Source organism: Pristis pectinata, chromosome 20, assembly GCF_009764475.1.
Source record: "Pristis pectinata isolate sPriPec2 chromosome 20, sPriPec2.1.pri, whole genome shotgun sequence".
In the NCBI taxonomy this organism is placed as follows: domain Eukaryota; kingdom Metazoa; phylum Chordata; class Chondrichthyes; order Rhinopristiformes; family Pristidae; genus Pristis; species Pristis pectinata.
In genome coordinates, this window is record NC_067424.1 from 30,004,372 (window position 1) to 30,111,009 (window position 106,638).

General features: G+C 39.7%; 3 protein-coding genes and 1 long non-coding RNA gene across 9 annotated transcripts; 2 read left to right on the top strand and 2 right to left on the bottom strand.

The window, feature by feature from the left end:
- Nucleotides 1-3,738: 3,738 nt before the first annotated feature.
- On the bottom strand, nt 3,739-19,763 carry LOC127580778 (uncharacterized). The gene is made up of 3 exons (XR_007957876.1): nt 19,672-19,763; nt 11,652-11,844; nt 3,739-3,959 (listed from the first exon to the last, which is right to left on the bottom strand). It is a non-coding gene; the product is annotated as an uncharacterized LOC127580778 (long non-coding RNA).
- Nucleotides 19,764-20,027: 264 nt separating this feature from the next.
- Nucleotides 20,028-32,085, top strand: rps10 (ribosomal protein S10). Its single transcript, XM_052034647.1, has 6 exons — nt 20,028-20,114; nt 20,889-21,038; nt 22,308-22,482; nt 26,485-26,550; nt 31,497-31,552; nt 32,003-32,085. Exons 2-6 carry the CDS (start codon nt 20,889-20,891, stop codon nt 32,039-32,041), a joined length of 486 nt encoding a protein of 161 aa, XP_051890607.1. The 5' UTR covers nt 20,028-20,114; the 3' UTR covers nt 32,042-32,085.
- Nucleotides 32,086-32,223: 138 nt separating this feature from the next.
- LOC127580776 (polyglutamylase complex subunit TTLL1-like) lies at nt 32,224-54,292 on the bottom strand. 3 transcript variants are annotated; one of them, XM_052034644.1, is made up of 9 exons: nt 54,080-54,292; nt 47,992-48,200; nt 45,991-46,171; nt 44,890-45,024; nt 44,013-44,121; nt 42,915-43,058; nt 38,540-38,626; nt 38,273-38,436; nt 32,224-36,771 (listed from the first exon to the last, which is right to left on the bottom strand). In XM_052034644.1, the coding sequence occupies exons 1-9, from the start codon at nt 54,190-54,192 to the stop codon at nt 36,648-36,650; spliced, it is 1,266 nt and encodes a 421-aa protein (XP_051890604.1). In that variant the 5' UTR covers nt 54,193-54,292; the 3' UTR covers nt 32,224-36,647. The 3 variants fall into 3 exon arrangements, with proteins under 3 accessions (XP_051890604.1, XP_051890605.1, XP_051890606.1); XM_052034645.1 differs by lacking the exon at nt 42,915-43,058; XM_052034646.1 differs by lacking the exons at nt 38,540-38,626; nt 42,915-43,058.
- Nucleotides 54,293-54,424: 132 nt separating this feature from the next.
- LOC127580981 (bcl-2 homologous antagonist/killer-like) lies at nt 54,425-90,872 on the top strand. Of its 4 annotated transcripts, none has more exons than XM_052035016.1 (6): nt 54,425-54,547; nt 63,046-63,174; nt 79,036-79,168; nt 81,028-81,171; nt 83,947-84,127; nt 86,224-90,865. In XM_052035016.1, the coding sequence occupies exons 2-6, from the start codon at nt 63,084-63,086 to the stop codon at nt 86,326-86,328; spliced, it is 654 nt and encodes a 217-aa protein (XP_051890976.1). In that variant the 5' UTR covers nt 54,425-54,547; nt 63,046-63,083; the 3' UTR covers nt 86,329-90,865. The 4 variants fall into 4 exon arrangements, with proteins under 4 accessions (XP_051890976.1, XP_051890977.1, XP_051890974.1 ...); XM_052035017.1 differs by lacking the exon at nt 54,425-54,547 and adding an exon at nt 58,711-58,953 and having other exon boundaries at nt 86,224-90,872; XM_052035014.1 differs by lacking the exon at nt 54,425-54,547 and adding an exon at nt 58,735-58,764 and having other exon boundaries at nt 86,224-90,828.
- Nucleotides 90,873-106,638: the final 15,766 nt, after the last annotated feature.

The following is a 106,638-nucleotide window of genomic DNA, read 5'->3' on the forward strand; positions in this document are numbered from 1 at the left end:
AACATCCTTAATAGTTTGGCAGTGATAAGTGGACCAGAACTTTTGAGAAAAAAGGACAGCAAATGTCAATGAAAGGTCACGACTCAGAAATGTTAACTCTGTTTCTCTTTCCACAGATGCTGCTTGACCTGCTGGGTATTTCCAACATTTTCATTTTTTATATATACCAAATATTTTTATTTTGACCTGATGTGTTACAAATATCATAGAACAATACAGAACAATGCTATTCAATAACTGTTCCTGGAATGATACAACACAGAAGATTAGTGTTTGTACCAACTCTGTGAACAAATTATACAATTAGTCCCACAACTTGCTCTTTCCCTACAACGCTTAAATTGTTTTCCCTTCTATACCTTCCATTTTTAATTTGCTTCTATCCACCCTTTCAGACCATAGAATCCAAATGAAAATTGTGTTCAAGGATAACTCTCAAACTCATGATCTCAGACACAAGAGGCTGCAGATGCTGGTGTCTCTTGTGAAATTTCTGGAGCAAAATCAAAATACTGGAGGAACTCAGCAGGTCAGGCAGCATCTGTAAGTTGATGTTTTGGGTTGGCTGTCCATTTTCTTCCACAGATGCTGCCTGACCCACTGAGTTCCTCCAGCATTTTGTATTTTGCTTTACGATCTCAGCAATTCCAAGTCACCCAGCAATAATGAATGCGATTTAATTCAAAGTGAGGATAACGTGCCATGGATTTGGTTGTGTTACCGCATGTCTGCTGCCTGCATTGTTCTCAGTGGCAATGGTTTGGGTGTTATTGTATAGTGTGTTGAAGATGCACAAACAGCTAGGCATTTGCTGAAATCAATCACTGTAAATGAAAAGATCCACTTCCAAATAGATAGAAGAAACTTGTATTTAGAAAGCAGCTTAACAAGTCTCTCAGGAACATTACAAATCCCTCCCTAACAATTATATACTTTTGTGCTGTGATTATAAAATTGCAGCAGTTATTTTTCTATACAGCTTGATTTCACAAATAGCAATGATTTGAATTAACAGTTAATCTGCTTTTGTTAGTGTTGGTAAAGACAAAAACAATATCTACAATAGAAAAGACCCAAAAGTTCTGAACAGCTACTGTAGGAACTTTATTTAACATTTCAACCAAAGAACAAGCATTTCTGACAATGTAGCCCTCCTTCACTAGTGTTGAAGAGTTAGTCTAGTTTATGTGCTCGTCCACAATGGAGCTTAATATCTAACCTCTATCTCACTTGATAATCCTATCAACTGAGCTGAGATGCCAATTTCAAAAAAAGAGATCTCTCAAATGTCACCATGTGTGAAATTTGGCCAAATACTGTGCATGTCTCATTAGAAATGCTACAATTAGCTTCTATGCACTGGGCTTATGAAAGGGATAAAACAACTAAAGTGTCCATTTTACATTCTTAATCAATGACCTCCTCCAGGAATTGTACATGTGTAGCCATACAGTGATGGCAGGATAGGACCTGACTGTCATGTCCCAATAGGTTATCGGTAGACTAGGATCTACATTTATTTCCTATTGATCAGATGCTAAACTGGACTAGCCTAATCAACACTGCAGCCACAAAATCAAGGTACAGGTTTTGTACTCCATGGTAATGGTCACAGCTTTTCACCAGTGAAAGCCTCTCCACCATTTTCAAGACAGGATAATAGAATTCTCATCACTCTGTAGCCTGTAACACTTAATGCCACCAGGATAAAGCAGTCGGTGCCATTTTCACTGGATTTCATATCTTCTTCCTCCACCACTGATGCACTGCAATAATTACTGAATGCAAAGTAGTGATTCACCAAATTAAATTTCAGCACAACCCCTGGAATTACAGTAACAAAAAAAGGCAAGGGAATGTCTAAGTTCTTTGGGTCATATCATTCCTGATTGGGAGATGTCACTATTCATCATCACTAGATAATATCCTTGAATTTCCTACCTAACAGTGATTGTGTGAGAGGCATCGACCTGTCTCTGATCCTGTCTCTGTCTCTGTCTCTGATTGTTTCTTCTTTTTTGCACTAAGGGCTTTTTTTCCCATCTGTCTTCATTGCCTTGTATTTATATTCTGTGTGTTGTCTGTACCTACGTGCCTGTGATGCTGCTGCAAGCATGTTTTTCATTGTACCTATACCTACCGTACCTGTGCACATAACAATAAATTTTATTTGCATTGCTACAGGAAGTGCAGGAGTATAAGAAGGGTTACCATCAGTTTCTCAAGGCAATAAACATAGCCTTCGCAAAGATTCCCACAATCTGGCTGTAAGTGTATTGATAGCATCTGGTTTAGATATTACACATAATTGGCTTATCCAAATCAAATTCAGTTACAGGATAAGAGGGGATGGACTGAAAGATGCAGTGGAGGTGGGGGGGGGGGGGGGGTGGGGTGGTGGTGGGGGAATGCTTAAGCAACCTAAATTTTTTAAAAAGTAATAGAGGCTATCAAATCATAATTTAAAATTGAATTGTACTCAAGATAGTTATCTAAAATGCTTCCCATAACTTCATTTTGAGGTTATCCATCTGATCCTCCCATGTAGTCACTGAATAACATTGAAGTTTTTTTAAATAAGTGAAAGCAACACCCCTTGACCACAACTTTATTTCTGTGTATTGATTAATGTTTCATTACCATACTGGTTTTCAATTACAGCATTGAAGTCAATCAATAAAGCACCTCTTGTTACATTTTTGTATCACCAATACACTTGTAATCCTTCACTGAAAATCACAATCTCATGTTACTACCAATAATCTAAAAGCATGATGCATTTTAAAAAAAAGAATTTTGTTAATAGATACCTTTAAAAGGTATTTTTTTTCAAGCTAAGTAGCTTTAAAAAAAACTTGTTAATGTAATATTGTATGGGCAACCACATTGAAGCTAAGGGGTATATTTTTAAACATTGTCAGATGCAAAATTAGCATTGTAGATCAGTCAGCCATCACAGACACTTCTCAAATTCCATTTTCTTTCATTTCCCTGACTCTTCAAACATCTAAACTAAACTGGTAATTTTTAAAGGAAAGATATTATTTTCTTTGAAAAGTAACTCCCATTAATGGTCAATTTGGTAATAAATAACTTGACAATTTGATTTAATGAGCTTAAGTTTTCCATTTTGGACTCCTTCAGTGATACCAAAATATATTATTTACTGGAGGACCTTGGGCAGATTCTAAAAGCTGCATGTACATGCCTCATGCATGTGACTAGGTTGCTTTGCCCAGGGAGGTGAAGGTCATGGTCATTCTTTGCTTCCCAGTGTGCAGATCATTCCAGGCTGCTGAGTCCAGCAGTAGAGCACTAACATGCTGAGCATTCAGCTTTACACCACGGCTGCAAGTTATTTGAATGAGGGTCAGTCGCCCTGTGAAAAAGGTTAAGTGGTTTACAGATTTTACTGTAGTTTAATGTTTTTAGTTCTTTGTTATCATTTTAAAGCTATTCTTTACTTACATTTAAAAATAATATTTTTTTACTATGTAAACTATTTGAATATTTTTTAATGCCCCTGAAGATAAAAGCATTAAAGAGTGCTTCCAACAGACTTTGTCATTGGTGAACTGTCAAAGGCTATCAAGGCATTTCAGGGAAGGGGTCTATCAAGATGCAACACCCAAGGCCTGCTTGAAGTATGGAGCTTGCTCTGCTTCCTGGGATGCACATCAGGTATGGAGGGCCAGGTTGGTAACCCTCCGTATCTGGTTGGTACGGGCTTACAATTACACAAGGTGGTTACTTCCAGCAACAAGCTAGATCCAGGATGTTCCTGGTCAATATAATTTCATCTTGAATCACGAAAGCTACCACAACATCAATCTATACAAAAGAATTAAACATTGTTTTATAACACCTTCAGACAAAGCCATCTCCTTTTTCAGCCGGGAATCCTGCGTTAGGAGACAGTTGCCCTCTCGCAAAGGCATTTGAAGGATGCTGATGGAGATCTATAGAAGAAAAATGAATACAATTGCACAGACCTGCAAATGAAAATGCAAACTATCATTTCCAAAGATTGTCTTCACTTTCTGATTTGTGAAACCTCTGCTTTCAAACCAATATATTGCAGATTACTAGATGCAATATAAATTGTGCAGCAATCAAGCACTTATTTGCAAAATCAAACATATTGACAGAGACAGGATCTATAGCAGACTACAGTATGACATTCACCTTCAACATTTTAAACACTGCAGTGAGTGGATTTATTCTAAATATTAAAAAGGAATAGTCATTTCACAGGCACACTCAGAATACTTACACTTATTATCTGCAAGGAAACAAAAGATGCCTCTGTCATAATGTTATATACCTTCTACCTATGAATTTGTGTTTTGTGATTTAAAGGAATTACTTCTTTTGATTCAAGGCTCATGTGCTGCTCATTTGATTTGGAATTGAATAGTTATTTTCAATTAACAAATTAAAACTAGAAACAGAGTATTTTATCCCAAAAGACAGGAAACAACTAGGCAATTGAGTAATATAGGCCAGTGAGCCTGACATCAGTGGTAGGGAAATTATTGGAAAAAAATTCTAAGAGACAGGATTTATTTCCACTTGGAAAGGCGAGGGCTGATTAGGGATTGTCAGCACGGCTTTGTGTGTGGGAAATCCTGTCTCACTAATTTGATTGTAATTTTTGAAGAGGCAGCTAAGAAGATTGATGAGAACAGGGCAATAGATGTTGTCAATATGGGTTTTAGTAAGGCCTAAGGTCCCACATGATAGGCTGGTCCAGAAGGCTAGATAGAGCAAGTGGAATCCAAGGCAAGTTGGCAAATTGAATCCAAAATTAGCTTGGCAGTAGGAGGCAGAGGATGGTGGTGAAGGGATGATTTTCTGATTGGAAGTCCGTGATCAGTGGTGCACTGCAAGGCTTGGTACGAGGACCTTTGATGTTTGTGATGTACAGTATATTAATGATATGGATGTGAAATTAGGAGGCATGATTAGCAAGTTTGAGGATGGCAAAGACCATTGGTATCATAGATAGCAAAGAAGGTTGTCCAGGACTACAGCATCAGCTGGAGAGTTGAGCAGACCATTGGTAGATGGAATTTAATCCTGACAAGTGTGAAGTGATGTATTTTGGAAAGTCAAATGAGGGCAGGACATACACAATAAATGGTAGGGTCCTTAGGTGTGTCGAGCAACAGAGAGACCTTGGGGTATGTTCATATTTCTCTGAAAGTAGCAAAACTGGATAGGATGGTAAAATATGCATATGGCAGGCTTCATCAGATGGGGCAGGATGTAAAAGGTAGCAGGGTGAACATGAAGGATTCGTGCAATAAAATGTATGTTACACAAAGCCATAAGATAAGATTTCTTTATTAGTCACATGTACATTGAAACACACAGTGAATTACATCTTTTGCATAGAGTGTTCTGGGGGCAGCCCACAAGTGTCGCCACACTTCCGGCGCCAACATAGCATGCCCACAACTTCCTAACCTGTACGTCTTTGGAATGTGGGAGGAAACCGGAGCACCCGGAGGAAACCCACACAGACACGGGGAGAACGTACAAACTCCTTACAGACAGTGGCAGGAATTGAACCTGGGTCACTGGTGCTGTAATAGCGTTATGCTTACCGCTACACTTGAGACGCGAAATGAGCATAGATTGTTTAGTAGCAGAGTTTATTAATGTAAACCAAGGTCCTAAAGCCAACCATGCAGTTCAAGGAAGGAGAGCTTTCTCCCTCATACAAGCAAGAATGAAGGCGATGGGGTGTGGCAGGAAGAGGCAGGGGAGAATAAAACTAATTCTACGACAAGAGAAAAAAGATAGTAACACACGTGAATCAATCAGACCACAGACTGTGGAGGGCTTTTATAGTTTTTTGTTACATTGTTGGCTTATCATTGGAAGATCCTTAAGTGAGTGAGTAGGCTGTAAGACAGCAATTCATTTGAAAGTACAAAGAACCCTATAACCCAAACACTGAAGCTTTAGCACCATTTTATCAACTATATTCTTAATATTTAGGGACTAGATACCAAATTGATGTTTGTTTAAGTAAACAGTAGTCTGTGGGTGTAATACTGCATGTATTTTTGTTAAAGTGCCAGAAAACAAAAAACCACAGGACAATATACCTTAAATGGGCGAATTAGATAAATTATATGCTATCATCAAGGTCACTTCATTATGGTGATTATATCATCAAATTCCATTCTTATATGGAATTCAGTAATTTAGATTATTTCTTTGCAGATAAGTTAAACAACAACTTCCATTTGTCTACTTCCTTCAACCAGAAAATTGTCCCAAGATACTTCACCTGTTACTGAGAAAAGCTGTCAACTTCCTCAGATTATTGCATTTAGCCACCTTGGTCATCAGGCTGTTTTGATACAATAAAGATGAAATACCATACTACTGCCATCATATCAAATCTCTGGTGAATGGAGAGTCACCTCACAGGATGGCAATGCAGCCATCTGGGACAGACAAAGTTTTACAAGAATTGTCACTTTGGGTTGGTTGGTGTCTGGACACTTCTGTGACAGATCCACACACTATAGCCTGCCTGGTCCTACAAAAGTCGCAGTGACAGCAGAGTTTGAAATTCTGTTCTCCCTCAGCATGTGTGGATTTCTCCTGCCATCACTGGTTCTCAGGCATTGCCCTCCTCTGTATCTCACAGACAGCTTTCTCAAACCACTGGTAGAGCAGAGCAGCTGGAAGCCAAGAGCAGCGAGGACAAGAGCTGATTGTGGGTATCCAGCAGTCACCTGGTTTCCATCCAACAACCTGGTAGCAGGCTTGGGGGGAACACTGTAGTGTGGCAGTAGGGCAACAAAGCCTACATGATGGACAAAAGCAATGGGGAAGCATGGAGTTTGTAATGTAGATAATTAGCTATCAAGTAATTTTCATTCAGCTATTATCATTTTTACAATTTGGCCCAAAAGGAAAGGGATTTTATGTTGAGATCTTTGCAAATTTAGTTATGCTGAATATACCTCTTTTGTTTAAGCTTGTGAAATGGAGGGGTTTTGCAGAGCAATGAGTGGCCATACTAAATAAAGATGGGTGCTTAGCATAAAATTAAAAACAAAACAGGAAATGCTGGAAATACTCAGGAGAATTCCTGACAGAGATAGCATTTCAGGCAAAGACCTTTTAACAGAACTTGGAAAAGTTACGATTCAAACAAGTTGCAGAAAGCGGGAGGGGTGGAGAGAACAAAGGCAAAGCCTGTAGAAGGATGGAGCCCAAGAGAAACTGAATGACACAAGAAGTGGTTGTGTCTGCTGAGAGGTGCTAGTGAAACCTGTTAATCACAGCTGGGCTGTCTGGAGAGATTTAAATAGAACATGAATGAAAACAGAAGAGAGAAAAGAAGCTCTTAGAAAATGCTGGAACTGTGGGATACAAAACACTGCAGATGCTGGCTGTGGGAAATAAACAGAATGCTGTAAATACTCAAGTCAGACAGCATCAGTGGAGAGAGAAAAACCTGTCTTAACATTACAGTTAATCAGAACTGCCCAATTCTGAAACAAGCTGAAAAGAATCAGAATCACTGACTTACATGTTGTGAAATTTGTTGTTTTACGGCAGTGCAAAGACATATAATTACTATAAATTACAAAACAAAAAGGAATAACGGAGGTAGTGTTTGTGGGTTCACGGACCATTCAGAAATCTGATGGCGGAGGGGAAGAAGCTGTTCCTAAATCATTGAGTATGGGTCTTCAGGCTCCTGTACCTCCTCCCTGATGGTAGTAGTGAGAAGTGGACATGTCCCTGATGGTGACGGTCCTTAGTGATGGATGCCACCTTCTTGAGGCACCACCTCCTGAAGATATCCTTGACGGTGGGGGGAGTTGAGCTTATGATGGAGCTGGCTTAGTCTACAACCCCCTCAATATTAAAACTGAGAGCTGAAGAATGGCTTGCCAAAAGCTGAACTGCTACCCATGCCACTTGCTAGTGAGGCAAGAAGTAGGAAGATAGTACAGTTTAACACATGGCTAAGGAGATGGTGCAGCAGGGGCTTCAGATCCTTGGGTCATTGGGCTCTCTTCCAGGGCACGTGGGACCTGTACAAACAGGATGGTTTGCACCTGAACTGGAGGGAGTCCAATATCTTTGCAGGAAGTTTTGCTGCTCGGGGGGGGGGGGGGGGTGTGGGGTGGCTTAAACTAGAGTTGCAGGGGGTGGGAACCAAAGTGGCAGGGCAGCAAGGGGAGTGGCTGTGGGGAAAGTAGATGTTAAGCCTATATGCAAAGACAGAAATCGACTGGTTGATGAGCATGGTGGGACCAATGTTCTGAGATGCATCTATTTCAATGCGAGGAGTATTGTAGGTAAGGCAGATGAACTTAGAGCGTGGATCAGCACATGGAATTATGATGTTGTAGCCATTAGTGAGACTTGGTTGCAGGAGGGGCAGGGCTGGCAGCTCAACGTTCTGGGGTTCTGATGTTTTAAACACAATAGAGAGGGAGGTATTAAAGGGGGAGGGGTGGCATTACGCATCAGGGAAAATGTCACGGCAGTGCTCAGAGAGGACACACTGGAGGGCTCATCTACTGAGGCAATATGAATGGAATGGAGGAATAAAAAAGGGATGACCACATTAATGGGACTATATTATAGACCTCCCAATAGTCAGCGGGATTTAGAGGAACAAATTTGTAGAGAGATACCAGACAGTTGCAAGAAAAATAAGGTTGTGATAGTAGGTGATTTTAACTTTCCACATATTGACTGGGACTCCCATACTGTAAAGGGATTGGATGTGTTAGAGTTTGTCAAACGTGTTCAGAAAGGTTTCCTTAATCAATATGTAGAGATCCCAACTAGAGGGAGCATGATAGTAGATCTCCTCTTAGGGAACAAGACAGGGCAGGTGACAGAAGTGTGTGTAGCGGAACACTTTGGATCTAGTGATCATAATTCCATTAGTTTCAATATAATTATGGAGAAGGATAGGCCTGGTCCTCAGGCTGAGATTCTAAATAGTAGTAAGGCCAATTTTGATGGCATCAGAAGGGATCTGGCAGGCATGGATTGGGATTGGCTGTTTCCCGGCAAAGAGATGCTTGATAAATGGGAGGCCTTCAAAAGTGAAATATTGAGAGTACAGAATCTGTATGTTCCTGTTAGAATAAATGGCAAGACTAGCAGGTTTAGGGAACTTTGGTTACCAAGGGATATTGAGGCCCTGGTAAAGAAAAAGGTGGCACATATCAAGTAAAGGCAGTTAGAATCAAATGAGGCACTTGAGGAGTATAAGAAATACAAGAGAAGACTTAAGAGAGAAATCAGGGAGGCAAAAAGAGGACATAAGGTTGCTCTGGCAGACAAGGTGAAAGAGAATCCCAAGCCATGGGTGAGGTACCAGAGGACTGGAGGATAGCTAATTTTGTTCAAGAAAGACTCTAAGAATAAGCTTGGAAATTATAGGCCACTGAGCCTGACGTCAGTCGTGGGTAAATTATTGGAAAGTATTCTAAGGGACAGGACATATCTGTATTTGGATAGACAGGGCCTGATTAGGGATAGTCAACATGGCTTTGTGCATGGTAGGTCATGTCCAACCAATCTTATAGAGTTTTTTGGGGAGGTTACCAAGAAGGTCAATGAGGGAAAGGTGGTGGATGTTGTCTACATGGACTTTAGCAAGGCCTTTGACAAAGTCCTGCATGGGAGGCTGGTCTAGATGGTTAAGTCACTTGGCATTCAGGATGAAGTAGTCAACATTGGCTTAGTGGGAGAAGCCAGAGGGTGGTAGTAGATGGTTGTCTCTCTGACTGGAGGCCTGTGACTAGTGGTGTGCTGCAGGGATTGGTGCTGGGCTCCGTTGTTGTTTATCATCTATATTAATGATTTAGGTGATAACGTGGTAAACTGGAGCAGCAAATTAGTGGATAACACCAAGATTGGGGGAGTAGTGAACAGCGAGGAAGGCTATCAAAATTTGCAGCATGATCATGACCAGCTAGGTAAATGGGCTGAAAAATGGCAGATGGAATTTAATACAGACGAGTGTGAGCTGTTGCACTTTTGGAGGACAAACCAGGGTAAGACTTACACAGTGAATTACAGGGCTCTGAGGTGTGCAGTAAAACAAAAGGACCGAGAAATACAGGTCCATGGTTCCTTAAAAGTGGCATCACAGGTAAATAGGGTTGTAAAGAGAGCTTTTGGAACTTTAGCCTTCATAAATCAGAACATTGAGTACAGAAGTTGGGATGTTATGTTGAAGTTGTACAAGATGTTGGTGAGGCCAAATTTAGAGTATTATGTGCGGTTCTGGTCACCTACCTACAGGAAAGATATCAATAAGTTTGAAAGAGTGTAGAGAAAATTTACACAGATGTTGCTGGGACTTGAGGACCTGATTTATAGGGAAAGGTTGAATAGGTTAGGTCTTTATTCCTTGGAGTGCAGGATAATGAGGGGAGACCTTATAGAGGTATACAAAATTGAGGGGTATAGACAGGGTGAATGCATGCAGGCATTTTCCCCTCAGGTTGGCTGAGACTAGAACTAGAGGACATAGGTTTAGGGTGAAAGATGAAATATTTAAGGGGAATCTGAGGGGAAAGTTCTTCACTCAGAGGGTCCTGCGAGTGTGGAACGAGCTGCCAGTGGAAGCGGTAGATGCAGGTTCAATTGTAACATTTAAGAGAAGTTTGGATAGGTACACGGATGGGAGGGGTTTGGAGGGACATGGTCTGGGTGCAGGTAGATGGGACTAGGCAGAAGATCAGGCGGCATGGACTGGATGGGTTGAGGGGCCTGTTTCTGTGTTATGGTACTCTATGAAATGCTGTTCCTCAATCTAATACTGGGCTTCATTGGAATGGTTTAAGAGGCTAAAGACAGAAGAGTCAGAATAGACGTGGGATGGATGTATAGCAATTTCTTATTTTAATCCAAAACACCATAATTAGCCGTTACAACATAGTGAGTGATCACTGTTCGTGGATACACAGATATTTGCATTCATCACAATAAAAAGCTAAGGTTTCAAAAGGCAGTTCTACAACTGGTGTCTCCACAGTGCTCAAATCATGGGAAGTCAGGTAAAGAAAATTAGCTGCACTCACAAAAGATACAAGTCCATTTACAACATACCCTGACTCTTGATCTCCATCTCATGCACAATTAAGTTTGCATTAGGAATGGTCATGCACTGCTTGCATGTTACTAACTCAACATTAAAGCAGCCTTGGTCCTCATTACTGAAGCAAGAGATATTTGTAGTTTGACATTGCCATTCTACTCATTGAGACAGAATCCAACACTCCATTCACAGACCCCCTTACCACTGAGTCAGTATATATTTAGACTGTATATATTTATAGCAATGAAACAAACAGGTCTTTGAATCACCACAGTGTTTCACTCCCAATGCCATATCATCCCCAAGTTCTTCTCCTTAAGAAAATGTCAGATAGTTGCGGGCAAATTGATAGATCAGCTTTAAACATTCATGATTAACACAAAGTACTAATTTCATTACCTTAGCTTGCCTTAAAGCAAAGCACTTTCTTACAAATGCATTTCAGGTACATGCATGGAAAATTACAAGTCAGAAAAGAATGCCAAATAATTCTGATTATGTCACCTGTGGAACTAAATGCTCCCATGAATTTATTAATGGTCCTCACCATTGCCTTCAACGCACCAGCACAGCCTTTGGTTGATTGAGGAAAAGCGTATTTGAAGATCAAGACCTCAGACCAACCAAAACTCATAGGCAGCAGTGATCCCCGCCTTCTTGAATGCTTCTGAGGCCTGACTATCCTCAAGGGGCACTCATGGCAATGGAAAGACACCATCAACACCGTCTCGGCAAAATCACTGGAAAAATAAACAAACCACTGTCAATGTCCTCTCACAGGCCAACATCCCCAACATTAAAACCCCAGTTACACTCAGTCAGCCACCCTGGGCAGGCCACATCATTCACATGCCTGACACCAGACTCCCAAAATGAACAGACTATTCCAAGTCCTTTGACAGGAAGAGATCATCAGGAAGACAGAGGAAAAGATTGAAGAATGCACTCAAAGCTTCCTTAAAAGAATGCAACGTCTCCAATGACTCTCGTGAATATCTGGCCCATGACTGGTCAAAGTAAAGGAGCATTCAGGATTACAATGACAACCTGGTCCATGCATCGGGAGCACATGGAAACCTTGCATAAGTGATAGAAGGAGCACACCACCTCACCAACTATCCATCCAACACCCTGCCAGGCCCAAACTGACCCAGCTGTGGAAGAGTCCATTGTTCTCACATTAGTCTCATCAGCCACTAAGAGCCCACAAGGACAGAATGAAAGCAAGGCATTCTTCATCCTCAGGCACTGGCTGAGAAGAAGGTGAGAGGGAAAAGATTTTAAAGGGACCCGAACACAACTTCTTCACTCAGAGGGTGGTGAGTAGGTGGAATGAGCTTCCAGAAGAAGTGGTTGAAGCAGGTACAAATAACATTTAAAAGACATTTGGACAGGTACACGGATAGGAAAGGCTTAGAGGGATATGGGCCAAATTGGACCAGCTTAGACAGGCATCTTGGACAGCATGAACAAGTTGGACTGAAAGGCCTGCTTCTGCCTTGTGTTACTCTATGACTCTAAGAAGAATGATGATAAGTAACTACATGTTAATTAGTTGAGCATTTTCCCCAATATGCTTCAGCATAGGATTAATTTCAACAAATGCCAGAACATATCTCCCACCTTATTGTTAAACTGATTACGGCTACTCATACATTGAACCAGTCGACTCCAAACTTAGGTAACACAATTGATTGAAACATACAAGTCTGCTTAATGGAACATGCTGTCTGCCATGAGAGGATTGATTCTGCATGGAAAGCGTTATCAATTACAACCGGTGCAATGTGCCGAACATGAGAATCTAGCCTCACTAAATTGGATATGACAGAGAGAACCATGGAAGAATTACATGATTATAATGCAAAGGAACATTTCCTTACATCTTTTTTCGATATTCTATCTTTGGATGCCTGGCACGGTTATTTTGTGATGACCTCAGAGGCAATAATGAAATTTGTTTTCAGTAACTGATCAATTCTGCAAGCTTAAGCTACTCCTTCATTAGATGGGGTTCCTGTGATCCACTGGAGAGAAACAGATGAATATTATTGTGCTGAGATATTGCCTGAGACCTTTCTCAGATGCCGTTCTTGTGCTTATGAGAAATTAGACCAACACTGGCAGACATCTACAATGGGCGGGAAACTGACACACGGTGTGTGTCGGGAGAACCTGTAAACTATTAGATGGTCCCTGACAGCACATTCAGATAAGGCCTCCCTTATCACGAAAATAAAAATAAAAAATACTGGAAGCACTCAACAGGTCATCTGATGAAGGGTCTTCAGCTTGAAATATTAACTCTGTTTCCTTCCTGCTGAGTGTTTCCAGTAATTTTTGTTTTATTTCAAAATCTCCAGCATTTTCTGGTTTTTGATGTTCAATTCCTTTCCACACTGTCTGCCATTCCCATCTCCGACTGGAACCTGCTACGTGTATGAGCTCCCCTTGGTCTTCTTCCTCTCTTTCTCCTTTGGGCTCTGGTGCTCCTCCCCTTCCTGGAGGGCCTCAGGCAAGGGCTCAGCGCAGCTATTTCTTGCTTTGTGCAGAAACCAGCAGAAAATGACAAAAAAGGCCCTGTCTGTTGAGTCCCGGAATAACCCTTAGAGTGCTTCAAACAGCAAAATTTAATTCTGAGGAGGCCAAAGAAAATCTCGATTGATTTTCTTGTGCTGCCATTTTATTGTAGTGGAGCTCAATTGCAGTGGTTATACAATATCCAGGCAGAAGAAGCCAGCTAAGTAGGAGATAGCCCTTATAAAACAGAATCCATTCGTTGGAACAATGGCATCCTTGAGAGGTGTTTGACAGCTGTGACTGCTTTGGAATGAAGCAGCATTGTGAGGTTCAAAGGAGGCTTGCATTAATCATAAGGAAATTCTTTCCCAACCTGAACATCGAGGAAATGGAAATTGTTACGTTCCATGTAGAAGCAATTGTTACGTCCCATGGTCTGCACGCCAGAAGCATTACCGGAGTGCAGACCATCTTGACCTAATACTGGCAATGCCAGAAAATCCAGATGGTCAGTCTGCCTCATCTTCTATAGAACAAGGTAAAACATCAGTGACCTCGGTCACATTGTGGGAGGAAGCAAAGTGTGAAATATGGTATAGGTCAGCCACAGCCACCTAGAATAATCCTGATGTGAAGGAGTTACCTATAACAATGACCTTGACCTGATCTAAGATATCAGTCCAGGAAAGGGTGCAAGCCTGTAGTTGGGGCCTTTGAAGGCAGTAGCTCTGTGTGATGACCAGCTTTCTAAACATTATCATCTCTAAATGGTGCTCCTTGGTGATTGGATTGTGGGTCCCTGGTTCTGGGACTTTGGACCCTTTTCTGCTTCTTCCTTCATGGTGTCATCTGACATCTGTGATCCATTTCTGTCTTCCAGCAAAACCAGCAAAATCATCTAATGTAAGAAGTTGTGAAATTTAGAAGTGATAACGTACCTCAGTAGAAAAGTTAGTGGTAATTAGGAGCAACTTTCAGATTGAGCAGATAACTCCCAGAGTGCTCTGCAACGCAGTGCAGATGTTCCAGGTGAGAGTCTACAATCACACAGCTCCAGAGCAAACAGCACTTATGAAAACCTGGTTGTTTAGTGAGTGGCCAATGACAGACAAACTATCGGATAATGTGACTGACTTTCACCAGGCTTTGCAAAAATACCGTTACATGACAATTGATATTGTTCAATGCAGTCCCGGTGCCAGGAACACTCACCCCAGCACTACTGTTACCAAGAAAATAAAATTACGAGTACGTCACAAAATCACCAAAATTACTGTATTTAGCTCCAGGTAAAGTCAATATCCACTTGTGTAACAGTAGAGATTATTTTCAGTTAACAGTGTCATAGACTGTTAAGATACTGGTTTAAAGCACAAATGATCAGCCTATAAATCTGCAAGCCTGGAAGGATTGAAGAGGGAATGTGGTTTAGCACTTGAGTGTTAGAGCAATATCCTTGTTAGCAGACATTTGGAAAAAATCTTCTAAAGGTTTGTATTTGATGGGGTAGGCTTGGAGAACATTCGCCCGGTGGGCAAATTCATTACAATTATACTTAGGCCAATCAGGAAGCACGTTTCTTCCTCTAACACAAAGGGATGGTACAATCAGGACTGGCCTTTTCTGACTGACATTCTCCCCCTTCCTTTTCCTTTCATTTGCATATTCTGACCTGCAGGACGTGCCGACTTGTTTCTCGGTAACTCAGTTCTGATGAATGTTCTGTTAATGCTTAAAGCAGAAACATTAATTGCTTCTTTCTCATCAGACTGACGTGCCGAATTTTTCCACTATTTTCCGTTTTTATTAAGGCTGGACCTGACGAAGTGGTAAACCCCACCACAACTAACAATAAAAAGTTGGTGATTTTCTTCCTTTAAAAACTAACTCTGATGTTGTTTGCAGCAAAAAAATCATACAATTTCTTTCAACAATTTAAGTCATCAAATTATGGAATTGCTTTTAGGACAGCTTTCTACCAGTTTTTTAAAAAATTCACTTCATCTTTTGTAGCCAGCCTGCCCTTAGAGAGCAAGATCACAAATCACTGCAAGATCAGCCTGTGGTCCCCATGCTGCTCATAAGTGCTCCCTGGTGGCTAAGTCAGGAATAGCACTTACGCTGGTTTTAGAAATCCTACCAGATTCAAGTTTAGCATAAAATCGGTCTGCAAGGAGGGGGAAGGAAATTGAGAAACTAAGTACTAACAAAAACGTTTTAAATCTGGGAAACACTTTATTTTAAATGTAATCTCTCCAATGAAACCTTCAAACAAGTCTAATGTTATAACTATACTGCAAATTCCAATCACAGAAGGTCAGACTTAAAGAAAAGCTTTATGCAGATTCATCCAATGCCTTACTTCATAAATAAAATGCAGAATATCTTTATTCTGCATTTTACAATTGGTTAGTTTGCAATCCAAATTAAAATTGTTCATTATTATGATTTAAAAAAACAATAGCTTGGAATTTTCTCAGCTTTATTATGCTGATAATAGGTTGTGAAAGTCATATAAAGTCCAAGAACTTTAGTCTGAGGTTCACATTATGGGTTCCCTGTGTAATGACAGACTGAAACTATCATTCTTGGTTTCAGCACGACTTACCCTATGAAACATGTCACAAATTCTTGCAGTTCCACTGTGCAGACAGCAAGTGAAATTTTTATAACCTGTTACTAAAGGGACATATAATAATACAAATCACATTGTTCCAGCTCCAAGGGAGTGTTGGCACTGAATAAATGAATGCTACAATGATGGAGGAAGGTGAGGGGTGGCATAGAGTACTCCAAAGGGGTCAGTGGGACCTAGAAAGCCTGATGATGAACTGTATCCACCAGAGGCATGCACTTTGTGGAAAGGAGCCACAGACCATCTCCGAGGTCATGATTATACAGTCCTTGCAGGGAGATTGCCAGGGAAATCTCTGTAAGGACAAGTGTAGCCTCTGGAGGCCTACTCTGGAGGCCCATGTGGCCAGAAGGAAAAGTAGAAGGAATCTCCTCTCCTTTAGTTTGGAGTTTTCTACTTCTATTTTAGATTACCACCATCTGCAGATTTTTATTTAAAGAACCAATGGGTATAAACTAGTGTGGAGCAAGATAATATTAAAGCAACTGATATATTGTCATCCAAGAAAAAATATGCAATGCCAGCTACTCAACAAAGCCAGTTGTAATATCGATAACCCTCAAACCATAATTTATTAATTACAAAATTTAAAACATTATGTTCTCGAAATTAATTGTTTAAAAACCATGTAAAAATCATGTAAAGACCCAACTATTAGAAATTCTTAAAAAATTGCAAAATCTTAATTGTATGTATCCTTACACACCTGAATGCAGGTCGTTCCCAGGTTACAACAGGGTTCCATTCCTGAGAACGGCTCATAAATCGAACATTTTGCAAGTTGGAAATGCAGGCGCCAGCAACTTATTTAAAATAAAAACATAAGCCGACCAAGTGCAATGTATAATTAAACCAGCGTGGTTAATTCAACCATACAGATTTCTCTGCAAGATGTAATGATATTGCTGCAAACAGAGTTCCCACACACCAGAAGATGCCTGCTGCCACTAGCAAATCGATCCTACTGGTGTCCCAAACATTGGACCACAAGTACAGGCTGTTCATAAGTCGAGCGATCGTAACCTGGGGAGGACATATGCTAATGAAGCAAAAGGCTTTAACTCTACCAATATCCAGAAATTTCATTTAGCCAACATTATCAAGAAACCATTTTCCTCTTGCACCTAATACAAAGCTAGAAAATTTACTATCACCACCACCAAGTATTTCTCACTTAGCTTTCACATGGCTATATGTATTAACTTTCTCCTTCGATACCATAACAAGAGACCAGTCATTATCAGTTAGACTCAAAAGCATCAACACCTTCCCATCTTTATGGAAGATAACATTAGATATCCATATTTTGTATGTCTCCCCTAGTTCTTGTCTGTTCATCATACTGAATCTCAGATCTTATTATGGTATTTTATTACCACACTCCTAACAAAACAACATGTCAGAGACCTACAAAATGGTCTTATTAGCAAAGCCACACCTTCTGCCCAGTTGTACCATTCAAATATTATTCTTTATTGGATTATGTATTAGACTTCAAAAGTAAGCGATTAATAAATTTAGACTGCTTCATAGAATTTTTAATGAATACATTCCAAAGGTGTATGGGTTAGGAGTTGTGGGCATGCTATGTTGGCGCCAGAAGCGTGGCGACACTTGCAGGCTGCCCCCAGAACACTCAAGGCAAAGATGCATTTCACTGTGTGTTTTGATGTACGTGACTATTAAAGATATCTTATCGACTAACATTTCCAAAATATTTAACATTTACACCCTGATACGCTAAATTCACCCCTCTGAAATTATTTTTCCCTTCCATGAAAAAACTCACCATTATGATTTTACAGCATACTAATCCAAACAATACAAGCATTACCAATTCGTAGCCTTTAATATCATTGATATTACTCATAACCCTAAATTTAGCAATTTTATGAATTACGTAAAACTTGGCAAATAAAACACAACAACCAATGAAAGGATCCATGGCATTGAATTGAATTGGAATTGGTTTATTATTGTCACTTGTACTGAGGTACAATGAAAAACTTGTCTTGCATACCGTACATACAGATCAATTCATTACACAGTGCATTGAGGTAGTACAGGGTAAAACAATACAGAATGTAAAGTGTCACAACTACAGAAAAAGTGCAGTGCAGGTAGACAATAAGGTGCAAGGTCATAATGAGGTAGATTGTGAGGTCAAGAGTCCATCTTATCGTACTAGGGAACCATCCAATAGTCTTATAACAGCAGGATAGAAGCTGTCCTTGAGCCTGGTGGTACATGTTTTCAGGCTTTTATATCTTCTTCCTGATGGGAGAGGGGAGAAGAGAGAATGTCCCAGGTGGGTGGGGCCTTTGATTATGCTGGCTGCTTTACTGAGGCAGCGAGAATAGACAGAAAATAGGCTGAAAGCAACCAATTTTAACAGGGATTTGCTCCTCTAATTCAAGTAAATACACACCACTATCTATTAAATGTCATGTGCAATCTCATTGGAGAGATGCAAAATTTTCTTTACTGCACATCTAGTTATAGATCAATTTTAACTAAAATATTTTGCTAATGCTTAACCAAGGTGAGATGGCAATTAAATCTCAAGATAATGTACATTTTTAAAATTTCTCCTTTGTGTTAATTTGAATATATCATTTACTAATTCTATAAAAAAACAAAGTCTTGATTTATATATATAATTGCAAAATTGTCCCATCCGAGGGATAAGTGTACTGTAATATTTCTCAATGTTACCTGGATTGTTAATAAACAGAAATAGAGAATTTAATTACCCATTTGTCAACCTTCTTACACTGCTTTTTTTCTGAAGACCACATAGAATATCACAAGCTTCCAAACAGTAATATCAAGGGTAGTTTTCTTACAAAGTACTTCTAAAATGGATGAGTTTTTAGTCATTCTACCATGAGAATCACTTATTGCTGCAATATCAGCAGCAAACACCAATGAACTCCAATTAAGATTTCCATCCTCAAGATTAAAAATCATGATCTTTATTTCTTTAAAGTATGTAAAAGTGAGTCTATGACCATTAAAAGGTATAGGGGATAATGAAGTCCCTTGCTTGGTCCTTTTTTGCTGATTGTTTCTACCATTTTGTAGTGGATGGGTCAAAACAAAATTGCTAATTAAGTCCATCAAATATTTGACAACATCCACTCTTAATAACTTATAATTAATGATCAACAGAATCTGAGGCCTTGTAACACCATATCCATTTAATTTTACTTCCTTAATTATGTTCTGAGCAATATTCTCAAACATCCAGAAGTAGCAGAAATAAAACCTGCTCTCTGCCCTGCCCTGTCAGGGATGCTCCCTGCCCAGCCCTGCCCATTAAGGATGCTCCCTGCCCTGCCCCGCCCCGTCAGGGATGCTCCCTGCCCTGCCCCGTCCTGTCACAGATGCTCCCTGCCCAGCCCCGCCTCACCGTGTCAGGATGTTCTCCACACGCCCGCCTCATCACTCGGACTACAACTCCCGATGCTCACCGCGCCCCTCGCACCCCCCGCACCGGCGAGGGACGGGACGGGACGGGAGAAGCTGCTCCCTCGGCACCAACCCGCCCTGTTCCCAACACCTGGAGCTCCGTCAGCCGCCCGCTCCCTTCATCAGCACCAACGCATCTCCTTCACCACCCGTGCCCAGGTGGGGCACTCCGCCTTCATCCGACTGTCATTCAAAATAAACCACCTGTGATATTGACGACGCCGGTTGCAGCTCTGCTGGAAGGTTATTTTGCCAAATAAAAATGTTTGATTTAAAACAGGCGCCTTGCATGGCCTCCTTGCGTAAGCCCCCTGCTGGGGGGAAGAGCGGGCGTGTGCGCATGCTCAGTCTTTCCGTGCTTCAGGTCCTTGACGAGCGCTGAAGGTGGGTTGTGGGGACCCTGGAATCGGCGGCTATCTCCGGCATCCCGCTCCCTGTGAGCGGCTGCAGCGCTGCAGTCACCCCCACACGTCCCCTGCATGGATTCACTCCGTTATTTTCATGATATGTGCATTAAGGGGATAACTTTCGCCGTTGGTTACCGGCTGTGGGGAGGGTTAGGCCTCAGGCTGCAGAACAAGTTGCAGTCACACATTTCTCCGGGGCGTTTGTACTTGTAAAAGTTTCCTTTCACCTTGTCCCGTCGCCGTTAATGCTCAGGGTTAATTTGGTGTTTTATGCCAGACTGCAGGCACCATCAGCGTGAAGTGTTTCTGTGGTACAGTCGTTTAAAAGTTGAGTTTCTGTTACAACGGGTGTTAAGTGTTTAATATGGCTTATTGTATGAATATAGGCAGGGGAAACTTCCCGAAAAACCCGCGATATGTGCAGAAGAACATAACTAACTAGTTTTAAGTTATCCTTTCATAGTCTTTGAGCTACAGGATGTAAGATGCTTGCATTAAAGCCAATATGTATTGTGGCTCGTTTACTTTGGATATTTTACCATTAGTGTGGATTTGCTGGCTTGATCAGGAACTGCTCTCAGAATAGTAGATTTTAGGGTATACAGTTCCAACTATAAAAACTAAAAGGTAGTGAAAATTATATTGAGTGGGAATGAATTATTAGATTCAAAGTCATGTGAGATTAGCTGACAGAAGAATTAAACTTTTGTAATATTCAAATATTAATGAAACTGAATTTGATTTATTTCAGATGCTGATGCCCAAGAAAAACCGTATTGCTATCTATGAGCTCCTCTTCAAGGAGGGTGTAATGGTAGCAAAAAAAGATGTGCATATGCCAAAACATCCTGAGTTGGCAGACAAAAATGTCCCTAATCTGCACGTAATGAAGGCCATGCAGGTATAGTGTTCCGAACCAAAGCTTGGGCAAGTTCAGCCCAGCATGTTTTCCTAATTTAGCATTATTGCATTATATTAAGTTCTGGTTATCTGCTTACTTGCAAGATCTGCCATGTATTACTAGGATTGTTTGCAAAAGTAGTGTGTTCCTCCAGAGCCCCTTCCTGTGGTGTCTGGTAAATCCTGATTGATTGCCGTGTGAGGGATTGCATTTGATGTCTTGTACTAGCAAGTAATGAAATATTAAGGATTGGCGTTGGGGCATGGGTAGGTTTGCAGATGGAGCTGGGGTTCAGGGTGTTTTTCTATTTCAGCTTGTTTTGCTGAAATTTGCATTTCAGTTGTATCTATGGAGAAGTTGACTGCAGTATGTCGTTACAACCCTGGTGGTTTTGTCAGCAGCTGTAGTGGCATTTGTGTTTTATGTTTGTTATCCCCACAACAATTCTGTGCCCCTAACCCTTTCAAATAACAAGGGCTCAGTCTGTTACATTTTCACAGAAACTTACATCACAATTAGTTATTTGTTTTTTTAATAATAAGGTAACAGTTGAGATATCCTGCACTGATGGGTGGCATTGGACTGGTTTATGTTTCAAAGTCTAAGCTCTGTGGAAAATACTTTAAAAGTTCAAAGTAATGGATATGGAGCTTGTGATTAGTACAAGGACCAATATTGAGCTCCAAGGACAATAATTTATATAGTGCCTTTTAACTTGTCAGAAATATCCTAATGGTGTTTGTTCATAATAGCAGTAGCAAAAAAAGCAAATTTCAATAAGTAAAAACTATTTATGTCTTAGTCACCATAAAAATAAAAAAACCTGTTCCTTCCAGCATTCTGATGTTTTTGTTATTCCTTTTTGATAACAATATTGGTGTTACATCTGTCCAAATTTAGAAATATATTGTCAGTTACAAAAAAGGTATGTTGCATCATGGTAGGAACATATTTAAGCTACTGTGTAATGACGAAGATAAATTAAACATCCTCCACTGTAGTTGATAACTGAAATCTGGTTAGCTATCTTGTGTGTGATCTGTAAGTATCTGAACCAGTTATTTGAAGGTCTATAATGATAGTAAGCCAAATTGCTCTTTAACATTTGAAACAATGGATTGGATCCCAGATTTAATTCCAAATCAGTGTGTTGCTGCGGTTAATGGTGCATGTTAACAACTTTCTTTTTGGAAGATCAAACTGTTACCATAAGCACTTAAAGTAGTTATTTAAAAAAAATCTGACACACAAATTGTTCTTTGTGAACAGTCTTTGAAATCTCGTGGTTATGTGAAGGAGCAGTTTGCTTGGCGACATTTCTACTGGTACTTGACCAATGAGGGCATCCAGTATCTACGTGACTACCTTCACCTTCCTCCAGAAATCGTGCCTGCTACCTTACGTCGCCAGACTCGTCCTGAGACTGCAAGGCCAAGGCCTAAAGGTAACGCTATCATGGTTTTAATCCTGCAGTTGTTAGAAGTATACCACCTTACCAAGAGTTCTGATTGTATAATTTTATAAGCACTTTATTATTTGTTTTCATTTTTGTTAGTCCTACTAGTTGTGTGCCTTTTGCCTGATTGAGAACCTGACCAGCCTGCCTTTTTCTACACTTACACTTAAGATTACCAAAAGCTGAGTGGTTTTAACCCTTACAAATACTGTCAAATCATCCAACACCCTTTTGCTTGCCAGACTGTGTTGGACCCATGAAAAACTCCTTGTTTTCAAATACATCTGTGGGTTCAGCCCTTTTCTCTGTTCTGTAACCTTCTTTATTGCTCTGCATCTGACATCTTTATCATTCCCAAAATCAGTTGTTCCACATTGGTAGCTATGACTTCACCTGTGAGGGACCTGCCTGCTAGAATTCTTTCCTCCACTCCCCCATTTTATTTCCTTTTTCTCTTGTCATGTGCTACTTTTACAAAGCTTTTGCTCAATGTCCCTGATATTTAAATTGCAGATCATCAATTTTTGTTACTGCTGCTATGAAGTATGTTTTACTATGTTTTAAATGGAAGTTTCCAAATGAAAGCATACTATATTTTGGGGAAAGTACTCTTTTGTTTTCTTTTAATTTGTGGTTAAATTAGACCTTGTTAACAGAAGAAAGAATTTGAGATTCTGGGGTAAATGAAAAATATAGTTGCTTCTCCAGAGATTTTGGATTCACTGGTTCAGTAGTGATTGAGAATGGTTTTGTGCATTTTGTTAATGTTCCATGGCAATTACTAGTGAGGGTTCAAGAGTTGTTTCGCCTTGTCTTCAAGCTGAAGAGGTCATAAGTACTTGTGCAGCAAGATTCCTATTCATCTAGTTCAAAACAGGTTCTCTCTGTTACTGCTGTGCATTACCACAGGCCAAACAAATTGTGTTGCCATCATAGAAATAGTTGGGAGATATATTTATATTTTTATTAATTTGGAATCAGGGTATAATGTGAAAGTTAGAAATAAAAAGAGAAAATGCTCAGCATTGGGCAGAAACAATTGAGAAGAGAAACAATTAAAAGTAAGTTAGATCCAGTACATCAGTAAAAGTTTTCTTAACTGGGGAGGGGGGGGGGGGGGTGGTGGGTAGTGGAAATCTGGAACTCCAAAAAGCTCTTGAGACCTAGTCAGTTGAAAACTTCAAAAGTAAGATTTAAAATTTAGCAACACAGTTGTCAAAATGTCGGAGATTTGCAGAACTTTTAAGCATCAAAGCAAAAGGACACTGGTGCTAAAAATCTAAAATAACAAAATGCTGGAGATGCACAGCAGGTCACACAGCCTGTGTGGAGAGAAAGGTGGGTAATGTTTTGGATCAATGCCTTTTCATTAGACCGGAGGAAAATTCTAATTGAAATGTTAATTATTTTTCTCTCTCCAAATGCCCCTGACCTGCTGAAATATTTCCAGAGTTTCCTGATATATTTCGACCTGATTTGGAGTACTCTGAGCACTTTGGATCTACTATTTAAAACAGAGATGCTTGCTTTGGAGTCAGGGTCATGTAGATTCACTAGATTGGTTTGGATTTTTTGAATGTGACTCATTGCCCATGTTGCCTATTGCCCTCCCCTGAACTTTAACTGTTCTAGATTGGAAGGCTGATCTTGCTGTTCCAGGCAATTCTGGAGGTGTGTGATGAGGCTCTGCTCATTGAGGATCTTAGGTGAATCCATGATGTGGGCAAGATGGGGAACCAGCTCTGCCCACGAAGTCCCACTGGAAACAATGGGTAGACGACAAAGGTGTAGCTATGGGAATTCGCATGGTACAAACTTGTGCCGTCTCTTTGTGGGATGTCCAGAACGCTGCTTCTTTCAGTCCTGTTCAAGCTCAGTCCTTAAACTACTTTTACATTACGTCAAAGTTGAGTTTACTGTTATATGTACAACTGCATGTAAGCACAGATGCAATGAAAAACTTACCTGCAGTACCATCACAGGTACATAATATTAGATATATAACCTTCACAAGAAAAACATAAATTATGCAAGAAGAAACAATTAGAATGAAAAAGCAAAGTCCATTGTAGTGCAAAGTGGTCATAGTGTTGCTCTTACTGAGATAGTGATTAGGGTTGTATGGGTTGGTTCAAGAACCGAATGGTTGAGTAGTAGCTGTTCATGAACCTGGTGGTGTAGGACTTCAGGCTTCTGTACCTCCCACCCCATGGTAGGTGCTGAAGATGGCATGGCCCAGATGGTGGGGATCTTTTATGATGTTGTCTTCTTGAGGTAGTGCCTCATGCAGATACTTCCCATGGTGAGGAGGGCTGTGTTCATGATGTATTGGGCTGAGTCTACTGCTCTCTGCAGTTTCTTGTGCTCCCATACATTCGAATTGCCATACCAGGCCATGATGCAACCAGTCAGGATTGATTACTGCATTGGTCCTGTTTGGTGCATACATGAAGAATTGTAATACCATTACCTTCGCTGCCAATTTCCACCCTGCTCTCACTTTCAGGTAGTCCACATCTGATACTTTATTGACATCTCTACTTGTGGGATAGGCTAGTGACTGATATCCAATATAAACGCACTGACTCCCACAGCTATCTCAACTACTGCTCCTACCCTGCTATACATGAGGACTGCATTCTATCTTCTTGTTCCCTAATCATAAGTCTGAGTTGAACAGCGTGGAAACAGGCCCTTTGGCCCAACTGGTCCATGCCGACCAAGATTCCCATCCCGTAGTCCATTTGCCCACGTTGGGCAATATCCCTCTTAAAATTTTCCTATCTATGAACCTGTCCCAGGTACCTTTTAACTGTTGTTAATGTACCTGCCTGGATTGGAAGGTGGATCTTGCTGTTCCAGGCAATTCTGGAAGGCGAGTGATGAGGCTGTGCACATTGAGAGGATCTTAAATGAATGTGCGATGTGGGCAAGATTGAGAACCAGCTCTGCCCATGACTTTTAAGTTGACCAAATCTTAGCATCTTTGCTGCTTCCCCTTGTAGGGATGTGCTTGCCTTTATATGCTTCCCTCTTATCAGATGTTGTTTTTCCTTCTAGCAGCTGCTGTCAATTTGCTTTCAACAGGTCATGTCTTGTACTATTGAAGTCAGCCCTCCCCCCGCCCCCCAATTTAAAACCTTAACTTTGGGTCCAACCTTATCCTTTTCATACCTATCTTAAAGCAGACTGAATTGTAGTCACTGTTTGCAATGGGTTCCTCCACAGACACTTCCTCCTCATGCCCATCCTCGTTCCCTAAATAAGTTACAGAGTACAGCTCCCTCCCTATAGGACTCTCTACATACTTTAAAAACCCTTCCTTGATTCATTTAAGATTCCACCCCATCTCAGCCCTTTACACTTAAGGCAATTCGAGTAAGTATTAGGAAAGTTAAAATCGCCCACTATGACAACCCTATTGCTTTTGCATCCTACTGCTGTTTGTCTACATATTGTCATTCCAATATAGGCCTATACTGTAATCTCATCAAAGTGATTGCTCCTTTCTTATCTCTAAGTTCTATCCCCATAGGTTCATTTTCTGATCCATCCAGGATATCCTCCGAGTACTGCTGTCAGGTTGTCCATGATCAGCAGTGCAACACCTCCTCCCCTTTTGGACCCCTACTCCCACCCTCTTCTTCTTTCTCCTCCCCCCCCCCCCCCCCCCCCCCCACCATGCCTGAAAATACCATATACCCAGGAACATTAAGCTACCATTCCCTTGGCCACGTTTCCATGTTATGGTATCATAATCTTTTTTTGTTTCCATGCTGAGTGCACACTGGCTTGTGTGTTTGCCTACAATACAGCAATGACTATATATTTTAAAAGTACTTTATTGCTTGCAAAATTTTCACTTGGATGTAAGTTTGTGCTTTTCTAATCTTTCATTTTTACAACAAATTTTTGTTATTGCAGCTGCTGTAAGCTTTAATTTTTAAAATCCAGCAACTAATCTGTAATGGTACACATTTTGTTTTGCAGGTCCAACTGAGGATCGGCCTCGTCTTCGTGAATCTGACAGAGACAATTACAGGCGGGCTACTCCACGTATGTGTTGCAACTTATTCATCATTAGTCTTGGAATGTTATGATTAAATCCAGGCATATGGTTTGTGTATAATGCAAACAATAATTGGAACAACAATATAAAAGGTTTCTCAGTAAAGAAAACACTTCACTTTTGAATATAAATCAGAGACACATTCGGCACAACTTTGTGGGCCAGAGGGCCTGTATGTGCTGTAGGTTTTCTAGTTTCTATAAATTAGTGTAATTTGCACTTTCTGATAACACCAACACTCTTCCAGTCAGATTAATCTAGCACGGCAGAGTTTGACACATTCAAACGGGAGAACAGCTGGAAGTGGAAGGCAGAAAATTAGTGAAAGTAAGAGCAGACAAAAGTTAGAAAATAGCATATGTTATTCTTGCATAAGTCCTGTTGCAACTATAGTGGATGAGACAGGTGAGCTGAAGGTAAGGGTTGATGCATGGAAGTTTATTTTAATTTAGAGGAATGGCAGGTTAACATTCCTCCTTTTACAGTTTTCAGATGAGGGGGAGAAGGGCATTTTAAAAAAAAAATTGGGTGACAATGTTGGTTAAAGAAATGATCACAGTTATTGGGTATTTTCAATTACTGTAGTAATAACTGACAGTGTAGAGGCTAAAAATGGTGTAGAGTTCCCAAATTGCACTCGGAGAATTTTTTTTTAGCCAGTATTTTAGCAAGTCCAACAAGGTTGGTGGGACAGAGGATTGCAATTCTGTATGTAGTTTTGGGAATGGAAGTAAAAGAATTGAGGATAGTCAGCTTGTATATATTGTAGGAACTTGATTGAAATTTTGAGGAAATAACAAGTGTCAATGGTGGTGCATTTGATAGTGTCCACTTGGATGATAGCAAGGCTTTTAAGGTCCCACATTGCAGTCTGGTCAAAAGTAAAAGTCCATGAAATTTGGGGTAGAGTAGCAACTGGAACCTGCAATTGGCTCAGAGACAATAAGCAAAGATAATGATTGTGTATTTTTGTAATGAGGTTACCACAAGCATTCCACAGAGCTTTGATTCCCAATCCCTTTGTATTAAGGATTTGACGTTTGTGGGAGCTATGGTAGACATTTACACATACAAAATTGTATAGTTGATTGTATTTGGGTAGAAAACTTGTATTTGCTGCAATTCAGAGAATTGTTGGGTAAAGCATTTGGGGAAGTGCAGCAAGGCAAGAGGGTAGAAAATAGTGCTGTGGTGGAATAAAGTAACCTTGAAATGGATGTCTGCAGTACCTGTTTTAAAAAAGTGCATGGGCTGCCTTCTTTCATTGACCAAGGCAGAATACTAGAGTTATGCTGGAACTATAAATATCACTGTTTTGATCATAACTGCATGAATTTCTGGGGGCTGCATTGCAGGAAAGATGTCATTGCACTGGAGAAGGTGCAAAGTAGATTTACAAAGATACTTTAATGACGAAAGAATTTCAGCTGTGAGCAAAGACTCTAGTTTGAGGATGGTTTTCCTTGGACGGTCTGAGGAGATAATTAAGGTGTATAATATTGAGGGATCTTGGTGAGTTGGGCCCTTCAAGCCTGTACCACCATTCAATTTACTTTAGCTGAGGTCAAAATACACTGGCATAGATTTAGAGAAATGGAGAATTTAGAGGATAGATGAAGAAACTTCAGATAAATATTTATTAAATGATTTTTGTAATTGTGGATAAAAGACATCTGGAGGCTTGTTAGTCCCTGTAATTTGACTTGAATACAAATCTGGAGGGTGGATCACCTAGGATATCAGCTCTTCTGAGGCAGCTTGACTGTTCTATTTGGTGGTTCTGCATTTACTTCTGTCAATTTATTATTTTGCATGGAATTAAAGTGAGAGTATCAGGATTTGGGTTTCTAGCATCTGTGAGGAGATTTTCATTTCTGGTTACCACAGTCTGTTTTGTGGACCTTTTGCAATGGGTACCTGTGGAAATGAGAAGATGAAGGATGTGATTTTTGAGTATTTATTGTGTGGGTTAAGAATGAGTGGATTTTGGAGATTTGCAAGTGTCAGACTCCTGATGAGATTGTTGGAAGATAGCAAACATGTCATGTGATGGAATTTGCACATTAGTTCAAAAGACATGATCTTGCTCCTGTCCTTTGTCCTGTACTCAGGATTAGAGCTAGTTGGAAACTTCTTGCAGTTTGGGGAGATGTTTGTTTGCCCTCATTGAAATGTTTAAGCTGTCTCTACTTGTAGTAGCATAGAGTTTGTCTAGGTTTGGGGTGGTTCCTGATCTGGTCACATGTAAGAGTTCGTATTGTGTGACTAAAATTTATGATAACTTGTATATATTAAGTGCTAACTTAGATGTTGAAATTTTTGTTACCTCTATGGATACTATTTTCCTTACTTCTGAATTTTTTTCAATTTGTACCATTTAATATCTGAGGCCAGATTCATAATAGCTGTTCCACAGATATGGTTGTCACTGGGCAGGTCAAAATTAGAGTTTGCTTCATTAAGTATTAAGTTTTTGTGCTGTTTTGTGATAAGGCAATGAAGATAGTTGTTTGTGGCTGCATGGATTACTTACAGATTATTGGGTGATATAAAATCCCTTCATGTTGCAGCATATTAAGCGTGTCACTGAGGATTAACATTTTCTGGGCCTCAATTGCAGTCATGCCCATGTTATCGCCACACAGTGGGTCTAATGTGCAACTCCATCACATTTGAGACGTGCCCTGCTTCCATGTGAGCTTTGTTGCATTTTAGGCTACTGTTGTCCAGCCTCTGCAGATGAAGCTCCTTTGCAGTAAAGTTTTTGAAATTTCATTACATGATGTAGATAATTACTGCAGAAAAGAAGCCAGTGGAGACTCCCACATCCAGCATCTGCTGGGGGAAGAATCCTCCAACAGATTGATGCTCCAAATTACAGCATCTGCAATCTCTTGTGTCCCCACATCCAGTACGTTTAACTTTGCTAGTGTTGCTGATTCTCTGAACTCTTTGCAATCACCTGATTAAGTTGTACAAGTGTATACTATTTATTGCTCGGTGTTTCCTGCAGATTCCACTTGGTTTGGGTCATTAACAGTCAGCAAATCAGAGTTTAGCTTTAATGTTCTCTGCTTGTATTGATGCTGATGTTGCAGTCAAGTTTGGGGTTGTCTTTCTGGCAGGTGAGAAAGTATGAGGAGCAGCACTGAACAATATCTGCAATGCAGCCATAAACTCCACTCCTTCATGCAGTATGAGTGACATTATTGTAATTTATTTCTTTCTCTGACTGAAAGAAAGGCATAGTTCGAGGCATGTGGCACCTCATTGAATGCCTTACTAAAATCTATGTAGACCACATCTACTGCACTACCCTCATCAATCAGTCTGGTCACCTCAAAGAACACTATCAGGCTTGTGAGACATGATCTGCCCTTCACAAAGCCATACTGGCTGTTCTGATCACACCATGATTCTCTAAATGCCCATAGACCTTATCTCTAAGAATCCTTTCCAACAGCTTGCCCACCACAGATGTAAGGCTCACTGGTCTATAATTCCCTGGACTATCCCTACTACCTTTTTTGAATAAGGGGACAACATTTGCCATCCTCCAGTACCATTCCCATGGACAATGAGGACTCATAGATCCTAGCCAAAGGCTCAGCAATCTCCTCCTTTGCCTCGCGTAGCAGCCTGAGGAATATTCCGTCAGCAGCCTGGGGAATATTCCATCAGGCCCTGGGGACTTAACTGTCCTAATATTTCTACCAGCTCCAACACATCTTCTCTCTTGATATCAACATGTTCTAGAACATTACCCTCACCAACACTGTCCTCAGCATCATCAAGGCCCCACTCCTTGGTGAATACTGAAGAGAAGTATCCAGTGAGGACCTCACCCACTTCCACAGCTTCCAGGCACATCTTCCCACCTTTGTCTCTAATCGGTCCTACCTTTACCCCCGTCATCCTTCACATAAGGAAAACCCCAAGGCATTTTTCACAACCCTACTTGCCAAGGCTTTTTCATGTCCCCTTCTTAAGTTCCTTCCTTGCTACTCTATATTCTTCAAGCCCTATCTGATCCTTGCTGCCTACACCTTGTGTATGCTGCATTCTTCCTCCTAACTAGATGTTCCACCTCTCTTGTCACCCATGGTTCCTTCACCCTGCCATTCTTTCTCTGCCTCACCGGGACAAATTTATCCCTAACATCCTGCAAGAGATCCCTGAACAACGACCACATCTCCATAGTACCTTTCCCTTCAAAAATGTCATCCCAATTTACACTCGCAAGTTCTAGCCTTATAGCCTCATAATTTGCCCTTCCCCAATTAAATATCTTCCTGTCCTCTTTGCTCCTGTCCTTGTCCATGACAATGCTGAAGGTTAGGGAAAGGTGGTCACTGTCCCCCAAATGCTCACCCACTGAGAGATCTGTCACTTGACCAGGTTCATTACCTAATACTAGATCTAATATGGCATTCCCTCTAGTTGGCCTGTCAACATACTGTGACAGGAATCTGTCCTGGACACACTTAACAAACTTTGCCCTGTCTAAGCCTTTGGTACTAAGCAGGTGCCAATCAATATTTGTGAAGTTGAAATCTCCCATGATAACAACCCAGCTATGTCCATAGCTGATGAAGAACATTGGCCTATTCTTGGTGAAGAAGCAATTTAGGGGTAGGTGAGAGCTAATGAATCTCAATTTTAGGATAAATAAATCCAGTATTTTATACTCATCTGATTAAGTATGACTACTGTTTCATTTGGCTTTTGGAATAAGCTATTTAGAAAGAAATTATGGTTGGTTGCTTGAACTCTTGTATTCTTGAGGGTGCCACTGTGTTGATTCTAATATCTTGAATGTTATTGATTTGGGTATTGGTCTTTTTTTAAAAAAACAATTAATAAAATCTACATGTGTTTTAATCCATTGCAATAAACTAAGTTTTTAAAAAAAACATTTATTTGGTTTATCTAGTTGGATCAGACAAGAAGGCTGAAGCTGGTGCTGGAGCAGCCACAGAATTCCAGTTTGTAAGTTTTTAGCTTTTTAATATTGTTTTCATTGAGGGAAAGGTTATTTTAAAATGCATTGATCTAGTGGCCCAAAGAAAGACCGTATCTTGTAGGTCCAGAACAGTCCATGTGAAATTTGAAGAATTCATGTATTCAACAGCTGTTTAAAAATATTAATTTTGGGTGTGTATACTTTTTAATTACAAATTACACCCTTTTAATTGTACTGCAGCATTCCATCATTCTAGTAAAGAAATTTAATCATCTTGCAATGAAGTAAAATCCAATTTGCTAAAGATGTATTCATTAGCCCTTTTGATTAGAGTATTGCATTCTCCAAACATTGAATAGAATTGGTAAGTTAGTACAGTTTTTTCTTTTGAATGTTATTGTATGAATTAGCAATTAGTATTTTCTTTAGTATTTGCAGTTTGCAAATTGCCAACTGTGTTACTGTTTATTTTACAGAGAGGTGGATTTGGCCGTGGTCGTGGACAACCTCAGTAAATGTGTACAACTTGTTCTGTAAAATAAAAGTCAATTGAAATGTATTACAGATCCATGTTCATTCTTTGTACCTGAACTAATCTGCTTTGGTTGGCTCTGTAGCAGTTCATAGCTGTACATAAGATTTTTATCTTGTCTGTTGGTTTTGTTTATAGGGAACCAGTGCAGTTCATACAAGTGAAGGTGCTCTGCTTTCCTTTAGGGAGAGTAATTGGATATTATATACATGAGGCCTGGCAATAAAAAAGACATGTTTTTGTCATTTTTGTGAACTCCCAATAAGTGATTACCAATCAAAACAGTAAAGCAGTTAGGAATCTGGCCACTTGAATAAAGTGATAATGCAAATAAGAAGCAAAAAAAAATGAAAGATGTAAGCTTTCAGCCTGAAGATGCATTTGGGAAAGCTTGTATATAAATGATCTGAACTTGTAATAAAAACAGGGGAATGCAGGAAACACTCCACAGATCAGGCAGCATCTGTGGAAAGAGAAATAGTTGATGTCAATGACCCCTCAAACTGGGAATGAGAGAGAACAAGTTATTATTGAGTGGAGGAGGGATAGATATGACAAATGGGATATCACTGAGTGAGGCCAAGGTAGCCCTAGAGATGAGCTGTAAATGGGGCAATTAGAGGGAGAACATATTTCATTTGAAAATGCTTTGGAATGAGGGCAGGAGACAATAGAGACTGTAGAATGAGGGCAGTTGGAGAGTGAGAACTCTAAGGAATGTGAGAGTTACAAAACAGGGGGCTTGCAGGACATGCTCAGCAGGTCGTACTGTGCTAATGGAGGCACAGCAGACCTGTTGGGCAGGTCCTGCAAGCCTCGTGTTTTGTGATTTTATTTTTACATTCATTTGTGTTCTTGCTTTCTAACTATCCTTGTTCGTTTTGTTTTAATGAACAAAAGACCATGTTCTCTCCCTAAATGTCCCCATTTACAGCTTATCTCAAGGGTAACCATGGCCTCGCCTTGTTCCCTTTCTCCTGTGTATCCTCCCCATCCTCTGCAGCTAATATCAACTTTCTTTCAGTTGTGAGGGCTTTTGACATATGCTGCCTGACTTGCTGAGTGTTTCTAGCTGCTTCTATTTTTATTTTGGATTTGCAGCATCTGCAATTTGAATTTTCCACATTTTTATTGTAAATAAGAAAATAATAAAATAAAATAAAAAGAGACATTTTTATTGTATGCAGATGTCTCTATTTGAAATGCTGCACTCTGGCAGAAACTGGGCTGAAATCATTGCTGGCCATTGGGTGCTTGAGGCTTGTTTGACATAGTTTATATTAGCATTTACCCTGAACACTGAATTGGGTTTAAACTGAATTTAACATTGGTGTTAGATGGCCTCTGGCCTTATTGGGGTTGTTGTCAGCATCCCATCTTTCTCTATTTTTAGATGCTTTTAAATTTTTTTTGTTAGTGCTTGTCCTTCCCAACCACTGCAAATGTCCTCCCCAGCAGATATCTATGGTCTTTCCCATTAAATTCTCACTCTGACACCCTCCAATATAAAGTACCTAATGCTTGCTCTGTGATTACCACTCTGCAGAGAGATCTGAGGAAATTCTACTGTGTTGTACCATTAGGAGAACAGGCCAAACTAGTATCCCTGTTTTGTTTAGTTACAGATGTGTGCATTTCCTCTTCATTAGCATAATTGCCTCTTAATTAGCAAACATTTCCTCTTCATTAGCAAACTTTAAATATGTATATCTAGAAGCTCTGCATGCAGACTTAAGTTAAGGAAACAACTAATAACTTCGAAAAAGCAATGGGAAATCATGAGTGGTTATCAAAGGTGGGCTAGCTGTGTGGACAAGTAAATGCAAGATGTAGAACAATGAAAATATGAAATATATTCTGTAAAGAGAAATGAAGTAGTCTTGCTACCAGTGAGTACAAATAATTTAAATTACTATAGGAACAAACAATATGCTGGAGGAACTCAGTGGATCATGCAGCAGCTGAGGGAAGAAATAAATTGTTGATGTTTCAGGTTGAAACCCTGAATCAGGAAGTGCTGATGCAGGGTTTTGACCTGAAATGTCAACTATTTCTTTCCTTCCACAGATGCTGTGTGACTCATTGAGTTCCTCCAGCACGTTGTTGCTCCAGATTTCAGCATCTGCAGCTTCTTATGTCTCTCTCAATTCAGTTTATAGTATTTTTTTTCTGTTCCACAAATGATTGCATTTTGTCAATTATTTTTATAATGGCAAAATATGTAGGTGGCCACACAATGCTTCAAAGACATCTCTGCTCATGAGGCAAAGGGATACCACTGCCAGACCAACACTTTCATTGACTTGATTTGGTATGTTTATATGAATCAGTGTTCCTCTTGTGTAATACACAGAGTGCTGGAGGAACTCAGCAGGTCAGCCAGCATCTATGGAGGGAAATAAACAGTCAACTTTTTGGGCTGACACCTTTCATCAGGACTGGAAAGGAAGAGGGCAGAAGCCAGAATGAGAAGGTGGGGGGGTGAGACCTGACACAGATTGGGTGACTGCTTCGTTGACCACCTTCACTCTGTCCGCTGCAACAGCCAGGACCCCCCAGTGGCCACCCACTTCAATTCCACATCCCAGTCCCATACTGACATGTCTGTCCATGGTCTCCTCTACTGCCAGGTTGAGGCTAGGCGCAGGTTGGGAGGAGGAACACCTCATATTCCGCCTTCGGAATCTCCAACCTGATGGCCTCAACGATTTCTCTAACTTCCGGTAACAACTACCCCCCCCCCCCCCCCACTCCTTTGTCTTCCCTCATTCCTGTGGCTCTCTTCCCCTGCCTTGATGAGCTGCCCATCTCCTCCCCTCCTCCATTCCATGGTTCACTGCCCTCTCCTACTGGATTCCTTCTTCAGGCCTTTGCCTCTTCTACCTATCACTTCTTAGTTTATTACACCTTCACCACCCACCCCACCCTTCACCTGGACTCACCTGTCACCTGCCTGTGTGTGGTTCCCCCCCCCCCCCCCCCAACACACACACAACCTTATTCTGGTTTCTGCCCTCTTCCTTTCCAGTCCTGACAAAGGGTCTCTGCCTGAAATGTTGACTGTTTATTTCCTTCCATAGATGCTGCCTGACTGCTGATTTTCTCCGTTGTGTGAGTGTGTGTGTTGCTCCAGATTTCTAGCATCTGCAGAATTTCTCATCTCTGTTCCTCTTCTGCACTGAGATACCCAACACTCCCACCAGCTTTGTTTAAATAGGAACCGTTACTATGCAAAAGTTCCGAGGTTTGCCTTCTATGCCAATCAAAACTTAAGTGGAAGGCAGGGAACTATAACTGACTTGGACTAGCATGGTTAGTATTGATTTTGTTGCCCTTTTTGAGGAAATGCAAATGTGTGGAAAATGTTTGGAGGCAGTAACAATAACAAGTATGTGACGGAGCTAAAAACAAAATAAAGGTTGCAGATAGTGAAAATACTCAGTGGGTCACAGCATCTGAGGAGAGAAAAACAATATTTCAGGTCGATGACCTTTCATCTGAACAAGGAAAAGTTAGAAATCATAACATGTTTTAAGTTGCAGTGAAGGGGTGCAGTGAACAAAGGGAATGTATGATAGGATGGAGACTTGAGAGAAAATGATCAAGTGGTGCCAGCTGAAAGGGGGTGGTGAAAGTGGTTTATTCACAATTGTGTGCAATTTCCTTTCAAACAACGAGCTTGTACAGTAGGCAAATGGGAGTGATCCTCAGTGCTGAAAAAACAATTAGTAATTTTACAGTTCAATAACTTTGACCACAGTTTAATAATATGACAGTTTCTTACTAGAAGTTGTATAACGAATGGAAAACATTACAGAACATGAGATTTATTGAGGTACATTGTGGTTGCAAATAATAAACACTACAAACTCAAAGCACATTTCTGGACATCTTCATGATATCCCAGTACTCATGAGTGAAAAGCCAAAGCCATTAGTGTTGCTATCAAGTATGAGGAATCTTTTAAAGCTTGTGAGATACCAGAAATAGTTTCATAAATTTTGAATAAATTTCTCAATCAGCCTCTGGTTTAAGTGCAGTAGTTACAAATAAAATAGAGTCCCATTCCAGTTTTCAGTGCAAAAGGAACTGCAGTACTGTGATGGGAACAGCAATTTCTGCACTATTCTTTAAAAACTCTATACCAGCTTCAAAAAAGGCTTTGGCTAATTGGTCATGTTAAATGCAAATTGATATTCACTTCATATCAGATTTGACACTTCTATAGTTTTGCAAATGATCCCTTATGTATTTACAAAGTACTTTTACAGTTACTGATGTAGGTTTGCAGCACTATAGACCAGCTGCTCACTTATTTGTTGTCATTTTAAAAACCAGAAATACATTTTAAGCAGACAATATAGTACATTTAACAAATAACTTGATAAATGTTTGCATAGTCTTTTATACTAGGTTGAGTGAACAGGTGGTCTATGCAGGAAAGGTAGATTAGAATACTAGGGACCCAACTTTTAAATTTGCTACGTCAATTCACCTTAGGAAAGACCTTGGATGGTATGACATTGTGCTACATGAATGAGAGGACAAAAGTGCATCATTATGAACATTGTTTGTGTGTCAGTCTAGTCTTATTTCCAAGTTGAAAAAGGCTTCCTGGTCTCTTTCTGTCGACTGCCTTTATTCAGAGAAGGTCCCAAACGTGGTTTCCCTTCACACTCCATACCTTCGTTTTGTGCCAATTCTTCATCGTATCTATGAGAAGAAGAGGGCCAAAACATAGTAGTTTATTTTGAAAAGCCTCCCCAAGTTGTAAATATAAATTTTTAATTCCACTTTTGTTGTACAAGCAAAGTTTGGCTATTTCAGAACTTGTTGCTTAAGCTAATAATATCTTCTCATCAGTCTGGGCAGCATCTACAGCAAGATAATTTAAGTATATCACTGGAACCAAATGGAACATTTACCTCCAAATAACAATTTAAAACAAAATTACAAAAAGTGCTGTAAATGCTGAAATGACATTCTGCAAATGCTCATTATCTGAAATTGTTGAACTCCAGTGTTGAATCTGGAGGGTGTGATATACCTAGTGGGATATTTAGATTCTATTCTTCAAACTTGAGCTGCTTTAGAACAGTGGACAAAACCAAAGTTAACAGTCAAGAATGGGATATTTTCAAATAACGGAGCAACAGTTTGTGTTAAGTTTACAGAATGAATGGAGACTTTTTTAAATCACCTATTCTGCATTTGCTGGCCCCAATGTAGTAGAGGCCATGTCATGAACAGTGAATACAGGTGACATTTTTACATTGCTGCTAAACCTGGCGCCCCTCCTAGGTGGTAGGACTAAAGTCTACATCCCCCTAATAATGATCATGGATCATTTCTCAACAAAAGTACTTGCGATTCCCAAACCACCACCTGATTATCTGAGCAATTCAAGTTTTGCTATTGCTCCTTGGTCTATAATCCAGCAAGCACTCATTAATTGTTCTTTGATCTTTTGCAAATGCCCAAAGGTTTCCACAGTCTTTTGTAATAAAATCTTGTTTAGGTGATATAACAATTAGTCAAATTAACCTCCTTTGCCATTGACTAATTTTAGTCAGTTTAAATCTTCACTGCTGCGTACATTCTCAATTGAGATCATTAAATCTCCTTAACAGACTAACGATGCTCATTCTGTTCTGAGATAAGCTATGCTTTCCTTGTCTCTCCACTCCCCTGAAGTCATATATTAATTTTGGCTAATGATAGCTGTTTGCTGAAATGTTTGGAGAGAAACATAAAAATGAGGTTGTTTCTCAATATTACTGATGGATACACAGTAAATATTTTTGAAAAATACTTGATGATGTATAGGGGCTTATACACAAAATAATTTATGCAAAATATATCAATTGGTTAACAGGTTCTGGTGTGCACAATGTTAACTGGAATATTCCAGTTTTCATTATAGATTGACCTAGAGGACAAGTTTAGGTAATATCCAGACCATATTACCCAGCAAAATGCTTTTCAAAAAAAAACGTTCAGAGAATGTTTTGCACTCATACCCGGATTTATACTTCAAGAATGATGAGGTAATAGAAGTTTGGAGAGTTTTGCATTGAACATGGAGTATGCCCAACCATCTGATATACCAGTGACCTTTTCGAATTACATAATGAGCTGATTGTCATCAGGTGAAAGGGAAGGAAAGAACAAAAAAAATTAAAGTGCAGCAACCTGCTGCAGGTTAAAACCTTACAAGAGTTCATAGTATCCAAGTGCTTCCTTTGGTGGGCATCTGCTCCACTTGCAGTCTGGCACTTCACCATTTGGTACAACAATGTTTAAGGTGTCATTGATGAGGTTGTACTTCAGAATGCGGTCATTGGCAGTGGTAGAAGAGAGTGAAGGTGAAGCATTCACCTAGAATTTAGACCAATACATAAAAATATGAAAGGGAAATTTTAAGTGTAAACAGCAAAATAGTTTGAACAGAACCTTTCAATCAGAAATATATGGCCATTACCTCAATGAGCCAAGGCTTCAGTTTGTCATCGATGATGATGTCATAACCATAGCATTCAAAGCAGTGCCGATCATTAATCATTACTGGCTGTGAAAATTGCCAACATATCAGTTATACCTTTTATATATAAAAAAAGTTGCATCTTTGTGACATATGTCACATATATTCAGATATTAAGCAATTGCTAAAATGTGTTGGGTATATATTCATTCCTGAAGTGGTGTTGTGGCGTAAAGTATTACTTTTGCACATATTCTTCATCCTCAGATGTTCTTTTTGAGGAAATCAGTAAGATTATATGTTCATAACTATCAAGGTTACCCAAGTTCTTATTATTTGTGCAGCAGCAGGAAGACAAAGTTGGCAGTGGAAACAATATAAAAGAGAGATTTTATAACAGGCTTAATTAACAAACAAAGACTATTATGGGGATTTAGTACAGCCACACCACCACTTTAACAAGGTGTGCTACAATGGCATCAGACAGCTTATACTGCGTGTAGCTTCTGAAGGTGGTAACAACAGGCTAATCTACAGGTTTATCAGATCTAAATAAGACCAATATCATTGGCAGTGCTAGAAGAAAGATTTGCCTCTGAGCAAGAAGGAGCTTGGGAGTCATCATGTAAATACAGAAAACAAACGGTTTTGGGATGATGGCACTAGAAGAAATTGAGGCCCATTGACAGATCTTCTCAAGATATCAGTAATACAGGGATGGGCATGGTTGAAGACGTCATTGTGGTATTTTCTGGCCGGGGGAATGGAAACAAAAACCAGAGAACAGAAACCCAGCTGGATAAGAGTAGAGAAGGGGGACAATGGTGTTGTCAACAGTGTCAAAGTGTGCAGATAAGTTGAGGACAGGGAGGTGCGACTACAAGATGTAATTTATGACATTGTTAAGAGCAGTTTCAGCACTGTGGCTCAGGTTAAAACATGGAATTGAAATATGCAGTTTGAGAAAAGATGGACCTCATTTAAAATGTTGTTATTGGCCCCTTTCTAAAATAACCCATTCCCCTCTGTCCTTGAAACTAACACCCATTTTCAAAATGTATTTCCTCATTGTCAATGTTTCAGGTCGAAACCTGCATCAGGTCCAAACTATTCCCTTCCTCCCACAGATGATGCTTTACCTGCTAAGTTTCTCCAGCAGATTGTGTGTTGCTCTAGATTCTAGCATCTGCAGTCTCTTGTGTCTCCAAGTGAGACGACAAGATTTTTAAAATGCAGACAGGGGAATTGTGAGCCTCTATTCTCATATACAGAACACCTGATCCAACTGGACCCACCTTCCAGTCTCCTACCCACTCTGGATGTATTCATTACTAACTGACATTAATGGACTCAATTTTTCTACTGCCCCGACTCACTCTAACTAACATTCAGCATTCCACTCACCAGGGACAATTGTGACATCAATTCCTGATAAATAAGAATTTATGCTGTTGTAGTTCGATGAACTACCCCTCGGGCTAAATATCAGCACTTGGACCTCTCTTCATTCCTCTCGCTGGATCATAACACATCCAGATATTCACTGACCTCATTTCGTCAGGAGAACAGTCTCATAGTGCCCCAACCCTGGACAGCCTGCTTCTATGTTCTCTCCAAGATCCATAAGCAAGACTCCCTTGGTAGACCCATTGTTTCAACTTTCTCTTACCCCAGAGGATATATTTCTTCCAATCTTGACTGTCTTTCTCCCCTTATCCAGTGCCTTTCCACTTAGTTCTGTGACATTTCCAATGCCCTCTAACATTTTGACCATTCACAGTTTCCTACTTCCAAATGGCACATCTTCACCATGGTTATCCAACCCTCCATCTCACATCAGAGTGATTTAAAAGCCATTTTCTTCATCACTGAACTAGAGACCTAGTTGGTTCCCTCCAACACCACATTGATTTGCTGGGTTGAAAGTGTTCTTGCATTGAACACCTCCCCCTTCAACTTCAATCATTTTCTCCAGGTCAAAGGTGTAGACTGCAGGAACTCGCATGGGCCCAAACTATGCTAATCTCTTTGTGGGATATGTGGAACAGTGCTTGTTTCAGACCAATTCTAGTCCCCTCCCCCAACACTTCTACTCCCACCCTGAACTATTTTTGACCATGTGCATTATCCCAACAAGGTCCAATACAAATTCCAGGAACAGCACCTCATTTTCTGTCTGGAGTCCTCATGACTCAAAGCTTAATTCAACGATTTTCTTTCCAGCTGTACATTTCAGTTTCAATTTGTTCTTTTCCTGTATCTAACTGCCTGTTTTAGAAATTTATTTATCTTGTTACCTTGACAACTATGGTATGCACCCTAGCACACACATTCCCTTGGTTCTCTATCCCTTGCCCTTTCTGCTTCTTAAAACGTGTTTGTTTCTCACTTTTCCAGTTCTAATGAAAGATCATTGACCCAAAACATTAACCGTTTCTTTCTCTGTAGATGCTGCTCGGCTTGCTGAGTATCCCTGGAATTTTATGTTTTTGTTTTGGATTTTAAGCATCTACAGGTTTTTGCTCCAATAGAATAAGGAACAGGATATGGATCTCATGCACAAGATGGAGCTTGGGAAGGCAAGAGGGAAAATGGGATGAGGTTTATAATAATGGAGTTATCAAGGAAGAAAACAGATTAGTGAAATTAGGAATGAGCTTGATGAATTCAGGTGGAGAGAAATCACAAGAATGAAAAGTGGCTAAGAAAGGAAATCACTGAAAGAAGATATTCTGTGGAGAAAATTTACAGCACCAAATGGAACAGGATGAGATGGTCAAAGTAGGAAGAAAAAGTGCTTTATCATGTTTAAACTTGGAAAAAATTAGGAGCGATACTGTTGATCCTTCACTTAAATTTGAAGATATTTGGAGTCCATTTATTCAATATTTTCACATGACGTAGATTCCCTTTCAATAACTTTCCAACTTAGAGGAGCGGAGTTGACGACATAATATTGCTCTGTTTCTACTGAGAGATTTTAGTCCAGTTTTTTTTTCTTTTTTTTTGTTTGTTTTTTTTGAAATTTTTCTGTTTAGTTTATATTGTTTATAATTTTTCTTATTGATTTGGGGTTTTTTTCTCTTTCCTTTTTTTTAATTTATATAATAAATCTTTTTCTTTCTTTTATATTATATTCATTTACTAAGAGATCATTGGATCTACAGATTTTTTTTTATATCTTATTGTTCTATATGATTATCTATGCCGTGATTGTTATCCAGATCTCTTTGTAGTACATGTACATTGATGCTATATATTAATCTGTATTAATTTGATAACTAATAAAAAGATTGAAAAAGAAAAAAGTGCTGGAGCAGCTCAGACAATGTGTGATTTGGTGAGTGGAGTCACAGCACCAGAACCATCGGGTTAGGCTTGGCTAGTAGTGAGAGGGATGGCTAAACAGGGAAGCTATCATTGGAGAGTATCATCATCCCTCCACCAGGTTTTCATTATGACTACCTTGTCCATGCAGTCCATCATAATAAGCTAATGGGTGGCAATAGCCTTGATCACAAGTGAGTGAAATTCCAACAGGAGACAATGAGATCTGATCCACTTGACTGGGAGTGATGTGTTAGAGGGAAAGAAGGCTTGTGGGACTGGATCCTTGCAGGCATGCTGGAGTTTAACTAGCAAGAGAGAGTGAAACATTTCAGGAATGCTGCATGTAAATGAGTGATAAGTGCTTGATGAGCCTTTGGAGGATGGGTCCTGGTACACCTACCTTCAGGACTCAGATCTATTTGCACCAAGTAAATGTTTCTTAATTGCTAGTTTGGCTCATTTAAATTTTGAAGATCCAATGTTTTAGAAACCTTTATTTCCTAATTTTGAATAAATCCTAACTAACTAAAAAATGTTGTTATTATTAATCTAAGATTTAGACAATGAAACTGAGGATGTTAAGATGGCACATCAGTTTCAAGTGCTATATGGCCTACTCAAGGCTTTGTGTAGGCCATATCTGGGATCTCAGATTTCTTGGTTTTCAATACAGGGTTAAAAAAACAAATAGGATACACATGAAAGACTGCAGTTGTTGGAAATATGGAGTAACACACAAAAGATGCTGGAGGAGCTCAGCAGGTCAGGCAGAATTTATGGAGGGAAACGAACAGTCAACATTTCGGGCCGAGATGGATGCCTGATCTGTGTTACACTGTAGTATCTGCGAGCAAATGCACATTAATTGACAAAAAAAACTTCAAATAGACTGTCACTTTACCAAGAATAATTTTATATATTTACCCATTTCTGCACAAAGAATGTCCAAAAACATGGGAAAAAGATGCAATACAGAGCTTTAACAAAATCAAGTCATAAGAAATCACATGTCCCCTAAAAATAAATTGTTGCATGATGTACTTACTGCCACAGCTTTCAGCGAGTGAACAACAATCCAGTGAATATCATCAAAGAGTTTATCAGTTACATCTTTCCCCTGTGTGCTCTCCAGATACAGCCTCAGGTTATTTACTGACCATTTCCCACCATGTACAGGATTATAATCACCCTGGAAACAGAATAACAGATGCATCCCCGTAACTTAATACGAAAATAGAGAGCATGATGTGTTCCGGAGATAAATGGACTGAGAAGCTTTGGTCTATTCCTTGCTCGTGATCCAGTCGTCGTCTATGCCTTTAGCCAAATCAGCCTGAGAAGTTATGGAGCAGTACGACTTGCACCATTATTTCTGGACTGGTGGCAGAAACGAGGAAGTAAAATAAATATGAATTTCTACCCCTGTTTAATTAATTAGAGACCGAGTATATCCATTTTATTGATTCTATGAAGCTATTTATTTCCATGGTTCTGAAACAACCAACTATTTGTGATATAAAACCTAAGAAACATTATTACAAATTTATGATATTCTTTTATCCATTTTTTTTTGTTTTTGATTTTTCCCATGTTTTTGTCTTTGGACTTTTCCCTTGGTTTCAATCACGATGAAGGTATCAGTGTTCAGAAATGGAACATTTTTTGCTTTGAATATCCCAAACTGGCCCTTAGATACTGTGCTTTGAACTGAATTGCAGCGAGAGGTCCCTCACCTCATGACTAACATCAACTTCAGTCCCTAATTTGAAAAACATACTATTTAAGAAACATTTAGCGTACACTAGGACCAATAAATCTGTTCCTTAATGGGAGTTTTCATGCTGCATTCTTGCAGTCACTGCACTGCCTAGATTCACTTCACAAACAACTCTTAAAAGCTAACAGAGTTCGTTAATCATTCTGGCTACATGTGAAGCCTAGTATAAGAACTAATGCAAATACAGCTCAGTTCCACCTGCTTTCATTTGAATACCACAGGCCACAATGTGGAGTTATCTTGTTCAACACAGAAAGGTTTTAACCCTGACCTGCCAAGTACTTCCAGCATTCCATTCTCATGCAGTCATCTTGACTGTTTATGTTGCCAATTTCACACCCAACAGGTAATAGTTAATCAACTTACTCCCAGTTTTTGTACAGACACATTTGTAAGATGCACAAACATGTTATCTAATTCGCTGGTGCTTGGCGTGTACTTCATAGTACAAAATCGACAAAATCCTAGCCGATACCTACAACATAAAGAAAATGAGGATGATTCATCCTGCGAGAGAATGCACCGGCAAATAAATTTTCATTTGTCAGATTTCGGCAACACTGCAAAAGTAACATTACTTCAAAATCATCATATTAACCTTAACATCCTCAGGGAACATCATCTATCTTCCCTATTAGCAAACAGGAAAAAAAGTGACTTGTGCATGACTCCAGGCAGCAATAGTTTATTTTTAATTAAATTGGCAGAAGGCTAAGAGGACAATTATGAACTGCATCAGCAGGTCACTGCTGATGAGTCTAGCAGCAGAGCAGGAGGTTAGGTTTTCATGTCACCAATGATGCGCAAAGTCTGAAAATTACCCGAGCCTATAATGGCTGACACTTCTACCAAACCACCAGCTGTGAGCTCAATTGGTCCAGTTCCTAAGCTGACAATGTTGTTCTCTTGAAAGGGATTCAATACACACAATATAGCAAAAGAAGAATTTTTATTTTTGCTAATGATAATGTCCCGGTATAGTTTTTTTCTGGATTTCCACTAAAATTCTGAAGTAATTATTTTTTTTCTGTTTTCAAAATGTGTAGGTTTCTTAGACTCTTTTGAAGGAAAGATTAACAAAATGTAAAATTCAGTCAATTATGTTCATCTTAACAGACTGGATAATTTCATTTTATTTAACATGATTGGATAATTATGATATCCTCAGAGGTATAGACTTGCATCTAAATTCTGTCCAACTGTGATGAATCACATGAACACAAAAGTAATCAGACTCACTTACATGTAACACTTCAGTGGTCGATAGGAGGTAACCAACACATACAAGCGTAAATCAAACTTCTTTCCACCGATCAGTAGCGGGTTATCTATGTACAATGAAATGACATATGCCTCTTTCCCAGCAGGAGATATAAATCTGCAAATTAATAAGGATTAGTTGCCTTGAATTTGTTTTGATCACAATTCTAAAGCTACAGTACATTAGAGAGTACTCAATAAGCATGAAACAAAACATAATGGACAACAGATATTTTAATGACTGAAAGGATATTTGCAGTTACGTTCTCTATAACTAGGTCTCTACCTTTCCATGCTATGTATTAATAATTTTGACTTCTGATTAAGAAATTTGCAGATGATACCAAGTTGACTGTGTACTTAATAGTGAGCAAAAAAAAAATCTATAAACTCCAGGAAAATATGGCCAAGCAAACAGAAAAAAAGTGGCTAATATATTTCAGCCTAGGAAGGTATGAGGTAAAGCATTTGGAGAAATTAGACATCTCAAAAAATAAATATTGTAGCTTACCAAAAACCTGGAAGAACACAAAGATCTTGCAGTGCACATACAAAAATCCCTGAAGGATGCAGAGTAGCTATAAATGTTTGCCTTTACAAGGTGTTCTCCTGTATTCAAGGTCCAGACCATTTCTGAACTGTGCTACAATAATTGAACCATGATGTCAATTGCCGTTATTCCTGAACCCTTGCTCCCACTTGAGTAAGCACATCTTATGCTCAAAGGACCATACTATATTGTCATGGTGGGCTATGTATGCAGAGGTGGCTATCAATTTTCTGTTTCAACATTATCAGGTAGTGCATAAAAACACTGCACAATGTGATAGAAATAAAGTGGCTAGAAATTCAAACTGTCCCAATCCTGACAAAAGATAATCAAGACAAAATATTAAATCTGTTTTTCTCTGCTAACACACTTCCTGAGATGCCAAGTATATTCAGCAATTTCTGGTTTTATTTCAGATTCCCAGCATTAGTAGTATTTTACTTTTTTGTTGTAACTAGTTCCTAACATGGATGCTGTTGCGTTCTTTCGGGTGCCAATAAAAGTAACAACAAGCCAAAACACAATAATTCTTACGTAGTTGTCCTACTATCTCGTGACCACTTCTTGATCTGGGAAAGTTTATTGATAAGGAAAATTCCTTTTCCCTGAGCTTTTCCACACGGTTTCATTATCCAAGTACTAGTTGGGTTCTTTCGGAACTCCTCAACAAACAAATTGTAATCACCAGGCAGCATGAACGTGACTGGAATAAAATCTGAAAAATAATAATATCACATTATCAATATAGCCAAGAGTGAAGTCCTTTGCTCTTAGTCTTAAGTCATAATTGATTTGGACTAGAGGAATTCATATCTCTTTAAAATAACTGAACCTGCAATAAAAATACCCAATAAAAACATGGTTTCTGCCAAGTTAGAATTCCATCCCTGACATTCAAGGGTAGATTTGGTTACACGAGTGCAATTGCGTCTATGAGATTCATGTATAACTCCCACAAAGATTGAGCTCAAATTTATACTACTTTAATTCACTTAAATACTTCTTAATAAAATATTTTAAAACTATCTCCAATCAAGTAAGAGAAAGCTCTGTTCTAGGCTAAGCTTGCTGCATCGACGAAGTCAAAACAAAGGGTAGGTTTTCTATTCCTCAAAGTGCCCAAAATTCCAAGTCTGCGGTCTCACTTACACTGAATTAGTGTCCAAAAAAATGCACACTGAATCTGACTAGGTTATCTTGTTGTTCAAAAACAGTAAGTAGTAGTACATAGAACATGGAACAGTACAGCACAAGCCCTCCAGCCCACCACATCTGCACTGGCCATGATGCCACATTAAATTAATTCCACCTGCCTGCACATGGTCCATATCCCTCTATTCCCTGCCTGTTTTAAGTGTTGCTATCATATCTACTTCTAGCACCTCCTGTGGCAGCGCGTTCCAGGCATCCATCACTCTCCGTGTTAAAAAACTTTGCAAGTCTCCTTTAAACTTTCCCCCTCTCACCTTAAACCTATGGCCTCTAGAATTTGACATTTTCACCCTGGGAAAAAGACTCTGGCCATGCCTCTCATGATTTTATATACTTCTACCAGGTCACCCTTCAGCCCCCAACACTCCAAAATAAAAATCTAAGTTTGTCCAACTCTCCTTATAGCTAATACACTCCAATCAAGGCAACATCGTGGTGAACCTCTTCTGTACTTTTGCCAAAGACTCCACATCCTTCCTATAGCTTGGCGACCAGGACTGCACACAGTACTCCAAATGTGGCCAATTGATAATCTTAAATAATAATGGTTTTAATCTGTTGAGCAACTTTTCAAAATAACCAATGTTTCATTCAACAGTTCTTAATGATTTTATCATTGAATACATCTGGAAGTTGTTTATTTGAGGTTTGCTTGCTTTCTACACCACAAACTTTAATGCTGGCTAACATACAATATTAATAACATTTACGCAAGACATATTGTAAGGAAGCTGAGCATTTATAATGACCAATTAACTTTATTAAATTAGTTAATATAATCAAATAACAAAATAACAATATAAACTGTATGAAAAAGTCACCCCTTACTCATTTCGAACTAATTTGAAGGCAAATTAGAAGGGTGTTGGTTCAGAAACTTGACCAAAAATTTCTAGGCTGATCCTTCAGCACGGTATGGAAAGGGTGCTGCTTTGCAATAAACTTTGTAAGGGGTGCCGTGTATCAAATTAGTCATTAAACAAGGGGCATGTTTGCCTTTTTGGAGGATTTAGGAAGATAGCATAGCACTACTTTGATGAAAATTAGCAGAGTTATTCTCAGCATCCTGGCCAATATTCATCCCTCATTCAAATTACCGATAGTGATTACCCGTTCTTTATCATACTGTTCATTTTGGGAGCTTGGCAGGCTCATTTCTAACATTATATTATGAGATTTTATCAGCTGAGAAGTACTTTGGGATAACTGAACTCATGAAAGTCACCATCAAATGCAAGGTTTCTTTCACTTATAATTATGACAGAGTTGTTCTCCAATACCCTGGAACAGCTCCTTTATCATAGATAAGGTCTCTCCATTTACCTAAATGAACATATTTGCCATTTTCATCCTTCTCCACAAGTGGGCTTGCTTCCCTTTCTAACTCTCGACGATAGCGCTTGATATTCTTTACCATCAGGTCCTTCCTTGTCAGCTCATAATGGTTTGGAAAATGATTCACAATTTGGTCATCATTCAGACGGTAGCCATTTTCAATGCTGAAAACATTTCGAATTGTCTGTACACTCATCCTACGAGAATAAATGTCCAATAGTGACCATAACATTAAATGTACAAAGGTCAAACAGTTAAATATCTGAATTCTCTTTATGTCCTGTATGGATAAAAAATTACTCCCTTTCCCATTCCTGTTACTTTAATTCTCCCTGTACCACATTTGATCTCCAAGTAGGATATCTTTCAGAATTCTCACAACATAAAAGAAAGCCATTCCAGCCGATTTATGCTGGCTCTCCTTGCCATTCCATCGATCCTATTCCCCCATTTATTTCCCATTAACGTTTTTCTCACATGTCCATCAATTCCCCATTGAGTTTCCTGCTAAGCACACTAGGAACAATTTATAGTAGCCAATTACCTTATAAACTAGCACATCTTTGGGGTGTGAGAGCAAACTGGAGCACACATGAAAAACCACACTGTCACAGACAAAACGTGCAAACTCCACACAGATAGCACCTGAGATCAGGATTGAAGTCAAGGTTTCTGGAGCTGGAGAGGGGATCCATGCCAACCATTGCAGAATGCTCTTCCAGTTGAAAAGCTCAAAACCGAAGAACACCAGGACCCATCCCAGTAAAATCCAGATAACTGCAATCAGCTGTATTCCAACATATTTTCACCAAGATTATGGCCGAGACCGAGCCGGACAGTAAACTTACATCAAAGAAACAGTGTGGCAGAAAGTCCAACCGGACAAACAAAACATTGCCCTCCTACTGATACTTTCAAAGCAATTTGTAGCCTGCTACAATACCATTCTGAAAATAAGCAAAGAAGTATGGCTGTAAACATTAAGCAAATTTCAGGTGAACACAGAATCTTAAGAGAGTGGCAGAGAAAGCAGCCATGGAGACTCAAGAGCAAGGTGGAAGGCAATATAAATCCAATATCTAATGGTGACCCAGCCAGATAACCAATGCAGCCCAGAATAACATCCAAGGTGACATCCCAGCAGAAGGAAGGCAGCAAATAACAAACAGCAAGAAAGACCTGAAGCAAGCTGAGGAACTGCAAAGGACAATGCTGGGAGTATGAATGGTTGAAAGCTTCACTGCGCAGATAAATCAAGGACAATGGGGGTACACCCCAGGGTAAAAGGATGAGAGAAAACAGCATGTGTGAAGCACCAGTTGAAATTTGAGCTAAAAAAAGCTGAAATGCCAATGACTTTCAAATCAAGAGGAGATTGGTTACACCAGCATTCAGCACAGGAGTGATCCAGCTTCTGGCTACCTGCCACTTTAATTCACCATCCCCCTTCCAAACTTTCTGTTTGTGGCCTCCTGTAGTGTTACAACAAACCCCAACACAAGCTTGAGGAACAACAACACATCTTCCATCTGAGCACAGTGCAGCCTTCAAGACTCAATATTGAATTCTCCAACTTTAGGAAACTCATTATTTCTGTCTGTATAGATAGGCCATTTATGTCTGTCATCATTTTAGCTCAATTTCTCTTTCTCTTTGTTCTACCCATCCCTCCCCCACCCTCTTTGCTACTGAAAGCTTACTGGTTTTCTCTCTTTCCCACTTCTGATGAAAGGTCCTGGACCTGAAACATTAACTGTTTCTCTTTGCACAAATGCTGCCTGAACAGCTGATTATTTCCAGCATTTCCTGTTTTTATTTCAGATTTCCAGCACCTGCATTTTTTTTGCTTCTCAGTAATGTTCTTAGATAGATTGAGGATTATTTTATAGACAATTGTTAGCATGCATGTCTGGACAGGAAGTTAGATGATTAGCAGATTAATGGAGGTAAAACAAAGCAAGGGTGGATATCATTGACAAAGTGAGTTTGGAGGTGACAAGGGAAGAGTCAAATATGAAAGAGAGGCTGATCAATTCAAGGCCAGCACATAGGTGTGACGGAGGAGGAGAATGGATCAAGCATGCAAGGAAAAGGTGTAAAAGCAGTAGATTCAACTAAATTAGTCTCAATCTTTGAAACAAAAGAAGTCCAAAAAATGATAAATGATAGATAGGACACATGCCTTTTAAGAAGTCTGCAGGATGTGGTCTGGCTAATTTTGTGGGGAGTGCTTGTTTGGTCCCACCCATGCGATTGTTTTATGGAACGAGCTGCCTTGAACCCTCACTGTGAGGTCTGAACTGTAATTGTTAATGATGTTCGAAACAAGCAGGTTGGGAGGGGTAATTTATGTTACAACATAACTAGGTAAGATGTTGGTGGTGAATGGGCTCCTGCAGGTCTGGCAGTGGGAAAATTATTGCCAGTACTTACCAAGGCCAGTTGATGATAAATCCTGGAAGAACTTAGCAGGTCAAGCAGGCATCCGTGGAGGCAAAAGGTGTAAGTCAACGTTTCAGACCAAGACAATCCTGATGCAGGACTTCGACCCGAAACATCGACTTACGCCTTTTGTCTCCAATGATGTCACTTGACTCAATGAGTACTTCCAGCAATCTTTTTTATTCAAGATTCCAGCATCTGCAATCTCTTTTGTTTTGATGATAAATCCTGCAGCCTCCATGCATACACATAGTGATTAAGTAACACCCAATTATATGGTGCCCAAAGCAAACCAAACTGTTTTTGTGGGGATTATGAAGTGGCTCTCAACCAAGCTACGGACACTTTGCCCACGTGGCAGGATCTGTATGCTGAATTGGCAGAGACCAAGGTCTTTAGAAAGTTAGACATATCTCACACAAACATATTAGGAAACGTGGAAAAAGAAAGCCAACTTCTAGGGGCTTTGTACATATACCAAGCAGCCTTACAGAATGGATCATTTCAGGCCACCAATCCATAGGTTTTAAGAGGACTCCAAAGCTCTCTATGCAACCCAAATGATATATATTGTTTTCAACTGCCACAAGAGGCAAATCTACAAATATTTAAAAAGGTATTCAGGAGACTTCATAAGCACACCACTAGGTCTTTGTGCAGAAAAAAAAAACTTGTTTATTTTGGCCAAGAGGGGAGGTAAGTAACCTATAACCAGTTAATAAGGAGGCTTAGGCTGTTATTAAGGCAAGAAACCCAAGCACCTCAACAAACTTCGATATTTCCTAGGTGTGGCCCAGTATCATTTCATGTTTCTGCCAGACCTCACAATGGTATTGATTCTGCTGCATCAACAGTTGAAGAAGGATGAACCACAGTGGTGGGGAAAGAAACAGAAGGTTAATAATGTATATTCATATGCTAAAGCTAGTTTGTGACACCTCTAATGACGGAGTAAGGGCAGCTTTAAGCTACATTGTGCACAAAGGCCAGGAAAGGATCCTTGCCTTTGCATCACACAAACTTACAAACAAGAGGAACTAATCACAGAGAGAAAAAGAGGCAAACGGATTTCCACCAGCTTTTATTAGGCAGACCATTCACATTGGTCTCCGACCACAAATTCCTGTTGGACATTCTTGGACAGCAATTCTTATGCCAAGAATGGGCACCCTTCTATCCCAGCATAACTATGGTATTGAATACTCAGTACATAAGTAGATTGCCAGAACAGTTATATTAAGCAGTTATACTGGCCTTCCTCGGCTAATGAATGGGTTTCATTCTTACAGATGTCCATAAATCACTCACAAAAATCACTCGATAATGTAACCATACCTCCACAGTATTGTTAAGTATGGCATCAAAAGCACACAAGACTGATAAGAAAGAACAATTATTAAAAGTGGAGAGAGAGGAAACTAGTTCTGCATTCGTAGGAACAAATGTATGTACGTTCATCAGAATTATGTATTTAATAATATTATGGGAGATGGTTTGTACGCAGCAGGTGTCCCATAAGTTGGGCCTTGTTAACCTGGGGCCAGCCTGTAAAACTGTGGATAAAAATATAGAAAATCCATTATAGAAGCTACAGGCAGTAGCAGATGATCTTCCTGGAACAGCATTAGAAATAGTGAAATTGACACAGAAGAATACTGTATTAAAGCAAATATGTGAGTTTCCTTCTTTTCCTTGGGGAGTGCTTTGAGGATGAATTGCTTCCACTCCAGTTCTGAGAGTTCTGAGGTGGTTGATGAAGCTTTTGTAGGAACTAGAAACTCTTCTGCAGATGGAGCAGGAGGTGTTGAACAGGAGCAGTCTGTAAGGCACTACACTCCTTCCACACACAGGGTTTTTGTGTGCTCCTGACAAATGGATTTGAGGTTCTCAGTTCCATCCAGAATGCTCCCTCTCCATTTTGAGCAGTCATGAGCAAGGGATTCCCAGGAGTCACTGGCAATGTTGCATTTGTCCAAGGAGGCATTGAGGACATACTTGAACCTTGTTTTCTGTCCACTTGATAATTCCTTGGATTAGTTTGCTGAGCATTGTCCTGGACTCATTAACAGTTAACATTAACATAAACATTCAGCTGCAGGGAGGCTGGGGATGGAAGGATGTCTCTGATGGGTAAAACCAGGAAAACCATAGGGATAAGCTATAAATAAGGTTATCGGGTTCAATGAATGAATGGGAGCAGTTAGAAAGTGAGAACATAGACAAGAGAATGTGGGAGTTGCAAAATGCAGAGCAGGTCAAGCTGGGCATGTCCTTAACTTCCAGAGGAAAAAAAAGGGGAAAAAGATGAACAAGCTGAGCTAATATCATAGTGATGTCACAATCTCACTATCAACAACAACATGAATTTTTGTGTCATCAGTGAACATACTAATTATACCTCCTACATTCACATCCATGTCATTAACGGAGATTAAAAAAATAAGGGTCCCAGCACCGATCCCTGTGGTAAACCACTGATCACAGACTTCCAATCACAAAAACAATCCACCACCATCACTTTTTGCCTCTTATAATCAAATCATCTTTGGATCCAATTTACTAACTTGCCTTGGATCCCTTGGGTCAGCCTTCCACATGGGACTTTGCCAAAGGCCTTATTGAAGTACAGACTACATCAACCACACTACTCTCATCGATGTATTTTGTTACTTCTTCAAAAAACTCAATGGAATTAGTTAGAAAGGTTCTCTTATTAACAAAGCCATGCTGACCATCCCTGTTCAATTCTTGTTTTTCCAAGTGTAGATTAATATTGTCCCTCAGAATCTTTTTCCAATAACTTCCCTACAGCTGAAGTTAGGCTCACTGCCTATAATTACCTAGCTTATCCCTGTTGCCCTCAAATAAACATACCACATTTGCTGTCCTCTAGTCATCCTGCACCTCACCTGTGGTCAACAACAATTTAAAAATCTTTCTCAGGGCTCTAGTAATCTTCTAACTTGCCTCCCACAACACCTTGGGATACATCTCATCAGGCTCTGGGGAGTTATCCATCTTTAAGCCCACTAAGACATATTAATATTTAAAAGGAGGATGTATTATATGTCTGAGAACATCCCAGTCCCCTTTTCTGGAATCTGCAAATACTGCATCTTTCTCCTTATCAAATACGGATGAGAACTATTCACTTAAGACCTCACCCCATGCACAAATTACCCCTTTTTCCCCTAACAGGCCCTATATACTTTCCCTAGTTACCTTCTTGCTCTTAACTTACTCGTGAAACGCCTTGAGATTTTCCTTAATCTTATCTGCCTGTGATATTTCGTGGTTTCTCTTTGTCATCTTAATTTTTTTATTAGTTTGTATTGTTGTACTCATATGCAGTCTAAAAACCTCAAATAAACCAGACAAATTATTTCTCCATGTTTCTCTCATGTTAGTCAGTACACTCAATATGTTACTGTCCTCCAGGCGAGGAACCTACAGAGATGTATACATTACAGGAGAGTATCTGTGAAAGATCACTGACCATAGTAAGTACTCACAAAGACATCAGGAGTCTCCATGGGATCCTCCTGTTCTCTAAGCATCAGTTTAGCTGGAAGCAACCTTAAATATGTCAAGGACCGCAAAAGAAAACACAAAGCAATACCTGTGCTTCACTCACCAATAGAAGTTCCAGTCTTCATCAGTAGATGTCTGAATCCAGCCTCTCTTCTCAAAATTATTTACGAGCACTGATTTCTCGATATCTGTGGCCCATTTTACTTTTCCAGCCATAATTTCGAGGTGAAAACGTATTAAATCAATGAATGAAATACAAAATGCTGCAAAGCATGAGAGCAGGCAGTTTGACAATTCACCTCACCTGACTGGGTGAACCCACACCGCCCGGCCCAGCGAGAACTAATGCGCTTGCGCGCCGATTGTGGGTTACGTGGGACTTGACGCGCATGTGCGAGTGAACGGATTTATGGGAGTTGTAGTTCCAGGCGCAGCCTCCCGCTATATCCCATGATGCAGTGCACATTCGGCATGGAGACGAAGCTGCGAGCGGGAGCTTGGACCTTCTGAAGGCTTCTGGTGCTGAGAGGCGGCTTCACTGGAGCAATCGACGACGGACAACGCTTTAAAGGTGAGATCAGTGATCGAGGAGCATTTCGAAAAGCAGTTAAACATCTGGCTACTTGGAGAACTTTACATAGGGGAGATCTGTTGTGGGGCGAGGACTCCGGTTTGGAGGAAAGGTTGGAGAAGGCTGAGGGTTCAGTCTTCAGAGTGGAGAAGGCCGAGTTACAAGATATTGAGGGCTCCAGAGAAGGTGCACGTACACACGAATGGGTTTGAGCACAGACTTTCCTGCCTGCTACTGCCCTCCCACCCACATCTGCCTTCCCACCCACGTCTTCAATCTTCTTGCTATTATACACCCCAATCTCCTTCCTTCTCCTCACAGACGCCCTCTTCCTCCCTTTCTCCACCCACGATCTTCCCAGTTGAATCTCCTTACCTTCATTTACACATCCCTCTGTTCTTCCTCTGAGCCCCGTTCATGCACGGACACTCTCTTCTCACTCAGCACAGGGGATGGCCAGCTTAAAGAACAAGACAGTGGGTACAGCTTGAAGGGTAAACCAGAAGGGGAACACATCGTCTTGGTTGGGGTGGATTTTGCCTTCACAGGTGAGCTGGTCTGGCATCTCGGGTGTTTTCCCCTGTGGGATAAGTGAACACGTTTGACCCTCCAGCTCATTCCAGCACCAAATTAGCATGCTGTGGTCATTAGTACATATACCTCGATCCTGGAAGGTATGGATGAGGCCTTGAGGGGGTGGGGTGGGAAACCCTGGCTGTTATTTCCAGAGGGATGCAAACATAAACGTCTGGGGTGACTTTAATGTCAAGGCTTTTAAGGATGCAAACATCAGTGAGACCTAATTGGTAAACAGGGAGTGGGGAATGTTATTTCTCCTTATGATAAAATGCTTGGAGCACAGTCTTGTCATAACCACCCTGTTTCATTGGAGAGCTGAGCACAAAACCTTGTGGTATCAGTTCCAATCCAGGCAGTGGAACTGTTAGGCTATGTCATTGAGCAAGAAACTGAACGAGAACTGATCTATTTCTTTTGAGAAAATAATCAGGGCGATATATTTTAAATAATAGATGGAGGTATTAGAAGGGAATTGAAGAGAGAATTTTTCATCAAAGGGGTGTTGTGGGTTTGGAACTTGCTGCCTGAAAGGTAGGGTGATGGTGATCAGAATCCAAGCCACTCAAACAAAATAGCCAGAATAGAAGATTGAGGTTGCGCAATGTGATGACGTATTTTGGCTGTTGCACATATTATACTGTAGATAACAAATATGCAGATAATTACCAGGAATGTGACATCAAGTTGAGGACATTCATTATAGTTTATAAATAATACAGTAATTCTGTTCAGACTCATTAGTACCATTATTGTGAAGCACTGAGAGGTGCAAAGCTTGACTATCTCTGATTTCCCCTCTCTGATCATCTGTTGTTTCTCTATAACTCCTGTTTTACTAGTCCTAATACTTTCTTTGCTCTCCCCTCCAATCATCTTTCTTCTTCCCCCCCCCCCCCCCCCATTCCAATTTTTGCCATTCAGCAAACCCCCTTTGCCCACATCTTCCTGCTCCTACAAGCTTTGGACTGCAGGCACCAAGTAGGTAGTATGTGGTATGGCATTGACCTAAGTGGAGGGTGTGATGATGTTTGGGTTTCCCAATGAAGAGGGCATGCATACAGTAATGCATTTTTTGTCTGCAGTTTTCCAATGATCTGATCATTTGTTAAAGATGAGTTTTGTGAACCAGGGTTTTTTCTGGAGACATTACTCAAGGACACAGTCCTTCACCTGAGCCTGTGCTGAGAAGATGTGGATGTACAGTTACCCAGCTGAAAGGATGATGGAGATCGGAACTTTTGCATTTAAAATGTACTTGGATGTGTAATGAAAGCTTCACAATTTGCTGTCTTACACAAAAGGTTTAGCCTAGATAGGCTGCCTGCATTTTGGGCAGACATGATAAGCTGAAAGGCCATGAATGTCTGATTCATACGGGTAAAAGTCAAGGGCTGTATGATTTGGAGCCCTTCAGAACAGGTGCTACCTTAAATTAAGCTCCCTATTGCTGAAGCATTCACAACTGTGATTAGCTCGAAGAGCTGAGTGGATGATCCATCTCTGCTTCCTGCTGAGATCCTCACAATGACCAGCTGATCAGCTGATTTTATTCCCTTTGTGATTTAAATAAAAATGCTGAGAGCATTGGATACAATATTGTAAAGAACTGCCTATTGTAAAGAAGTTCAAAGATTCATTACCTTTTTGGTGAAGAGATTTTCCTTTCATTATGTCCTGAATAGACAATGCCATATTTTGAGATTGTACCCCTGGTTCAAGACTGTTCTGTCTTGAATGACATGACTGTCACTTATCTGCCCATGTTTGGACATTACCTAGGTCTTCTTACATGCAAGTGTAGTCTACTACAATTCCAGAGGGATTGCAAATAAAATTGATCAGCAGCAAACATCACTACTTATGACCTTGGAAAGAAGGTCTGTTCTCTGTCTATCCTGATCAAGTAATCTTGTGTTGTTGCACATATTCCTGATTTTCCAAAAGGTGAGACAGCTCGGTTGCCTTATTTAGGAAGGATATAAATGTGTTGGAAAATGTTCAGGAAAGGTTTACTAGATTATGATTTGGAATGGGTGAGTTGCCTTTATGAAGAAATGTTCAACAGGCTAGGCTTGAATTTACTTGTATCACTCTTCTAAACTCCAGTAGACACAGGTCTAGGCTATAAAACTCTTCCTCATACAACAACTTGTCCATTCCAGGTCTTAGTCCAGTAAACCTTCTCTGAGATGCTTCCAACACATCTCCTTAAATAAGGACACCAATACAATACACTGTATTCTTGATGTGTCACATCAACACTCAATATAACTGAAGCAAAATATCCCTCTCTTTTGCATTCATTACCCAAGGAATAATAACATAGACAGCAAATGCTGGAGCAAAAAACAAACTGTTGGAGGAACTCAGTGGGTCAGCAGTACCTGTAGAGGGCAATGGACAGTTGATGTCTTGGGTCAAGACCCTTCATCTGGACTGAAAGAGTAGAGGGGAGATGGTTAGTATAAAGAGGGATGGGGCAAGAGCTGGCAGGTGATAGGTGGATCCAGGTGAGGAGGGGTGATTGACAGATGGAGTAAGGTGGGGGAGGGAGGGGTGGAAATGGTGACAGAGGCTGGGAGGTGATAGGTGAGGCAACAAAGGGCTGCAGATGATAGTATCTGATAGGAAAGGAAGGTGGAGCAATGAACCAAATAGGAAAGTGGTTTGGACAGATGGGACCGAGGAGGAGGGTGTGGGTGATGGGCAGATGGAGTAGGTGAAGGAGGGGAAAGAAACTATGTGATGGGGTCTGGGGGTGGTTGGGTGTGTGTCGGAGGTCCTGGATAGATCAGGATAAGTGAGGAAAGGACAGGTGGGAGTACGTTATCTGAAATTGGAGAATTCAACGTTCATGCCATAGGGTTGTTCAGCCAGCCGAAATACAATGTGTTGTTTCTCCAGTTTGCAATAATGTTTATTTTGCAATAACCCTAGTCAACAATTACATTTTGTGAACTTTTCTAATTACTTATAATCACATTACTTTCGAGTCATGCATTAGGACACCCAGGTCCATCTGTATCATAATACATTTTCCCGCATTAAACTCCATTTGCTAGAACTTTGTCCAGGAATAACATATCTATCCCTTCGTAGCCGACTTATGCACTGTTCAAAACTTGCTTTCCTACCTTTACTATCATTATGTCATCAGTAAAGTGTATATAAATACGCCGTTTTATATACATTAAGTTGCTTAAACCTTCGATAATCACAAAATTAGCATCAATCTTACGGACAGGCGGTGACTTGCGTGTGTACCAACAAAGGTTTTTGCTAATAAGATTTATCACTTAATTGAGCAGGGTTCTGGATAACTTCCCAACTTTTATTTTACAGCAAAAGTTTCGCGGCACTCGTTTCGTTTTTTTTTAAATGCATTTTTCCGGCTCCTGTTCTGGTTATGTAATCACAGGCTCTGCTTTCTCCAGGTACAGCTTTTGTTTTTGGCTGTTTTTTCTGCCTACGGCCAATCGGAATACACTTGTAGGCGGGAGTTTGGAGTGGATGGGGTCAATCATTGACGTTGATGCTCAGCTGTTGCTGGTCTATGGTGGCCAATGAAAGCACTTGATGCTCTTAGTTTGCGACGGGTCAGTTCAGATCGCACCCGGAAACAGAACTGGGGGCTGCAGGTTGTATGTGGTTGCATAAACATTTCGGGGTTGCGTTTCTTCTTTCAGCGCTAGAGAGCTGGATTAAAGTTTCGAATCGGGGACTTGCGAAGTTGTGCGGGAGCCTGGAGATTTGACCTGATTTGTTGTTCAGCCAGCTGGTAGACAAATAGAATTTGAAATCTCGTACAGGTGCCACCGCTGGCTCAGGTGAATTGGTTTTAATGGAAAGAAGCGATGGTACATTACTTTCTAGCAATAGCATCTCAAATTGGTTTGCTTGTCTTTTTGGTAGTGCGTTGTGAGCATTAATCGCTACTCGCCTCTTATATTTTTTGAATTAGGTTTTTGATAATACATATTATAAGCCAGGAAATTTGGCGAAACTTTACTAAAAGGAATTGGGAGAAAATTTTGAGGGAGAAAATTTTGAGTGTATCTTCGTTGATTTCTAATGATAAATTCTAAATGTATCGGAGATGTAATTGCATAAAAATTGTTTGAAATTGTATTCAAAACAAATTTTGAATTTTTTTTAAGTGCTTGGAAACAAATTAGAAAACAATTAGAAAAAACAAAAACAGTATTTACTGTTTCTAACTGAATACTGGGCTGACCAGAGGAGTAGTAATTATGATGGAATTTTTTGAGCCACTAAATTGAGCTGTATTGAAATTAGAACTGTAAGATTGGGGTATGGGGAAGTTTGGTATCTTACCTCTACTGTAAACTCCAAAAGAAAAAGCTGAAATCGTCAAATTCTAGCTACTTCCTCATTGGATATGACTTTATATGGTAATAGTTAATTGAAAATCTTTCTTATTAGCTATAGTGTTGCTCCTTCACTTCAGAAATTTCCTTCAGCATTATTGTGTCATCCTGATGTGAAATTCAGACATATTTCTGATACTTGAGGTCCATATTTTCTCATATCCTTACACTTCATTATTTGTAGAATGCTTTTGGATATCCCAACCCTGATCTTGAAAGGTGCTTTATAAATGCTAATCTTTCCTGCTGATTTGCATTCTGTTTTGTAAAATGCTTCACAAAAACCCATCTTTTTAATTTTTGTGACTTTCTAATGGTGACTTGCATGTTAGTAAATGTGAATAATTGGTAGTAAATGTGAATAATTGGGCTAATGTAAATCTGATATAACTAGAATTACAACTTTAGTTCCAGGTCTGTGAACAAACTTTGGTGTTATGAGTAAGTTGCTTCAGTTGGAATAATATCAGCACCACTCGACCATTTGATACTTGTATATAAATTTCAAAATTGAGCATGTAATATTTTTATACTCAAATTATAACTTCTTCCTGTCACTTAGAATTTTGTAACTGCTTTAAACTACAATCTATTCCTTTGGGTACTTGTAGTTTCCTAGCTTAATTGCTGTAGGGAACTTAAACAACATGTCCATTGTAACTTTACATTATTCTACATTAATTCTTGGGTCTATTTTCTGCAGTAAAATCTAATGAGAGAGTAAGGTGATTGTTACATTTTGTGAGGAGAAAATGAGTAAAGGGACTTGAATTGGTGCTCCAAGCACTTAAAAAAAATAGTAATCTTTAGCGGGATGCAGTGGTAAAAGTGCAGTGCTGCTTCTCTGAAGGCAATTGTTGGAACTAGCATGTGCACATTTAAATTTTAAAAAAAATCTGGAGTAGCTGTTCAGTATTATGTCATTCTTAATTGAATGATTTGTAAAGTTGTCTTATTATTGATCCATGATAGTAAGTAACTTTAAGTAATTTTAAAAACGAGTACAGAAGCAAGTATTTTGTTGCACTTGTACAGGGTCTTCATACGACGCTATTTTAAATGTTGTATGGAGGTATGATCTCTATCTGAGGAAGGATGTTCTTGATGTGGAAGGAGTATAGTGAAGTTTAGCAAAACGGATTCCTGCAATGACAGGACTGAAGTACAAAGAGATTGGGTTTATTTATTCTAGAGTTTAGAAGAATGAGAGGTGATCTGACTGAAATCTATAAAATTCTATCACGACCAGATACAGGGAAAGTGTTGCCAATTGCTGTTTTTTGGGGGTTGGGGGGGGGGGGGGAAGGGATGGTGTTGGGTCCAGAAATGGGGTCACGGCTTCAAGGATATGTGGCATGCTATTTTAACCAATATTAGAAGAAATCTCTTTACCTTGATGGTGGTGAATCTGTGAAATTCTCTACCACAGAAAGCAAAAGAGGCCATGACATTATATCTACCTCCTTCATCAAAACATTTATTTTTCATGCTAAATGGATTATGTGGAGAAAGCAGGAGCAGAGTACCAAAGTGAACATCAGTTATAATCCTGTTGAATGGTGGAGCTGGGACCAATTACCTACTTTGTTCTATGGTTCTATAATCACGAATACAATTGACACATTTGATGGAACTATCATTGCTATTTCAGTGCACTATGATAGGATGAGTGCATTTATACTTCTGTTAAAGCATGACACTATCTTCAAAATGACCTATTGTACCTTAAAAGGACAGCAGCTTTATGTATTAAGATAAGATAATGAATGCCATTTGCATAATGACTGGTCTAATACAGGGAATGCATGTTTTTGGCTTTCCCCGTTTAATAATGAAGAGTGGTAAACGTTCCTAGCTAATCCAGCTTGTAGTGCCATTAAACAGCACTTTTTTTGTTCTTTTTGTCTTGGTAACTAATTTATGCTGCTATGTTTGCTTGCATTTAATGATTTGTATATCTTTGTCTTGATTCTTTCCTAAATGTTAGAGCAATACTTAAGATTGGTCTTACTTTCTCTGGGCAGGAGCAAGTAGGGACCCAGTGATAATATAGAGCCATTACATACAAAAGTACTTTGAGATTATAGAAATAATACTGTCATTAATTCTGGACATTTTTTTTATCTATGAAGGCATTTTAGCAGTTGTCCTTTTTCCAAGATGTCCCACAACATCATACCTTTAGAAATGGATGAAGCAATCATGCTCATTTACTTCATCACCACAGGCATGGTACTTGAGAACATTTAGCATAAATTGTGGGTTATTTGCAATTTAAATGCCATGAATTTTAATTTCTAAGCCATTTTCCCCACAATTTCCACCACATGACCATATTTAATAAATAGTTTAGAGAACAGGGAATAAAATGGAGATTGGAAGAAAAGATAAAAGTAACAGAAGAATATTGTTTTGTACATGAAAAGTGGTTGGGGTCAAGAATGCCAAGCAGATTCAACTGTAGGTTTCAAAGGGGAATTAAGTATCTGAAAGGAAAGAGTTTGCAGAACTCTGGGGAAAGAGGGTGAGAGTTGACCTAGCTTGATCTCATTGAACATGTATAGCCATCTCAAGCCATAATTAGTCTGTAATTGGGGGGACTTGCGCTTTTTTGAATAAGTTTGGAGAAATGCCCTGAAAATTGGAAATGCTCAGAGTACTACCTTTTTAAGATGCTTGTCCTGTTAATGAACAAAAATTTTGTTATGACAGAGGTTTATGAGGAGTATAATCATTCGAGAAAACTGTTGGAGAATTGTATTTACAATACACATTAATGGAGTAGGAAGCAGACTGCCTTTCTATCCAGTTAGCGTAACGCTATTACAGCACCAGCGACCCGGGTTCAATTCTGGCCGCTGTCTGTGAGGAGTTTGTATGTTCTCCCCATGTCTGTGCGGGTTTCCTCTGGGTGCTCTGGTTTCCTCCCATGTTCCAAAAAGATGTACTGGTTAGGAAGTTGTGGGCATGCTATGTTGGCGCCAGAAGCGTGGCAACACTTGCGGGCTGCCTGCAGAACACTGTACGCAAAAGATGGATTTCACTGTGCGTTTCGATGTACATGTGACTAATAAAGATGTTTTGTCTTATCATATTAGTTTGGATACTGAATTAGTTTGGATACTGAATTTGTGATGTGAAGTTTATATGGTTGCAATTTCAGATAGTGAATTTGTATATTGGAAGTATAAAATATTTTGCAACAATCTTGTTTTTCTGCTAGACTTCCCCTTTGCTAAGGGTGTTTACTTATTGCTGGGCAATTGTTCTTTATGCTGGTATATTTATCACCAAAGTTTGTTGCTTAAGCTGAATGGCAACTGTTGGCTGACTATTCACCTGCTTGAAACAGGTTTGCAGTAATACTCTTCCATGTGTACATATACAGATTTTTTTCTTTGGAATTTCATTGGCAATGTAGTGTTGAGTATTTTATTTCATCTCCTTTCCTCTGTCTTGATGGCAAGTGAAAAATGATAGGAAGAAGTAGCAGATGTTTCCCTTGTCCTGATTTATAACTTACTGTTTCAGGAGGCTAATTGCAGCCGTTTGGCTCCCTGGGCTGCACCATGGCTTCAGGTGGCAGTGATGGAGAACCTTTTCGAACAAACCCAAACAAAACACACAATCACTGTAAAAGCACATCACAGCATGTAACTGGTGAGTGTTGGCCTTTTATTACAAGTAGTTCTGCTGTAACATGATAGTTGCCTTTGTAAGAAACCTTGTTATAGAAAGTTGCATTATTAAAAACAGTTGTCATTGGTGAAAAGGTGGGTTAAGGGCTAAAGTTTCAGATTTGCAATAAGTTTTTTTTCTGCAGTATTTTCAAAAATGTGTTTTTAATGGTTAAGTTTCTGCTACTGCAAACTACAAACACTAAATGCTGCATGTTACATTGTTTAATAAAATATGCTTTAAGTGTCAATAGAAGTGATGGCTTGTCAATTCCCAGTGGCCTCCTGTGGTGAAACATCCTGTGTTCTTGAGAGACAATGCCTGTCTGATTACTGCAGGGAGGTTGCATGTAAACAGTCCGTTTTACAAGAAATTTTCCTCAGAAGGTTTTTTTCCTGCTTGTCAATTTCAAAATAACTGGTAGTTCTCTAGTTCCTGATCAAAATCATATTATAGCTAAGTGGGAATCTGGAATACATATAGTGTTCCCTAAGTTATCAGTCACATTATATCCAATGTGTGTTTATGGAAATGTGTTATTGCACAATAACCTGTAATTCTGTATCTAATTCTACAAATGTATAGCAAATGTTAATCCACTGCAAGTAGGTAAGAGTGAACAACCTATGTTTCCTGATTCAACAAAGGTAGGGGAACATACAAGGCACCTGCTTTGTAAAAGACGACATTAAGAAATTAAAACAATAGTATAGTTTCATCTGGTTGATTAATCTTGTGATTTGTGTGTGGTGGGGTTGTTGAAATCTACTCTAACATGTTAAAGTCAGGTGTCTATGCTCAATTGATGACTTCTCCTGGTGACCATTGCTGATTTTCAATTCTTGTATTGCTGAATACTTAATTGTGGAACTCCATTTGTTCTTTTACCTTAAGCTGCTTGAATTCTGAACATAGGTGACACAGATTGGTGTCCACCAGACATAGTTGCTGAAGGCTTATTATAGGCATTTAATCTGTTTGGAAGTGTTGCAAGTCTGGTTGAACTTGTTCTTCCATTGACCATCTTGTTTCCATTGACCAACTCCACTCGTTCCTCTAGATCAAAGGTGTAACTTTGGGCACTTGCATGTACCCAAGCTATGCCTGTCTTCCTGTGAGTAAGGGAACAGTCTTCGTTTCAGTCCTACCTGTGCCCACTCCCTCAACTCTTCCAATATATCGATGCCTGCATTGGTGCTACTTCCTGCACTCAAACACAGAACTCAACTGATTATTACTTTTGCTGCCAATTTCCACCCTGCCTTCACCTGGTCAATCTTTAACTCTTTCCTTCCTTTGCTAGATCTCTTGACCTCCATATCAGGTGATAGACTGGCTACTAACATCCATTGCAAACCTCTGACTCCCATAGCTATCTTGAATACTCTTCTGCAACCCATAAAGATTCTATTCTCTCACTTCCTCTGTCTCCACTTTATTTGCTTCAATGATAAGACTTTCTGTACAGGTGTCTTTGAATGTCATCTTTCTTTCTGAAACATGGCATCCCTTTTACCATTGCTAACAAAGCTTTTGACTGTCTCTCATCCCTTTCCTACACCTCTGCTCTCACCAGTTCTTCTGGGACAGAACAGGGAAAGAGCTCTCCTTGTCCTTGCCTTCCACCCCACCATTCAGCAGATAGCTTTCCACAATTTCCACTGCCTTTAAAGAGATTCCATCATCAAACACATCTTCCCTTCTCCTCTTCCAGCATTTCACAGGAACTGTTCTCTTCATCACTTCCTGGTCGACTCTTTTGTCCCCACCAACCACCACCACCTTTATGGCACATCCCTTGCAACCACAGGTGATGTAATTCTTGTCCTTTCACGTCTTCCCTTCCCATCATCTAGGGACCCAAGCAGCCTTTCCAGGTGATGCAGCGATTTACCTGCACTTCCAATCTAGTGTACTGTGTTTGGAGTTCACAATGTGGTCTCCTTCACATTGGTGAAACCAAATGCATATTAGTTGATTGCTTCGTGGGGCACCTGCATTCAATCCATAGGGGTGACCCTGAGCTTCCTGTTGCCTGACAGTTTAATTCCTCATCCTACTCCCAATGTGGCCTCCTGTACTGTCACAATGAGGCCCAAGGCAAGCTCAAAGAACAGCACCTCATTTTCCATTTGGGCACATCACTGCTGCCTTTATTCTGTATTGAATTCTACAACTTCTGGTAACTTGATTTCTCACTTCAGATCAGTCATCCTTCTGTAATATTAGCTCAGCTTTTTTTTCCCCTTTCCTTCTCTGGGAGTGGAGGACTTGCGCAGCTTGACCTACTGGGCTTGTTCTTCTGCTCTGCATTTTGCAGCACTCATTCTTTTGTCTTATGTTCTCACCCTCTAGCTGCTCCCATTCACTCGTTGTTTTGATGAAGGGACTCTGATCTTAAAACGTTCTCTTCCCATGGATGTAGCTTGACCTGCTTAGTACTTCCAGCATTTCCTGTTTTTGTTCTACGAAATGACCTCTGCAGTACACCTCAACCCTTTCAATGTTGGTCCATTGGGCCTCTCGGCTCCTGTGACAGGTGACCAGCGACGTGGTGAGTTATTTTGATGAGTCATTGAACTTGTGCTGAAGCTTGCTTTGCTGCTAAAACCTGAAGTGAAAGCTGCTTTCGTGGGATTCTTATGATTCTCCTCCAAATGTTTACTGTTCAGTCACGTGGTTTTGGTTTCTGTTACATTCCACTGTTTACAGTAAGGCCAGTGATTTGTCAGCTGGTTGTTGTAGAGTAATACAGCACAAAAACAAGCCCGTTGGCCCATGTGTCCACATCAACCATCAAGCACCCAGCCACACCAATTACATTTTCCCATCGTATCTCCAGTTCTCCTGTCACCCACATAGGCTAGCAGTAGTTTACAGTTGCAAATTAACCTGCAGGGTGTGTGGCAGGAAACAAGAATACCAGGGAGAAACCTATACAATCACACAGAGAACATATAAACTCTATACAGAAAGCACCTAAGATCAGAACCAAACCCAGGTCTAGAGCTTTGAGGCAGCAGTGCCTGCTACTGTGCTGTCTTTTTAATCTTTGTGGATTTGTAAGAGATCTAAGTGACACATGCTAAAAAAGCAAATGGTCTTGGTTCAATTTTCAAAAGAAAAATACTATTGCATCTTTATCCTTTTATTAACAAACAATGTACAATGATTATGGATTTGCTGTTGTAGGTAACATTCTAGAGTCCACAATTCAAATGGAAATGAGTTAATAGTTGGAAAGGATGTGTTAATTGGAAACAGTAGACATAGATTTGTAAAATGTATGCTGACTACATTATTAATTTGTTTCTTGGTTTGTGCAGAGAAAGGAAAATATGGTGGGTGTTCTCTAATTGGATTTTCAAAAGGGATGGTATGGAAGAATATAACTTGGGAGGTTAGGGAACAGAAACCAAAGAACAGAGATTGATATGATATGTATTTATGAATAGTAGTATGCCTCTGAGGTGTGTTTATTATTTGTCTGTATATTTGTATTTATGAATGGGCAGTCAGAAAAACAAAACAATGTGGAGCTATGCAATAAGAAATTAGAAGGCAAGTTGGCAAAGTGGACAGATATAAAAATGTGAAATAGCAGAATTTGGGAGTGGGGAGTGAAAAGAATTCAGTCTTGAGCTATGTAAGGTTTTGGGATGTACTTGTAGGAAGACTATACAAGGCTGGTTGTGGATTTTGTACTGCAGTACATAAACTCTGTTATCACTGCATTTACAGTTACAAGATCATGTGTTGTTAATATGACATGTTTACTTGTGTCCTTGCTAACTGCATAAACTAAAGATTAGATTTGGGTCTGGACAGATCAGAATGACTAGTATCAGCTAAATTTGAGTAGCTACCAGAGCCATTTTTAGGTGGGCAGCATTTACTTCAATAACTACTGCAGTGTGGATTCAGAATATCATCTAATTATTTTGATCCAGCATCTTTCAATTCCAACCTTAATTTTTTTTTATTCATCTTCAGACACCAGCACTGTTTTGAAATTGTGAAATCTAAATAACTCAGACACTTTAAATGTGAACAGGGATGCAAATATGGGAAGAAAACAATTTATTTACAGATTGAGAAAGCAGATGAAACTTTCCAGTTCAATTTCAACCCTGCTCTTGCCTTTGCATGATTCACCTGTCTTTTCTCTTCCTTCTTCGGTACCTATTTCAGAAGATAAGTTAATGACCAACATCCATTACAAGCCCACTAGCTTCCACAGTTAATTTAACTATATGCTTCTCATACTGTTTTCCTGACAGAATTTATTCTGTTCCCCTAGTTTCTCCATCAACAACATATCTGTTCCAATGATGCCACCTTCCACATCAGTTTCTGATGTGTCATCTTCCTTTCCTTGAATGTATGTTTCCCTTGATTGAAAGGGCTCTTGACTCTGTTTCATTTTCCTCCCTTCTGATCTTGCCTTTCTCATAATAATGATGGGGTCCCCTTCGTGTTTGAATAGTGAGGATGAACACAAGGAGATCTTCCAATGTGATGCCACCCCTAGACAGATTTTCTTTCTTCCCTCATGAATATTCTTAAATTTCAGTCGTTCATCACCAATATCCACCTACCCTCATGACACTTTACCATGCAGCAGATGCCACACCTACTCAATGACTGTCTTCCAATAACCAAGCAGCCATTTACTTTAATTCCTGACATGGCTTGCACTATTTGTTGCTCATGATGTGATCTTTTCTACATTGGGAAATCTAAATGCAGATCAGGTATCCCCCTTGGCAGAACACCTTTTAAATCTCCCAACCTGTTTCCCAGCTTGTAGCTGTTCATTGTTCTAATCCTCCAACTTGCCTCCAGTCTGATCTCTCTGACGGTTCCAACGAACAGAATTCAAGACATGAGGTGCACCAGCTTATTTTCTGACTATGTATATAGTTTTGGATATGACATTTTTCAGGTCTTGGGCAACATTTCATTGTTCAAGGGTGCCTTTAGCACCCTCTTTCACTGGCTCATTGCCCACTTATTGAACCTTTTGTGCCCTTCATTCTATTACAAGCCTTTTTGATCTCTCCTTCCTCCTGCAGCCTCTTTCCTCCCCACCCCACACATGCGCACACTGTTTCCAGTATCTTTTGTTTTATTTCTATTTTCTACTAGCATATTGGTTTTGGACTAAATTGGATGTGTTTTGTTATTTCTGGGTTTGATGTTTTCATGGACAAATATTAGTTCTATAAATTGTTTATGACAGTATTTGTTCAAAGTTTCCTGGTTAAAAATAAGATATTTTACTTCCCCTGTGGGTCTTGTGCTCCATTGTCTACACTGGACAGTCCCATCAGTATTATTTCATGAATGCTTGCTATTGTTTCACATAGGAGTGCTTGTTTACTTTTAGTGCCACATTTAACAACTGCCCAGTGGTTTCTTGCACTATGTACACCCTCTTGATGAAAAGTTTTGATTTTTTGGTCATGCAGTGAATCACTGCACATAAGTGATGTTAATTTAACCATCCGTTGATCGTTTCTTTCTTCAAGAAATGTAAACAGCAGATAATGCAAATGTCTCTCCTCATCTCTTGGAGATTTCATACAGAAGTTTGCAATACAATCTTCAGACAATATCTCTCGGGTGTCAAATAATGTTTGAAGCTAATGGACACTGTTGAAGCAGTGGTGTGGCTTTGTGTGTACAGTAGAAATACTGATTTTTAGGAAATGGATATTCATTATTTTCTTGCACAGATTTTCTTCAACTTGTCATTATCTTTGGAATGGTATCGTCTGGTGATCACTCTCAATTCATGCTAATTTCCTTGCTATGGTGTTTTTTTGACTTGTTGTCCATGTATTAATCCTTGATCACAACAAAGCTAAGTTGAATTTAATTGCACGATTACAGATGTAAGTTCATAATGCTTGCATGGAACATTGCTGCAGGTGTATTGATAGTCTGAAATATTTGAGATTTTCTTCAGTTTTTATCAGCATAATCTGGATACTGTGGATGTTGGACTTTGGATGAATATCCACTTTCAATATTAAATCCTTTTCTAAAACAAAATTTCTGCATTGTATGATATTTTGGAATATTTACAGATTGTATGTTGTCAAGTATGACAAAACTTGGTGCACTGTGGGTTACAGGATTCTTGGATACTTTATGAATGAGTAGTTCTCCATGTAAATGGTTCAGCTGCTAAGAGGTCGATTCTACTGGCAAGCATTTTGTATGTTTTTAATGATTTTCTTCACAATGAAACAATGTGGGACTACTCTTCAGACATTTCAGATATCTTGCTGCTATCTTAGTGAATCATCACACCCTAAATCATTCTAGCAGGTTTGCTCTTGTTGCTGTTCTCCAGATTATTAGTCCAATGAAACCTGTAAGCTTACCTTTGGTAAATACAACACAAATTGAATCAGAATCTGGTTTAATATCACTGAGATGTTGTAAAATTTGTTTTGCAGCAGCAGTACAGTGCAAGACATAAAAGTTACTTTAAGTTACAAAACTAAATAGTGCAAAAGAGGAATAATGAGGTGGTGTTCATGGACCATTCAGAAATCTAGTGGAAGGGAAGAAGCTGTTCCTGAATCATTGAGTGTGGGTCTTCAGGTCCTGTATCTCCTCCCCAGTGGTAGTAGCGTGAGGAGGACATGTCCTGGATAGTGAGGGTCTTTGGTGATGGACGCTGCCACTTTGAGGTGCTGCCTCCTTGAAGATGTTCTCAATGGCAGGGAGGGTTGTGCCCGTGATGGAGCTGGCTGAGTCTACAACCCTCTGCAGCCTCTTTCAATCCTGCACATTGGAGCCTCCATATAAGGCTGTGATGCAACCAGCCAGAATGCTCTCCACCATACATCTGTAGAAATCTGCAAGAGATTGGTGATGTACCAAATCTCCTCAAACTCCTAATGAAGTAGAGCTGCTGGCATGCCGCCACCTTCATGATTGCATCAATGTGTTGGGCCCAAGATGAATCCTCTGATATGTTAATGCCCAGGAACTCAAGCTGCTTACCTTTTCCACTGCTGATCCCTCAATGAAGACTGGTGTGTGTTCTCCTGACTTCCCCTTCCTGAAGTCCACAATCATTTCCTTGGTCTTGCTGACATTGAGTGCGAGGTTGTCATTGCAACACCATTTATGTCACTCCTGTACGCCTGCTTGTCACCATCTGAGATTTTGCCAACAACTGGTGTCGTCTGCAAATGTATAAATGCCATTTGAGCTGTGCTTAGCCACAGTCATGTGTAGAGAGTAGATCAGTGGGCTAAGCACGCAATTTTGAGGTGCGCCTGCGTTGATCCTCAGCGAGGATGTTACTATTGAATCACTGATTGTGGTCTCCCGATAAGGAAGTTGAGGATCCAGTTGCAGAGGGAGGTACAGAGGCCCAGGTTTTGAAGGTCGTTGATTAGTACTGAAAAGATGGTGTTGAATGCTGAGCTGTAATGGATAAATAGCAGCTTGATGTATATTGCTGTTATCTAGGTGATCCAAAGCTGAGTGGAAAGCCAGTGAGATTTGTGTCCACTGTAGACCTATTGTGGCAGTCGGCAAATTGCAGTGGGTCCAGGTCCTTGCTCAGACAGGAGTTAATTCTAGCTGTGACCAACCTCTCAAAGCACTTCATCGCAGTAGATGTGAGTGCTACTGGGTGATAGTTGTTGAGGCAGCTCACCCTGCTCTTCTTGGGTACCAGTATGATTGATGCCCTTTTGAAGCAGGTGGGAACCTCCTACTACAGCAGTGAGAGGTTGAAATGTCCTCGAACACTCCAGCCAGTTGGTCAGCACAGGTTTTCAGTACCCTGCCAGGTACACTAGTGGGGCCTGACGCCTTGTGAAGGTTCACCCTCTTGAAGGATTTTCTGAAATCACAGGGTTGCCAGATGCTGTGGGGATTTACACAGGTGTAATGTTATTCTCTCTTTCAAGGTGTACATAAAAGGTATTGAGCTCATCAGGGAGTTGAGCATCACTGCCATTTATGCTGTTAGGTTTCACCTTGTAATGGCATGCAAACCCTGCCACAGCTCTCGTGTGTCAGATTGTGTCTCTAACTTCATGGAATTGCCTTATCGTTCTCATGATGGCCTTCTATAGGTCGTACCTGGACTTGTAGGGTTCTGGATTGACAGTCTTGAATGGAGGAACTCTGCAGGTCAGGCAGCATCTGTGGAGGGAAATGGACAGTCAACGTTTCAGGTTGAGACTCTTCATCTGGCACCTGTTGCTCCAGATTTCAGTATCTGCAGTCTCTTGTCTTCATTTGGTAAATGCAGTTGTTCAATGTTTCTGGTTTCAAATTTCAATGTAATGACTTGAGCTGCACACTTAACCACCTTCAGTGAAGACTTGCAAAGTCTTCGTTGTGGTAGTTTCCAGTAGCTTCTTGGTGTTACGAACCAGCAACAAAAGAAACACTGAGTCATGATTCAGTGTTTAAAAACTACTTCATTAATAGCTACTTATGATAATAAGAAAAATAAAAGTAAAAAATGTTAGAAGTAATAATGTTAGAATCTTAAACATTAACCCCAAAACTAAACTTGTTGTGTGTGTGGCAAACTCTCAAACTCCAAGTCCAAGAATGGTTCTTAAAGTTCAGTTCAGCAAGCCATAAGGTGAAACATGAGCAAAGGCTTTTTCAACAACCACCGTTGACTGAAGACAAAATGTAGATGTAGAGAGAAAATAGAGTAATTACAAAATCCAAACCGTCCACTTTGGAACCCAAACGACACCTCAGTGTTTACTCAGCAGTGACCACTCCACAGCATCTGCCTCACCCCGAAAGGCTCTGGAATCGTGGCCGTCCACCCAAATACCTGTTTCCTTCTACAGGTCAACAACAAAGTGAACTCCACTGCTTCGTTCCGAAGTACCTGTGACCCCGAAAGGCATCCGAGATGTGGCTGTCCACACAAATACCTGTTTCCCTCTACAGGTTAACGACAAAGTGGACTCCACTGGATTCTTCCAAAAATCCATATGTGGATTGTAGTGACAGGCACAGTTATTGTTTCTCATCCATCGATAGAGAAACTAGCAGGCTGGTCTTGCTCGCGCTCTCCTCTGACTGCTCCAAAAACGTCATTACGTCCTTTATCTTTTGTTGACATAAGCACAGCGCGCGCGCGCACACACACACACACACACCACTATGCTCTGTCTTAAGGGGACATTCACCAATAGTAACCTAGTCTGTAACACTTGGTGCTTGCTTTGAGCTGACATACAGTAGGTAACACAATATTTAAATTAACTTTATTCTGTGTTTTGAGCATTGGCTGATAATGTGCACTTTTTATATTGAAAATTCTTAGCCACTCAAGTTCAGATGTATTTGATTCTCTGCTGACCTGTCTCTTAACCTTCTTTCTCCTCCCCCCCCCCCCCCCCCCCCACCTCCAGCATTGAGAGTTTCTCTGAAGCATCAAATCATCACTCAATTCTCCCCTTCCACCCCCTTCTTTGTTTCCCTCAACACTATTTATGACCTGCAACTTGCCTCCTGCCATCCTATTAGTTCAGGTTAGTCAGCAATCTGGAGAACTTAAGAAAATAGGGAGTAGTAGGTCAACCTGCCTCAAGCCTGCCCTGCCATTCAGTATGATGATGGCTGCTGTGCCCCAGGCATCATCTCTTCTGTGCTAGTTTTCCATGGCCCTCTATCTGCTGATCTTTCAGAAATTTGTCTACTCTATTTAAATTCCCCCAGTTATCTAGCCTCCTCTACCCACTGGAGCAGAGATATCAACACCCTCTGTAAGAAGTTCCTATGTACCCCTGTTTTAAATAATGGCCCCCTAATCTTGTAACTATATCCCCTTGTTTGAGACTCTCCTACTAGAGGAAACATCTTAACATCTACCCTGCCATGTTCCCTAAAGATCTTGTACATTTCAATAAGATCACCATTCATTCTTCTAAACTCAAGAGTATTGATCTGATTTCTTTAGCTGTTCATGATATGGCAGCCCTCTTCTAGGAGTTGGCCTTGTGAATCTTTTTGGACTGCCCTCAATTCAAGTATCTCCCTTTCCTAGGGGAACCAAAACTGTGCACAGTACTCCAGATTTTTTTAAAAATAAGATAACAGAATTAAATTGGAAACCAAAGTTCTAAAGTGATGACCATGAAGCTACTGGACTGCTGTAAGAACCCTCCAGGTTCAGTAATGACTTTCAGGAAAGGCAATCTGCCATTCTTAACTAGTGTGGCCTAAGTGACTTCAGACCCACCTGTGTCATTGACTCTAGACCACCACCTCCATTTGGGGCAATTCATGATAGATGTTTGTATGTTAGATGTTTTCATTTCATGAACAAACATGTAGATTTTCAGCATGGCTCAGCTTGTCAGTTATTCACATGCTTGAACTTGTCAACTGATTGCAATTAGTGAGGATAGGTAGCAGTGCCTCCTGCACGATTATTCTCAACACTGGTGCCCCACAAGGCTGCGTCCTCAGCCCTCAACTCTACTCCCTATACACTCATGACTGTGTGGCCAGATTCTGCTCTAACTCCCATCTACAAGTTTGCAGATGATACCACTGTTGTAGGCAGTATCTCAAATAATGATGAGTCAGAGTACAGGAAGGAGATAGAGAGCTTAGTGGCATGGTGTCATGACAACAACCTTTCCCTCAATGTCAACAAAACAAAAGAACTGGTCATTGACTTCAGGAAAGGGGGTGGTGTACATGCACCTCTTTACATCAGCAGTGCTGAGGTCGAGAGGGTTGATTCCTTCAAGTTCCTAGGAGTGAATGTCACCAACAGCCTGTCCTGGTCAAATCACGTAGATGCCATGGCCAAGAAAGCTCACCAGCGCCTCTGCTTCCTCTGGAGGCTAAAGAAATTTGGTTTGTTCCCCTTTGACACTCACCAACTTTTATCAATGCACTGTAGAAAGCATCCTACCTGGGTGCATCACAGCTTGGTACGGCAACTGCTCTGCCCAGGACTGCAAGAAACTGCAGAGAGTTGTGGACGCAGCCCAGCGCATCACGGACACCAGCCTCCCCTCCTTGGACTCTGTCTTTACCCCTCACTGCCTTGGTGAAGCAGCCAGCATAATCAAAGACCCCACCCACCCAGGTCATCCTCTCCTCTCTCCTCTTCCATCGGGTAGAAGATAAGGAGCCTGAGGGCATGTACCACCAGATTGAAGGACAGCTTCTAACCCACTGTGATAAGACTATTGAACGGTTCCTTTATACAATGAGATGGACTCTGACCTCACGATCTACCTTGTTGTGACCTTGCACCTTATTGCACTGCACTTTCTCTGTAGCTGTGACACTTTACTCTGGACTGTTATTGTTTTTACCTGTACTACCTCAATGCACTCTGTACTAACTCAATGTAACTGCACTGTGTAATGAATTGACCTGTACGATTGGTATGCAAGACAAGTTTTTCACCTTGGTACAAGTGACAGTAATAAACCAATACAATACTATTTGAAGATGCTACACTGAAGAGAGGATTCAGGACCAGGGTTTTGAGGGTGGGGAGGGGCAAAGGGGGTGGTTGGCAATAGTGTGCATTAGTACAGAGGCACCTACGAGCAACCTTGCCTACATATGTGTTAATATTAGCACAGCCTGGTCTACAGTCAGCTTGCATCCCCTTCCCACTGGATAAGGACCTTGTTCTGTTCTGTCAAGCTGATGTGTAATGGCTATCCCATATTAAAAGAAATTGCACATGGCAGCTTCCACTCCCCAATGAAGTTCAGTACCAGGAACTTCATAACCCTCAAGGACAGCCCCAATAGCAGCAGACCTAAATGTTAGTTTACTGTTGAGCCCTGGTGATTCAGCCATTGATGTCTACATTGCCACTCTGAGTGAGACATGGTGGGTAATAGATGACCAGCTAAATGAGCAAGGCTCTGGGCATACCTGAAGGGCAAATCAGCAGAAGTATACTGTCTGGTGATTTGGGGATTGAGTTTTATTGTCAAGAATGAGTGAATTTGGCATCTTGGTGACTGCAGAATAAATGAATATCTCGTGAACCTCTCTAATACCAAGTTAGCAGACAACAGTCATTGGTGCGTACACCCCAATTCTAGAAGTTACAGATCTTGAACCCTACTCAGGAGTCAGTCTTAGTCTTATCCTCTTAAGCAGCTTCAATGTCAGGGCTGGGAAACAGAAATTTCTCTTATGTGATTAGTATGGAGGGAGTAGAGAAAACTCCTGGTTCTCCTGACATAAAGCTTGAGCATGAATTTATAATAGTCTGTTTCAAGAGTGACCCTGAGATGGCAAAAGTCACTTTATAAATGCAATATTTCTAATTATTGTAGAAGGAAATGCTTGTGTAAAAGTCACCAACTTCAAATAAGTCAAACAAGGTGGCAAAAATTTACATCGACTATGCTTGTAATTTTCCTCTGCTAAGCAAAGGAAGTTATTCAGTTGTTAAAGCTTGGAGTGGGGGAGGTATATGATTGAAATATTCTATAGGAGATTGGGTTGATAAATTGTAGGTGACACATTGACAAGGCTGCTGAGTTGAGTTGAAATCAAAAGCTTATTAAATATTGGATGTCATAGTTTTGAAAAACTTTATGGGAGATGATAGAACTCAGCACCATTAAGTTTTTGGGGAAAGTGTCCAGGAGAGCTTTTTGAGCCAGTACATAGTCCAGCTAGAAAAGAGGCAGCACCGGACCAAATCTTAGGAAATTAAGCTGGACAAGTGTTTGGAGTGTTATTGGGAGTGCATTTCAGAGATGGTGATCATAACTAAGTTTCAAGGTAGTTCTGGATAAGGATGGTCCAGAAATTAAGTTTTGGATAGGGTAAAGGGAAATTTCAATATCATAAGAAGGACTTGACAAAGGTAATGTGGAAGCAGCTGCCTGCAGGTAGGTCTACAACCGACAAGTGGTATCTAAATGTGAAATAAAGTTCTGGGCCAAAGTGCTCCCATAAAGGTGAAAGGAAATAAAAGCAAATCTAGGGAATCAAGGATATTAAGGGCTGGAAAAGATTTGAGTTTGTGGGGGAAGGTGGTGGGTGGTGTGGAAGGAAGCATATGACATGTATAGAGAACTGAAAATGGTAGAAAATGAAAGGAAGCTAAGAAGGGGGTAAAAAGATCAGGAAGGCAAAGCAGGGGAATGAAATTTCACTGGCGGGCAAGATCAAGGAAAATCACAAAGTTTTTGATGTATATTAAGGGCAATGGTAACCAGGTAAAGAGGAGGGCCTGTTGGGACCAGAATGGCAATATGTATGGAGCCAGAAAACATGGGTGAGATCTTAAATGAATACTTATATGATTGCACTCAGGAGAAGGACATTGTAGCTGGAGAATTGAGGGGGAAGGTACATTCTAGAACATCTTGCCACTAGAGAGGAGGCAGTATTAGGTGCTTTAGCAGGCTGAAAGGTGGCTATGTCCCCAGGACCTTAAATGTACCTCGGGCTGTTACAGGAGCGAAGGGAGGAGATTTTTAAATCCTTGCTATTAAGGTGCCAGATGATGACAGCAAATGTGGCACCTTAATTTATTCAAGAAGGGCAGCAGGGATAAGCTTGGCCTTTGAGTCTAATATCAGTGGTAGAGAAGTTATTGAAAAAGTCCTGATGGGTAGGATTAACCTACACTTGGAAAAGCAGTGATTAATCAAAGATGGTCAGCTTGTTTTTAAGGGAAGATCCTGAATGACTCGATCAAATTTTTTTTTTGAAGGGGTAACGAAAGGTGTTTGAGGAAGGTGGTGCAGTTGATGTAGCTTACATGGACTTCAGTAAGGCCTTGGACAAGATCCCACATGGGAAACTGATCCAAAATGTTAGAGCTCATGAGATCCAAGGCAAGTTAACAGATTGGACCCTAAATTGGCTTAATAATTGGAAATGGGATGTGATGGTAACGGGTTAATTTTGTGATTAGGAGCTAATGGTGTACTACAGGGATTGGTGCTACAGCTGTTGCTGTTTGTCATTAATGATTTGGATAGGGACAGAGGAAGTATGATTTATAAGTTTAAAGATGATATGAAAATTGGTGTTAATAGGAGTTTAGTCATGAGTCATTTGTAAAATGGGCAGAACAGTGGCAGATGGAATTTAATCTGGATAAGTATGAAGTGATGCACTTTGGGAGGACTAACAAGGGTAGGACATCTACAATGAATGTTAGGACTCTCGGGAATATAGAGGAACGGGGATCTTGGTGTACAAGTCCAAGGATTGCTGAAGGTGTGAAGATGTTTGGGTTACTATACTTCATTAACTGAAGCATCAGAGTACAAGGACAGGGAATTTGTTGTGCAACTATATAAAACTTTGGTTAGACTATAGCTGGAGTACTGTGTGCAATTCTGGTGCTTACAATTTGGGAAGAATGTGATGCACTGGAAAAGGCACAGAGGAGATTTACCAGGATGTTTCCTGGGATGGAACATTTCATTTGAGGAGAGACTGGAGAGTCTGGCTTTGTTTTCCTTGGAGCAGAGGAGGCTGAGGGGGTATCTAATTTGAAGTGCACAACACTATTATAGGCATAGATAGAATTGATAATAAGAAACATAACTGGAAAATGCTAGAAAAGCTCAGCAGTTCAGCCAGCATCTGTGGAAGAAGAAACAGTTAATGTTTTGGGTTCTGGACTCTGTCAGAAATTTGAAATTTGTTAGCTCTGACAAGGGGTTGCTGACCCAAAATGTTGGTTTTTTTCCCTTGGTAGGTCAGGGCACACCATGTACTTCAGCTTGGTAGAATATAATTGTGCCTATTACAAGATTGTTATTCTGAACTAAATTTTGCAGCTTGTAAGTTGCTCACCTGTTTTAAAATGCAATCTCATTAAATGTTAAAGATCTGCCTTCAGCATGTATAGTTAAGGAAAACTACAAAACTTGAATAGGCAACTTTCACAGACTTCATCTGTTTCTGAAGAAATGAAAATCATTCCATGAGTGAAGTTGAGGCAAAATGCCCATAATTTGCAACAGGGGAAACTGATCTTTGATATTGCAGTAGCATTTTTCATACTTTGAAGATATTTTTGATTACAATAATGTAGATAATTACATCATACAGATACATACACATTAAACACCTTTTGATCTGTGGTCTACTGGAATAAAGCTAAAACAACTTTTTCTCTTACATAATTTCATCCACTTGATTGCTACTAGATATGAGTGTACTAACAGCAGGATCATCTCATTGAAAAAGGCCTACATTTCTGCTGTGAATTGTGCTCCTGCTATGCTGTTCCAATATGCTTTACAGTCAAAGTAATTTTTAAGTGTAATTACTGATGTATCATAAGAAATATAGCAGACAAATTCTGGACAGGAAGGTCTTGCAAAGAATTTGATAAAGGCCAGATTATCTGTTTTGGGGATACTTATTAACAAGTATTGACCAAAATGCCTGAAGTATTCTCTGCTTCTCTTTGAAACAGCTATGGAATTATTTGCATCCATCTGAGGCAGAGATATGGAGTAGATTTTGCATCTTATTTGAAGGTTGATATTGGTTGAATAGCCTACTGGCAGTCTATCTCAGTTCTTGCAAGCTAATTGGTCAAAGTTTCTGAAGCAATGCCATTGCCCACAGATTATTACCAAATTATTTGGTGAAGGAATTTGTAATCTTGTATTTAAATGTAGTTTTACATAAGTACAATTTTGCTTTAAATCCTTTGAAGCAATATAATGTTAGTCAAAGATGTGTATCAAGATTATATGTGCTATCTTTGTGTATTATGTGTATCAATTATTCTGCTCATAATTGAAAAGGGTGAATTCAAAACCAGCATCTGTTGGAATGCAACAAAGTACTGTTTGTGCTTCACAGCATTAGACGTTGTAGAAGAGACCGAAGATGTCTTCAGGAGTTATGTGTTCTTCCGGTACCAGTCGGAGAGAGAGGAACGAGGGGAACTTCCAGATGATCCAGAGATAACTGAGATGCATCAGCCTGCTGATAGGTAAATGTTGGTATATTATAATGTCAACTTAAGAGTTTTGCATGTGTGCACTTGCTGGAAAAATACAATTTGCAATAGTAGACAATTTTTAGGTGAGTTATGAATCTTTTATGATCCCTCCAAATTTCACTTTATCGTAGAATGGTTATAGCACAGAAGGAGACCGTAGTGTCTGAGCCAGCTCTCTACTCAAGCAACTCTATTTCTTTCCACCCAGCCCCCAGTCCTTTCCCTGTACACCTGCAGACTTTTCTCCACCACACATTTTCAAAGAAGACAGCTCCAACCCCAAATAATCCATCCTTGTAACAGATGTCCCACATCCCAGGAACCACTCTCATAAATCTTTTTTGGAACCACTAATGCCTTCACACCATCGTGAAGTGGTGACCAGAAATGAATGCAGTACTTCAGTTGCAATTGGACCAATGCTTTATAAAGTTTAAGTATAACATCCCTGCTTTTATATTCTATACCTCTATTGATAATGCACAGAACTGTGTGTGTTTATCTGCCACTTTTTCTATGATTTGTGTACCCATCACCCCCAGGTCCCTCTATGCCTGTGTTTTTAGAACAATATCCTTGTTTTTATTGTTTCTCCTTGATCTTCCTGGCAAAATCCATAACGTTGCATTTCTCTTTTGCTCTACATTAAATTTCATTCACCATGCATCAGCCCACATAGCTACACCCTCAAGTCTAAGTCATTAACGTAAACCCATAAAATGCAATTGCCCTAACACCAATCCTTGGGGAACGCTACTATTTATCTTCCTCCAATCTGAAAACAGCCATACACTCTTGCTGTTTTGTTACTTGGCCAGCTTCATCTCCATGATATCAATGTCCTTTTTATGCCATGTGCTTCCACTTTGCTGCTAAGGTGTTAGATAGCACTTTATCAAAAGCCTTTAGAAGTACATCAAGAATATGATGTACACCATATTCACTGCATTACCATCATCAACACTGTCACTTCATCAAAAAAAAATTCTCTCAAATGGGTTGAACACAATTTGCCCTCAACAAATCCATGCTGGCTTGCCTTAATTAATCCACTTTGCTCCAGTTGACTGCAGAAAGTAGTTCTCCGATTCACTCCGACCTTTGGAGAAGGTCAGAGTGAATTGGAGAATTAGTGAAGAGCATCTCAAAGTTCAGGTTTGATCAATCATATTCACTCAAACATGATTGAAGTTCAATCATGGACTGAATGGAGCTGCTCTGCAAAGTGGTCACCCAATCTTTGTTTGATTTCTCTAATATATAGCTCTCTGGTTTATCTCCCACACCAAATGCAATACATAAAATTGGAGGAAGTACAGATGAGCCATTACTTCACCAGGATGGGCAGGTTAGGTTCTTGGTTGACAGGAAAGAGGTAAAAGGGCTGGTGTTGCAAAAAGGATGAATGGGTATTGGTGGAGATGGGAAAAGTGAACAATGAAGTGCAGAGGAGAGGTCCTTTCTGAATGCTGAACGGAGAAATGTCTGGCAGTGGCATCACATTGAAGGTGGTGAAAATTGGTGCATGATGCATTAAATGTGGAAGATAAGGATGGGGCGTGTGGGTGGAAAAGTATCCTTGCTGTTGGTAGGAGAAGCAGTATCTAAGAACAGAAGTATGGGGCGTGGAATGGATGCAGACATGAGCCCTATTGACCACAAGTTAGTGTTTGACTTCTGTTTTTTTTACCCCTGGTTCTGAAGAGGTCATTGACAAACATTAACTCTTTCTCTACTCCACAGATGCTGCCTGACTTGAGTGTTTCCAGCAATTTATTTCAGACTTCCAGCAGCATAATTTGAGTTTCTCATGTTACATTCCTCTTGCTTTCTCCCTTCTCAACAACCAGTACTCCAGCTCTTGTAGGCCGGCAACTTGCTGTTATTGGAGATGACATCAATCGAAGATATGACCTGGAGTTCCAGAATTTGTTGTCAAGACTGCCACTCAATGCGCAAAATGCGTATGATTACTTCCGCAAAATAGCTGATGGGTAAGCGTGAATCATGAATACAAACTAAGTTTAAGGTGGTGCATGCAATAGTTTGTGTATGAATCTGCATTTACTTTAAGGCAGTACTCTAATCCATTTAATCTGATAAATCTAATACTTTTTAACTAAATAGTTTCATCGTGTTTGGTTCTTCTTCAAAGCACAAGGGTAATCACTTGTGCTCAGTGTGACAAACAAAATGTTTGCATATGTCACTGAGTTGCCTCTTGCCCTTTATGGAAAAACAAGTTCTTTTAAGCTGAAGATGTCACTATTCAACAAGTTGTGAAATGGTTTGTGTATGTTCCTGGAAAGTGTTAAATTATTTCCTAGCCAGTGTTTGCATGTTAATCTTTGCTTGAACTTGGATGTAATTGGTGAATTAAAGCCGGTCAGAGGAATGAAACGTTGCTTCATAAGAATATAAATCTTGAATATAAATCATCTATGGAAAGAGAAACTGAGTTAAGCCACCAAAGCCACGCCCTCTGGAATCCATGTATGATTATTCTATCACGTGCCCACCTGAATAATATGGTAATCAATTATTTAAGGAATGTAGTGTTTTTTTTCCACCAATATCCCCAGGAAAGAGAATTTTTTAAAACTGCACATTGTGAAATCTGAAATAAAAACAGAAAAAGCAGGTTGGGCAGTGTCTGTGGCATCTTCAACCTGAGACATTAACTCCTTTCCTTTCCACAGACTCTACCTGTGGAAATATTCTGGATATTTCCAACATTTTGTTATCTTAGGAAAAACCATGCATCTGCACGGTTATTCTCCCGGCCATATATCACTCCCACTCCCTTCTAATGTCTGTTCTGAGTCTTTACCCACAAGGGTTTTGGCTGTTATTCATATAGTTTGAACTAATTGGGTCCAAGTAGTAAAATATTTTGAAGTATTTCTCTAGATTGAATTGAATCTTAATGTTCATAATTCAAATATGGAACACAAAGCAGTGCAGTACAGCACAGGAACAGGCCCTTCAGGTGATGTCTGGACTGCCCGTGATGCTGATCTACACCAATCCCATCTACCTGCACACATTCTGTATCCCTCTGTTCCCTGCCTGCTGCTGTCATATCTGCTTCTACCACCTTCTTCTGGCAGTGCATTCCAGGCACCTGTTGCTCTCCATGTAAATAAAAGTGGTGTATTGCAATTCCACATAATTAAATGAATTATATTGCTGCGCTTGGCCAATTCTATAATGTAGGCCTGCTGCGGTAGAATCTACATTGTACAAGATTTCTCTATCTTGTACAATATAGATTCTATCTGCCCTTTTTATGTTATCTATAAAATGTAATTACATGGATCTTTGCAGTACATCCTAAGCAGTAACTTTGAATTTTGCACAAAATAGCAAGCACATCTTCTCTCCTGACAACTTGATTGGGGCTAGGGTGAGATATTTAAACACTCAGTCAAAAAATAGCCTCTTCAGAAATTACTGATATAGCCATTGCTGTTATGTATTCCAATCTAACTTCTAATTAAATTTTCTGAATTTCTCATTACATTTCAACCTTGGTTAAAGTAATTTTTGAAGTATACATTGTGATGCTGATTGTTCATGTCTAACTATTATTCCTATCCTTTATTTCTGCTTTCCTTTGGATGATGGACTATAGACTCTTTACTATAGCTTGATTAGTACTGCTTTGTAACAGCAAGGGCAAGTAAATTCATTCTCATTTTACCTTGTACTCTTCTAACGTTGCATTAACTTTGCTGCAATCTGCAATCAATATGAAATTTTGAAAACAAAGTTTGTAATATTATCAGTGCATCTTTTCTGTTAACTTTGGAATAGCAAGTAAGTCATGAATGTACAAGCACTTAAGTAATTTCAGTTGGTCTGTTAGTGTTAGTGCTGTCTGGTCGACAGTAATTGAAAAAATATTTCTATATTAAAAAAAACTTTCAGATGCAGGAAATCTGAAATAAAGTTGGGAACACTTAGCAGATCAGGCATCATCTATGGAAAGAGAAACTGAGTTAATATCTTGGATTGAAGACCTTGATCAGATTTGGGGAAGTACGGAAACAAGTTGGTTTTAAATTTGCAGGGTGTGAGAGGGAGGGGTGGATAGGACAAAAGGAATATCTCTATGGTGAGGCCAGGGCTGCCAAGGTTTTCCCAATGTTTATTGAAACGTTTAGTTATAGAATTAGTTGGGGTATTTAAAGAGTTTGAGTATATGATTTTGTTACTCTCACTCTGAAATGTATTACAGAATCTCCCATTGAGGAAAAAGGCAGCTGAGAATCAATTGAGAATAACATTTGGTTACCAAATTCCACAAGAAAATTTCAGTAATAACACTGAGAAAGTCATTTAAAATGAAGTTGGTGTTTTTCGATGTAATTTGTTATTAACTGTTGCTGCTGCTGTGAAGGACTGTGGGAATCCTGTTGTGATACTGAGTGAATTACTTGTTTAAGGATAGAATACTGAATTTATTGCTTAATTTTAGATTTTAAATTTCTGTTGAGAACTAGCAAGACTAGTAAATTTTACAATTTTTATGTAACTCTGACAAGGATTGGATTGGCTGGATTTCATGACCATGGTAAAGTGTTATGTAACACTGTTTACTCGTTTACAATTGGCAGTCTATTACATAAACAACAGTATTGAAGTGCTCAGTTTTCAATATGGGCAGCATGATTTTGCTTTCTGTATTAGAAGCTCTGTGTGCAACATTGTTTTTCTGATAACTCAGAATTTGAAGATAATGCTGTCTTTCTACATTTACTTTGCAGGCTTTTTGAAAGTGGTATAAATTGGGGCCGTGTGATTGCTTTATTGGGCTTTGGATATCGCATGGCAATTTATGTCTTCCAGAATGGTATGAAGGGATTCCTCAGTCAAATTGCAAAATTCATTGCAGAGTTCCTTTTGAAAAATAGTATTGCACAATGGATTGCAATGCAAGGAGGATGGGTAAGTGCTAGAAAGTATATTGCTTGTTTCCAACTGTTGATCTGTTGCTCGTTGAGAAATTATTCAAATTTTGTGAGCAATTTTTTTTGTTACCACTTTTCCTTTCTCCTGAAGCATAGTTTTAGCATTCCATTAATTGTCCCAAAAGATTGCTCTTTGTGAACCTTGACTCTGAGCATCGGAAGACTCTCTTAATAATTTTGTTCAGTCTAGATTTATCTGAAACTTGGGCTTTTTAGCAGTTTGGCCTTTTCCTCTGCTACTTTTTAACTCAGGAATGACGAAGCCAGATTTAGAGTATCTTTTTGTAAGTAATTTAATACTAAGGGGTTGATCTTAGGATATCCTTCATCTGTATATTTCAGCTGCTTATTAAATGAATTGAATTAGCTGTTGAGAAAACTAAACAACGATATTGTTTTTGGATATCTATATATTTACCCAAAGGAAGTTAAGAAACGTCAGTCATATCCTATGTTTGTCATTTGAGTTCAAGTTCAGAGGATATGGTCGAAGCAGTACTTTAAATATTTTGGGGGCAATTGATTATTTATCCACATTCACTCGAAGGACTAATCAGTGTTAAGTATGATTACATTTTTCATAATGTTTTTCCCTCAAAAGAATACTGCTGAGAAATTGTACAATGCATTAAAACATTAGTTAAGTAGCTCTCTTGATTCATCTGGAAGATCATTAAATATTTAAATTATTTAGTTAATGCACAAATGGTTATCCTGCAAGTGAATAATGGCAGGTTCCTCTGCCTATGTAAGAGCTTTTGGTAATGAAAAAAGCCCCAGGTATTGATCTTTTTTCCAGAGCAAGCACATTAAGCCTTTGCTTTTCCAAATAGAACATAGAACAATTACAGCACAATTCAGGCCCTTCAACCCACAAAGCTGTGCCGAACATGTCCCTACCCTAGAAATTACTAGACTTACCCATAGCCCTCTATTTTACTCAGCTCCATATACCTATCTAACAGTCTCTTGAAAGACCCTATCGTATCAGCCTCCACCACCATTTCCGGCAGCCCATTCCACGCACTCACCACTCTGAGTTTAAAAAAAAAACTTACCCCTGACATCACCTCTATATCTACTCCCCAGCACCTTAAACCTATGTCCTCTTGTGGCCACCAATTCAGCCCTGGGGAAAAGCCTCTGACTATCTACCCTATCAATACCTCTCATCATCTTATACACCTCTATCAGGTCCTCCCTCATCCTCTGTCTCTCCAAGCAGAAAAGGCTGAGTTCCCTCAACCTGCTTTCATAAGGCATGCTATGCATTCCAGGCAGCATCCTTGTAAATCTCCTCTGTACCCTCTCTATGGCTTCTACATCTTCCCTGTAGTGAGGCAACTAGAATTGAGCACAATACTCCAAGTGGGGTCTGACCAGGGACCTATACAGCTGCAACAATACCTCACTGCTCCTAAATTCAATTCCCCTATTGATGAAGGACAATACACCATATGCCTTCTTAACCACAGAGTCAACCTGCGCAGCCGCTTTGAGCGTCCTGTGGACTCTGACCCCAAGATCCCTCTGATCCTCCACACTGCCAAGAGTTCTACCATTAATACTATATTCTGCCAACATAGTTGACCTACCAAAATGAACCACTTCACACTTATCTGGGTTGAACTGCATCTGCCACTTCTCAGCCCAACTCTGCATCCTATCTATGTCCCTCTGTAACCTCTGACAGCCCTCCAAACTATCCACAACACCCCCAACCTTCGTGTAATCCACAAACTTACTAACCCACCCCTCCACTTCCTCATCCAGGTCATTTATAAAAATCACAGAGTAAGGGTCCCTTTTGGGTTTACTTGGGTTTCTTTTGTTAGTTTGTGTTCTAGTGCATGCAATTGATTTTATTGTTGAATTTTGAATCTGGTCATTAACATTACTATAAATGTAAATGATTCCATGTAACTTGTATGCAATGTGGGATTTATCTTTCTAGTGATACTGTGGTGCTGGTTGATTCAAAGGAATCATTTTCTCCTTCAGAGTTCCTTCCTTGCAATAAAATTAATATTTCTGTTTGAAAAATATTTGATGTCGCCTTTCTTTTCTCAACAGGTGGCAGCTTTAGAGTTAGATAATATTTATGTCAAGTGGATGCTTGGGATTCTTGCTGTGGTTCTGCTTGGTGTATTCGTGGTCCACAAGTTTTACAAATCTTAATACATGGATCTTTGCTGGAGCAGGCCTCTAGCCTTGGACTGGAGAAAATTCTTTTTAGATACAGTTCACTGCTACAAAATTGTGAAGACTTACCGCTGATTACGTATGGGAGATGTTTAACCAGAAATTCCCAGCTGTCATTTATTAGGTTGCCAATTCCAACAATAATCATTTTATTTTTTTTAAATGAAGTTGTATTGATTCTCAGCTGGACCACTTTCATGTAGCCCATTTTCTAAAATGTGAACTCAGTTACAGTTCTCCATGTTGTATGCACAGAACCATCTTTAATGCTGTACTGGCAAAATTGAAAGCAAATGGTTTCCATCTATTTGTGCATCTTGTTCCTGCAGGAACAGCATTTGTATGCTGAGTTATTGAGCCTTGGAGAATTTGGTATGTTTAACAAAAATTAAGGGTATCTTTTGTATCTAGGGAGTTTTATTTTTAGTAAAACAAATTCTTTGCTTTAAAACCTCTACCTCCTTTAGGTCTTAAAGTTTTAGAGGATACCATGAAAAAGTTCTTTGTAATTGTTATAAAATGGCTTGGCAAGCAGTTGTGGCAAAGCTGAGTGTATGTTCATCATGGGAATTGTGGTTATAAATGCCTGAAGCTTCAGTGTCTTGAGTCTTTGTTTATAATGAGTGAATTGTCTATAATCTAGTTTGTGGGGTATTTTGGGAGTGATAGCAGTCTGAATTTGGATACCAATCAATTAAGCTGCTAAACCCAATAGGTATCTTGAAGTATCCTAAGGATTTTCTATGTAAATTTGGCCTCAAGATTGATTTAAAAAGAGTTATTTTAAAAGAACTGTTTAAATTCACTGTCCTTGTGTTTGATGCAATGTAACAATACAAAAGGAGAAAGCATTTGGGTTATCTTCATTCACTAGTTTGCTTCTCATTGCTACTGATTAACTCCTAGCCTCCTTCCACATTAACTTCAGGACATATCAGCATAAAGAGGAAAGTTTTGGGGGAAACTGTATAGTATTATTGAGATTGAAATGGGGACAATTTGTGCATGTACTCAATGTCGGTGAAATTATCTGTTAGTGAACAGAAGATCAGAAGCTAATGCCATTAATGGGGGATGAGACCTGGGGTGAGTGGGGAGAAGGGTGGTCATTTTAGGGCAGGAAGCAGGAGAGGGCTAACGTTATAATGGGAAAAGATCCCATTTTAAACTTGAGGCTAAAAGAATAAAGGAGAAAATGAGTTGTATGACTAGTTGGGTGTATTTGATTCCAATGCAAGCAGAGGGGTGAGAAAAATCTATTTTATAACTTCAGTGGCAGATGCAGTTATCAAATGTACATCCTCACCTCGGGTGCTGCAATAAAGGACCTCGCTCATATTGTCCTGACTGGAAGAAGTCGGTCAGAAAAATGTTGAACGAGAACTGAAATTGATACTTTGGCACTTTTTTTGGTTTTGTGTTCACTTTCAAAATGGGGCTGGTTTGCCTCTGGTGCAATGGCTGATGGATGTTTGGTGCTGATTTTTGCTGTTGAAATTTGCTTACTAAGCTTAGAATTTGGCAAAAATTTTAAAGTAGTGTTTTCTGCAGATTTGGAATGACTACCTGAGAGGGCATATTTCCTTTCTCAAGCACTATTGTTCAATCATTTGAAACAACCCCTTGACTGAAAATTGACTGCCTTTTTCCTTCAGTGATTTTAATTCTGAAAACAATGTCAATCTTGCAGTTGAGGTGGTAAAGATGAGTAGCATGTAGCACTACTTTAATGTACAGGGCCACTGGATCCATGTCTCAGTTTTGTGCTCCCAAACTGAACAGTCATGGAAAGGATATCTGACAGCTGTGATCCAAACTGACGGACTTGAGCTGCTTGCATTGCTGTTGCCCATGATCCTTTGGTTGGAGGCTGATGACCTGCTTCATTGAGGTCTGTCGGAGGAAATGTATAAGCATATGACACTTTATGTAACCTTTTGCCCAGACTTCATACACTTTCAATTGTGAATTGAGTGGCCTGAGACTTGGATATGGAAGAATTTGCTGCAGTCACTGAATGTTCTCAACTGTTCTTGCCCAGGGAATTTTTGTTAAAAACTGCTTTCCTCATGATCAATAAGTGATGTGCTGTTTTTAGTAGTCACACGATTTGTTGTTGAAAGCAGTTTTGTGATGTTTAGTTTCATATTTTACAGTTGGCAGGCAGTAGCCTCTTGACTTCACCTGTTGGGAGTGGGAAGGAGTCTAACCAAATAGTTTGTATCCTTTGTGCTGGCTAAATAAGTAGAGTTATTTCCTGGTATGTAAAGGAACCGTACAGACCAAAAAGTCTCTGGTTCTAGCCTGTGCTGAATTGGCCTTTGGGTAAAATGCTTGTACATGATAAATTTGTAAACATTTTAACCTAAAATATGAAATATCTTTGAACTTCAATGAGTATCGGTCTCCAACTTTTATAGTTGTCAACTATTGAGCTTGGAACTCTTCGGTGAATGCTCATTAAAATATTAACTGAGCAAAATTGTTAATTTAAAGAAATCTCAGGGAGTGAGTCCTTGACAGTAAAAAGAATTGAAGCCCAATTGGGCATGCTGTGAGAGTTTAATGAAAGTATAACACAAAAGGAATTTGTGATAGGTACTTATTTGACTTGTGCATTAGATGGGGTGGCATGGTGATGGTGAAACAACATCAGGTTTGTGCTCTGCATGTGATAAATTCTCAGCCTTCTACCAGAGCAATCACATCGCCTGCAAGCTTGGTTGGCTGTGGGTGACTGCTATATGCAAGATCAGCTTTGGCAATAAGCAGTGGTGCACAAAACCGATCAAATCTTATTTGAGAATCTTGGTGGAACACCCAAACATCACTGAAACCAAACTCAGTTTATATAGAACATTGTACTATACTTTTATTGTCTTTCACAGATTCTATTCTTGTCACTAGTAAGAATTTCCTATTTCTATTTAATGTGAATGTGTGTTTTAAAATGATCAGAAAACTGTTCAAGTCAAAGTTCATGTGCGGTGAGCCATAAGTTTTTGTGGTGGGACTATCTAACGTTTTAGAAGATAAGATTGACATAGCACTAAACTGCAGTCTAACTTTTTAGAAACTGGTTTCTCCAATTGCTTTCATATGCTAGATTTGAATTTTTGCCTTGTGTTTAGCAAAGGCCAAATTAAATAAGCCATATTCCACCATCAAAAACAATGCAAATCCCAAAGTAAATTGTAATTGCATTTGACCATTTAGTACATAGACTTGCTATGTGGAGTCATTCAAATTTTTAAAAAGTGGTTATAGAATCTAATGTGGTGTTAAATCATGTTGATTTTTTCAGGGAACTTAATTTTTTTTTTAATTTCATCAGTTTTAGTAGACCAGAATTAGATCCTGGTTATACTTTGACAAAAGTAACAGCATTGACTTTTCCAGGATCTTCATGTTTTTTTCAATCCGCTATTCTGTTATTTTTGAAATCCCTTTCCTTATTCTTTACTGGAGACCTTAAATTTGGCAGTAAAAATTCCATTTGTGTGAGTTCTCTTCTGTGACCTCTTCACCCCAGTAATAAGTATGCACTGGAAATTTGCTTTTAGTCCTCAGCAGATAAGACTCTTGTCAACTTCTGTAGACAAACAACATGTAAAAGGTCCATCCATGTATTCTTTCAATTTTTTTGCACATTTCAAAAGTGTAGTGTAAATTTTTTTCAAAATGCTTAGAATTTTTCCAGGTTTATGCTTGTGCAGCATAAATTCTACTTGTAGACCACTGGAGAAATAGAGTGCAATCCTATCCTCCATTTGAAAATAAAGGGATATGTATCAGATTTCAGCTGTGATCTTGTGGGCAACTAAGATTGAAGTGGCCACTTATTGAAAATGAAGCTGCTGCATTTTGGCTTTTAATGTTTTTTTGCGTAAGACTCTAATTGTAGTCAATTTCTTTCCAATGATTATTGCAGATTATTACAACTTCACACAGTCACTATTTGCCTGTTGATCCTGAGGCCTAATTATTATGATGACATCATGGATCACAGTGGCAATCATGTCCTTATGTTCTGCAGGAATGCATAGTTGGGTCACAGGGAACATTAGTCAACTTGGTGAATATATCTGCCTTTAACTTATTTTGCCAATGTGCAACTGCTATCATGGTGTGTCACATAACAATACATTGTTTATAGCACTGTTGAAGTATTATATGGATGCGGAAGTATTTTTCAGTTTTTATTTTGCATTTGCTCTCATGAGAACAAATGTGTCCTGATTGTATGTCATTCTTTCTCCCATTGGGTAACATTTGGGTAACATCCAACATTTGGGTAATTAATATGTAAATTTAAAGAATGCACGTGATGCTGTACACTTAACTGGATGTTCAATCAAATGGAGTTGAAATAAAACTTGTATCAGCTGTGCTGCTCTGTTTACTGTTTAGAGAATGAGATGTAAGTGAGTTGTGTTTGTACAGTAAAATAAAGCCATGCCTTTGCAAAGATCCTGTTTTGTCTACCAAGTCTAAATAAAATCTGTAATAATTCATTCTTGAAAAGATGCTTAATTTGGTTATGCTTAGATGCACAAAGTAGTTTGTCTTTGATTTCACCAGGAGTTTAACAAAGAACACAAGAAATGGGAGCAAGGTCAAATGGCCCCTGGGGTCTGCTTCACCACTGAAGATCATCATGGCTGATCTGACCTTGATTTCAATTTCAGTTTCTGGCCTGTTACTATATAGCTCCTGAATCTCTGCACCAAAAAGCTGTCTCAGCCTTAATTTTATTTTATTTATTTATTTATTTTTTGATTCGGCTCCCATAGCTCTCTTGGAATTAAATTCATGACTTGCAATGAAAAAATTCCTGTTTGAACCTTTCAACTCAGATTTCAACCTCTTGAACTTCCTCTGCATTACCTCCCAATGCAAGTATACAGTTTATAAATTAGACTAAAACAGTAAGCAATACTTGTAATCTTGCCAACTCCCTGTACAGTTGATAGAAGATTTGTTTAAATTTCATCCTCCTTGCAATAGAGGCCAACATTCTACTTGCCACCTATACATGTTAACTTTGTTTCATGTACAGAGGCATCTAGGAATCTTTGGAAAAATAGCATTCTGCAGTCTCTTATTACTAAAGTGCATAAATCACATTTCCCACATTACACTCCATATTTTTTTTTGCAAGCCAAGATTTCCTGATATTATCAGGTTTTTCTTGTGAGTTGCTGGTTCTGTTTAAAAAAAAATGAATCCTGAACAGAATTGAGGGCATGAAAACAAAATTTATGGAGCAGTCAATCTGGTTTTGCCAATATTTATGAAATTTTAGCTTGTCCAGCACCAGGTTTTTTTTTGTGGGTGGGGGGAGAACCAGAGGTGAGGGAGAGATGGAGATGTCAGCCATACATGTGAAACCTGATGTTTCCAACTGGCTGCTTCCACTTGAGAAACAGGGCCAAGGAGCAATCCTCGGGAGATTCTAAAGGTTTTGGTATGGGTTCAGAAGTGGGAACTGAAGCCATAATTAAATTAGCAAGTATGACACCTAGTCAAGCTTGTCTTAATCACCTGGCAAAAGAAAAGAGGTGTGAAAGGAGGATGACTGGTTAAACTTGAGCAGTTAGACTGAATTTCCCATATTTTCATTCTTTTGTGCCTTACTTCTCCATCTCTCTAACTTCTGAAATCATTCTGTGTTCCAATTCTGGCCTCCTTTACATCCACAGTTTTAACTGCTACTCCTTCAGCAACAATGTCTTGAGCTCCCTGAGCTCTGAATGCTGGAATTCCTTCCTTAAATCTCTCTGCATCTCTTGCATTACATTAAACCTCCCTCCTTTGAATGCTGCCATATAGTTGAATCAAATTCTGGAAAAGATTTTCATTGACAGTTCTGAACTGCTGAATTTAATGCAATTCAGTCCATCTTCCCCTTCTGGTGCTAGGTTATCATAATTCTTTGCATCCTATCCTAATGCTGTTAAGTTTATCCTGAATTATTAATTAGAATATTCTACACTTAACATTCTTCTCTTTTGACAGTCTTCAGATCCCTTACTGTACTTTGAAAGCTGCTGACTCGTTTTTTGAGCTTGTGTCTGACCCATTTAAGGTAATTGGTAATGATGCTCACTTTGATTAGTTTCTTCAGAGCCAATGTTCTATACCTAAACTTTCCTGTGCTTAAATGGCACACCTTCAGTTGCAACCAACTGAACATTGCTTGGGAAGGGGCTAGTGCCTAGGAGTTGTATCATTCAAGACGTGGGCCCTAGCTAGCATAGCACTCAAGATCTTTGGGAAGGGGTGAGGAGGAGATTAAGGACTGGCACTGAAGACCCAGTGGTAGATATTTGAACTGTCATTGATGCCAGGCGTGGAGGGAAGATTGTGAAGCAGGCACTTGAGCTGAATTGGGATAGTGGTGAGGGGGTGGAGGAGGGAATTAAGGCATTTGATTAGGGGAGGGGTTAAGAATGGGATTGCCCAGCAGGGAGGTGGGGCAGAAGATTGCTGGGAGTCAGTGCAATGAGGGGGGAGATAACCCAAGGACTGAGCTAACTATTTTACTTACCTGCAGGTCTCACAGGTCAGGAGATTAAGATCACATTCTCCTGGGAATACCCTGTGAATACACCCAGTACAAGGTGGTCTAAATTCTCCTGCATTGACATTGTGTCCAAGAAGTTGACCAGGAGAAGGTTGTAAACATGATTAATTCTGACATAAAATAACTTTAAATTACATAGTATAGAAAAAGCCAATGACATACCACTCAATTCCAAGGCAATGTATAAATCCTTCAGTGGTGCACTCTGTTTCTGATGTCACTTTAAAGGATCAAGTCTTTGGAATGAAAAAGAATAATACTAGAGGAGTACTTTTTAAATGAAGTGTTAAGTATTTCAAAAGGCATAACAAGTCATTGTAACAGGTATTTGTAGATCTATTGTTGATGATCTAAACAATCTGGCTGTGAAATATCAGAAGAGAATAATGTGATCACCTACAACACTCAATGGGGGAAAAACTGAGGAAACATAAAAGAATGAAATAGACAATAACATCTCTTGCATCCTCTGAACATTCCAAATGGCTTTACAGCTGATGGAGCATTTTTGGAGGTAGTGTTACAAATTAGGAAACAAAGCAGCCAATTTGAGCTCAGCAGGTCAAAGTCATCCATGTTCAAGCTGCATCAGTTAGTACCAGTCTTGGCAGTCAGTTAACCAACAGAATTAGCATTATTGTAATATAGAAAACACAATTTTGTAAACCCAGAAAAAACAGCAATGATATAATGGCCTGAATTTTGCAGGGAAATATCAGTTATTCTTAACATTTCCAGGCAGCCATTTTCACAACTGTGAGTTCAATGTGGATTCCTCACAAAATCTTGTATGGGAATGCAAAGGTCAGGGGATTCCCTACTTCCTATGTACCTGAACAACCTGCGTGTTGTCAGGGCTATGCACAGAGATGACCAGTGATCACAGAGCCCCTCTGCTGAATGTTTAGTACATTAAGGAGATATGTAAATGTATGTATTAGTATATAAGATATCTTTATTAGTCACATATACATCAAAACAGTTAAATGCATCTTTTGTATTGAGTGTTCTGGGGGCAGCCCACAAGTGTTGCCACGCTTTCAGCGCCAACATAGCATGTCCACAACTTCCTAACCTGTACGTCTTTGGAATGTGGGAGGAAACCCACGCAGACATGGGGAGAACGTACAAACTCCTTACAGACAGTGGTCAGAATTGAACCCAGGTCTTTGGTGCTGTAATAGCATTACACTAACCACTACACTACCATACCTGCATGTTGTACATGCATAATGTGCACCTCAAAAAGTGGGTATAGACTCTCTGGGTAACAAACAGGTTCTGTTTTTACAGAAAGAGGAAACTAGTGCTGGTTGTAGGAACGAATGGATGCATGTATGCCAGACTTTTGAATTTAATAATATTATGGGAGTTTGTTCAAAAGGAAGGGTTGTTCATAAGTCAAGCATTCTTAATCTGGGGACAGCCTGTGATTGTATACAGTATAGTACAAAAACGCTTTCCAAATGACTTGAATGGAGAACAGTTACAACTGATGAGGGTAAAAGATTAGACTTATTAAAATTATTTGAATTCATTTAAATGTTTAAGTATTTTAGTTAACTTTTAATTTTTAAGATTGAATGGAATGTTTTTTTTACATTAAATGGTTTTGAAAGTCAAGTAACCCAGGGGCTTTGCTTAGCTTGGTAACAGCTTTCTGAACAGTTTTATTCTGCATCCTCTAGTCCAGAACCCCTACAGAGCTGATTGTGTTGCAGACGTCCCTGGTGCTGTGCACAGCCTTGTCACGAAGATCACAGCCAGCTTCCCTCACCCAGTTCCTGCTGTGGTAACCACGCAAGGTAAGTTTGACACACATTTTTCACTTGTCAGTGGTGAGCTTGATGCAAATTCTGGGCCCTTGACCAAATTATGTTTCATTGGGTGAGGATGTAGTTCAGCACAAAGGTGATGAATGAATGGTGCTTACTACAAGAAGACTTCAGGGTTATAAATTACCTGCGTCAGCAACAGACAATGGTTAGGAAGGGGGGTGGAATCATGGTACAAGTTAAAGAAGGGCAGGGGTGTTGTGGTGTCTTGGCCAATGTTCATGTCTCAGCAAACACCATCACATTCAGCAGGTCAGACAGCATCTGTGGAAAGAGAAACAGTTAACATTTCATGTTGAATACCTTTCATCATGTGAAGGGAAAAGAGAAATTTAGATAGCTTTAAGTTGCAGAGAAGATGACAGTGGGGGGGGGGGGGCTGGATAGGACAAAGGGAATATCTCTGATAGGGTGAGGCACAGTTGCCATGGGGATAGTAGTAAAGGTCATCCTGTGATTGGCTTAATTGGGTGTAGGTAGAGAGAGAGAATGAATAAAAGCTATGAGGTAAGGGCAGTTAGAGAGTGAGAATGTAAAATAAGCTACAAATTGCAGGGCTGTAACACATGCCCACAGGCCCGACTGTGCCAATGGAGAGAGAAAAATTAAGCCAGAATCACAGACTGATGACTTAGAGAATGGACAGCTCTGCTACAGAGGAGTTTGGAACTGAGTCTGGAAGGCTGCAATGTGCCCAGCGGAAAATGAGATGATGTTCTCCAAGCTTGCCTTGGGCCTTGTAATAGTGCGGGAGACCACAGACAGGTCAGAGTGGGAGTGAGATGGAGCATTAAAGTGATAGGCAAACAGAAGTTCCACATCGCCCCTGTGATTTGAACACAGATGCTATGCAAAGTGGTCATCCAACCCGTGTCTGGTTGCGCCAATGTACAGAAGACCACATTGTGACCACTGAATGCTGTACGCCAGACTAGAAAAAAGTGCCAGTGAATCACGGCTTCACTCAAAAGGGTCCTTGGAAGGTGGGAAGGGGAGAGGTAAAAGGGCAGGTGAGGCATCTCCTGCAGGAAGAAAGTGCCATAAGAAGGGGAGTTGTCGGCAGGGCCGAAAGAGAGTTGCAAAAGGAATGCTCTACTTGAAATGTTGAAAGGGGAGGGAAAGGTTTGTCTGGTGGTGGAATCGTGTTGGACCTGTTGGAAATTGTGAAGGATCGTTTGAATGAGGAGGCTGGTGGGTGGTGGAAGGTGAGGGTCAGGGAAAGGCTTTTTCTTCCATCTCCAGTGAGAGCAGAGATTTGGGAAATAGATGAGATGCGGTCCAGGGCTTTGTCAACTATGGTGGGTGGGGAGCCATGATTCAGAAAGAAGGAAGACCTCTCAGTAGCACCTGTATGGAAAGTCTTGTCATTGGAGAAAATATGACAGAGCCGAAAGAACCAGGAGAACAGAATGCAGTCCATACAGAAGGCAGAGTGGGAGGAAGCGTAGATGAAATAACTGTGGGCTTGTAATGAATGCTTGTCACGAACCTATTCCCCTGAGACAGCGACAAAGGGATTCTAAAAAAGGTAATGGGGCAGTTAGAGATGGGTCATGTGAAGGTGAGAGGGAGGGAGGGAGGAAATGGACAACAAAGTAATGAAACTTTTGAGTTCTGTACGAATGCAAGAAGCAGCATCAGTGCAGTTGTTGATATACCTGAAAAACAGGCAGGGTCCGAGCAAGATCAGACTTTTCTATGTGTTCCACAAAAGGACAAGGCCCACGTGAATTTCCATAGCCACATCTTCGATCTGGAGAAAGTAAGTAGAATTGAAAGAGAGGTTGTTTAATGTGAGAATCAGGTTAGACAGGTGACTGAGTGCATTGGTAAAGGGGAAGTGGTTGGGTGTCTGTGTAAGGAAGAAGCAGAGGGCCCTCAGATCCTCCTGATGTGGGATGGAGGAGGTTCGGACCAAGGAATTGGCAGAGGGAATCAGAGGATCAGGAACTGGAACAAAGAAGAAAGGATGGAGTCAATGTTGGAAGAAATAAGTCTGGTGGAGCAAGAGGAAGTTGAAACAATGGGATTGCCTGGACAATCCTGCTATTTCTATTTCAGATTTGCACCACCTAAACACACTGCTTTGTGAGGTCTTGATGGCTGCAAGTAGGCTATGAATCTCCTACATCATAAAGTGATGACATTTCAACAATACTTAAATTAAGAATGGAAAATGCTGGAAACACTCAGTGGGTCAGGCTGTATTTTTGGAAAGAGAACCAGAGTTAACAAAGTTAGCCCTTCATCAGAACCTAAAGACCATTTACCTGAAAGGCTTACACTGTTGCTCTTACCACAGGAACTGTCAGGTCTGCTGAGTATTTCTCTGCTGAGTATTTCTGGCATTTTCTGATTTTATTTCAGATTTCCAGTAACCATAGTAATTTGCTTTTGTAAAATGTAACAATTTTCTGAAGACAAATGTTGATACCAAACCACATAATTAGGCGGTAGTTCATGTGAAGTAAGGCTTAATCAAAAAGGCAGGTTAAAAACTGCATCTTAAAGGAGGAGAGAGAGCTGGAAAGGTTTAGTGAGGACATTCTAGAAGAGAGGCCCCAGACTACCAAGTTTATGTCTGCCAGTGCTAGGTGCATGTGAGTTAAAGTAGGATACATACAAAGATAGCAGAGAGTTTAAGTACTGAAAATTTAAAGAATGGAACAATGTTTACAAAATCTCTATCATGATTAGAAGTAGTCCTGCATGAGAAGTAGTTAACATGAGAAGTGATTCACAACACCATGGAGTATCTTTTGACTCACTATGACTAACAACTCACAAGATCCACAGTAACTTGTCCATTGTTATCCTCTCTGTCACATTCCAAACATCGCACACCACACACCACTCCATAGGTATTATACCCATGTTCCACATTTTGATTAAGACGCAGAACAAACTTAAAAAAAAGTCCTGTAGGCTATATTTTAGAAGCACAATCCGATCTGACAAGTCCTTTGACTGATGCATAATTAGACACTCATTGACCTGAGACTGTCCTTGTTAAGTATCATTTGGATTTTTTGACTATTAAGGAACAGAGCTCCACTTTTGGAGAATTCACACAGAAGAATACTTATTATCATCTGTGCTTGATTAACGTCACATATCTAGTGTGTTGATGAAAAATAATTGACGGCACAGAAACAGGAAAAAAAAGCCCAAAAGTCGTTGAATGAATCACAATTTTTAGAAACAGAAATGAAGGTGTTACTGGAATCTGACATCATAGGCCAAGTTACTGAACATGGTTAATTATTTGAGCAAAGAGAGCAAACAAAAATTAGTGAGGAGCTGGTTTTTGTCTGCCAAATCCAAATGAACTTTTGAAGAAGTCATGAACATACTGGAATGAGAAGTGCCTGGGAACCTTGTGTAAATATTTTTCCAAAAGCAGTTGATAATGTTTTGCACAAGAGTTTATTAGCAAAAATGAAAGGTATGAAATCAGCTTTTTTCCACATTTCACAGAATCATAGAGAGAGACAGCATGGAAACAGGACCTTTGGCCCACTGCCAACACTGACCACCAATCACCACTTTGCACTATTCTTTCATTAATCACAGTTTTTGTTCTCCCCACATTCCCATCCAAAGGTCCTGTTCCTGTGCTGTACTGTTCTATGTACAGCTGAAGGAGCAATTTTATTCTTTCATCAAGGCCAGAGATCAAGAATGGGCATGCTTACCACTTACCCTGTTCTGCAATCTCAGGAAGCTGAGGCAAATCAGAATCAGGTTTATTATCACTGGTATAGTGAAATTTGTTGTTTTGCGGCAGCAGTACAGTGCAAGACATAAAAATTACCATAAGTTACAAAAAGAAATAAATAGTACAAAAGAGGAATAATGAGGTGGTGTTCATGCGTTTGTGGATCATTCAGAAATCTGATGGCAGAGGGAAAGAAGTTGTTCCTGAAACGTTGAGTGTGGGTCTTCAGACTCCTGTACCTCCTCTCTGATGGTAGTAACGTGAAGAGGGCATGTCCTGGATGGTGAGAGTCAATGATGGATCCCTCCTTCTTGAGGCACCGCCTCTTGAAGACATCCTCAATGGTGGGGAGGGTTGTGCCCATGATGGAGCTGGCTGAGTCTACAACCTTCTGCAGCCTCTTTCGATCCTTCGCATTGGAGCCTCCATACCAGGCTGTGATGCAACCAGTCAGAATGCTCTCCACCATACATTTGTAGAAATTTGCAAGAGTCTTTGGTGACATACCAAATCTCCTCAAACTCCTAATGAAGTAGAGCCGCTGGCATGCCTTCTTTGTGATTGCATCAATGTATTGGGCCCAGGATAGATCCTCTGAGATGTTGACGCCCTGGAATATGAAGCTGTTCACCCTTTCCACTGCTGATCCCTCAACGAAGACTGGTGTGTGATCTCCTGACTTCCCCTTCCTGAAGTCCACAATCATTTCCATGGTCTTGCTGACATTGAGTGCGAGGTTGTTCTTGCGACACCACTCAACCATCCAATCTATCGCACTCCTGTAGACCACCTCATCACCATCTGAGATTCTGCCAACAACAGTGGTGTCATTGGCAAATTTATAGATGGTGTTTGAGCTGTGCTTAGCCACACAGTCATGAGTGTCGAGAGAGTGGGGCAGTGGGCTAATTACACATCCTTGAGGTGCGCCTGCATTGATTGTCAGCAAGGAGGAGATGTTACTACTAATCTGCACTGACTGTGGTCTCCCGATAAGGAAGTTGACAATCCAGTTGCAGAGGGAGGTACAGAGGCCCAAGTTTTGAAGTTTGTTGATTAGTACTGAGGGGATGATGGCGTTGAATGCCAATCTGTAATTGATAAACAGCAGCCTGATGTACATTTTGCTGTTGTCTAGGTGCTCCAAAGCTGAGTGGAGAGCCAGTGAGATTGCATCCACTGTGGACCTGTTGTGGTGGTCCAGGTCCTTTCTCAGGCAGGAGTTAATTTTAGCCATGACCAGCCTCACAAAGCACTTCGTCACAGTAGATGTGAGTGCTAACGGTTGATAGTCATTGAGGCAGCTCACCTGCTCTTCTTGGGCACTATGATTGATGCCATTTTGAACCACACGGGAACCTCTAACTGCAGCAATGAGAGGTTTGATCAGGTCAAATAACACTGTTCAACAGAGGCCATAGTCTATTGCCGTACTTGAAAGGGCTTCAATTGATCCAAAAGCTTTTCCTAATCCTTGACTTTTCCCTGGTTTATTTCCTACCTTATAGCAGTGACTACACTTCAGAAATGTTTTATTGGCTGTAGTATGATGTGTATTGAGACATCCTGAGGTTGTGAAAGATGTTTTATCAACACAAGTTTTTTTTATTTCCTTATTGAACACCATAATTTAAATCTGTTGTTGTAAACTGCATTATTGTAAGAAATCAGCTTGTTTGCTAAACTCATTGGCTTTGATAATTTAAATCACTTTGTATTCCAGCCAATGTGTTGTTTTATACTTTGTACAGATTCCAGGCAGGTAATGCAGTTAATGTGGTTTATTATTATGCAATGGAATGACTCCTCCGATGCACCTTTTTATTTGTACCTTCAGTCCTTCTGCTCTTGATAAGATGCTGAAAAGTTTGGCAATCTTTCCTCATAATCAGAGAATCCTTTCAGTGCTTCAGTGCAAAATCTTCTTTTACCTTGCTTGGTAAACTCTGCCTTACCAAAAGACGTTTTTGTTAATTGAACGTGTCATAATGTCCCCAAGAATTTTCATAATTTAAAATCCATTCATTTTCCCAGATGTTGAAATTTAGGATGTCTTGTTAATGGAATATCTGTGTTTGTACATCTGTCCCACATGTAGTGATTTAAATGACAGATGATTAAGTATCTGTCCCATTAATCTCCAGGGGAGCAACAGGATAGGCATGTGTTGACTACTGTATGGAGAATAAAACTCCAACGTATGGGGCAGTTGACATTTTCTACCTTGGTATTTCTAATCCAGTATCTGATAGTTGGGAAATCCCAATGGTTTGGCATCTATATCACCAGGTGACGTTTGCTGTGCTCCTTAAACTCACTGGGCCCCTATTTCCTTTGTCCTTTTAAACTCTACTGAGCCTCATTCCCACACGCCCTTTAAACTCACCTGGTCCACTAAAGAATTTATTGTACTACTGTGTAACATCTGAAAAATGTTAAAGTGGGTTGTGATATTAATAGGAGTAAAATCAATAGTCAGGAAACTATGCCAGTACGGCACCTCCCCAAAGTCCCTTAGGATGCCAGATCATTGGAGTTTTTACTGTAAATTAATGTAAGAGTTTAAAATGTTCCAGCTGTTCAAAATTTGGAGTTGAAACATAAAGAAAGATTAGGGCAATTCTATTCCAAGTTGTTTGTGTTCATTGGTCTGACCTATCAATTTAAAAATCTGTTAAAAATTGCATAGTCAGTAGTGATGTGGAAAACAATTTCTTGTGTTCCTCTGTGCAAAAATTTGCTTTATTTCTGCTTCAGAATAATTATATTCAAATGCAAAGCTATTGAGTACCTATTTGTCTTACCAAATAGGAGAGAGCTGAGAATTATATTGTACAATTCAATATAAGTCATTGATCCAAATTACATTCTTTTGCAATAAAATCCTACTTTGCTATTATTTCATTTAATTTCTATTATTGAATAATTCATTTCTTCCAAGCAAGAAGCAGCTCTGCAATACATTGTAGGCACTTGTGACCTAAATTTAATAGCACTGGAAAAAGTGATCTGGGATTGCATTGTGTGTTTAACCCACTGGTGGGGGAATTCTCCTGCTGCTGTAAGGACTAGCACCTGTAGTGCTGAACAACGAATGTTACAAAGCTGAATTTGTAGTCTTTGTATTTTAAACCTTTACAATACTTTGCCCTCTCAGACTAAGCAGTATTAGATTTTAAACTATTCATTCAGTGAAGAATGAACTTATGCAAAAATGGGAAATTTAACATATTTGTATTGTGAAAAGCTAAGCCACAAAATAAATAAAGAAATTTACATTTCTGAAAATGTTTCTCATGACTTTAGATGCCCTGAAGCACCTCACTGCTGATGGATGTTCACTGTTTTAATGGCAGCCAATTTCTGCCATTTCTGCAAAGCAAGTTCATTCTCTATCAAGGTCATGGACAATCAAAGTTCAGCCTGTGACCTGAATTGAGTTAGTTGCCAGTTCGGCAGTTTATTACTTACCACAATTTGCCACAGAGTCAAGGAAATGAAAATCATCTGATGTTTCCTCTTTGATTGCTATCAATCAACCCTTACTAGAGTCATGTGGTGAGGATACTGGTTGAAGAAATGGAGAAAGTTTGGTTGTGGTGCCTCACATAGTCACAGAATTTCTCTCAATAATTCTGTTCACAGCTTATTTATCAATCATGTCACTGGGTAGAAAGGACAAACCAAGGAATTGTACTTCAGCTAGCAACAATGTACTCAAGAGCAGACAAGAAAAGCAAGATAGTTGGCTGTAACAGGTAATGTGCAACGTGACTTCTGGGTTGCAGTGCTGCAAGTGCCCTGTGCAGTTTGCTCCATGGGTTTTAGTGTTTCATAATGTGGAATGCTGGTAGCCAAAGTCTTGTTCTATATTGGGCACCGAAGAATATGTTATCGTCAGTTGGCAACCTTTGGTCCGAAGATACAGAAGTGCTTATGGTGCTGTGGAATAATTTAATTACAATGGAAAGTACAAAGTCACAAAGCAATGTTTGCTCACATGGAATCTAGTTGCAATAACTGGATGTGCTTCAGTACTATAAAACTGACACTGTTAAATGTATATACAGAAAGGATAAATAAAAGAAAACTGTAGCAATACTCTGGGTGCTCTATCGTAAATTTATTTCAGAGTTTTTTTAAGTTCTCCAATAAATTACAATTTATTTATTGGATAGTAGTCCATTTCTGATTTCAAATTAATATCAATCTCCAGAACAAATAGAAATACCTGACTGAGGGAAATGGAATTATTAAATAACTATTCCTTGCACCAGGTGCCAGACTTGCATCATGACTTAGGTTGATTTCTTGGCTCCTGGATCCATGGAACACATTGCGTATAAGATCAGCTGAGATTGACAAAGCTTCTAAAAAGGCAAATATTTGTTTGGGGCTAGAAATGTGTATGCAAAATAAAATCTATGTAAAATCCTAGATTATTATTAAATACTTTTGGAGAATTTGATGAATTTGCTAGAGTGAAGTGTCTCACACTTTGCCTGATAGTAAGATATTTTCCTATAGCTTTCAGCTCAGTCTATTTTTTTTTGCCCACAAACTTGTTTGAAGTGTGAACTGATAATGTTGCAGAGAGCTGCATCAGGAGCCTTGATAAACAATGAAAAAAAAAGCAGCTCTTAAACCAGAGACATTAGGAGTGAAAAATACACAGAGGAAGGACTGAAAATATGGATGAACTAAACTGGGTGAATTTAATCTCAGTTCAGTAGATAATGGAAAATAAAGATGAAGAAAAAAGATTGGATGAAAGAGGGAGAGAGAGAGATGGAATTGATATTCTCTTTACCCAAACCCAGGTCGTTAATAAACATTAAAAAAAAACTTGTTATATCAAACTCTCAGGGAACTAACCTCAATGTTTTGCTTCAGTCTGAAAAAACATCTGTATGCTATACTGTTTTCTGCTTTCTGACCCTTAACCAATTTTATATCTGGACTCTCAATTTTCCTTTAATTCCACATGTTTTTATTTTATTTACGTCCAATATGTAATATATTCTCACATGCTTTTTGAAAGACCATAAACGCTTCAAACCCAGCACCCTAACCAATCCTCGCCATTACTTTATTAACGATTTTAACCACAAAGACAAACATAATTTGCCTTTGACAAGATCCTGCTCTGTTTCATTGATATGCTGATTCTTTTAGAACTTTCATTCATTTTTTTTCCCCAGATGATTGTCTCTAAGAGTTTATCCACCTCCAATTCAGGTTTACTAGTCTGTATTTGCAGTGTTTAAACAAGAGTTTGGAACCCCCACCCCCAGTCCTCTGACACAACCCCAATAACCAATGAAGGTTAGAGGAAGGTTACCCTTTCCCTCAGTAAGCCAAGATGCTTCCCAACTGGACCAGGTGACATCTCTACTATGAAGACTACAAACCCCTTTGGCTTCTCCAAGTACTCGCAAACATTTGTTTAACCCCACTTAGTCCATCTCAATAATCTGTTAGCATAAATGTCAAAATTGGGACTGACTTTTCATTAATTTATTTTCTTCATGCTTTTTATTAAGGTTGATAATAGTAACCTGGATCGAAACCATCAAAATTCAGTGGTTGAAACTGAAGTAAACCCAAATTTCCACAAATGAGCCACGAAGTGGGGCAAGTATGGAACTCAGTGACAGATTCAGTAGATTGAGACTGTTGGTTCACTCTGCCATTGGTCTCTAGTCTCAAAGGTGAATTGTCCCTCAGATCCTATGCCTGGTCAAACCTGGTGCAGGATTTAAGACCCCATTGATTACAATGGGAATCCTACACCAATGATTTAGGAGGCAAAGGGAAGGGTAAGTTAATTTCAAATTTATTTTTCATTAGTTTAATATTTTAAATTAACTATGCTTATGTTACTCCTTGTAAATTATTTACATTATTTTAATAATCTTGAAATGTCATAGAGTCACAGAAAGATGTAGATGGAAACAGACCCTTCTGTCCAACGAGTCCACACTGACCATCAACCACAAATTTACACTGATCTTACATTAATCCCACACTCTCCTCAACTCCCCCCAGAATCTATCATTCATCTACACACTAGGGGCAATTTACAGTGCCCAATTAACCTGCCAACCAGCTCATCTTTGTGATGTGGGAGGAAACTGGAGCACCAGGAAGAAACCCATGCAGTCACAGGGAAAACGTGCAAACTCCACACAGGTAGCACCTGAGGTCAGGATTGAACCAGGTAGTCTGGCACAAGTGAGGCAGTAGCTCTACCAGCTGCACCATCAACTGATATTTTTACTGGGTCAGCAAACCCTGCCTCAGCTTCCCTGGCTGCCAATGGCATTCAGAGGCATTTCAGGGGCAGGGCCTCTTCACTGCACCACCTGAGGCCTGTCAGCACTGAACTCTGGAGAGCAGAGGGCCAGCAAGATAGACCAGTGCATGCAGCCTGGGCAAGGGCAGATAGCAGGCAGTGATTCGGGTGAGAGAACCCAGGCCCAAAATAATTTTATCTTGCTAAATTGGTCTTGAGAAATGAAAGAGAATTAACTGTGCAATGTAATCAATTAATACTATGTTATCTAATAATGCTTAAAAGATTCTTTCTAAAAATAGGTAACTTTTTATCTATTTTTATCCTGTGCATTTGCAGGTTTTTCTGTTTTTATAACTGATTCCCAGTACTTTTCTTCCTAAGAATATTTTTAAGATATAAATCAAAATTATGAAGAGGAAGAATTAAAACATGAATTTAAAACATAAAAATTAGGCAGAAATATTATATAGAACATAGAACACTACAGCACAGTGCAGGCCCTTCGGCCCACCATGTTGTGCTGACATCTTAACCTGCTCTAAGATCTATCTAACCCTTCCCTCCCACATAGCCCTGCACTTCTCTATCATTCATGTGTCTATCTAAGAGTCTCTTAAATGTCCCTAATATATCTGCCCCTACAACCTCTGCCGGCAGTGCTTTCCACGCACCCACCACTCTCTGTGTAAAAAAAAAAAATTACCTTTGACATCCCCCTTATATCTTTCTCCAGTCACCTTAAAATTATGCCCCCTCGTGTTACCCATTTTCGCCCTGGGAAAAAGTCTCTGACTGTCCACTCGATCTATGCCTCTTGTCATCTTGTCCACCTCTATCAAGTCACTTCTCATCTTCCTCTCCAAAGAGAAAAGCCCCAGCTCACTCAACCTATCCTCATAAGACATGCTCTCCAATCCAGGCAGCATCCTGGTAAATCTCCTCTGCACTCTCTCTAGAGCTTCCACATCCTTCCTATAATGAGGCGACCAGAACTGAACACAATACTCCAAGTGTGGTCTAACCAGAGTTCTATAGAGCTGCAACATTGGGTACTTTTCATTGGGATGTCAGAGGTTTTATATATATGATTTAAGTTTAAAATAATGAAAGAATGGGATGGGAAAAATGAAGGGTAGGAATAACAGTTTCAGGATGGGTCAAAGATGTTTGGACATCGATACTGGATTAAATGTAACAGATTTAGTACAAAGGAAACAATATTTTTTTACAAAGCAACATGTGAGGCTTCAGAATTAATCACTGAGGCAGAACTATATCATCATTTAAGATAAGATTGGTTAACAAATGAAGGAAAAGAGGTTGAAAGTTCACTGGACTAAAATGTTAAATGCAATTAAAACTGTTTGTTTGTAGAGAAGGTAAGTGCTTAGATGGACTTGTTAGTCTAAATGTCTGGTTTCTGTACAACTACTTTAAACTTCTAAGCATATGCTTAGCTCCAAGTAAGGTATTAGTGCAATAAATGTCAAATATTAGCAATGAAAGTTCACTATCTTATTTACTCAATGCTATATTTTGATACCATTGATTATATTTTTTGCTTTCTTGCATACTGAATTTAAGAAAAGATAGGGGAAGCCATCAAAATGAACATTATCATGAATTTATGTCTTCTTCCTGATTATCATGAAATACAATATCTAATGAAAAAAAATTATCCTGTCTAAGGTGTGTCTAAAAGGCAGCAAAGGAGCAACCTACCCAAGAACCTTCATTTATTAGACATTCCATACTGCAGTATAATACTCCACTGCCACAGTTTGACTGGGCCCAAATGTGTACTCTAAGTACTCAGTCTAAGGAAACGTGTCAGGAAAGATTCACGAGA

Excerpts from the sequence above, each read along its gene's own strand:
- LOC127580776 (XM_052034644.1), bottom strand. The coding sequence starts at position 54,192 with ATGGCTGGAAAAGTAAAATGGGCCACAGATATCGAGAAATCAGTGCTC. Across the intron at positions 46,172-47,991 it reads TGGCAAATATGTTCATTTAG|ATTTTATTCCAGTCACGTTC; the intron begins GTAAATGGAGAG and ends ATTATTTTTCAG. Across the intron at positions 38,437-38,539 it reads TGAAGCCTTGGCTCATTGAG|GTGAATGCTTCACCTTCACT; the intron begins GTAATGGCCATA and ends TCTAAATTCTAG.
- rps10 (XM_052034647.1), top strand. The coding sequence starts at position 20,889 with ATGCTGATGCCCAAGAAAAACCGTATTGCTATCTATGAGCTCCTCTTC. Across the intron at positions 22,483-26,484 it reads TGCAAGGCCAAGGCCTAAAG|GTCCAACTGAGGATCGGCCT; the intron begins GTAACGCTATCA and ends TTTGTTTTGCAG. Across the intron at positions 31,553-32,002 it reads CAGCCACAGAATTCCAGTTT|AGAGGTGGATTTGGCCGTGG; the intron begins GTAAGTTTTTAG and ends TTTATTTTACAG.
- LOC127580981 (XM_052035016.1), top strand. The coding sequence starts at position 63,084 with ATGGCTTCAGGTGGCAGTGATGGAGAACCTTTTCGAACAAACCCAAAC. Across the intron at positions 63,175-79,035 it reads CACATCACAGCATGTAACTG|CATTAGACGTTGTAGAAGAG; the intron begins GTGAGTGTTGGC and ends TGTGCTTCACAG. Across the intron at positions 79,169-81,027 it reads ATGCATCAGCCTGCTGATAG|TACTCCAGCTCTTGTAGGCC; the intron begins GTAAATGTTGGT and ends CTCAACAACCAG.